General features: G+C 32.4%; 4 protein-coding genes across 5 annotated transcripts; 3 read left to right on the top strand and 1 right to left on the bottom strand.

Annotated features, from left to right (window-relative positions):
• Positions 1-8407: 8407 nt before the first annotated feature.
• LOC106717083 (neuronal calcium sensor 2) lies at positions 8408-66301 on the top strand. Of its 2 annotated transcripts, none has more exons than XM_014510791.2 (5): positions 8408-8695; positions 63079-63197; positions 63531-63674; positions 63903-64031; positions 64782-66301. In XM_014510791.2, the coding sequence occupies exons 2-5, from the start codon at positions 63087-63089 to the stop codon at positions 64956-64958; spliced, it is 561 nt and encodes a 186-aa protein (XP_014366277.1). In that variant the 5' UTR covers positions 8408-8695; positions 63079-63086; the 3' UTR covers positions 64959-66301. The 2 variants fall into 2 exon arrangements, with proteins under 2 accessions (XP_014366277.1, XP_014366276.1); XM_014510790.2 differs by lacking the exon at positions 8408-8695 and adding an exon at positions 17585-18016.
• Positions 66302-78235: 11934 nt separating this feature from the next.
• Positions 78236-78851, bottom strand: LOC123723485. The gene has a single exon (XM_045686242.1). The coding sequence runs from the start codon at positions 78840-78842 to the stop codon at positions 78246-78248; it is 597 nt and encodes a 198-aa protein (XP_045542198.1). The 5' UTR covers positions 78843-78851; the 3' UTR covers positions 78236-78245.
• An 8712-nt stretch (positions 78852-87563) lies between these two features.
• LOC106717090 lies at positions 87564-91405 on the top strand. The gene has a single exon (XM_014510803.2). It carries the CDS (start codon positions 87630-87632, stop codon positions 90786-90788), a length of 3159 nt encoding a protein of 1052 aa, XP_014366289.2. The 5' UTR covers positions 87564-87629; the 3' UTR covers positions 90789-91405.
• A 22566-nt stretch (positions 91406-113971) lies between these two features.
• On the top strand, positions 113972-115347 carry LOC106717213. The gene is made up of 3 exons (XM_045686114.1): positions 113972-114014; positions 114169-114332; positions 114501-115347. The coding sequence occupies exons 2-3, from the start codon at positions 114184-114186 to the stop codon at positions 115345-115347; spliced, it is 996 nt and encodes a 331-aa protein (XP_045542070.1). The 5' UTR covers positions 113972-114014; positions 114169-114183.
• The last annotated feature ends 7488 nt before the right edge of the window (positions 115348-122835 follow it).

The raw sequence follows: 122835 nt of genomic DNA, 5'->3' as shown, positions 1-122835 counted from the left end.
ATGCGATAAGAAATACTTTCTCACTCAACTTTATTAAGTTCTGAAGCGTAAATTTCCCTGTAAAATATACAGAACTCGTGTTCGCTGCTGTTGCTTCGATTTGTTAGAATTTATATTTCTTGAAGAAATTTCCAATTCTACGAGACGAAGCTTATTTTGAGTTTACTATTAATGCACAACTAGTAAAGCAACTTACGTCAGCTTAGGTAAATATATTCTTAGGTAAAAATAATGTACGAACAATTTCTGAAATTGTAACATAATTCGGGAAAAAACAAATTATCATCCTTTAAATTATTTTTAAATGTTTATGATTGGTTTGTTCTAAAAACTAGTAGTTACCTTTGTAAAAGGAAGTAATAACGCAAACAACTTTTGATATTTGATAGATATTCCGAAGTGATCGACCCCAGACTCTTTACATCGGCTTTTATCAATCGGTATCCATATTCTTATATAGGTATGAATATAGGTACTTAAATTTTCAAACCGTTTTCAATATTGAACAAATGTTGAATATATTTTTGCCGATGAATAAAAATAGTTGGAAGTAACGAGCTTGTCCATCAAATTGAATGTGTTCGATGCAGAACTTTTCTATCTGAGTATTACCTGATTCACATTGATAGCACAATTAAAATTGTTAACATAATATGATATGTGATTGAGAAAAACGATAAAAAAATTATCTTGGTATTTATGGTCATTATATTATAGACCCCTGTGTACGAGCACTTTTGCTATAGTTTTTTTTACAAAGTCAATGAGGGCGATGGCAATATTGTCGTAATCTCGTAATTCGGCTGTCAGACATAATATGTTTAGTACGAGTAATAAAAGGAGATCTAAAGTTAGATAAAATTTTACAAAGTAGTTTCGACAGTAAGTTGTGCGAAGACGAATCGCTAGTGAAATGCCAACCATTAAGACGCGGACGGAGTTTGGATTTGCGTCGTTTGGAATAGTCACGAAACTCAGCGATAATGTCAAAGTCGTAGTTTTGATTTCTAATCTATTATTATGGTTAAGTGAATGTAGTTTTTTTTTTTACTTATAACAACATTTAAATCGTATGCATTGTACTGACAATACGATTAAGTACTGAATCGTATGCAGAACATACGTGTTTTTAAAAATATAGTGTTAGTATTATTTGTTTTATATTTTTCCTCCGTTTGACATCGTATGGTAGTAGTCTTAACAAAAAAAAAAGCGATAACATAAAAATCTATTTGATAAAGCTCTAACGTTAGTCACAAATATTAGCTTTTGCTTTCCTAGAATATAATTTGAATGGAAACATTATTACTATTTCAATATATTTATGTACACTGACAAGAACATAATTTTAATTTATCTCAGTATCTAATACCTAATACCTATCCAAAGCTGAAATTAGGTTGTAAGACTTAGCTGATTGAATTTCGGAGGATAAAGCCCGGCAATTGCATATTAATCCCCTCGTATCACAATCTCTCTCTGTTAATTAATAATGCAATGTCATGTCGCTTTGTTTTTAATAACCTATAATTTTGTGAATAGAAAATAGTTTGGATTGTATGATTTACTTTTATAACTTGTTATGGTATACCTTAATAATGATATCTTTACAGGTAAAATAAAATAAATACTATCGATATTTAATTTGTGCGAGAACAGCTCGGGCTATTTTCAATTCTTGCATTCCTTTTTGTTAATAATTGAAGCTTATTCCTTTTAATGATTCCTATATCAATACCCTTAATTAAACGACGACGAAAATCTACGAATTTTGCACATCATTAATTCAATAATTGTAATATTACACTGAAGATTTTTAATTATGTTACCTCTTCGGAAGATACTACGAGTATTAAAATATGGAAATAGAATTTAATGAAGGCAAATTTTACAAGAAGAGGAGTAGAAGTCGGAAGCATCTGTCTATCTATCTATACAATTAATTAAATAAGATTGTCTGTGTGTAATATAAAAAAAAAAGTTATTTTTCGTACACATGATGTATTTGCTTTGCTTTTGACGGCTTTTTTTACTGGAAGGTACATGATGTATGCGGAATTACAAGACTTATTTTTTTTTAATTTCGTACTGTCCGTTGTAACCGCTGTATCAAATTCAGTTGTTTACTGGTAAATTTACTCAGAGGGTAAATTAACCATTACAGAGACCGATTGACGTCTATGAGTGGGGCTGTAAAAGTACAAATATTTTATTGGTATCCCACCACTAAAGCATATTATATCTTAATCACAAAGGAATGTGGTTCATGATTTTTTTTTATTGTAAGCGACAAGTCGAAAGCCTTAGAAAATATTTATACATCACTCAGTGAGACCGGCGACAAATTCTATTTCCTTAAATATATTTCAATATCTAAAAGCGACTTCTGAAGCTTTTAAAACGTATTGCGCTTTAAAGACATTTAAAGGCAATCATTTTATATTTAACTAGCAGTTGTTCACGACTTCTTCCGCGCGGAATTGAAATAATAATCTAGTACCTAATAAATATAGTCTATGTCACCCTGAGAGATAGTGTAGCTTCTCAAGAGTGAAAGGATTTTTCAAATCTGTTCAGTGTTTTAAGAGCATATTCAATTCAAACAAACAATAAAATCTTTCCTCTATATTGTCTATTGTATTCAAATTATCTGTAAATTTTGTGACATAAAATCTGTTCACGAGAATACGGTTACGAAAAATAAAGTTCGTAATCACTTGCACACTGAGTGTTTAATGAAAAGTGATTCGAATATGGATATTTCTAATTTTTTTACTGAATATATTTTAAAAAAGCATCGGTGGCGCCGTTGTTAAGCGCTAGACCGGATCGGACCGAAATCTATATGCTCAGGTTCGATTACCGCTAGTGTACAATTTGTATATCGATGTCCGAATTTCGTATGTAAATATATCCGACGTTTTTACGGCGAAGGAAAACATCAAGAAATTCAAAAGATCTGTGTGGAATCAAGCAACACACTCTAAGCTAGCATTTTTATTTTATTAAACAAACGAATCTCGTTGGTAGATTACACGAAGCTGTATTAAAAGTTTAAGCTAACATGCTGCATTATATCAGTTTTGAGTTGTTCACAATGCAGCCGCAAAGCTTGCTGAACAACTAGATCCAACTAGTAGCGCCTAACAGCCATTTGTGGCTTAGATTCCATTCACAATGAACATGCGAACACGGGCGTGAGCTTGTCAGATATGTTCACAAAAGCTATGCAAGGCTTGACTTGCAGTGTATATACGTTCAAGTGATTTTGTGGTAACGAGGATAGTTTGCCATTGCAAGGCTACGACATCCTCCGACGAACCGTTCGTGTGTATGGGGCTTTAGAAAGTTTTGAGAGTCGAGCGCGTATACTGCGCGCAACTATTTTAATGATGCTCGTTCGAGTGAGCCGCTCGTTTCTGATCCGATGCACTCGCGGCTGTTTCAGTTCGCATCTACTCCACTCGCCTTTATTTATAGCAAATGAACAGAGATGCACATTCGTACGTTTTCAATCATGATTACAGTCAAATGGTTTGTTTATTGTACGTGATATACGCAGTAATCGCTTTTTATAGACTTTCCTTCGCGAACTTTATACGAACGTACGTGACGTACTGATTATACGTTGATAATTCCAATATTAGAATAATGTAATCAACACTTTATTGCTTTCTGTCAAATGAATTACATTTTCATTCAAAAATTAATTACGGATTCTTATCGATAGCTGTCTCGGCGTTAATTGAATCAAAATTTACATTATTGAAAGATGAACTTTGAGTTCTTATCGATTTTAATTGAATTAAAAATTAGTTAAAAATTAGTTTATCACTTGATTAAATTGAATCAAAACATATTATAATACGTACTGTCTAGCAATTCTTTATCGGTATAAAATCCGCTTGGACAGCCTTTCCTTGTCGAAGATTCAGTTGTAAAATAAAAGAACTCTTTAAAAGTGAAGCTCACCTGTGCATCGCTTTTCTCATTGTTGATTCTTCGATTTTTGTGTACAAAGTTTAAATAAACAAAAATGGTTTGTATACATAGCCATGGAGACAGGATTGATCCAAACCCAGACGGTGCTAGTCAATGTCTTTGCGCCAATGCAATGATATTTGCATTTGCTTGTACTGCAATACCTGGAATGAACGATGGTATCTGTATAATACTTATACAATTATATTATAAGTAAGTACGGAAAACATATGAAAGATATAAGATAAAAAAGAAATAAAGAAAGGTAAATGGTTACAATATTATCAAGTCAGTTGAAAATAATATTATTATAAACGAAAAACTAAATTGCATTTAGTAAAATTTTGACAGGTTTAATTCTTCTTTGTTTCGCCTATCGAATGCGTTGCGTTGTACACCTATTGAACCTGTATTTTTTGCGGAAAACGAAATTCACGTATTGTGATATGTCAGAGGTTAGCAAAAGGCCAAAAAGGCATGAAAACGGATCTGAAATTTGGATAGGTTCACCTGAAATAAAAATCTGGTTTCATATTCACGTTGTGATTCCAATGAATAGAAATAATTCGTATAGTGTTGCCCGATCGTGCGTGTGATATTTGTGAACGAAAAAATCTTACTAATATTATAAATGCGAATGTTTAGATGGATGGATGGACAAATGGATGGATGTTTGTTAGAAGGTATCTCCAGAACAGATTAACGAATCTCGATGAAATTTGTCATATATGTAGAACATAGTCTAGAAGAACACATAGGCAACTTTTTAAGTTTTTTTTTTAATTCAGCGCAGACGGAGTCGCGACCAAAAGCTAGTTAGTAATATTTTACCAATGACGTAACTTTAATGTTTTATTAAATTAAATTTATGTAATCTGCCTTCCAATGTTTCTCTGTAAGACGATTAATGTAAAATTTGCTACAATACTGTAAATAACTTTTATTAATGTTAAGTCAAGTTAAAGTTAATGCTAAGTTTCCCGCTAATGATACAAACTGATACATTTGTAAATAATTCATTTTCCTAACTTAAGGAATTAAGAGAGCTTCACTGCTATAACTAAACTACTAAAACTATTATTAAAATGGACGTTACCACTAATAAAATATTTTAGCTGAGTAGTGCTTGTGCATTTTCCGCCTTATACATTATAGCGAAGTAATTTGACATAAATTAAATGTCACTGCGAATGACGGCGCTTGAACGATTCTGTTGCAACTTTATCATAAAATGATGTTCGGTAGCAACGGCGCTACGCTTCGGTAAAAATGTTTTATAGTAAAAGCAATAAATAAGTCTAGATATCTTCAAGCGAGGTAAATAAATATAAACGAAGCGATAATCACCGACGCCGACAATTTTTTTTTTTCAACTAAACGATTGGAAAAAGTTGCCGGCGTCAGTGTTTCTATCCTGGCTATAAACTGAATAAGCATTTACTTAGCGCGTACCATCTTTCGATCACATGAACAGTTTACACCAGGTGGGGTCTCGGTTAATTACTTGTTAATTCCTTAAAAAAAAAAAAACCAACTCTTATATACGGTACAAAGTCAATACTGCTAGCTTTAAGTAGATAATAGAAGTGAAGGGATTCTCGAAACATCTGGAGTAGTAGTGAGAATCTGCGAACAGGATGAACTATAAGTAGCCCGTTTTCAGATCCGAGTATCGCAAGGGTATATTCCCCTGTATTGGCTCTTTTGTAAACAGCTAGTAGAGGACCAATAACCGTAATCATAGTGCAACCTATTGTTGTATATACTATTAAAGAAAATCTAAAAAACAACATTAGAAACATTTAAAAAGTCACAAATTTTGCATATGATGAAATCACAATTATAAGTCGGTAAAGTTTCTTACTTGTGGCATACTTTATGAAGAAAATCTATTTCATTTAAATAGATCGTTCGCTACATAGCAGCTAAGATCTTCGTGATTCAAAGTAGGGTGACGGTCTCGGTTCGTCAAGTGGTGGCTGGAACAAAGGCTAAGCTTGGCTTTGTTCCAAATTTTACCATCTACTACTTATATATCGAAAGCACGTTTTAATTAAATGCTGCGTGTAACGTAGTAAACGTGTTGATGATTGCATTAAACTTTGCATCGAGTCTGAATCAATCATTACGTCATAACTCGAGTCTACAACTGAAATACAGCACTCATAAAAGTTGAATTATTAACGGGTTGATTGCTATCGATAGACCAAATAAATTTACATTGCACCAGTTGAAGAATATACATGATCGTACTATATTCCTTCAAATAAGTTTTCTTATTGTAATTGATACGTTTGAGGAGAAAAACCCCTTCAAATCAAGTTACTTATGAGTTGGTGATAGATATTAGATGATATATTGCGTTATCTTTATGAAATTGTTTAAGTAACATAATTAATTTACGCTAAGAAACAGTAAATGTTTGGTTACTTCTGAAATTACTAAAAACAACACCCAACACTGATTAGAGCACAATATTAGATAGAGGTTGTTGATCATGATGATTTGTTTATATTGATTGAGTCGGAACAAACAATTTGATGTAAGAGTTACAACAAAAGAAGTGCTTAGTGACTACATTTTGAAATAGGTACACGTCAACCGTTTTTTGAATAAATATATGTATTCACAATATGCTTATTACTCCAGAATTCTAAACCGCATGAAAATCGTGTATATCTAGTGTTGAATTTAGTCCATAGAGAAACAGTTCATGTAAGTTTGCGGGAAATAGATGAATGAACAGATATGTACCGCAAATTGTGTCGAATATTTAGTGTTTTAGTAACATTATTAACTATTTAAACTGTTTAAATTGTAAACGTATTTTTATCATATTAATCTATATCTGACGAAAAGTTTATGAGGTCTATCTCAGTATGACTATATTATTACTATAAATATTTAGTTCTTTCAATTAACAACGTTAACAATATCTTTGAAAACTTATATTTTACGATCTGTCACCCACGACTCCGTCTGCGGGGAATTAAAAAAGGAGAAAAAACTTATAAAGTAGCCTATGTGCTTTTCTAGAAAATGTTCTACATCTATGCGAAATTTCATCGAGACTCGTTGAGCCGTTTTGGAAAACCCTTCTAACAAACATCCATCCATCTAAACTTTGGCATTTATAATATAAGTAAGATATACGTCGACATTTTAATTTCTTAACGTAATGTCCTTCATGTTTCATAAAATCCTCAAAGAGATAGTTCTGTGCGAAACAGAACTATCCCATGTTATTTTAGTCAATAATTTGGATTGGAATCGCTTATCGGCTTTGCCGTGCAATTTGTGATATCGACGCTTCAGCTAAATGTAAACACTCCGATATTACGATTTCGTTTCACTTGAAATTCTTGTTTTATTCACTACCAGCTATGAACGGCGACTCCACCCGCACGGAATTAAATAAAACTTACTAAGTGGCCTATATGTTCTTCTAGGTTATGTTCTGTATATTTGCCAAATATCATCAAGATTCGTTCAGCCGTTCCGGAGATACCTTCAAATATCCATCCATCCATCCAGAAATTCACAATTATAATATTAGTAAGATTTTACAAATTCAGTGGCCGCAAAGTACTGGAATGGCGGCCACGTACAGGTCGACGCAGCGTGGGCAGGCCTCGCGCAAGATGGACCGATGATCTGGTCAAGGTTGCGGGAGTATCCTGGATGCAGGTTGCACAGGACCGATCATTGTGGCGATCTTTGGGGGAAGCCTATGCCCAGCAGTGGGCGTAACGAGGCTGAATGGAATGGAATGGAAGATTTTATGAATTTAGGACTCAAAAAACTAAGAAACACCAATCGATACGATACACCGCTTCTATTAATAAAACCATAAATTACTGTTACATCTTATCTTTGAGCCATCATTAATACAAAGATTAAGTGCAAAAGTATTCAGTTATTTCATTTTACACATATGCTTGTGCGTGACCAGAATCCTGCCTGATGTTAATTGAAGATAAGACTAATGGTTACACGCATTAACCTGCAGCACTGTGTTAAATTATTTCTTAAAGACCATCGCTAACGTAACAATCTAGTAACTGCCAACTAACCCTCTCTAGGGCTTTAAAAATAGTTCTAACTTCTGTACTTTTATTACATAGACAAAAACGGAACTAACCTATTCATGTGTAAGTTTATAAATTATTTTTTTCTTAATTAAAATTGAATATATATTTTTGTCGTCTGAATACAAAAAAGTGGTATATTTTTCCAGTTTATTTAGTCTACTTACAATCGTCGGCAAATAAGCGCATAGTAAATATTTGTCAGATGTGATAAGTGTATAATATAGTTTAACTATTATATTATTAGAGGCGCGTGATTACTCTATATTAATACTGCCAGTGTTCTGTTGTTATATTTCGTTACAGTAGTTTATCCATTTAGAGGTATAGTATTATTATTACTATATACGCGTAAAAGTGCGCAGTTAATTGGGGTGTATCTTAAACTAATTATTAGAAAAAGTAAGACGACATCTGCGTATAATTTGTCGTGCGGCAGTGACATCTATTTGAGTTATTTGAGCTAATTAATCGCAAATACATCCATTTAAGCGATGCATAAAAATAAATTCAGAAGTAAAATACCGATAAATTAAATTTCAAGAACATGACCAGGATTGAATTAACATGATCCGTTGGCGGGCAGGGAGCTTGTCAACGAAAACCGCTTGACCGCTGCAAATGAGGTGGGTACATGTACGAGTACGTTAAGAGAAACGTATGCATTTAACAACATTTATACACATGTAGGCGTAGTATAACTGGAAAATAATTATAGTAACATTCTATATTTTTTTTATAAATTACGATCAAAATAACTCATTGCCATTTACATAGACCACCAGCGCTGATTTGAATAGATTTCTTTTCTTTCACATTAAATTTATTTTTAAAATGGAAACATAATTTTTAAGAATAAACTAAAGTAAATACTTTGTAAAAACATCAAAAGCGAAATCGCATTACACGAAGTCCCTGGGACCGCGGTGCCGACTTTATGTAGTATAAGAAGTAAATATTTCTACAACATTTATAAAGCTGGCTTTAATTCGATACCTTATTACTGCACTTTCAACGCGTGTGATAAAACGTGAATTACGTTTTGTTAAAATTAATTTTACTTTGTAATAAATGTCTCTATTTCATCATCTCCCTGGCTTTTTTACCAGTCATGTGTGGTCGGCACACGAGGTTTTATAAACCTTATAATTTTGGGTTAAGATTTTACGGCCGTATTGTGAGTTGCCGACGCGGTAGTATTAGAAGAGGCTCGATCGATTTTTTCTTTTAAGATTCAATTTTTATTGTTTTTAATTATTTCTTTTTGATTGAATCATATAAAAATCTTACATTTTTAAAATATAGTATTGCAACATATGACGGGTTTCGTTGACTACCTTACGACAGCAAATAAGAAGTTAAATCAAATTTACTCTCATAAAGTTATATTGAAAACGAAATTAAATTTTAATTAACCAACTCTATTAGGTACAAGCTTTTGTCCGTGTTAATTTTCAATAGCACAGTGTGTTTCCAGGGAATACAAAGTTACTCTTTATTTTCCTCGCAACAATTAAAAATAAATGAACAATTCTGTAGCGTCGCAACCTGTTTTGTTGTCGTTTGACGCCAAATAAAATATTAAAGTTGGAAAAAGCGCAGACCTTTCTCCGACGTTGTGACATTATTGCGTTTGAGTCCTTGTATTAATGCAAAGCACAATTTGTTAACAGGTTAGCGATTTTAAATTGAAAAAACTTCGTCTTCACCAGAAATAGAAATTCAGTTACCTGCATAAATTGCGTTTCTAGTTTTTATAACGTCGCAGAAAAATTGCAACTGTATATTATTTTTAAGGTGTTTTTTTTATTATGTCCAGCGAGTCTTATTTGTTCGTGCCAAGTAGTATTTTGTGATCTCCGTCTACCCCTTTAGAATAAGATATCTTGAGATATATAAATTTTCATGTGGTAGAAATGAAAATAAGTCTTTGTACAAACTTTGTAATTTCCGGCATTAATATTAGCTTAAATATGGACAAATAGATAAAGAGATAGTTGAGAAACATTTTTATGATTATATCTCAATGTGGACATATCATATCATATATTTTGATTATGTACAAAGGAATGCTACATTATAAGCATGTTATTGTGTAGATAATGTTATATCTGATAACCTGCAATAAAGTAACTCTTGTCCGCATAAATACGTAACGTTGCGCAGTTTGAATACGACTTTTGTATGAGAAGTTAGTCTACGCATTGCCGTAAACTAAGATCAAATGTTTAATTTAAATCCAACAACTGTCATCAACAGTATAATAGATCTCAGGATAGCAGAGTTGTTGGCGCTCTTATTTTCCATGGGTGTTTCGCATCACCACATTTCGAAATTAGTTTAGCGCGATGCGTACCAATACAGACCATTATTTGTATGCCAATAGGCTAAGGTAGGTCACTGTTGGGGGAAAAAAAAATAGTCAATATTTTTCGTCAGTTTGCGTCCATGGTAGGTTTGATATACGGTTTAGCTTTGATATCTTTAGTATATATCGAGATTCATCGAAGTTAAACATATTTTATGAAATATTGAGGTAACGGGCGACGGTAAGAACACTTCATCTGAGTCACCTTGAAACTAAGAGGTAGCGCGAATGACCTCTTGAAAACAAAGGAAAGTCAACTGAAGTGCCAAATATCCGTTTTGAATACTAAAATTACTCAATTTCACCGAAGTGCAGCTCAATAAAATTAATTTCGTTTCTAAAAATAGTCTGATGGTGTTGGTAAACTATGTTAATTTAAAGTAAAACAGTTTTGTTTTTTAGACTGCTTTGCTTTGTTTTTTTGCTTTTGATGTTGTCTTAGAGTAACGCTATAGAATTTTATTTCTATGTAAATTGATTTAAATTTATCATTTCCAACCCATATATTTAGTAAGAGTTGGATAGGATGATCATTTCGTGAATGAATAAATTTACCTTTAAAATTCGTTACCACTAGGAGATAAGCTGGAAATGGACTGCGCTTTTGTGACGTAGGACATTTTGAATGCAAAGTTGGTCCCGATGTGCGGGAAATGGCGTTGAGTTGCTAACGGAATTTGCAAACGGCAGCCTCTCTAAACGAAGCTACCAACTAGTGCCCTTAAAGCAATAAAGTGTTCGATTTAAATATTTTTCTAAAAGAACTGAAGATGTTCTCTGTGACACATTCACTTGCCTAAATGCTACATTACGTATCATTATTATTGCTATCACGGCCCATTACGTTAACATTGTATTCCTAATGGCAAACGCATCACGGTGTGCCAATGAGATTGTGACTTGGATTTATATCACATGACATTAGAAGAATATTGAAATAATACTCAAAATATGATGCCACGTAAGGAATCAGCTGAACCCTAAATGTAAAATAGACTTAAGAGACAAATAAGATTTTTTTTAGTTAATTTTTAGGATTGGTAAATACATTTATTGAAGATTTCACCAATTCAAAAAAAGTCTATGTCAAACCATCTAAGTGACTTAAACGATTTTTTTTGGAAAAATGAGTAAAATATTTGGTAATATAATGTTGTCTGTATATATCGTATCGTATAAAGCCAAAATTTATGTCTAAGAGATTTATTGCGCGAATTTACCCAAGCATGAATTGCAAAATAACTACACCTACCTTCATAACGTCGGGACCTCCACCTCGCCTTAAATCGATACCTCACCATTCTTAGCTTTAGCGTCTCCAAACCGTATTTCACTCCGTAGATACCTGTAACAAATGCATATAAACATCTTGAAATTTAGTACTAATGTTACGAATATTTTTAAAAAGCAATCTTAGTAATATGATAAATGCAAATGTTTGGATGTATTAATATATAGATGATGGTTAGAAGGTATCTGCTTAACGGCTCAACTGGTCTTGATGACTTTGGCATTAAAGTAGAAGAGAGGGAAAGAGTCAGAGAGAACACACAGGCTACTTATTAAGTTTTCTTTTTTAATTCCGCGCGACAATTAGTTTTCAATAAATATTTAAATCGATAACAAAAAATTAATACTTATATAAGATTTATCCCCGAAGATACTTAGCATTTCCTCCGAAGACGTTTACGGAAATCAAAGCAAAATGTCAACGTTACGGTATCGACGACATAGATTTTTCTGAATACATACATAGAAAATTCAGTCTATATTCGATCATCGCGCGCGTTGCGAATTCTGTTTTCATATCCGTACTATAAATTTTCTTTTCCAATTTATCTTTTCACGTCAAAGCTACCGGCGCTACGGTGTCTTTCATAGTTGGCGGAACATTTTATTCCAGGCGCATATTTAACTTGCAGTTTCTCTAGCCTGTCTAGCAAAGTAAATGTTGGTATTTATTCGGTACAAGAAATAAACCATTAGATTGTTACAATTTGACATTGATCGAACGATTTCCGCTGCTGTTACACTTTTACAAAAACATATAGTTGTCCCTTTCGTTGTATTTGACAAAACCAAGTTATAAAAATCGTTTTTCATGTGTTTCGGCAGGGGAAATCCCCCTTTAAAGTACGCACAAGTTTAATCAATATGTCAAGGCTTTGTTTATTGTTGGTTGAAACAGCTTACCGTGGGTTTAATAAAAAACTTATCATCATTCTTGACAAAGCAAAGATAACAATATGTTTTAATCGGTGATCTTGGTCTCAGAAACCCATGCTTAATAATTTATAGTATTAACCGAATACAATTTGAAAATAAACGTTATGCATACGATGCGGTAGCATATTGGGGGATACATGTCATTACACAGCATGTACATACGAAAATTTGCATTGTGAAGGCACTTCTGCTACGACAAAATTAAATTTTGTTCATACTTTAACTTGAGCTTTAAAATATATTTTCGCTTCATATTTTTATAAAATGTTAGTAGCATAGAATTTTTTATAGTTTTATTTATCCGTTATTGATTACAGGAGTAAAAAATGAATAATGAATAATGATTATTAAACAAAAATTAAATAATATTTTTAAATATATATATATCTCAGAGAAAACTCGAAAATTAACTGTTTTATAACGTTAACTGCCTTACTCAAAGTATCTTTAAACGTGGAATTAAATGATCATCACTTAGGGACATTTGTTAACAATTATCAACTCTACTTCCGACATTAATATAAACTTAGTATTATTTAGAATTTCAGGATATTCGATTAATTTCTGAAAGACTCGATGGTACGGAAGTTTAACAAGACTGTGATTTGAGCAAATCCGTCATCAGTACGGGTTAAACTTAGAACGGATACGGGAAGTTAGGGATTAGTATTTACCCCTGTGTCTACGTGACAACAGGATGTATGCGGTAAAATTGAATACCTTTGATAATCATAAGGGGAAATTATAGCACATTGATGTCACTATGAATTGAACGTGTTTTGTAGATTTCACTTTTTATCATTAACTAGCTTTTGCCCGCGACTTCGTTCCCGCGGAATTAAAAAAAAAAAGGAAACAGGATAAAAATTATCCTATGTCCTATTCCTGGTTCTAAGCTACCTGCCCACCAATTTTCAGTCAAATCGATTCAGCCGTTCTTGAGTTATAAATGGTGTAACTAACACAACTTTCTTTTATATATATAGATTTCATTTTATTTCTTCTAACCTGATTACTTAAAATAGATATTTACTTAGAAGAATAGGCTATCTTACTAATATTATGTAATTAATATGTTTAGATGGATGGACGGATGTTTGTTTGAAGGTATCTCCGGAACTTCTCAACGGATCTTGATGAAATTTAGCATAGATGTAGAACATAGTCTGGAAGAGCACATTGGCTACTTTTTATGTTTTTTTTATTCGGACGGAGCCGCGGGCGACAGCTTGTTATAAAATAAACTTACTTTATCTCACACTGTGCAATATTGGTGTGATCCTCTTCATATTGTGTTGGGACTTTATCACCAAGCTTCGCAAGTCGCAGACGCTCACTAGGAGAAAACTCTAGGGACAATAAGTGATTTGATTGTGAACAAAATTAGATTGTATTTTATAGTTATATCTTTGTTTCAGCATATTTATTCAACCCTACAATCCACAAAGAGCGAATGATAAACTGTCTTTAAAGCTAGAGATATGAACGTTATTTACGGAACTTCGCTTTTCACCGGCGCCGAACTTAGTGAGGCGAACAGCTCTATCCGACACTAAACTGGTTAGCTGTCGTTTGCGGTTTTGCGATAAACAGGTAAGCGCATTTCGCGGCCTGTGTTCAAACTGGCGCGTCAAAACTCATACGGGTGCATTTCAAATTTCTAATCGCGACACCTCACGAATACGTTTTGAAAACTTGTTTGTAAATGACGTTGTTTAAAATTATTATACATTACCTATACATGTAAATGCTTTGGTTAGCTTTTCTGTATTGAGATATGTGTTAATGAAATCGAGACAAGGTAAATGTTTGTCCAAGCGCCGAGCAATTAGTTCGCGTGTGCTACCTAATCCAATGCAATTAAGGCAAGTGCAATAAGTTTGTACAATTCGGATACAGTGTGATACATAATAAATATAGATGCTTAATATATGAATTTCATTTGCGGACGGAGTCGTGGGCATAAGGGCTAATAATGGGCTAAAGGCCTACAGAAAAAAAAGGTGCTTGATTTTTAAAATTTAGGCCTACCAGTAAGCATATTTAGAAAGAGTATGATATCTCGAAATACTTGTTCATATAAAGTAAACTGTTTTGCGATTTTGAACGCGGTCACACCGTCTAACGGCAGGTCGGCGTCGACACCCTCACCAAAGGGGGAAGGTAATTTAGTACGCGATTCATTTTCCTTTAAAAATAGCAATAAATTCTGAATGCTTCACACGAAATATATAAATGTACCACAGACTTTTGCAATTTTATGTGCTCTTGTTTCTGTTGAGATTTTTTAACGATTTAAATTAATGTAGGTACGCTTGTCTCTGCTCGTTATGAAAAACTGGATTGCAAGCAAGGATTTGATAAAATTATTGTAATAAATATTTGCCGTGTAATTGTCACAAAGTTAATTTTATTTTATTTTGAATACCAAAAAATGAACAAATGTATTTTGTCGGTAAGGTTTATGTGTCTAATCGATACATCATTATCATAATTTTAAAGTATTGTAAAGTAAGACAATAACGTTCTTGTTCTTGTTACCGTGGAGATCCTTTGTCGACTATATTGTTAGCCCTTTCATTCTCCTTGGAAAAACAGAGATATCAACATGTTTCCGAACAGTTATTTGGCTGTGGAAAGATGGTTAAGGGATGTATGCAGGGAGAAATAACGAGCAACCACAAGTGTACATAATTAGCACACACAATATCCTGCCTTATGTTCAAATAAAAAATTAACGAATGACCTTATTTTTTAATGTTGCTGGTGCTCCATTAAGATTATTGAAGTCGCAATGAGTATTCATGATAAACATATTTGTTGATATTTTACATAAAAGTAGCTTTATGTTTAAAGGAAAAATATTTTAGATTATAGAATATGATAGAATTTTACGGGTTTCGATTTGAATTAATGACCATAGGGAAGTGTTCTCATGCCTTTTTAGTGGCAATAAAAGGTTCAAAGATATTCTGCTGACTAAGAGAACACATGATAGCTGTACTCAAGAACGTTCGTCTATCTACTCGGTGTTTCTTTTGTGAAAAATACCTAACGCTTGCGAACGTTGATTCTTTAATTTACTATTGAGTGAAACTGCGATTCATCGGTCAATTTCTATAAAAGCAATAGAAAATTCACACTTTACATAATATATTACTCTTACTCTATAGAAAGTATACTTCCAAAAATTAGCTGACATGAAATTAAAGTCAATCAAGCCAATGCCCTTCGTGACTACTATGATAAAATAAATTAGTTTTATTAAAAGAGAACTCTAAAACTTATTTTTTTTTTATTTTTCAGTGTGCAAATATTCCGCTCACGAAATAGATGTTGTACAACGGAGACCGTCGGGTTTGCAGTGTGAAAACTGAGTTCTATCGCATTGCCATGTCTTGTAAATAAATAACGTAGTTGCACTGCCTTAACAAGAGCGTCGTTGTCTGGTGCCATCGCCGACGACTACAAATTGCTCAAAGCGATCTCCTCTGTCTTTACCATCCATCCATAAACTTAAGTATTTAAACTTTATACTCGGAATACGAAATTAATTACATGTCCAATTAGCAAGGTATATCCGTCTTCGAGTGTAGGCTAACCTTCATCTTTGATAAATAGTATCGATTGAGTATTTTGCAAATTGGAAATTTCCGAACTCGTAACTAGATATTGTTTTAGTTAATAAATTTCTTATAAACTCACGATATTGCATGTTTACTTTAAAGATTATTTTAAAACCTTCAAAGTGTTTTTGCTTTTACTCTTTTTAGATTTTCTACCTCTTTATATGTTAGCAGTGAAGATAGTATAATGTATTTTTGAGCCTAAGTAATAAGATTTTCTTTTTTTTCAAACGTGTCATGAAAGTCACACGCTTTTTCTTTATAACCGAATTCATCCTGTAAAGTTAAAAATCATCTCTGTAACTATAGCCTTATACATTGAAAAGTGGAATGAAATAGAAATAATATTATTAAATACAAAATAATATAAATTTTTGCATAAGAATTAGGAATTTTTATATTTTTTTAAATATATTTTCAATGTTCTACTTTAAAACAGTTTTCAGTTCCAGTCTTCCACTTCATAATCGAATAAAAATATTGAAATAATATATTTCCTATGATTAATTTACAAGTTTTCAAAATATTTCACTACTTTTAGTTTTTATCTGCTATTTTTAAATAAGTTCTTATTCCAACTTCTACTGTTACCAAGGCATAATTTATCTAATGTAGACGTCTATATCTATTGTAAGCATTTCAATATTTCATTGTTTTACCGTGGTTTTCTTACACCAAAATCTCGGTATAAAACATATCGCCATCCCTGTCACTATTTTCGACAAAACAGAGATATGTTTACGACAATATGTTTTTCAGAAACCCACTTTTAATGACTCTTTGGCTTTGAAGTTTCTTAGGCTTTTGGCGTTATTCTCATGATGGCATTGCACCGCGTGCTGGTTTTAGATAGCATAAGTAGTTATAAAAAAAATCATGGAATAATTTTAATTTTTCTTAATAGAAGTAAAGCGACAAGTGACGGCAACAAAAACTTAAGCTTTTTTGGAAGCAATAAAATGTGTTGATTTAAAGTTTCCGTTTCGTTAGTGTCCGTTTTTTTTAGATAAAAGACGAAAGCAAAGTTCAATCAATATGCAAAACAGGTTTAATTTTGTGTAATATCGCTATTTGGTCGTGTGGAGGTCGTGGTGCGTGCCGATGATCGATGGTGTTGCGTGCGTTAAGACGTCGGCGGAGAGCTGCGTGCGGGCGAGAGGTCCTGGTCTAGGCCGGAGCGCCGCGGCCGCAGCGCTTACTTTGTTCCGTGCTGGGCGCTCGTTGCTGGCGGCAGCGGCACGCGCCGCGCCGCGCCTACTCTGCGGCGCGCATGCCCCGTACGATCTTCGCGCCGCCCCGCTACGTCACGGTTTAAAACGAAATGCGGTTCGTAGTTTCATCCATTCGCCCGACTCGCCGTCACAGTCGTACCATCGGTCGCCGCGAGAGGTCTTCTTCGGTCCTAACAGAGTTTACGAGATCTGCGGGCGGTAGTTCGACCCTATTTAGTCGAACACTCGAAAGGGAGCGTGGCAGCACCGGTATCGATCTGAGCGCTTCTCGTGGCCGCTCGTGCACGAGGCTCTCTCGGGATATTCGGCTAGCTATCGCCGTCGGCGCCGGCCTTACCGCGGTGTTTACGCGCCGCCTCTACCCGTTTCATTCGCGTGATGCTACTCGTTCGAGTTAATTGATAGCGCGTCGCACGCACCTGCAACTAGACGACTGACGGCTACGACTGCTCTACTCGCGCCAACTTCATCGATTCACACCAACAAAAACTTTCAGTAAGTCACTTTCGCTTATTTTAAACTTTTCCTTTGACTTTTAAAGTGTTTATTATTTCTGTGCGAAACTTTTTTTTAGTGTTCAATGTGCGTAGATTTTATTAATATTTTGTTGTATGTGTAATTTTTTTTTATATTCATAAATTAAATTGAAAATATTTCGATGCGTAATCGAATAGACTGTTTAAATATTTCTTTATAAGAGTTAGCCAGCCATCTGGTTTATAATTCTAAACTTAGATTGTTAAATCGTAAACCACAATCAAGGTATTTGTGGAGTGTATTTGCGGAACGCCAATTTTAAAATAACAGTAATTTACTCTACAGTAAACTCTTACTTTATTTTTAATATTATTGTACAATTTACTTTAAAAAAAATTGATTTTACTACTTAAAGTTTATTCAACATGGACGCAACCTTTCTTTATTCAAATGGTAGCAAAATAAACGTTCAAAGCTAAAGATCACGCGACGTGGATTTTAATTTTATTTGTAGGATTACTCGTATTTTATTTAATAGCATGTTTTTAGTCACTTACGTAGTTGTGTTGTAAATGTATGTTTTTTTGCGTATGTGTTTTTGCAACAAAATATCTCTATGGCGAACTCTTTACCAAACGCTGTATATAATAACTGAAGGTATATGTGTTATAATAATTGTAATAGCATAATAAACTCGGCGCGAATAATCGAAACGCTTCTATTATATTCGTAATTTCGTACTTTACGTAGCCGTTTTGTTTTAGAATTCTAAGCTACGTTGGTTTTCTTTTTAAACGCACACATTAATTAACATTTAATTGAGATATGTATATTTTTACAATATTAAAAGCGATAGAAATTATTCTTGTCCACACACATCTGCAACAAACAAAAGAAATGGAGATGAGTTTCTCATTTTATATCGACGAAAGAGGGGATGTCTGCACCATTATGATTTTGAAATATTTTTTTGTTTCATCCCCTTCCCCGCCACAACCTCATTTGATTCCCGTTCCTTGAAAAAGGATACGAAAGGAAAGATGACCAGAATTGGCCCGGGTAGCCTTTTGTCCGTTCAGTTATTGGTTTTAATTTGCGTTCACTACCGGTGATCACTGATTGGAAATATAAATTAATTTAAAGTTCGTGAAGCACATAAGATAAAACTGCCAGGTTGAGTTGTTTATTAGCGAATGGTATATTAATTCGGTGCAAGTTTTTAAATTTATCTTTTATAAACAAAACTAAGTTACAGATACGGGTAGTAAGTTAACAGCTATAATATAAGGCATCGTAGTTAGAATATAACTTAAAATATACTGTTTAACTGACTCCGTTGGGCCATAAAAAGGAAAATGGCTACAGAGAAGAGAACAATAGCCAACTTTACTACAAGTAAAGCATATAGAGTAGGCACTTGAAACCTATTCCTTATACCTTTTACTTTTGTTACGAAAAGAAGTAGAACAATGCAACAAAACTGTAATATATAATGGAAGAAATAGAGAAATCAAATAAAAGTACAATGCGATAAATTAATGCTTCTTCACGTTTTTAGCACGTGAATATATTGTTTGTACTTTAGAAGCTCTACAAGAAATAAAAGTGGTAATTAAAACGAATTAAAACAGCACGGAAAATTTTTATTATTCATATAAATGAATGAATTTTAGTCGTTTTTAAACGTACTTTCTGGACAAAAGCAAAATCAAAGGTGCAAAAGAATGCTTTATCTATTTAAATATTAAAGAAGTTTAAATAATTGCATGCCCATTTTTATACATTTGCATGTATTGCTATGTATTTTAAATTACACTCGATTTGTAAACTTTTAGTGATAATGATTGAATATTTGAGTTGGTTTAAGCAAGGGCTTCAACATAAAAAACTTAGACATTGTTTCAATTAAATTTTAGCTTAAACATCTGTTGACCCTTTTATCCCATGCTGATATTAGACATTCCTGGAAATCATGACATTGAAATATGATGTAGGCTTCCGAAATGCAATTTTGACAAATAAACAATAAAGTACTTATACCGGAAGAAGTTTTGATGATACATATTTGAGTGTAAAACATACTCTATCTTATATATATAAAAGAAAGTCGTGTTAGTTACACCATTTATAACTCAAGAACGGCTGAATCGATTTGACTGAAAATTGGTGGGCAGGTAGCTTAGAACCAGGAAACGGACATAGGATAATTTTTACCCCGTTTTCTATTTTTTTTTATTCCACGCGGACGGAGTCGCGGGTAAAAGCTAGTATTTTATAAAAACGTGGAGGTTCATAATATTAATTACAGGCAGCCAAAGTTTTAAAACACGTGTTCAGCGAAACAGTGTCTAGCTCTATTTTTGGGAGTAAACCAGGAAGTATTTAAGTCTCGAAGAAACTCATAATTTCAGTATTGTACATTACTTCATAATTGGAGTTTTAAGTTATTAACATTTTTTATCTATTTATGGCCCATAACGTGTGCGATGTTTACTCACTTTACCCGCCGGGGTACCGTTTGTTGGTCTAAAAGATACTACATTAGGGTTTCACTTATTTAATACACTCAATAAGAACATTAGAAAATTGCATTAATGAGTATAGAAAGTCATAAATTTAAAAAATCTAAAGAAATGAAAAAATTTTAAAGGTTAAAATAAAAATATTTGTGGCGTTAAGAAAAATGAACAAACATAGAAATTAAGCATTTCGATTTTTCCATATTAAATGGTATTCAAAAATTATGCAGTGAGAGATAAGTTGTCTTTTTATCGTGAGTTTTCGAAGGCGAAACACGTGTCCGTATCGTATCGTTATTTCCGATTTCTCAAAGAGAGTGAGAGAGATGGAATCATGTGTTTGTGTGAGTGTTTCGGTAATGGTAATACACGGTTAGAGTGACAAAGTTACGCGTTAATAAGCTACCAAGCCATTTAAAAGTTGCATCGCATTTCGTTTCAATCCCTTTTCATAAAAAAATGTTTTTTTCATATTCATTGAAAGAGTGGTTTAAAGTTAAAATAACTTCGTAACTTGTTTAGAGGCGTCGCTCCAAATGGACATGTTTAAATGTAAAATGTTTTTTTCAATGAAACTTTTTGAATGCTATTTGGTAGTTTTATTTGTTGAGGTTTTTCGTTTGGTTATTTTATTTAATAAGTTAATGAATGTAACGTATGTTTCACAAAGTTATCTCCGCACGAATTAATTGATATAATTTTTTCTTTAACAATAAATCAATAAAAATACTCCTTCAAAATATATTACTTATAATCATACAAAAACATATCGCCATTCTTTTCATACTCGTAAAAAAGAGATAAACAATAACTTTTGTCATGCGCGTCGCCAAGGAGAAGTTTTGATTCTCTAAAATCCAAAAAAAATAAGTAAACAGATATATGTATGGACTGCTTCGAAATCCTAAAATCTTTATACATCTACATAGATAACTTTAAAACCTACTTGTCAGTTAAAAATTTCTACTTGCTCGTGCAGTAAGTCAGTAGGCGAAGCTTTTGTGTTTTGTACAGTTGTTACAAAAGTGGAAACCCGTCATAGTTGTTGCAAAATAATATAATAATTAATTTACTATGTATGATTGTATCTGTCTTTCCTCGTTAATATTTCGTTTAGCCCGAAAACTATTTTAGATAGCGGTATCAAAGTTATTTTAATTAAAACCAACTCAGTTTACTGTAACAATATAGCCAGGCTTTGCGAAAGTTTGCAATACTAAATTAAAAACTCACATTAATTAATAAAGACCAACACTGCGTGTCGGAAGTAGATTAACATGTTTCACATTTTTAAAGCAGTTCTTAGTTTGTAATCTATATATATTTATTTATAAAAACTAAAACAAAATAATAATCAAATTTTTAAAAAGTATATTTATATATGGATATTTTGTTTATGTGCTTTCTAATTATCATTAGCAAAATAACGATTGTTTCATGTATGTTTTTCTTATCTAACTAAAATAATACATATTTTTTTAATTTGCTTTTTTCGTTATTCGTATAAGTGTTTCAATTTTTAAAAGCACAACGCTTTGTTGATACAAAATGACACTTATTTCTTACAGCGTTAAGATTTTTCAAGAACCTGCTACAAAGAACACTCGAATGTTCGGTACAATGGCAGGCATGAATTGCGGACTCTAATAATGACTTAAAATAAGTCCAAAAAGCGGACTTTTATAAAATTCTTTCAGCGTAGTATTCCAGCTTACCTTCTATTAAAGTCAGTTGTATTTAAAACATCTCTAGTTCTACAAAATGAATCTTCTCTTAAAATGTTACCTTCAAGGAACTAATTAATGAGATTTCAAATGCAGCCTGTAAAACTTACGTCTTCTTTGTTACTCGACTTTCATTAAGTTTTAAATTTGATTATAATTCTAAGAACATTTTCTAATTATTTAGTTAACGAAGTAGTTGTGAATCGCGGAAAAGTTTCTGAAAGCAAATTGAATTTATCAGTTTTTGCTCTGGAGGATTCATTTTATAAAGTTTTTTTATTTTCTCCTCATATAAGTTACCCATATTTTAAAATAAAATAGCGGTTAGTGAAATAGTAAAATGTAGGTAATATTTCTATCAAACTGTTTCGTTTCTAGGTCTCTTTCTATTTCTCTTCGACTTTATTAATCGACTTTTTAAAGAAATGTTTTTATCTTGAAAATATTTTGTTAAAATTACTTTTTTATTGAATAAGATTTAAAAAAATCGATCCAGTAGTATTTTTGTACATTGAAATAAAAAAAAACAATTTAAAATAAAATATCAGTTTGGATTACTTATCCTTATTACCATTAAAATTCAGGTTCAGTTTTAGATTTATAATTACTAAATTCGAATCGATGGTTTAAATCTTACGAGTTTGACAAATGTGTTGCGAAAAACGTTTTGTTTCGTGTGTGCGAGTATGCGAACAAGAAACAATTATCACTTTGCGCAAAGTTTCGTTTGCCCCTTGGGAGAATACTAATGACGACCTAACTCTTTCATTCTCTTTTGTGATAGCCGGGCAAACAAGTTAAGGAAAAGGCGTTTTCCTTTTGCCCGACCCTGGTTTATATTATGTGCTACACATGTTATTGTAGTGTTTCAACAATACTCAAAATTTATATTTGCACAATCCCACAATACCGTCGCAATAATAATAAATACTTTAAATGTAATTGGTTTTTAAATTAATTTGGTACTTTAAATTAATTTGGTCACATTGTAAGATTACCTTTTAAGGTAAGGTTGTGAGTTTGAGTTTAATTAATACTTGAGAAAAAATTCAAAAATTCGTTATGTAGTAAGGTTCATTAAATAAAAATCTATTTTTATTTATTTATTACATGGAGTAGGATATGAGGATACCAGCAATCGTTTACGACCTAAAAATATAATAAAATTATTATTTTTTACTTGTGAGATTTTGCTTGTACTATCACTTCATTTGGCGTTATGTTGATTAATTACACTTTGTCATTGCATTGCATTGTTCAGTTAGATCTTTATAAATATCTACGTAACGTTGGTTCGGTGCGTAATCTGAAATTCGTCGGGAGAGTTTCGTTTCGGGGTCGGTATTGATCAAGGTAGGTATGCGACGGAACATTTGAGTCAAGGTAAAGGAAAAGGTCGTCGTCCTTTGTTTCCCCACTTGTCTGCGCGCCATGACTGCAAAGCGAGTCATATCAATTTAGCGAAATATTTCTACGTGCGGAATGTAATTTGGTAACGAAAACATACGAGTACAATAAATTCATTTTGTGAAATAAGAATAGCTAAATGTATTGAGAGATATTTCTTATCGATATCGCGTTTTTTCTTACTTATCACTTAAAAACCAAAAACCGTAATGAGACCTTAGAAAACCGAAAAACGTAAAAAGCCAAACTTAATAACAATCATAATGTTGGTATCAATTAGAAGCAAAACCAACCCTTTTTAAATTGTGATATAAATAAATTATTTTGGTTTAAAAAAACCTCTCAGGCATACTCAGAATATGTCCGAACACTTGATTTTTATTTACATAGTTACATATATCAGAATATTTTTACGAAATGTATTGCAAGTTGAAGAAAAGTTTTTCAAGTACCTCGAAGTGGAAGGTTGAAGCGAAGTAGCTCAGGAACTTAGGAGAATGCTTTTTACTGTACATTAATTTAAAACATGAGTTGTTTGAGTTAATGTTGTACATTTTGCCAGCAGGTAATAGCAGAACTTTGACAGAGTTTGTAAAAAAAAACTTGAGAGGTGTCAAGGGACACCCGGATGGAACGAAGTTCCTTTCAATTAATTAGTGAAGGAACCAATGTTTATTCTATGAATAAAAAATTTAAGTCTTCACAAGAAGTACATTTTATTTCTATGATTTTCGTTATATATTGTCACGTCGTTGCCATGGTGAAGTAGCGCTCATTCGTCGTTAACATACTTACTATAGCAAAAAGTGTCGTGACAATTTTTCGTAAGAATTTTTTCCTTCTAGCCCCCTTTCACCACGTGCGATAAGGAACTTCGTTCCAATAAATTAGTTGAAATAACATATAAAAGAAAGTAACAAGGAAAATGTTAGCATGGTACGGATATGTCAGAATGAGGGGGGATTTGCGTGTGATAAGGGGTCATCGCTAGGGGTAGGCCTAAGTAGAGAGGATTTGATTGTGTAAAAGGTAACACGATTAAGTTTTTACGACTGAATTTTTTTTTTAATTTATTTTAAATTTGGAATTACTTTGGAACGATTAAATATTTATATTATACATATTTTACATTACTGCTTACATTTTAATAACGCTATTAATTGCTTTTCATTTATGCAGGTTTTGAAGGTTTTTTCTTAATATCGAGTTATGACGTGCTTTTTAGCCGACTTCAAAAAGAAGGAGGTTATATGTTTAACTAGAGCTGCTTTCAGTTATAATAGTTCACTTTAGAATCACATTTACTTTGATGCGATATAATGTTAACTTTAGTCTAAATGCTGTATCGTATCGTATCTTTAGATCTCGGATGAAATTGAAAAGCAGGCGATATCTTAGAGATTGTGAAGGAAATACTCAGATTAGTCTCCATAGCGAGCATGAGTTAAAAAGCCGAGCATGTAAGGCTAAAGTATTACATGGAACTTATTCTCAAAGCCGTCAGCAAGCCACAAGGTGAAAAAAAAATATATATTATACAATTTTTGTTTGAGGTTTAATTTATCTTTATAAAAATAAATTGTTTAAGTTAATTTAAAAAAAGTGGAGGTAATTTGTAGAAACTTTTAACGAACTAATTCTGTTTGTGATTTAATTAAAGAACATTCGACGTGAAGTAAAGAAATTATCAATAAATGTCTACCATTGAAAGTGAGAAGATCGAATGTTGAGAGGCAGGTATGGATTGCGGAATTAATTGAAGAAGCTCTGCATCTGAAATAGCAACTTATTTCCCCAAGTTTCTTTGAATAAACTAGAAAATTATTTTATTTTTTCAAGAAGGTATTGCGACCTAACGTCTCTTGAAATCTGTTTAGCAAATCGCGTTTTAAAACTTAATCTGTTATTTAGTTTTTAATATATATGAAAGGTAAAACTTTCAAGATTAGCATAGCAAAACCTTTTAGAGCATTTTGCTTAAGAAGCTTTAAGTAAGCTTTGTACGTATACATATTACTGAAATATATACGAGACAGTAAAAAAAGATGTATGATTTCTTTATATTTCTGAAATTCTGAGAGAAATATTCAGAAAATCAAAATCTTAACATTTATGACAATAATACTAATACTATTGCATGTCAGGAATGTGATATTCGCAAAAAAATACTTGAATGTGAGTTTCGTGTTAAAAAATGTTGATATGATTAACTCTCGACTTACCTGATATGCACGGAATGAGTTTTATTAAAAATATAAAATTAAATGAATACAAAAAAGAATTATATACAGTTCTTTATTAAAAAGAATCATGCTTTTATTCGAACTCTAATTAAAAACAGCATTTATTGGATATTTCATTTGTCACTTCATTCGTCAATTTGTAAATTATTCACAGTGTTTCGTTCTTTCATTTTAATTGCATTGTTTTATAAGTATCATCGTCAGTGAGGTCGAGTGATTCAATTTGCCCTTTGCTGCCTTTCTAGCAGATATAACTGAATCCAATTAAAAGAACATTTGTTGCAACACGTTTTAAATTGACAATAATGTTAATACTACTCGAGTTGGTGGAGTTATTAATGTAGTATTATTCTGCGATTTAAGTGAAGATAATCAGGTCAGCGAAGGTAGTGGGCGTGATAAGACATTTATTGTGGTGCCAATCCGTCACATGAGATGGAGATACTAAGAAAGTAAGCTCGCCCATAATCGTGCCGCCTACGTAATGTTAGCACCATTGTCTGGATGAATGAAGCTGTCATCACGTCATGGCTAATAGGATCAGTGTTGCTTAATGGATTCTCAGTAACTTGACATATTTCTAAGCAGAATTCTATATTAATCTGATTCAGAGGTCAATACTGTGAAGGTAAAATTATTTTTGTTCGTTTTAATAAATAGGAAAGAATCTAAAATTCGTTCCACTTGCTACACAGAGCCCTTATTCAAGCACGTAAATTAGGATATACGTTAAAATTTGTTAATTGTTACTAGTATAAAGTAATTAATAACCAGCTTGTCAGCATCAGTGTATGAATGAAAATTGTATGAAGGAGCGAGCCAAACCGTAATCGCTCAGGTCTTTGTGTTAGTTAATTTTATTTTAATACTATTTTTTCACATGTAGTAATAAATATTTTCTACTCTTCTATTAAAGTATTTAATAAATTCTACAGTACGGAGAACATAGCACATATAGATTAAGTATTCATATCTTGATTGATCGCTGGTGCCAATGAATATCTTCTATATTATTTGAGGTCCTAAATGTCAACCTGTCAACTTTTAGTTAAAAGGCAGAAAGAAGAAAGACATAGATGCAAACTAACAGGAAACAAATACTAGATGTCGCCTGCGACTTCGTCCACATGTATTAATAAATAAAAACTAGAGAGGTGTCAAGGGACACCCGGATGGAACGAAAAAGTGTCGTGACAACTTTTCGTAAGAATTTTTCCGCCTAGCCCCCTTTCACAACACGCGATAAGGAACTTCGTTCCAAAATTGATATCGTAGTGTGTTATTTATTGTAAGCTATGTCTGTTCCAAATTTCTTATAGATCCGTTCGACACTTTAAACAAAATACTCATTTTAAATTATTCTTTTTGGCTGCTTCGATATATTGGTTTCACAAAGACTTCATGAACACAGCTACTTAATTAGTAGGAGGCTAAACTGACGGTTACCATTTACTTCTTAGAAAGCACTGGTAACTTTATAATCATAATCGTGCAGTATATTAACTTTACAATCTTCCCGTTGGATCATGTCGTTAATAATCATTGTATTTTAGTCCACTAATGGACAAACACAACAAAAAGTGCATACTTCTGAAGACTTGTGGTGCACAAACATACATGGTATACATAAATATATACACTCACGTACTTTTAAATTATTCTTTTGTTCCCCGCACTATAAGTGACAGTTAGGTAATCATGCATAAATCATACAATGGTGAAGTAAAAACATTAGAAGAAAAAAAACGATGTAAACGATAACAAAGAAAACGTCGCTCACACTCACACTTAAGAGCGTTCAAGGAGCACGCGTGCTAGGCGGCTCGGAAAGACTAATCTGTTTTTAATGGTTGTGTTTTAAAAAACATAGAGCAGTCTATATTTAACTGCACTTTTTCAGCCGTGTAATTGCATTAACCACCTCTTATCGCGTTTTCAATAAACAACCGCGCGCTGTCCTCAATATGCTAGCTTCCTGCACATTTAATTGCGCGTTTAAAGCTATTAGGCTTTTAACGCTTAAAATATTAAAATAAAATTATTTGTACATAACATTAAGATAAAAGACAAAATCTTTAATAATAAAAAGACCTTTTTTGCGTGTTGGGATAAGAATTATACATTAAAGTATTATTTGAATGAAGCAAGCTTGGGCTTTGTCAACAAAAATGTCGAATATCGGATTGGAATACGCAATCATATACTTTGCAGTCCGTAATCTGAACCACGTAGACTATTGATGAATAAATAATTCTGAAGTCGTAAATAATATCCAAGAAAAGATTTTACGTGGTTTAGTATCATAAATTAAAATTGTAGCAATAGCCATAAGTTATTTTACTCGACGTATAAAAGCCACTATTGTGAAACAAGGTTAACCTATAATAAATGGAATCGCTAGCTGTAGCTCGCGACTTCATTATGGAGCAACAATAATCCAACCGTCCAAACTTTGCATTTTATAACATTTTTAATTTCAAGTTTTTTTTTAAATTAGGGTGTAAAGGAGAGTTCAATCTATTAATAAATAACAATGTTGAGTTTCATCTAACAATTAAAATATAAAAAAATGGACTTTTTAGCTACAAAAGTGTTTGCATGAAGGCGATGCCGGTTACACAAAACATTGTGAAAGCTCCAACAATATTGTATAGAATGCGGTCGAAAACGAAAAATCTTAAAAACGCCGAGCGATGTGAAACTGATCACGGTGGAGATGAATGCAAAACGCGAATAAAAATATTTTCTCTTGTTATATTTATAGCAGTATTGAAACCGGCACGGTAGCTTAAAAATTTAATTATATTCGAAAAACATAAAAATGACTACGATGTTAAAGTATAAAAATATTTATATTTATACAAGCTTTTGCGCGCGACTCCGTCACCGTGGAATTAAAAAAAAACTTGATGATATGCCCTTGTGCTCTACAAGACTATGTTCTTTAAAGTATGACGTAAAAAGAGAGTTGTTTTATAAGTTTGTAAGATTCAGACGCTTTTGTTTATCTATCTATATCCACTAGACGTCGAAACAGATGGTCCCATTTCGAAGCGGTTTAATTTCTTTTTGTGTCATATTTGCTTTTAGTCTATACAGTTCTTTGTTTTGTTTCATGAAAACTGAATTTTCAGCATCAAAGATATGAATTTAAGGTTTAAAATTTTGCATATTCTTTATGTAATGGAAATAGAAATATCCTTTACCATTGTATCTATGAACCTTTTCTGTTTCAAATGATATGTAAATGTATTCATACAAATGTGTCCATCGCCACCAGATTATAAAGCTTGTAAAATGCTTAATAAGAAGCATCGATTGCATGGCAATGCATGGCATGGCATCAGGCATAAAACATGAACTGCAAAGAAACGTGTAAAAATGAAGAAATTATTTCATTAAGGCAAAGGAAAATAAATGGTATACAATCTAGACGTGGCTTTTTCTTTTCTGTGGTTATTTAATCAGAAGTTGCTTTGAGACGTATAATTTAATTCTCGTGGCTATGATTGAACAGAAGCAATTAAATTAAACACTTGAAAGAATGACATCGTTCTCGCTTAGATTCGTATTTTTAGATAAACTTATATCAATGTAATTTATTTCAATATGTAAAAGTTGCTATGTAGCAGATTGAATTAAACATTGTATGCGAAGACCACTTTTATTTATCGCTGTCGGAAACAGCAATAAAGTAACGTCGGAAATTTCTCGCCAAAAAATTTCTACTAAGTTTTTGGTAATTCTTTTTCTCAAAGACTTCGTTTATATATTGTTATTATCATTATGCCACAAAAACAGTTATATTTAGATTTATCAGATTTATTATCAGTTGAAGTATCTACGAGTATAGTATAGTAATCAAAGCTGTATCTTTTCTAATTTTTAGATGAGAAATCTGAGATAACAGCATTTTGTTTTGTTGTGTCTCCGTAAATTAACTTTTTAATATGCTTTAGATAGCTTGGTACAATTACAACTGTTTATTTTCTAGTTGTATTGATCTGTTGCAATTTGTATCGAAACAATTTGATTATTTTAAGTTACATATAATCTAATCAATATCTCGTTTAAGTTTTAGAAGACAAGATTCTTACTACTACGATGTTAGACTCATAATTTAATATAAAAAGCCATTATATTGTAGAACATAAATATTATCAGTATTAACCCAATTCCCGATTTTCTCTTAACTCTGTTTAATATGTTGGCAGCCTTCTACTAAAGCCATATTTATAGACGTCTGTCAACGTATGTTTATGAATAATAAAAGCAGCCAATAAACACCAGTAAGTAGATAGTTATAGGTTCCCTCACTTTTATCGGCAGACCAAAAGAAATATGTACCCATACATAGTAGTAATACAAACTCGCGACAACGCTTGCGAATGTACTTATCATGTTATTATAACATCATTATTATTAATGCTGTCACCTTTTATTGAATCACGTAATATAATCATACTATTTCATATGTGGTTGCAGCTTTATGTCTATTAAAGTAAGTAGTTTTGCTTTAATTCTTAACCTTGCCTTTTGTGATACGTCGAGCACTATTAAAACAATTTCAGGATTTAAATAATTAATTTATTTCGATCTTTACTTATGCAGCTATCAGTAACACATATAATCTTAAAAGAAACCTAATTGCTATAAATTTTACTCTAATAGTGTAATTTTTAAAAATCTCTACTATCTAACATCAGACAAGAATACGGATCAAATGACGATCGACAATGTAATTAAAATCAGTTAAGAAGTTAAGACTAAAGGAGTTACAATGTGACCACAAGAACATAAACACATAAATAAATACTAAATATCCGCCAAAAACCCTCTCCTATTAGTTTTCCTATAGCGTTCTATGTTTATATGAGTATTGGTAAGATCATTTGAAACTAATGAGTAAACCGCATACATTGATGCAAAATGGAAACCAGTTATTATCTAGTTATTACGCTTTCCATCGACAATTTGAAATTTCATATTAATTTCGATTCACACTTACGAATGTATGCAATTCAAATAGAGGTTTATTTTGACCCATAACTGTTGTGTGATTTTAGTTCTTTTTACAAAAATGTTGGTTTGTTTGTCCACGGTGCATACCTAAAACATTTATCAAATTGTGATAGTATAGTTACAGGTTAGTTCAAATTTTTTCTTTTTTTGTGAATGCTACGAGCTTTGACATTTTGAATTTTGTATACAATTTAGCTTTGCAACTCTTGAAAAGTTCAACTAGTAAATCAATATTCCTTCTTTCCATAGTCTTTTTTTAACAGAGTAAGGGCCATAAAACTTTGGTTTGCTTTATTATTTTATATTTACCATTGTCATAATTCTTTAGATATACTCTTCAGAAGATCACTCATTTTTATTTTATTAATAAATACACTTTTATAATTTGTATAAAGATATTAGTTTCTCAGTACCTAAGCTTCTTAATGGAATTGAGCCAGGCCAAAGATTAAGGACGGATTATGGGCTAAGGTTGGATAAAGAAATCATTTAATGTGATAAATCCGCCTTTGTTCACTTGAATTTATATTTTGATAGGTACTTATTTCTAAACAAATCCTACTACAATTTATGATAAATATGATTTAAATATTAATGTGAAACTGTTTATTACTATTTTTAACTGTCGTACTGTACATATATTGATTCAGTTACTTTAAAATAGATGCAAGCAATATGTACAAAGTTTTTATGCAGATTATATGTAATGCTGTATTTATTGTAATTGCGAGTATTGTATTCTACCAGTAGTTGCCGATTAATTCGTCCGCGCGGAATTAAGAAAAATCTAGTGACATAAATATAGTCAATGTCACCCTGGGATAGTGTAACTTCCCAACAGTAAAAGAATTTTTCAAATCGCTTCTGTAGTTTCGTCGCCTACTAAATACAAACAAACAAACAATCAAATCTTTGATCTTTTTATAATATAAGTATATTACAACTGTTAGGATACTTAACATTATCTTGGTATTGAAGATTCCTACAATAAATTTAATGGATAAGTATATTGGTACTTATAGACATTACAACCTTTGCTTAATAAATAAAATGTTATTTCTGAAAATTCGCAAAATTAACAACAAAGAAAGCATTTCACACACCTTAAGCCGCAATAAGGAAAGCAGAGAAATTGAATTATTCATTTTTCAGTTCACTTGGCTGCGTTGTGAGTGAGTAGACTTGTTTAATAACTGGCACCATTTATATGCTCGCTACAGTGTATCTAGGTGTTAATTACTACCATACCACGTGTGTACCACTTTTACTCTTAAACGAGGTTCAGGCTAAGTGCCATCTGCGCTCGACCACCTTAAGCCCTTTGAAGCTGTAAATGCTTCTTCTAGGCAAAATGTGGCAATTCAGTTATAAATAAAAAGTGTAACACTATACTCGTACAGTAAATAATACTTAACACTTTTAATAATTCCACAGTGGTTTTATTGTACTATTATATTATATTATTAAATAGACTATAAATAAATAAATAAATATGAGATAATAATAATTATGCCAAATTTTTAAGCAGCGAGTTTGAACTAAACACACGCGTTTGTTGTTTTTTGATGTTTATGGTACAGTATATTAAGCTGCAAGAACAATGTCAGTGCTCCAAATTGCTGGTGTTACCCGAAATCGGAGTCCGTTTAGCTATAACAAGTTTATCTGGAACGCAGAAATACACATTTTCTAACTAAACTCAATCGGAGACAGATTCTAGGTGAAGTTCCAACACTAAATTAAATCAGCGGCGAAACGATTGCACAGCCATGGACGACCATGCCTAATTTCGAAGTTCGTTAACTGTTTTGAATTGGCAACTACAAAATTCTTAATTGAATTTGTTAAAATAAAGCTGAATTTGTTCCAAATAACATGGTTAAGGATGTAGGTAGTAAATTACAAGATAATTAATGCTTAAAAATACATGGTCTTAACATCAAGCTCAATAAACTAATACTTATTTTTAGCTTATGATCGAAATCTATATCTGATCTTTAAGATCAAACCGAAAATTATTTTTATTACTTTCGTGCACTTTAAATACTTATCGAATGACGGTACCTAGCGCCAGACGTCATCTATAGCGTCTTATTATCTTAATAATTTTGGTGTAAAATAACTTAAACGGACCCTTCAAATCGGATGTACTTCTAAAATTAAGTTCTTACATAAAATTCTAATTAATTCGCATAACGATGAAATAAATCTGTCACTTTCAATTCACTCGACATTGTAAGGTTACAAATATGGCAGAGGTGAAGCTAAATCTATTGATTTTCTTGGTGTCTTGGTGCAACTGTACAATGTAATTTGAAATCGCTCATTAATTGAAGACCTTAACAACTTTACCACTCTCAAAGGTGACTGTGCACTCAGACCCTCAACTTGAACGTTTAAGTTACTTTAACTTAACGCAAGGATCCCCGAGAGGCACACATCACATTTAACTATAGTAGCTCGAAAAACATTCTAGAACATCGAACTTTTGTTTTAATCATTTGCGTCGAGATTAATGTAAATTCATTAATTGTCTTTCGAACAACCAGACTAACCGAAACATAAAACCAAGATGGTTAGCCAGAGATCACGGAGTTATTTGGCGTGATCCTGGCACACTTCTCTCACTTCTTTCACATTCATTCATCTACGGTTCGGTAATTTCACGTTTTTTTTTTAAATAAGAGAGTGCCTATTGAAATAGAAAAAATATTACATTTAATTTAAATGCTACAGTTATTCAAAGCAACAGTTAAAATGTGTGTTTTAATTCTGAATAGTGCCCGGATTCATCTATTAGTTAAAAATTATTTTAACATGTTTAATGAAGTGCAAGTTTCACACCAGTGCCTTTCTCCGGTAAAATTTAAAGGTAGCGGTTAACAATAAAAATATGATAAAACACGACGTCGCAAAAATGTAAATCAATTTCAAACTATTTTTTTACAATGGTGAGCTGTTACAGAAAGTATAACATTTATGTAGTATACCCACGATAGCCGGTGTGCGGTCTCCCGCTGCGTTTGTTTCTAGTTGTGACAGAGGAAAGCGTCGGTGGAGAGAGGAAGAGGACGGCGTATTGTTTGAGATAACCGCCGCTGTTCTACCAACGATTGCACGCGACTTGTTACCGATCCCCTTGAATAGACTTCAATCGGCTTTACTTTGTACTTGAATCTCGGAGAGCTTTCATTTTATTTTATTTGAAATAGCTCCGTATAGTGGGACAAGTTTATCTGGGCCAATAATAATAATATTTATTTAATTTAAGAAAATCTCATATCATTGTTAATAAAGTCTTATTTCCTAATGTTAGTAAACCAAAATATGGGTACAAAATAAATAACAGTTATACTATCTACATTATTTATCTTAAAGATGGGAGTTGCTGTTTAAGTAGGTAAACTCTACAAGGTTGAGATCTTCTGTCGAACCAAACTTATTAAAATGCATTTACTTTGCCTTAGCCCAATCGTTGCTAAACTATTGCGTTTCAGTATGGGGTGGGGCAAACAGAACTAACTTACTTCCGTTAGAAAGAGCACAGAGGGCTATACTAAAAATTATGCTGGGCAAGCCTTTCACTTGTCCAAGTTCAACTTTATACAAAACCTGGAATGTACTAAGTGTAAGGAAATTATTTGTGTTACAAACTGTGTTACGTCATCACAAATCAATCCCATATTTAGATTCCGTGCTTAACAAACGGAGAAAAAACGTCGTCTTTAAATGCATAAAATATCGAACTAGCGTCGCTGATCACCACTACTCTGTCTTAGGACCTCGACTTTATAATACCATTAACAAGGCTGCCAACATATACTCCTTGTCGACTAAGAAGTGTAAAAGAGCTGTTACGAAGTTTTTGCTAAATCTAAATTACGAAGAAACCGAAAATTTACTTTGGCCTTATAGTAAAATACTATAATAAGAAGAACACATACGAAACATTATTCACAACGACACACAATAACACCACACACACACACACACACACACACATACACACACACACTCTACACGCACAACACGTTACACACAAATGTAACATACCGCACTACGCACAAAACACTAATCCAATAATTCAAGTTCATTGTAAAGGAAAGGCGCCGGTGCTTGTCACACAGTTCATACTATGACAGGCTCCAACGCTCAACCTATTTGCATAACCTTATGTTTGTAAAAAATTTAATAAATAAATAAATAAATAAATAAAAATAAATAAACTAAGCGTAAGAACTGCACTCCACTGAGGTGGGATCCTCGATGCCAAATCATCCAGGAGAAAGTTTTTACTCGCATGAATGCGACTTATTAGTGAAGCGCTTCTATACCGCATTATCGCATAAAAGTTATTGACTTTCGCTTCAGCAAACATGGCTGAAGCACTACAAAACCGTGGCAACGCCAACATTGCTGTGAGACCGTTGATATACTGGACACGCAGCGCCCTATACGCTCTCTGCATGAAAGAGGCCCACAGACTGCACGTATAGAAGGACTGGCAGAACGCTTGAAATAGCCTTGTCTTTTCTTCTCGCGTACATCGTGCAATCCTAGGCGCCAACATGTTGCATCGAACGGACGGGGCCCTGCGTTCCCGCTCGATATCTAAGTCATCATTCATATTGAAAGTAACCCAGTGCCGAGGTATTTAAATTTATCAACCAACTTAAGGGGAGAACCACCCAGTAACACCAGCGGTATATTGCCGAGGCATTTTGAACCAACTGTAAAAACCTCACTCTTCTTGGCATTATATCTCAGTTCATTCTTCTCAGCATACCAATAATAAGTTCCGTAAAAATATTAATAAAACCAACATAGGTGTAGTAAGACATAAGAAAAAATACTAAAGAAGACTAAGGGAAATATGTGAACTAACAATGTTATCTTGACAGCGTCATATTTTTCCAATGAGGGATCGGCAGCTGCACAGTTTGATATAGCCATTTGCATAATTTCGAAATTCCATAAAAAATCCATCAAACGCATTTTGTTATGACATGTTTGCTTATATGTTTGGATGTATCAATTTAAATAGTAAGGAATTACAACGAGAACTTAGGTTATAAGTTGCAAATCAATTGCTTGGAGTGCAACTAATGCACACATGCACTATTTTAGGAAGAAGTTAGCAAATTTATGTTCACAGATAACCCTCAAGCATGTAGGCAACCACTGTCAATGTCTTAAAACTCCCATAAGACCCTTAATAGCCTACAATACAACAAGGATCTTGTGATACTTTTTTGACACTGACAAGCTGGCGCTAGTGAGCCTGTTCTAATTTCGATTGATGTCGGCTTTTGTCGGACTATAGGTACGTTTTTCAGTTCACGACAGTTTACGGGTACTCCAGCGCGTCGGCATGTGCCGCGAACTATTGCAGACTATCAAAAAGAGAAAGGTCGCCTATCTAGGACATGTTTTGCGGCACAAGGAATACAACCTTCTCCAACTTATAATGATGGGCAAAATTGCAGGCAAAAGACGCACTGGACGCAGAAAGAAGTCGTGGCTGCGTAATATCAAGGAGTGGACGAATATTGCCAGCGTGGAACATTTATTTCGCTTGGCACAAGACCGGCAAAAGTTCACTGAGCTGACGGCCAACCTCCATTAATGTAGAGGCTCCTAGAGAGAGAGAGATAGGTACATGTTTAGTATTTTCATATATAAAAATATTTAATGTTATTAGGCAAATGCTATTAATGCATTTTAGAATTAATAAAATTGTCACAGATTGACAAAATTTAAAATGACGTTGTAGATAAATAAGCGAAGCATTGTTCAACTAGCTTTATACGATTAGTATTGGCATAGTTATCTCGTTTAAATGCTAAAAACAAACAAAACTCTGATTTTATACTCAACATATACACTTCTTGAAACTCATAATTTAATTGTAAATTCAAATTTGCTTCAAACTCGATATTGTTGGATTTTAACCCCAAATATAGAAATAAACAATACAACATAGTTGAACTCAAACATAAAACAGCAACAAAACTTTGACAGAGATATTTAATTAACGAGCTTTACGGGAGTCTGTATGCCACAGGGATTTTATTGTGTTATATTACAATGAGAAATACCACGTATATTACATATAAATCTTAAGAAATTGAAATGCATTTTCATTTAATACTGAAAATGTGGGTGTTTTGGGTGTAATATTTCTATTCGCATTAAATTCTTAATAAACGAAAAAATCAAGCTTTACATCTAGTTATTTTTTCGCTTCTGAACAAAAAATACCTAATCGAGACAAATCTGTTAATACTGTAAATAGCTGCTCAAGTAATTCAAAAAATAATAATAATCGTGTATGACTCTCTGGGTAAGAATAAGAATCGAGTGACACTATTCATCATCTCCCTGGCCTTATCCCACTTACTTGAAGTTGGCACACCAGCCAATCTAAGACTAAACTTTAGGATTTATTTTCATAAATCCTAAAGTTTTGCCTGTTTCGTGTAATCGAATGACACCACTCGAAACTCTGTATTGGTTCACAATGGAAAGAACATTAATACAAACCTATACAAGCATCGACACTTGAATATCAGAATATATTACCTCTTGTCAGTATCAATAAAAAATTCGTGGCGCCAACTTTTAACTTAATTGGTAGCCAATGAGTTGTTAATTATTATAGTGAAAATTTTTGTCGGCTATGTTGAACTTTGTATTGCCAGAATTTAGTTCAACAAGTAGGTCGGTTAGACGTCGTCGAACTAATTTTACATTCTGATGCCGGTCACGTGGCCTACTAAGTTAAAAATGAGTGCAGACTTTTTTGAAACAAGTAAAAAAATGTTGCTGTAAACTTTGATTTTAAAGTGTCTTTTATTATTATAACAATTTATTCACGAAACAAGAAGCAAGATACAGTGTCAAGTTTATCGATTTTATTATTTATAAAAATACACTTGTGTATACAAAAATAACAACTAATGTTTTTTTCTTTATGCACTATTAACTCAGTGACCGCATTAGAATAAAACTCTGGAAGGTTGTTCTGAGTGCGGCTTGCTGATGCCCTAAATTTTGCAATAGACTCTAATAAAATATATGACTTGTTTTCCTGGAAAGGATAATTTTTCAATGGAGGTCAATTGAGCGATTTTCCTTATTTTATAGATCTAATCTAGCAGTGAGGTGGAAATAAGTGGCCGCTTCTATATAAGCATAAATAGATTTTATACAAATAAAGTTTTATTTTGCCGTGGTCATGAAAAAATGTAGAACAGTGTTAAATAAATGTCAGCCTATTTCTTTATCCATTATCCAGTTAATGTTGGCTGGTAATTGCAATTATTGAAGTGTAATAACTGCACGCAACCGTGTTTAATTTCATTATTCAGTCGCAATGTGCCATTTAAGGCCAATAAAAGATAACTAATCGTTTAATTCTGAGATCAAAATGAATACTTAATCTTATCCCTGTTTTGTGATGACGATATTTTTTTAAACATGGAATTTGGTCTCAGAAAGCAACGATAAGTCAATTCATGTTTATTTCATATAAAATACTAGCTTTTACCCGCGACTCCGTCCGCGCGGAATAAAAAATAGAAAACGGGTTAAAAATGATCCTATGTCCGTTTCCTGGTTCTAAGCTACCTGCACACCAATTTTCAGTCAAATCGATTCAGCCGTTCTTGAGTTATAAATAGTGTAACTAACACGACTTTCTTTTATATTATACTAGCTTTTACCCGCGACTCCGTCCGCGCGGAATAAAAAATAGAAAACGGGGTAAAAACTATCCTATGTCCGTTTCCTGGTTCTAAGCTACCTGCCAACCAATTTTCAGTCAAATCGATTCAGCCGTTCTTGAGTTATAAATAGTGTAACTAACACGACTTTCTTTTATATATATAGATAGATCTCGTAAATGTCAAACATTAATCATTTACAATGCTTCAGTTGTCGAACTTTGTGAGCACAAAACGTAGAAATATATGAGATAATTGTTATACTGAATCAATCGAGCAGAGCATTGACTGTAACAGTTTCCAGTTGTTTGTGAAAATTGCTATAGTGGTCAGTGTAATCCTACAATAAGCTGGCTTCCAGTTTCGAACGGAGCGATTTACTATTTGTATTTATCAGGCCAATACTAATCAAACTGTACGTTTCTCAATCGATGCTTAATCGATTTGTATTTCCGTGGTAACAAGGATTATAGAGTAATTATTTGACTTGACTAGTTTATTCGATATACTTTTATTACAACAGTTTAGCAGTGGTAGACGCCAGAAATAATAACATCGATTGCACGAATGGGCCGGTTCGCCCGGTGAAATACCACGATCACACAGACAGGCATGAAGTGGAAGCAATTCCGCATTTGTGTGATAAGTGTAGTGCCGGAGCCCTTATTTTAGTCTTGGGATAGTTCTGGGAATTTTAGTACATTTTAAACAGGAAAAGACAGTGTATTTGATGGAGCACGGGACGCATAGCATAGCGAAAAATTCTGTTTCTGTGCGGCCCCTTCTCCGCTGATTAAAGAAAAACGCATCTGCAATTGCGGGTGTCTATGGGCAGTGTTCGCTTCGCTATTTCTGGCCGCTTGCTCATTTGCCATCTTATAATATAAAAAAAAAATTAATATTTGAAATTGGAAAATAACTGTAACCTAGTGAGGTCCGATTATACTTGACAAGGTGTCAATGATGACAAGGAATTAAATTAATTAAAAAATGTATCGTGGGTCACATTAATTCTAAAGAAATTAGAATAGATTTATGGAATGCATGTTACCAAATTTGGATGTAACATACGTGAAACGCTTCTTTGATATCAGTTGAGTTATAAATACATTTTAAGCGTTAGTATTAACAGAGAGTATTCTGTTGTTCATCATCTACAAATAACAGATAGTCTAAAAATATGCATTGTTATGTTTCATTTGCTAGCTAGAACACACAAGCTTTTGCATTCTTTTTAGTACTCCGTAGAAATCAATATGTTCATTCGTGTTTATTTACTACGAACTGTACGAGCAATTTGATCTCGAACTGAACGTACATATATACATACCTACAGGAAATGATTACTTGCATCTCCATAAATTCCGAACGAACTAGTTTCAAGTTAATATTTTGTGCAATCATTTCGTCTTCGGGAGGTTACTGAACGCTTGTACACATTCACTTAAAGATATATCTTGAAGTATGTTAAAAAAAAAAAACTTGTGAGCCATCATGGGACACCTGGCAGATGTGAAACATCGTGCGTGTACAAGTAATATGCATAAAATACTATACATTATAATTAAATAAATAATAATAATGATAATAATAATAAATAATATTAAATATTATAAATATATATATATATATATATATATATATATATACATATATATATAATATATATATATATATATATATATATATATATATATATATATATATATATATATATATATATTTATATTTTATATGTATATCTCAGTATAGCTTGGCGACCCGTCGCCACGGCAAGCGTCGCCACGCCAACAATTCGGTTTACAAGTGATCCTATAGATGTTTCACATCAATAATATGCTAACAGGATTGCATCGTTCAACATTTACCTAACTTAAAAGAAATATTTTTTTATATAACATGCGTCGCTGAATAATTTCTTTGACTAGGTGAAAATAAACATCATTATAAACATAAGAATATCTATTTATTAGTGGTGCATCGCGTGTACTGCGTCAAATTGCAGCAAAGGTCGATAGTCGATAGGCGATTCAAACGGCAGCAATCAATTTAATTGAGACAAGAATATAAACAAGACAATCGAACTAAATGTATTCCACGTAATATTTAATAATGACATTACAAAAATAATATGTAAAATTAGGGAATAAATGGTCCCACATCACGGTTATTTTTTTCATGTTTTATGTACGAAGAAAACAATTAAATTTTTTTATTAAAGACAAATGCGTCGTCACTCCTGACGGATACATAACTTAATAGTGTTGGTGGGTTTGTTAATATTTTACTATTTTAATATTCTTAAATAAAACAAAATATCAGTTTTTTGTAAATGTTTATACGAAGGGAGTGTTAATTGCTTTGTTAGTAGATGAAAGCTAAGTGTTGAATGCCGATATCGTTACTGTACGAAGTAAAAAAAACAAATTTCCAGTCGCGTAATTTAATGACATCCGATTTTGTTCATAGGTTTTGGCATACCTAACTTAACACACAACCACTGCATTGTGTTGCACTAACTCAAAGCATGTTTGTTTGTCTTGGAGCTTCACCTCTGGTTCTCACCGATCTTGTAAGAAACAAAAGGATAAGCGATATGGAATGTGGTGAAGGAAGCAAAGGAAATAAAATCAAGACAAACAAAAAATATTTTTTGAATTTTAAAACATTTTCTATTCATTTCCTTTAGAGCTATGTCATTTTAAGTTAAAACAGAAACAGTATAATATCGTTTGGATACAAGGACGCAGATCATACTTCGGACGTTTCTGACCCTCGTCTAATGAGAATGTCATTGGCATCGTAACGAAATCATCCGATGTGCCCTTCTGTCCCTGACCCTGTTTTATTTTATTTTATTTTAAAATGATGTTTTAAAAATTCCTGATAACTACTATTAAAATAAGAAAGAGTTCGTTTCATATTACATCCATCCAAACTTATACATTAAATTAATTAAAAAGAATCTGTAGATGTCATTATCGGTCACAGTCCATGAAGACCACATCTTTAAATGGTGTTAATTAAATCACCTCCCTGGCTTTATCCCAGTCACGTGGGGTCGGCGTATAAAATTTTATAAACGTTCAGAAACAAAAAAACACAGAAATAAATATATTTGCTGCGCAACAGCCTTGTTATACAGATGCGATAACACGAAAAAATAAAATGTATGTTTTATTATTGTTAGTTCTTATGAAAAGCTTTTATATCAACGGACCTTTTGTTGGTAGCACAAGTACGAGGGCTTTGCGTTTGCAGAGTGACCTAAATTGATAGAAAGGGATATTAAATGATTTTTGTTTAGACTTCTCTTTTAAACACATGAACACTTACGATTATAATTTACATCGGTGGAAAGAGATTAATGGATCATTATTTTATTTTGGCATATAACTTGAAATAGCGTAAAATAAAGAAGAAAAATCCGTGCAGGAAACGTATCGGTATTCCTGGATCGAGTATCTCATTTGTTTAGACATTTTATTATGTTAAATGTTCGATTACAGCCACAGCTGGGACAAATATGTAACTATTACGAACGCGTGTAGTTACATTAGTCTAGCAATGAAACAGAAAACTAGATTAAAAAGTTATGTCCTGATGAAACTAGGTCACTCGTTGTTTCAGTGGACAGATAAAATATAATTTAAAACGATGGTTAGGCGTAACAGTTGTGGCTCGCATACTATCCTACGTGGGCGCGACTAACTAGATTACTTACAGGGTGTTGCAGCGCGTCCCTGCAGTGTCGGTATAATTGTAATTACCTCCGGCTTACGAGTGAGACATCTACCCACTACGTGATTTCATATATCTCTACCTATTGAATGACTTACACTCAATAGAGATATTTGCTTAAACAATATTCTAAGAATTAATCCCTTAATATAAAATACAATAATATATAATGGATTTCCCAAAGCATAGAATGAAAAGTTCCAAACTATTGGTAGGCTAATAATTCGATAAAAAACAGTATTTCACCAAGAGTTGAAATATACATCCAAAATAGTGAGCCGAGTGTATTGATTTAAACAGCGAGAAGTGTTAGCTAGTTCTAAAGTTAAAAGAATTAAAAATAATTTTCTGCTATACAAAGAGTTGTTTTATAATTACGAAGTATTGTATAGTGAAGAGTTAGTAAAAGAAGTCTTCAAGGAATTTCTTAAGTGTTGCAATTTAAGTTTTAATTTAATGTCTCTCCTAAATTGTCAACCCATAGAACCTTGGAAATAGTTATTAAATCAATATCTTGAATCTGCTCACGGCTCTGGCCTCGCCTTTTACCCCGTCAAGTCAATCACATTTTTGTTGTCTAACTTTGTGTAGAACCTTTGACTAACTTCAAATATTAGCCATTCTTAATTATTTTATAATAATGTTTCACGAAAGTTTAAATAATTCATTTGATTAACTTCATCTTAATAAATCCATAATTTATTCATACTTTATTAAAACTTAACGATCACTAATATAATAATGTAAAAATGAATTAAATTAAGTTAAATAATGTTGTAAATCAAATTGAAGGCGTTTCTAATTATCAGTAAGTTCTATTATTAAAAAAAAAGGATTTAAAAAACATTAAAGCCTCTTTCAGTTTTGATAAAACGTTTTACACGTCGCTTCTAAACTGCTTTGATTTTTTTTCTTTTTGTTGAATATAAACTTTAACCCCACATTACATAAACAGTTTTTAAAAACTTTAATTGCGTCGGTATTTAAATGACCACGCCAATTAATTTTATGAAAATAAAGGTTAATGAAACAAGATAGAATTTTATATTTAATTGGAAATTCATCAACATCCATTTCTTTTCATTCCTTAATCGTTTTTAAGTTAAAAATTACTTTATATTTATTTTTAACAGCCTAATTACAAACCATATTTTTCGACAGCTTTCGTGTCGCGTGAGTTAGAAAAACTATAGAGTATTCATTTAAAATAAACACCATGCACTTAAATATCTCAGTCCTCTTTGGCAAGCTAATAGCTTAAATACTGGCAATGGAAACCTTTCGACTCAAAGTAAGAGAACTTACATAATTTACAAAGTGAATTCTTGATAAGGTATGTTGGCCGTATGTAAAATGTTATTGCAAGGTCACATTTGAATATTTAACATTAAATATGTAAATTTGCTTGTAAATTAGAAACTTTATACGATACAATGAACTTGTAATGAAATGTAAATATTTGAGTAAGATTGAGTTACCACGCCGGTTTTAAAAGTCTCTAGTAAAGGACTAGCTTCTATTAATAAAAAAACAACTATATATTAAATTGTTTAAACTTTGGTGAGACATAATAATAAATTAATTAAGAACAGCTTAACTGGAAGATGGACCAACGGGTCCGTAACTAGACAGTGCCGTCACCGGATGATCACACGTGAGTTAAACCGTTCTTAATTAATTTACCTACATATTATTAATTTTCTGTTCCTTTTTTGTTAATCTGGAACAAGTAAAAAGATTTCATCTCATTCCTTCCGAAGCGAAAATACGCAATTGGAGGCCATGAAAAGTTCATTTATCTTATCAATATGTTTAGACTATCTGTGCCGATTGCTTGAAGAAGTCCGTGCATGTCAGCCGTAATATAAACCACAATTTGACGGCAATATTTTCAACTAGCTGTAGCTTGTAACTCCGTCTGTGTGGTGTTGAAAAAAAACGTAATTAGTAGCCTAATTGTTCTTCTAGGTTATGTTCTACATATATGCCAAATTTCAGTGAGATCCATGCAACCGACCTGGAGATACCTTCAAATATACATCCATCCATCCCATCCATCCATCCCATCCATACATTCAAACATTCGCATTTATAATATTAGTAAGATGTGCGTTGACTTAACTATTAGAACAGTTGTTACATTGTAACATTTGTCATTTGTTATTTACTTACTTTATTTTAATTTAGACGCTTTCATTTGCATCTATCAAATCCCTCTAAACTGAAAATACATGACAGGACTTTAGACAGGATCAAGTAGCAGTAAGTCTAATACGGTTTCCATATTAAAAAATCCACGATGTGTTTTAGTTAATAAGGAAGCAGCGTTCTTAGCGTGACGTAAGCCCTCGATATCGGTAAGTTTCTTAGATTCCTTCGTTTACTTAAATGGGGAATGGTACGAAAGCAATGTGTGACGATTGATACTAGAAGTTATAGAAATTTATGTAAATCTTTCATGTTCTGGTCGACTAGCCTTGTCGGGAGATCTGCCGTGCAACTGATTTTTGTGTAAATAACAATATTTAATATAACACAAAAAATCACTCAGAAATAAAAAAAAGCAGATTGTTGATAAAATAACATTTAAACAACAACTAAAATAAAATATAGAGTTTTAAGACACTAAAATAAATAAATTATTCATTAAATATTATCTTTAAAAGATACTTCGTATATCCCACGAGGCTCACATAACGGTGATCGTGTAATAAAGTAACAAGTTTTAAAAGTGAAAAACAGCGAAGTACGGCTCACCTAACTAAGTTATATTTTAACGAAGAGGCGTTGATAATAAAAAAGCACTCACGCCTGTGATCGTAAAGTAGGGGTGAACGCAGATTACGTATTTTCATTTTACACGACCTTCGGTTTAAATTTCTCGTACAGAATTTCCTTTGTATTTAAATTTCATTTAACATTTTTTTACGTTATGTTGCAAACATATTATGAATTGATGCGGCTTGATACAGTATCGAGGCCGAATAAACGAAGTTAAATTCAGACCGCTTACTAAGTACAACTTAGTTTAAATTGGTGACACTGTAGATATATTTTATGACTCATTACATTTCGGTGGAGACGATAAAGATTAAATGGATAGCTATTTTATGTATTATTTGGAATTTCATATTCTAATTTATGTGTCGTAGATAGGCGAAATTACTAACGAATAATGTATTTCACATATATTTTACACTCATTAGTTTAATCTGTGGGATGGTAAATTTTGACTCTGAAAAAGGTAATATGTTAAGCACACATTTATTATTATTTATTTATTTACAATACAATAAAAACCTAAAATAGAACTATGTCCCACAAAATTATATAAAATAATTTGACTGTGGGATCAAAAAATTTAATTTTTTAAATTGATATAAAATAAAATTACATAAGTATGATAGTTAAAATTCAAATAATTTTAAATTAAATTTAAATTAATATGAAATAAAATTAGATAAGTATGATAATTAAAATTAAAATAAATTTAAAGAAATTATAATGAAATCGAAAGAAACAAAAAGAAATTATAAATATAATGCATGTTTCGGAAGTGAGAAAGGTAATTAGGTAGCCATAAGAAATATATCTCAAATTGTGTAAATTTCGTTGAAATGCCTTCGATTTGGTCATGTATAGTACTAAAGCGTTTCAGCTTTAACCCCAATTAGACGAGGCATTAACAATGAGCTAAGTGGCGCGACGCGTGGGGTGGGAAAATTGATCAGCATTCTCATTTTAAGTTAATCGATGAGTAAGCGCTCTAGTACCATTCCACAACTGAAAGCTCCTACTAACATTTATGTCTCAACTGACAACGTGCATCACACAATATTATTTAAGTAAAGCGAATACAAACTGCGGTCCGTGTATGGCGAAAGTCAATTTTAATTTAAAAATGAAAATCGATCAATCGCTTGAAACACCGATAACTAAAAGAGGTGTTTGTGTTGCCATTATGAAACATATTTTTTTAAGTTTATAAAAAGTAAATCATTTTATCGGCGACATGCAATTTCAAAAACAATGATCAAAATAAAACATTCATAATTGTAAAATGCACATGTGAAATGGAACGTTCAATTATATGTAACATTTCAATAGTACTACACTTGTTTGAAGCCAACATTTAATGGTTTTAATTACTTTGTGGTTTTCTGTATTTGTTTTTTAAAAGTTGTGGTAACGTTAATATCAATTGAGGGTTCAAATTGCAGTTCGTCAAAATTATTTATTTTATATTATTTATTAGGACTATATTCCATTTTAACAAAATCTTACTAATATTATAAATGAAAAAGTTTAGATGGATGTTTATTTGTTGGTTTCTCTCACAGATTTCGAATAAAGTCTGGAAGAACACATAGGCTACTTATTACGCTTTTTTTTTTAATTCCGTGCCGACGAATTCGCTCATAAAAAAAAGCTGGTAACTGATATAATTATGTAAAACTCAAATAATTTCGAATTACGTTTACTTGTTTTATATAATTAACTATTGCTTTTATGGAAATGCAATATAATTTTACTCATGTATTTTTAATAATAAATACCACACATAAATCTTACTTATAACTATAAATAAGACCACGTGAAGTACATTCAAGCATGCAATCAAAAAACAAAACAATTAGCTTTCTAATGAAACAAAGGATTAAAAAAGTTTAGTCTTCAGTAAAAATAGTACTTAAAAAATAGAGCAAGTTCATATAATGTCATTTTGTATTCTGCACAGGCGAATGCTGTTACACTGTAACCGGATTATTCTATTATTACCTACACCTACGTTGTACAAGTCACGAGACCTGACACTACCTTCAAGAACAATATAGTAAAATAAAAATAGAGAAAAAAGCTTTATCGGCTTCCCGGATATTCCATTTGGCGATTGCAATTGAAATAAAATTTACCGCAATTAACGATTACAAACTAAAAAGGGATTGGAGATTATATTGTGTCAATATCAGTACGCTCTTCTGTTCATCTTATCTTTTCCTCTAACTGTGGGTTTCCATTACCGAAATACCTGCAAAAATATATTTCCATCAATTTAATTCTTTAATAAAAATAGAGGTAATACCTTAATATCATCTTACTTATCACCTCTTAATATTATAATCTCACAGACCATGTAAAAGATAAGAAATACACAATAAGATAAGAAACGCAAATACGTTTCGTTGCAAATCAAGACAGCTTATAAGAAATCTCAATTTTCGGTATAAAGGTGTTGAAATTCAATTTTTATAAGGCGTTCGTATAAGGCTCCCCTTAGACGCAGTTTATTTCATCTCCTTCGCCTTCCTAAATGTCAACATTGAAATTGTCTTTATGTTATGATAAAAACCCATGATCATAAAACAGATGTATGGTTCTTGTTAGAAAACTGGTAGAGAAATCTTAAAGAATACCGCCAGGCAGCGGTACTATATAGTATCACTAAAGCCCAATTACAGGTTGACGTCTGACTGTCTTATTAAAGCAAAGGCAGTGACACCTTTCCTTTTTAGTATTAAATCCTGAAAGGAGAGACTGTACTGTTACTTTACCGAACAAAAGCTTTATAAATTGGCATTCTAAAGTACATGGAAGGCACTTTAAAAATATCTGATACGGATCCAACGCAAGAGTGGAAAAATTGCTGTATCTAATGGAAGGTAGATTATTGTTCAAATCTCGTTTGTTCGAGAATTAAATGAGAATTGAGTTCGTCTTACTTTTTTCTTCTTACGGACATCCAACGCAACTCAATGGCTATTAGTAATTGAGTACTGAGTTGGGCGTTCGAAAAATATGGATTCAAGAAATAACATTGGATATAATATAACGATAAACAAAGCCTTTAATTTAATAAAAGTACTTTAATTTAAACTTTTACGGTGTTATTCTTTAGTTATTCAGATGTAATGAGGTTGGTAGAGTTAGTAACAAACTTTTTGAAATCAATATTACTTTACAAACTCGTTACCATTTTGACAAAGCTAACTTTGAATTTCCACAGCCGAGACATTTTATATAATAAATAAATTTGTCATCCTTCTCATTCTTTAAAAAATAGAGATAATATATTTTTATAGAGCGGTTTCTTAAGTAAAAACACGTTAAGGAGGAAACGAATACCCGATCATAATAGCAAAATTGTACTGTTAACAAAATGTATTCGTTATTATCCGTTAAATTTTCAATCAATGTTTTTAAAGAATTTGATTATGAAATTTTAATAACTTCGAGAGCGCGAATACCATTTCGTGTACATGCGTCCAACATATTCATGATGTTTGCAGGCGTGCAATAAGCGCATTGTTGTTTTCCATTTGTAAAATTATTTCATTTATTTTTGCCCAGCAACTCAGTAATACAAATTATGCACTATTAATAGTATACTTGCTTGAAAGTTATTTACAAACAAATGTCATTATTAAGGAAGGAAGTTGGTAGTAAGTATAACAGTAGATTTAGTTCGTAGGGCATCTCTACTAGAGCGTAGTAGGCTCAGTGCTTAGTTGTTTGGAATTCCATCTAGAAGTTTGTAGGCAATCACGAAGGTATGGCAGCAACTCAATTGGAATCATACGCAGTACAATCGCAATGTTTAGATTGTATAGGCTATTGATTGCAGTAATTCTATTGCGAATTGTAGCATCGTTATGAAATTATATTTTTGACATGTTTTTCACAAGTCGCAACAATTATTTTGGAGTTTATCTTTAGAAATGCATATCTGCCAAGTCTTTTACGACTACTATTACAGATTACTTTTATATTTTATTGAATTTACACTATGTAAGTATGTATTGTATGTCGCAATTAAGTTCCTAAGGCTTTGTTTACTATAACTTCGACGGAGATAAAATTTAGCCCACAATAGTAAATATAAGTCTCGCACAATATTTAATGGACTATTTGATCCCGAAAATTATTGGTATTTTAATTTGGAAAACATTATGCTATGAAATCTTTCACAATGTATATCTTAACTTTTAAAAAGAATTCTATAATGTTTAACATTGCCTTAAATTATTATGACAACATTATAATTTGACCTTATGAATAATAAAATGTCTGACAACAATGAATAATAAATTTACTAAAAAAATGTAACTTGTACTAAACTTTTCTATTGTGGGAACTCGTTTCAAGAATCTCGTATCAAACTTAGCCTGTGATACAGTTGAGAAAGTTGTTCAATGCCAGGCTATCGTAGAATAATAATTTATGTTGTTACTTAGCTACATATAATAATTATACTACCATCGTTGCTTTAAAGTTAAATCGTAGTTTCTAAAACTCTACCGTTTAAAATGCGATAATTTACTTTTATTCTGATATTCTTAGATTACTCAAAACGTAAACGAAAACTTACTGTTGGTTTCCGACACCAAAATCTCAGTATAAATCATATCGTCATCACTGAAATTATATTTGAAACAACAGAAAAAACAATGTGTTTTTACCGAAGATTTGTTCGCAGAAATCCACGGTTAGTCAATCATTTGATTGTTTTATAATTTTATTGTAAGTATGATTTTTGTGCTTTCATTACAATACATTCCAACATTAACATCAGCAAGATATTAATTATTAATTTCATCTTAAATTGGTAAAGGTGGTTTTTTCGATTTGAGACTCGGAATAGGTTAGCGGCGACGGATCAATAATTTAAAAACAAGAACGTTAACGACGCGACGTTCCGATTTTAAACGAAATTGTGTTTTTATTCCCATAAGAAATGTGGAATCAAATCAAGATGCTATTACTCATTTTATTTAGCTATTTTCGTTATGATAGGATTATTATTCGGGCGACATCAAATAAAAACAGTATGTTATAAAGTCACAAGGGAAATATACACATTTTCTACAATCGTTCCTTGTGAACATCGCTGCGAAATGTTGATGACATTGATGTACCTCAACATTATATCTTGGCAAAGAAAAAATACCATAAAATTTGAAAAGAGTACAAAGATAAAAGAATGCCGAAAGTAAGTTAATTCAATGAAGTAAGACGATAGAGAGAGTATATATAGGAGTAGTACGCACTGTGTCACCCTTACGTAAGGAAAACGTTTGGAGTATAATGATTAATTGATTATTATCTGATTGTGAGAAAAAATTATTTATTTAGCTTTCAGTTAAAATATTTCTTTTTCTGTGTATATAAGAAAATAGCCTCACACAAATTTGACCTTAACATGGACTATCACTTACTTGCGTTTGCACATTTTAAGTAGTTAAACGACTTCTAAGTGTAGTTAGTCTAGACGTCGAGTCATTCTACAAGTCGTTTGGACGTGATTTTAATGTTGTGTAATTGCAGCAATAACGCTGTCACCAGTTGGTTATTCATGAAGCAGTAAACCGCTGGCGAGGCTGCGACGTGATCCGAATGCCGAATTCTTATGCCCGTCAAATGTGTCGAAATGATCAGCATTGCTACACAGCGATTAATAATTACCTCAACACTTTCTTCATTCATTTCATTCATTCATTTAGCTTATTTGTATTTACTACAAGAGAAATTGTGTTACACGTCATCGTTCTGATTTATGTCAGCAGTTGTAGTGTAGATGTTATCTCTTTAATCAAAAAATCTATAAAAAATTGTGTAACAGTAATAAAAATATCTCGAAAATTTACCTATATATTTGAACGCACTAAATCCATAATTCAAGATAGATATTTACTAAACAGTTTCATATATTATTTTTATTACATTACAATTTAAAAAAGCCCATTAAATAATGTACGGACTAAGCTATTTTATAATAAAAAAGTTTCCACAAAATTGTAACGAGTTTGACTTTCGTATCGCTTTTAAATGGGAAAAAGGTGCGTTTCCACCGACTGTAACAAAGTTTTAATTAAATACGTCAATACTGAATTCTAGGAAATAGAATGATGCTTGTTAACCGAGCTGTTTAAAAAATACCTTTTTCCACTATGTGCTATTACTTTTTCATTTAAACATTGGCATAATGTGAACTTTCGTCAATATTTATATACCTATAATAGTTGTACTTACAAAATCTCATCAGATGTGAATGATATAATATTGAGAGATGAAAACCTAATGACCGTGTATTTTTAATTGCAATTGAAGCGTTGCTGCGAGATATCATCAGACGTTTCTCTCAATTAATTGAGCTTTTCATTGAATGTGATATAATTTTCGATAGCAATTTTATTTTCTATTTGGAGACATTTTGTCTGATAAATTGCGGTTACTCGATTTATATCGGTAAATGTTTGATTTGCGTACTGTTAATTTCAAAACTGTTGATGGTTTTAGAGGTTTACTTAAAATCTATATATATAAAAGAAAGTTGTGTTGGTTACGCCATTTATAACTCAAGAATGGCTGAATCGATTTGACTGAAATTGGTGGGCGGGTAGCTTAGAACCAGGAAAGGGACATAGGATATTTACATTTACCCCGTTTTCTATTTTTTATTCCGCGCGGACGGAGTCGCGGGTAAAAGCTAGTTAAATATAATAACTATTTAAAATTCTTACTAATATTCAAATCGATGGAAATAAATTAAGAAATTATCCAAATATGTGTTCTATCATAGCAATATAGTTTTATAATATAATGGATGAATTAGTTTCCAATTTAATAAATAGGTAGCACAAATATAGGGAACTTTTGTTAATTAATTAATTCAGATCTTTTGTTAATTACATACAGAAATATATTTGTATAAGACCATAAACGGTCGATATCATAATATCTAACGTTACTAATTATGATAGTAAACAGTGTTTACGTAATAAGTATTCCGCCTCTAATTAGTGCGCGATATATTCTCCTAATTGCAAAAATGAAAAAAAAAAAATGGAAATAACATGTTAATTATTTTTTAATTATGCTATATATTATACTAGCTGTCGCCCGCGACTCCGTTCGCGCGCATTTAAAAAAAAATAAAAAAAAATGAAAAATAGATGTTGGCCGATTCTCAGACCTACTGAATATGCTCACAAAATTTCATGAGAATCGGTCAAGCCGTTTCGGAGGAGTATGGCAACGAAAACTGTGACACGAGAATTTTATATATTAGATTACGTTTCTAACGATTTTCCGTCGATTGTAATCAAGGCTTCATGTATATAGTTATAAGTCATTATCAACCAATAAGCTCTTCTTTAGAATTTGTGGACGAAATTTCTATATTCCTGTTATCACATAAATTAAAATGCTTAAATTTTGAGGTACTTATCTTGAATCTCATATACATTTTGTTCCTATCACCGAAGTTTAACATTGCTGGTAAAAGGAGCTCTATTTCATATTCGTCTTGTTTTCTTTTTTTCATACAGTATAAACGTATTTAAGTCAATAGAGACATTTGAGACTAAATAAATTTATGAAGGCTCACATACGCTTGATAAATCTACTATTCACGTATAATTTTAAGCTTTAAATGTTAAATTTAGTTTACTTAATGATAGCAGTAAAATAAAAGTAAAATCTAAGTTTTATATTTAATTATACTGCAGTAATAAAACAACACAGACTATCCGGTGTACTTCGTCCTATTTTCGCTCGACGCAATGTGATGTAAGTTGACAAGAGCAGTCCGGAGAGACTAATTTTTCCCGACATGTGCTTATTCAAGTCATCCCGAGCTACGCTTTTACACTGCTTATTGCACTGAATTACTTAAGGAGCTAGTCGTTGCAACAGAATTCACCACAGCGGTTTAAGAGAACGTGAAACTATTTTATATTATTTGTTTCCATTTTAAAACGGAATCTTTTTCTATATTAATATTCAGTAATCTTGAAATGTTATTATCATAGAATGCTTGGTTAACTTTAATATGAAAGAAAAGTACTAAACCAAAACTGCTAGTAAGTTAAATTGGATCGATGGAGCGCCACATTAATCCAAACTGTGTCTGAACTAGTAATTTTTTTTAGAAAGTATTATTTGCAATTTTTTAATAATATTAAAAATGTTATAGTTTGTAAGAATGGGAAAACTGATTTAAGTTTTTTATGCTACATAAACTATTACGATAGATTTTATGGTTTTTTAAAGTTGGTTATACAGTTGTGATACCTAATAGGGATAATTTGAAATATCAGAGTCCAAGTCGGCCTTGCGAGCTTATCGGTAAAGAGTCTTCATCAGCTTGACACGGGTTATCGTCTATATCATTTATTATAGAGTTTGTTAATAAATCTGTAACCTTATCTAATATCTGTATTATATTTGAACATATTAATCGTGTTAATGTATTTCATGTTCTATATTATCACGAATAATTCGGCTGGAAGTTTAAACAATGAAAAATAACTTGAATAAGAATAAAAAAATCTTAAAACATGAACTAATCATTTACTATTAAGTTTAGTAGCACGGATAGAAAACAAGCTATGATTCGTCTGTGTAGAAACATAAATTTCAAATAATTTCAAAATACATTGATGCCTTTATATTGCAAGGAAACATTTATGCTTTAATATTTTATAAAGCTTTGAACTTCGTTGAAACGTCTTGATAAAATTGAATCGAATGTTATGAATTATAACACATCTATTAAGTTACCTTAGCGCGAGTTTCCGCTATTGAAATATCATTGCTGTCTCTGTTTTTTTGAAGGGAATGAAAGGGATAACAATTTGTTTTAGTATGCGTGTTTGGTAATGGGATCCCTCGTTAAGAGTCCTATGAAAATTGTATTGAAAATATATTACAGCATATAAAAAATTGGATATACCAACTTTTCAACGGAATTAACAAAATAAAATTTTAACATTAATTATTACATTTACGTATGGACTTATATAATGTAGACAAAATTTTAAGTGAAAAAAAATACAGTACATAAGTAAAAATAAGTAACTTGATGGTGGAGTCTCTAAATTGTCGTTGTTTCTCGAAATATTTGAAAGTGAGCCAAGAAGTTTGTATTTACAGTGTCATATGTTAAACAGAATGAGTTAACGGTTTGTTAGCATACTGTGAAACATTTATAATTATTATAAAATACCTTGAAATATTAAAAACTTTTACGACAAGTAAAACCTTAATAAAGTTGTTTTCTGTTTTTGAAAATCTTTTTATTAATTTTGAAATTGACTATAGCAGTATGGACTTCTTATATACGAGTAGATTTCTCATACCATAACTATATTGAGGGAAACGCTTAGTGATTAACCACAACGTGGCAGTAAATAATTTATATTCGACGACTTATTATAATTATAGACATGAAAATTACGGGCCGTTTATGCCATAGAAATTTAGTGTTAATAGAATACTGCAGACCTGATTTTCCTAAACTATGTCATTAAATTAATGCCACCGCTGGTGACACATAATAATCAATGTGTTGTATACCTAATATATTAAACTTTACTAGCAACGGCCAATATGAAATGACTTTAATTAAAATATAAATCTTTACATGTTTAGGATTTTACAAAGTTGTTTTTTTGATCTATTTCTATTAAAAAACAGATAAGAATTCAAAGTATTTCAGCAATGCCTATCATCGGATTTTTTGGTATTAATTACTTCATTGAAAATCCACCCTCTATTTAATACTGATTAGTTTTCCACTCGAAAAACTACTTTTCATCCACTTAGAAAATAAAATGGATCTAAGTAAATATAACAAAGGAGATATAAATTTACTATAAACAATTAAAATATGAATAGGTTTAGTTGTTTATGACTTTAATAAAAAGAACACTTTTCTAAAATAACGAGAATAAATATGAGCGTGCCGTAGAATATTTTCCACATCTCTGTTAGTACTGAGGCATTAAGACCAGTGATTATTATTTATATCCAGCACTTCAATTCACTTAAGAGGGAGAAACATTAACAATGAAGACGCCTATTCCTATCAAAAGCTTTTAGAGAAATTAAATATACGATGACGACTAAGATTTGCTTTGTGCCATCCTTTCAAAACATAGCACGCGCGTCAGTCGGTTAATATTCGAATTGAATTTGTTTTTACGATGTTTGTTATTATGGATTTCTACTGCTGAAACACCGGTTTAGAAACATTTTGTAATCGTCGTTTCCTGTGAAAAGTCATAGGTGTAGTATTTTGTAACTTGTTCTTAGGAGTGTAAGACCGTGGCTGAAACTTACCAATCGGTTTTTTTATCTTAGGCTTTTTTGAACATCAAAAAACTTACAATATTACTGTATGTAAAATTGTAGTCAAAATAAACATATTCAATACGTATTCGAAACAAAGATATTATTTTCATAGTGTGTGAAATGAAATGTACATTTCATGAGATAACTTAGGTACCATATGAGAATGTTTATTTTGCATCCACTACTATAAAATAAAATACATTGTTTGAGAATATATTTTACACATGGATGAGCTTACCGCTATGGATAAATGTTACCTTCAAATCATATTAAAGTAAAAAGACAATCTACCCATTTTGATCTACTTTCATATGACACTACTTTGTTTAGTTAAAAAATCAGAATTGGATTATTAAGACATTAAAGGTTTCTGACGTTGAGTGAATTTTTGATATCGGACGCGGATTTTTTGAGTTTATCTAGAACAAAGTAATCATGAACCTTTTCTCATTGTAATACTAGTATAAATAATTATTCTCTTTCTTAACGGCACATAATTTTTATATATTATATATACGAGTACATAAGATGGTTTAGAATAAGCTTAAATGATATTCTTGTTTTAATTTAAAAAATGCACATCGAAGCAAAGTCAACACGTAATGTCGTCAGCACCTGCGTCCACACATTTTATTTAACAACCGGGAAATAAAAATGTAATCAATAAAACGCAATAAAAATAGATTTACGGCTCAAAGCGAAAACGGTGGGTTTTCTAAAGTCTAATTTAGTTCATTTCAATTTCTGATCTATGTGTAGAAAGATAATTTTAATATGATGCACTATGTAACTTTTTAAAAGTACAGAAATCTTCAAAATTGGGATCATTGATTTTATTATTATTTAAAAATAACGATATCAACGAAAACGTCGAGTTAAAATAATTTATTGATTTATACTACAAATAGCTTGATTATTGCCGATAGCATGTAACAACTGCAATATATCTTAAAGTAATTACCCAAACTCTTCCGCTAAGTTACAATTTATGAACAGCTAAACTTGAATTTCTGCCAAAAAACCAATAGAACGGAGGATATCCGTTCTTTTTGGTCTTTTTCTTCACTCGGCTCGATAAACGTGTGACAAGACTGACCCGGTAAATGTGATTGTTATCTTTTGTGGCTTAGAATACAATAAATATTTATTTCAGAGAAATCAATACAAAAGTTCCTGCGCGTTCTTACTATCCATGAGGTAGACAAAATTAAAGTCTTCTTTCATTCGAGGCTTACCTGAATATGACATTTCAACGATATGTTAAATACTAAAAAAATAATTTGCTACTGAATTCAATATATTGAAGAGGTTTCATGGGAGCCGTATACAATTCAATTTATGCACGAATAGGAACACAGAAAAGCTTTTCATCTCAGTGGACACGGATGAGGTCCCATCTTGTAACTGCACTCAACGGCGATTGGAACTCTCTATAGGGCAGGCAGTGACATTTCGAACTTTACTGTACTGTAGTGTAAAATTTCTAAATTTAATAACTGTTCTGTTGTTTCTTGATAATCATAAAATCTATATATATATATATATATATATATATATATATATATATATATATATATATATATATATATATATATATATATATATATATATATATATATATATATATATATATATATATAAAAGAAAGTCGTGTTAGTTACATTATTTATAACTCAAGAACGGCTGAATCTATTTGACTGAAAATTGGTGGGCAGATAATTTTTACCCCGTTAACTATTTTTTTAGTCCGCGCGAACGGAGTCGCGGGTAAAAGCTAGTTATGAATAAAGCTATGTTGTGACACTTATTTTTCATTCCAATCGGTTTTATCCGTGTACTCTAAACGAAGTATTCATTTTAAAACGTTTATGTATACAAATAACTACAAAATATGCAATTTACAAACTAAAATAATTTAACTAATTGATTTGTACTAAAGTAAATACCATCTTTGATAGCAACTCGTAAAAAAGCAAAGTGGCAGTCATTTATCTGTAACACGCTCCTAAGACATTATGCAGTGCCATTATCTGAAATCTCTCATGCCAAATATAACATGCAAATATCCGGCTTAGTATGCGAAGGCACGTTCTGCCTTCTCTCCGTTGTCCCGTCAATCTGGCGTCACTACGCTTGTCTTACCTTTGGACTTTATCGTAAAACTATTTCGGTCTATAGCGAATATACATTCGACCGCGTAAATCACTTAATCTATTTTTCCTCTCCGTTCTGAAACATCTTAAAATAGCCATTCACGAATCGCTTTATATGACGTAATGCGGACGCCGGCAATCACATCTATAACTAACATATATGTGAGGAAGGAACCGGTCATGCAGACACTATCCGTAAGTCAATTCTATTTAGCCTTCGGCTGAACTTGGGACACACTGTCACCAGCGTCCGTTGCGGAACAATTTCTGCAACATCGTATCGGTATTTAGAAGATGTCTTGCACGTTATTACGTCATTGGCTTATTCAGAATATTAAATTCAGTTAAGTAAGTGCAGTGTCATGCTTTAACTAACTATCTCAGTTTATTGTTTTAGTAAAATGTTTTTTGTACCAAGAAATTCTTGGAAATTTATAAGCAAGAACGCGATAGCTTTTACTCGATTAAGCAATTGAGTTACAAAGATTTAGATCAGTGAACCTCAAAACCACTTTTCGCTGAAAAGTGTTTAAATGCTTTTATGAAAATTTTATTCTTGTAACGATGGGTTACAGTACAGTACATCTATCTATATTTTTATATATAAAAGAAAGTCGTGTTAGTTACACTATTTATAACTCAAGAACGGCTGAATCGATTTGACTGAAAATTGGTGGGCAGGTAGCTTAGAGCCAGGAAACGGACGTAGGATAATTTTTACCCCGTTTTCTTTTTTTTTTTTTTTATTCCGCGCGGACGGAGTCGCGGGTAAAAGCTAGTGTTTTATAAAAATACGAAAAAGATCAAATACCTAATGTAATTCTATTAAAATAGGATCTCTGGCTCTTACTGTACGTAGTAGATGTTTTGAACCTTTTTTTAACTTTTATAAATGTGGGATGTTCAAATTATTTATGCTGTAATTTAAGGGCCGTCGTGCACGGATATCTTCAAACGGTCAATGTTTGGCACTCAGTAGTGGGCAGCAGTAACGTACCAGCCGTCTGTCTGTTACTTTATAGTATTTGAGTTCATAATTTGGAGAAAATGTTTAACATATTTAAGTAAACATATTTTTTATACTTGTTACAGTTTTACAATTTGACGATACAAAGATCGATGATTCAATACGACGTCAATTTAATCAGATTTTATTTGAATACATCGGATTTTTGGTAAATTAAAAGCGTGATGCCGCATTTTTGTGAAAACCCGTCGAGCCTTAATTTAATCAGATTTCCTTTCACTACCCTTAAAGGTAACTTCATTAAATATTCTACGGTTTTATAGACTCTGTTTGATTTTTGTTACGTACGTAATTTGACGTCTTTTCATTTTATTTTTCTTTTCAACTAAAAAATTTTTAGATGGGTATTCGATGAGTTTAATGATATATTTATATATAATATCTATTTTGTTATTTTTACCATATGTTTTGAAATTTGGTAATTCGTTGTTTCTTACAATGAGTTATTTTGATATTGGGATTTATTTTCGTGAACTGAAAAAGCCGAATAAACACGAAAACCATTATGGTGTTCTACCAACGTAATTTTTAATCGTACATAAAATCATTGTGAAGGTTTTTCTTGACAGCCTAAAACCACGTAAACTTTTTAATAAAAAGCACGTTATGGATTTTTGTAATTTCATTACTTAGTACACAGAAGTCACGCTAGATTCCAATCGGAACAATTTCACTATACATACAAGAACTACGTCTTAAAATAACCATCTTAAATTGAAAACTAGGGTTGATACAATTACCTAAATATTATTTCTCTACTATACGCCATATTAATCTAAGGTCACCAAGTAAAATATTTCAGTGATCGTATTTTTAGTTAATGAAGTTATCTATTTTAGGGATCAAACTTTGTGCAATCGTGAAATCTGACGGAGTTTCACCGTAAAAGAAACAGCCATTTGAATGTTTTGTATACATTGAGACGAAAATTACCCATAAGACGCTGCTTTTAAAAGTGTCTTTACGAAAAAAAGGTCGGTAAATGGTACACGGTTAATTGCTTGTTATTATTATCCCGTCTTTTGACGACTTACTGCTACCTAATTGGTTATTTGTAAAAAGAGGTTGTGTCTCGGAGTTTGTCTTGTTTCAAGGACAAGATTATTTTTCTGCAAGGAACGTCGCGGATTTCTCATAAAACAGTGTAATATTTCACCTAACGTGAGCTCCCTTAAATCAACAAAGCTTCATATTAATTAAATTTTAATTATTCATAGCTTCTCGCTTCGTACTGTTTGCTTTCGATATAGTTAAAGTCTACTGCACACTATCAGATCCACTTTACGTCCGACTCTCCGCATGTGTGCACATCGCACGTTCAAGTGAACTTAAAGTGTACATTGTCAATTACGACACGTGTTCTGGTCTAGGACATGATGACGTCGACTTAGAGTGTTTGCTACAGTGAGGCACAATTAGATTGCATACGATCTTCTAGATGTATGAACACATGTCGTGTAACACAACTCAATGCCTAAAACTACAGATATTTACTACGACAATAGATTTGTGTACATGAATATTTCAAAATTGTATCCTTCTAAGATTAAAATGTTTTTTTTAATGTGCTGTAAAAAATCTAATTTCATTATTTAAAACCACTTGGAAATAAACATCGGTGAATGTAGGAAATCAGTACCAAAATCACAGTAGGCTTATAAAAATGTAATTAACTTTTAATCATTGTCAGAGCGTCAAGTACGAGTATTTGCGACAAGTGCCTTCGTAACGTAATCGACCAAGTATGTCAAAAATTGATGAGATATGTTCGTGCACTTTACGCCCGGTTGGAGCGCTGTACAAATTTTGTCGATGACAAAACGTTAATGTACAATAAGTAACATTTTTGAAGGCCCATAAGGTAGCTCTTCAATCTTCAAAATTAGTTGAACCTAAGTCAGGATACCGAAAGTTAAAATGGAACATACAAATGTATATTCCAACGTAACCCGCGTAATCAGTACCCCCTTTTCTGATAGAAAAAATACGTAGATTTGTTTGTACGAGTATATATCCATTTCGTTAACAATTAAACACAAGATGAATTAAATCTGACGGATTAAATTTAATTATTTATATGAGCGTGAATTAATGACAGCACTAATAAAATTCCTTTAACGAATGCTGTCTAAATTAAATACCAGGTATTAAATTACGAAAACGTTTCTTCGCTAAAACTGAAAATAGAATTTAATAAGTTGTCATTTATAAAATTATTTTTGATATATTTGCGGAGACTTGCCTAGCAATAAGGAGGTATTTTGTCTTAGTAATTTTGACATTTAAAAATTTTAGATTCAAAAGTTTTGTTTTTCCGCTTCGATCGTTATCGTGTTTTTAAAAATCAAAGTATTTAAGCTTGTAAATCACATCAAGTTATTAAGTTACACTCGGTTATATAATATCTGTCACAAAGTATTCTAAAAATATTAACATCTCACGATGTTTCATGCTAACTTATTTAACTTTGTATGCAGTTGTTTCAGTATATATACTTATATACATATTCTGTTAATAGTACTAATTTTCAACTCAATCGGATAACTGTATGTGTACAAATAAGAAATAATAATTAAAGTAAATATTCAATGCGCCTAGTGGACTTGTGGAAAGTTGTTAAAGTATGAAACAAGTAGCATGCGTAATTCACCCTTAAACCGGACTCTCGTTGAGATATTTCGCAGTGCGGAAGAAAGCGATATTTATAATACTGGCTTTACATTTGTGACGGCGGAATTGTCGATTATGTGCGATTATGCTTATAATACGTTACGGAAAAATGCTTGTAATGTCCGCTCTATTACTAATATTATATTGAATCGCTTCGACTATAAGTCTATAAGTCACTTAAAGTGCTGCAGTCATAATATGTTCCAAAGTTGCACTCGCACAATTTTATATTTTATTTATCGCAAATTGATTTTCCCGCCTTACGGCAAAATAAGGAAGATAGAAAATTCTGTCTTAATTATGTATCTTCTAAAACTGGCTCATCTGCAGTTCTCAGTAAAGACAAATAGTGAGCTGGTTTTAGTACGAGGTAAATCGAAATTCTCTGTACACTTCCGAATAGACCTTAATACTTGAAGAGCACGGAGGTGATAGGCTGCGGTTTTCTAAATTTACCGTCGTTTCGTCAATACTGCCTAGTTTATATTTTGAACCTTATTTAGAAGTTTCAATTTTAGACGGCATCGTTCCACTTTTGTGTTTTATTTACAATTAGCGATTATTGTAAATTTGGACAATGTTGAAAAAGGCACTAACGATTTGAAAACAAAGGTGTTTCTATGGAGGTATATAAGTATGTGCCATATATTGTTTTAATTGTTCAGTGTCGAGACGTCAACTCTATAGTTGGCGACATACTAAACCTAATACTGCCGTGTTAATATATTCACGTAACCTTATTTACTCCTATTGAATGTCCTTTATATTTGCAAATATTATGCAGATATTCAAGTTAAAGCGCTTCTTGGAATATCAAATTTTCGCTTTAGTAATCAGGTAAGTAACACCTTAACACACTTGAGGCGGCAATTTTCCTTCAATAAAGTGCATTATAAATAAATTGAAACTGTTAAAATCTACCTTATAAGTTTTTTGCTTGTCGTAGACATTTATAGAAAATTTTACAAATAATCGTCTCCGACGTCAATTGTCTCCGACGATCCGAAGATGTTTAGCAATGCAGATTTTCTAAGAGTAAGACTGCGAGGCTATTTACAGCAATGAGTGAAAATACTTGTCTGAGGCTAAGACGTCTGGTATTTCGAATCTCAACGTAGCTTGACAACATTAAGAGATTCTAGTTAACAATAAGTCGAATAAAATAAACATTTTAATGTGATACTTACTGTAACTGTTTGTTTGTTAAGTATACGAAATAAAAACCTATGTTAACTATATAACCTTAAATACTTTTCCTTTTGTCACAAAGAATGTTTACTTTTATAAGTATGTACGAAAAAATCTTTAGCTATCCGAAGATAATTTTGTTGACAGTTCGTTACAGCACTTGGGTTGATAATTCCCTGCAGGTTTTTAGTAACTTTTTCTTATCAAATTCGTAAATATGAATATCTTTGACACAAAATATATCTAAAATTATTATTTACTTTTATTAAAATATATAACACGTTCTGCTTCACATTTGTTTCATAATCTTCAATGACTTAAAATTCTAACTTTGTAATGTGCAAGGCTATGCGAATTTTGTGCAGTGTTAATTAATAGCAACAATTTGTAAATAAATTTTATCTCTAATAATGCATTGGTTATCTTGTTTAGAGTAGTAGTGTTATACAGAGCGAATTTTTAAGGTATTTAAGATTTAACTGTTCCGTGACATTACTTTTTTAACAAACACACTTTCTTTCATTGTTACAGAAGACAAAATGGGCTGCTTCGTTAGTAAAGATAAACTCACCAAAGAGGATATGGATTTCCTCAAGACGCATACGTCTTATGACGAGACAACCATCAAAGAATGGTACAAGGGTTTTAAGGTAAAAATAATAGTGTCTGAATGTATATATATATATATATATATATATATATATATATATATATATATATATATATATATATATATATATATATATATATATATATATTATTTTTATCACAAGATATAATTGAATAAATTTCTAGAAATATATTTTCCTTTCCTTTCCCAATTATTTTGCGCCAACACAATCTATTTTAGGCTCGTTTCCGGTAATTGGTGTTTTCTTAGTTTCTAAATCCGACTACAACGCTAAAGTCGCCTTTATACCTATGTATTACTGAGCACCATTTATAGTTAAGTAAACTAATTGAATGATATATTTGAATTACAGCAAGATTGCCCTAACGGGCGTTTGACGCCGGCAAAGTTCGTGGACATGTACAAGATGTTCTTCCCATCCGGCAACGCCGTCGAGTTTTGCGACCATGTCTTCCGCACCTTCGACATGGATAGGAATGGATACATTGACTTCAAGGTATACATTAGTTATAGGAACGTTATTAATCCATTGGAGCGATCCATTACTGTATGGCGATTTATTTGATAAGCTGAGCGTAGTTATTTATTCTAGTATTCTGTATTGATGTTTATTGCGCAGCGCCATCTGTTGTTAGATTGCTATTTTTTACATTGCGAGATGTTTTTTGTCTGTCAGATAGATTGTTGGGTAATCGCCGTGTATCGAAATGTATGTTTGTTATAGGAATTCCTACAGGCGATCCACGTCACATCCAGCGGCACACCCGAGGAAAAACTCAAGTGGGCTTTCCGCATGTATGATGTCGACGGCAACGGAGTGATTGACATCCAAGAAATGACTAAGATCGTCCAGGTTAGTTCTCAACCAAATCAATGGTCAAATCAATTTAATTGTCATTTTTAAGTTCGGCTTTGGTATCTATTTTCTACTCCATGTCAACGTTAATTTCGTAAATTAATATAAAACATTGTCTAGATTATTTTTGTAAACACTGTAGTCACAGATGACAGCGGATTGCAAATGGGTTGCTTGGACTGAATCCTCAGAAATTAATTTAATTTACCTATTTATTGACCTTGATCAATCACAATTATAGTTCGAGTATGTCAACGAATTACGAAGTGACATTTTGACAACTTTTAGTCCTGTATCAAACTTAATTGGATTACATTTTATTGTCAAATTGTCATCGTGTAGCCAAATTGTGATTAATTCAATAAATTTCTCTTCGTTTCGGTAAAACTGTTCTAATGCTTATTTAAAAATGTAGAATCCATATTTAACAACGATTAATAATTTTAACTAGAAGTAAGTTATAAAACATCTGAGGAGGGTCTTACGGAGTTGAGACCGTTACGTAAAAATTGGTAACGTCAATTCATAAAACTTAAAAAAATATTTATCATACGTTTACTAAAGTATGTCGAATTTAAGTTAAAAATTGTTAAAATTAAGTAGTTTTAAGTTTGAAAGTATACTGAGAAATACCAAATTGTTGGCCAACGAATCGGTAACGAATTATGAATCACAGTTACAATTATTGTTACTTTCATATAAGTTTCGTAAGCATCAAATTATAATACATCACCTAATATTTTGCAGGCGATCTACGATATGCTCGGCGCTTGCTCCAGCAACAGGCCGGCCGATTCCGCTGAGGAGCGTGCTAAGAACATCTTCGCGAAAATGGACGAGAACAACGACGGCCAGCTCACTCAGGAGGAGTTTCTCAAGGGGTGTCTCCAGGACGAGGAGCTGTCAAAGATGCTTGCGCCCTAAGCTGGTGCTGCAACATTATAGCCGCAGTCCGGTCGCACAAAAACACTTTTTCTTTGTACTTAGGCGATAACCCGACGGCGATCACTAGTTCACCTTTCTAATTTCAGGCTGTTGTCGTCATTCTGTTATACTATGTTACGATTGTAAATATTTTTTTACTTTTTAAGTCAAAATTAATGTGTTAGTGAAACAACATCAACAACAAATGAAAGTCAAAATATAATGACCCATTCTATAGACGCTTTTGAATCGGATATGTTAATATAGTTTACATAGGAATAGTAGTCCTTGTTGGTAGAAAGTACATAAATTGGAAATTTCATATAAATTATGTTGAAGAAATGTCTTAGAATTTTTAATCGATGTAGAAGTTTTACTTGTGCCATACCTATTATGTCGTAAACTGTCGAAATAAACCGTCTTATTTAGTATCGCCGTCGGATTATTCACATCGGGATCTCATTATAGTAACCGAAACGTAAATACTTTTTATTTTGTATTACGTCACCGGACTGTTTTATCGGGATAAATGTATTCTATGTCTTATGAACCTTTATTGTGCTGCACATTTGTCAATCTTAATTTATTGTAAGGAAACAATTAGTGTATGTGTAAGGGGAGCTGATCAGATTGTATTTAGATGATTGACAACTTATGCTAGTTTCACACGAGGGCATCATAATGAGACAGTTTAGTGCACAGTGCAGTACTGCTATTATTTGAATGAGCACTTATGCTTGTGTTACACGAAACGAAACGAATTCAACAGTCAGAATAGTCAAAACTATACTGTTCTATTTTCCAGTGTGCGTTCAAGTAATAGCAGTACATCATTGCCGTATTGTTAACTATCTAACTGTGCTGCTCTCGTGTAAAAATAATACTATGACGGATGCACTCCAACTTGCCGTTTACAATCTGACCACCTCCGTTGATGGTTAAGTCGAATTATGTAACTTTAACCAAAAACTTATTTAATATTAAGGAGCGTAAATATAATGTTGACGTCAATATTGGTGTATATTCAGGTTAATTATTGGTGTCTTCTCATCTATTCGCGAAATTTTATCCATCTTGTATGGGTTAAGTTGTAAACTATGACCCTTTAGATTAAGCATTTTTCAGTATAATTTAATGCTTTACCAAATGACATGTCGTATTATAATGCTTCGAGATATTTTGAATTTAAAACTCTTGATGGATTTAAGATTTTTTCAACGTGTCTATGACGAACTTCCCTTCTTTTCTGCCTATCCACTACTGTGCCTTCTAGTTCTCTGTACAAATAGGTTATTTTTTACTTTATTTATTTTAAATATTAAGCCTTCCTATATTTTCGATCAATTTAAATTCTATACATTTATAAATTAAAAACTACCAAAGCATACATAAGCTAGTCTCTGGCAATGAAAATCTGATTAAAGTTATATTTAAACATGCACTTACTTTTAAGATCTTACTATAAAGGTTTTCAGTGCAGCTGAATTTAATCTCAAATAATTATCAATGTCTTTATTAAGACAAATTTCCATTGAAAGAGTTAATAGCTGTAAATTAAAATTTTCGTTCATATGAACCACCATATTGACCACCGAAACACCTGTATGAAACATATCTATCTCTGTTTTGGCAATGAAACAACGCAACTAATTATAGTTAGACAATTTGCAAAATTGGGATTCTATGGGCATTGGTCACTTCGCTATTTTGGCGAACTTGTGACTGCTTGCTCATTTACTACCTTATACTGTAAAGAAACAAAATGAGTGTTACGGCAATGGAAATCAACAATTACTTCAAAGATTTAAACCTAATATTCTGCACTGAAAACTAATTATTTTACGAGTGACATTCCATGTTTATATTAATTGTAATACTTTAGTATTTGGAATGGATTTATTGTTCTTACTTTGTAACATTTATTTTTATTTTTATATTTATTTATAAACTTATTATTATAATTACATTTTCTGAATATTTTTACGGCTCAGTTTAATATAAATTATAATATCTGCGTGTGATAACAAGTGAAAAGACGTATTTTATTTTATGTTTCTGGTGTAATCACGATACACGTAAATTCAATCGCAATAATATGTTTACTTTGTTTGTATTTCAATACTATTGTCTTTTAAATGACAAGCAATCTATATACAAAGGTACTGTATCAAAATAATCTGATAGAAATATCAAATGAAACCGATTAATATTTTTTATTGTACACATGTTTACTTTATTTTCATAATTAATTTCCGATTACTTTTACCGTCGCGATATTTGATTCCGAACATTAAAATATAGGACATTAAAACTCACATTGAACTCATTTTGATAACAAGAATCACTAGACGCGTGTACAGCGCTATCCAAACTTAATGGCGGTTCACAATTATGCACGATTCTGCGAAGAACACAATATTAAATATCAAAGGCACGTAATGCATTGTAGAGGGCCCATCTTCGCAGACATACAGTCGCAGGCTAATTCTGAGCTGCCATAAATTTTGTATCTTATATTACGAGGATTCAATTAAGGGCAAAAAAAGGACTGATGCATAAGAAGAGGGATCAATAATACTCATCATTGGTATAACCCGTTAACAGGGTGTTGTTTGACATATCACGAAATGGCATTCGAAAGAAGAAAAATAAAACAGAAAAACTACCTTTATTTAGCTACTACACAAATACCCAACATTTTGGAGTTTCATTACAAAAGCCGACCTCAATGTTTTTATTTTTTTAATTTAGTGAATTGTCGTCATTTCGAGATATTTGAGTGTCGTAAGTCCATTTTCTAGATAATATTTATAATTTTTTAGTATAAATATAATTTTTCTATTATCACAAAATCTATTTTACGGCGGGTAAAAGCGAACTTTAAGCAGTACCGACAGCTTCAAGCGGTCTTCTTGCGGACGGCTACAAATTGCGGTTCGAGTATGGCAAACGTCAATTGCTAATATTCTAAGGCCGTTTGTTCAACACCGTCAACGTCACGTCAACGAGAACGAGATGACGAGAACATCCACTGCATGAAGCAATCAGTCTATGGCGGCCCAAAGAACCTATTTTTATTTTTAACTTAGATTCAGTAAACAGCATACATTTATTATGTTTTTAGATTTTTTATTTTTTAAATTTTGTTTTAATAACCATGATATCATTGGAATTAATGTTGTTGTTAATATTTATTTAACATTAAAATATAAATTCAGAAACTATATCTTGGAGATTTTAAAATCAGCTCAATCTTAATTCGATCTATGTGTCTAATCACTGTCTTTTCCCGTATAGATGTAGCGAAACTATGAAACGCTTCAGGCACAATTCGTTTTGTACACTATTTGACTATGCATATTTTAAAAAATTTAAAAATCGTAGTAGATATGTGTCATAGAGTAGCATACTTATCTAATTAGTGGCTATTGTAAAACATAATCGCATATTCTAAATTAAAAATGCATTTTCATTCATCATACATCATACATCATTATTTATAGTGCGATATTCTATTGTTTTAATTAAAAACTCCGAAAATAACGTATGATGGAATTAAATCAGGTTCAAAAGTTATATTAAACTCTCATATATTACATTAATTGATTTTAATATTAATTGTACTTTCTCACAACATAATTGTACCTACCTTTTATGCTACTACATGCCATTATCTTAATTACATTAAACAAGATTTAGATTTAAAAATTGGTGTTAAAATTGGCAAATAAAATGGAATTTAGTATGCTAAAATGTTACTTTTATTTATCTTGCTTTAAATATATTATAACATTTATATTAAGGACATTTACATCGCAATTTGCTGTCCAAAAACATTGATCATGTTATTTTAAGATTTGTCATGCTGCTTATAGTTTTTGTTATTATGAATTGAAATGACTTTTTGACTTCAATTTTAATGTTTTCAATACACTGTAATAGATGGAGTTAACACCTTATTCCACAATTTTGTTTTATATCTAAGAATACATACTTTGATTCACACCTTGCCTATTCGTGTATAATATACAGATTACAAATAAAATACAAATTTTGTTTTGCTTCACCCCAGTTTAGTTCGTTCATAATTATCAATTAACTTAAATACTATTTTAATGTCATTTTCTTTGTGATTTTAATTTTATCTCTTATTTTTCTAAACGAACTTAATTTGCGACGTAAAACCAGGGATACTTATTTAAAAATAATAGACATACTTCCTCTGAGTTCTAGTTCGATGAGCAAATTGTAATAACTTTTTTCTAGGTCATTTATTTAGACGTAAATTGAATGCAAATAAACGTTTTTCCGACTCTTCTCGCACTCGCGAATTTATAGGTCAAAAGTAACATTATGATTTAAAACAATTAAAACTATTTTAATGACAAAATATATTATTTAAACAATATTTAAACCGGACATACGACGGAGACCACCAGATGGCGCTGCAAGTTACGAGACGCGATGATAATTGGTTCAATAAAATGTTGTCATGTAACTTATTCGTGTGATTGGTACTACAAAAACGATAACCATTGAATTAAATTAATCAAATAAACCAGTAACATTATAGAAATAACAATTAAAAAAATTCTCGACATGAAATTGAATGCAGCTGATCGCCGAATATAATTTCCATTTTTAGGTAATTCCAAAAAAGTTGATGCAATTTATTATATTGAACAAACTAAACTGACGTTAAAAAAAACTTTTTGAATATTTTTTGACTGACAACATTAACTAGGCTATTCATTTTTGGAATCAACCTGTCAGTAGTCAACCTATCCAAGGTTATAATTATCTGAATTCACAAATAAATTCTTTTCTATACTTTACACGCAGGAATATTCAAATAAAAAAAAACAATTGATACATACATTGTGTTGAATGTCTGTGTTTAGTTCGCACCGTTACTATTTTTTTTTTATTAATCTAATAAAATGTTTAAAATTGGTTACGCAATATCAATTACCTTTCACATAATTTTAAATGAACTTAGTATAAGTAAACACATAATTTTTAGGATGGGATTGCTCCGACTTAAAGAAGCCAACTTTGTTTTGGCTTCGTACTTCTGAACTTATTCTTAGAAGAGCCAAACTTCTAAGTACGTAAGTCATCTATTGATGACCTTTATTTGGCTTCTCTTTAGAGACCTTGTTTAGTCGGAATGTTGTGCGTAAATTGCACCAAACGTTATTAACTGTTTGTTAGGAGAAAGATTATGAAATTATGTAATTAATAAGTAAGTAAGTAAGAGATGAAAGTGGAAGCCAAGTAACACTAGCAACTTAGTAATGAAAATGAATGATTGAATTTATGATTTTGTGCATTTTAAATAAATAAAATAATAATTTCGATTTTAAAATTTCTGTCGTCTATTGAGAGAATTGTAAACTACAAAATCAACCTCTGATGTAATAGTTTAATGCGTAGCTAGTAGATGGCGATAGCATATTTCAAATAAAGGTTTATAAAGTAACTATGACTAGATGTATTAATCCACAAATAATGGAGTTGAATCATAAAATAAAAGACTATCACTGGGATACATTAAAAACTGAAAAAAGATAAGTGATATTTGAATCAATTTCTATAACGAAAATCAAGCTATTCATATATCCTTCTTACAACAGATTGCTGTGGTTACATGAGTTGATACCAGATGGCGAGACGACGATTTACACATCCATACCAACAGTATTTTAAACATGAACCTTCGATGCGAATAGAGTGCTTAGAGCTTGAGATTGAGTAGTTGGCAAAAGTATTAACTTTTACTACCACAGTTAATACAAAATATATTCTTATAATGCCTAAAGTTTAAATAAAAGAAAAATATTGATAAGCGGACAACGAAATTGGAAAATATAAATGGATGCGTTTTTAAACATGTGGTATTTTTTGGTAAAGCTACGATCAAAAATCCCGTAATTTACATTTTTAGCACCGATTATCTGTTTAAAAGAACAATATTAAATTTATTTTTGTCATGAAGCACTTTTTTTAAATAAGTTATTACAGTAACTACAATAGCTTTGAAAATATTTACTTCTAATAAATATCCTTCGATACATAAAACTTAGAAACCCGCTTTTACACTCTTCTTTGCATGCACTAAAAACTGTCTGAAAGCTTAGTTGGGTATGTTACGATATGTATCTTGTCATGAAAAAACCAAATACTTAAAATTACTAAACATTTCGAATAGCCTCAAAGTTGCAATAGGATATTGTTGTTAAATCATAAAAAATGTTTTGTGTGCAACATTGGTGTACGGTGTGGCAACGCGCGAAACGCAGCATGCGATGCGCCCTCACAATACGGCAACGTCGCCACACCCTCACGCCAATGATTCTAGGATCACGAAGGACGAAGAATTCAACCTTACAGAAAAAAAAATCTATATATTTTGAATATTTTAATTACTTTTTAATATATTTAAAAATGATGCGCTTTTGAAATAAGTTTTTAATTTTAATAATAATATGACAGTAGCTTCCAAAATGCTACGTTTTTAATATTTTTAGACGTATTAGAGAAGATACAGGGGGAACTGAAATTCATGCAACGATATGCGCACGCGCTCCGAGTCAGAAATTTCACAGGATGAACGAAGCTGTAAACTACACTGCACCTGTAATTTTATCTGCTAACTTCAATCCTAATGAACCCAAACTACAAATTGGGATACAGAGAACTATATGCGGTGAAGATTTCCAAATTTTTCGTAACTACCTACGTCCGATAACTACTCGTAGCATGTTGTCTTTAATATTTAAAACAATATCCTTGATAAGATAACGGCAGTGAATTTTACTTTCAAATTAATTAAGGCTAATGAAGCACAAACAAAATTTATTTTATGTCCTTAAATTTATGCCTCTAAAGAGACTTTATATTAAAGCTTAATTGAAAATGTAAATAGATTATGGATAGGCTCCACAGTGAGTACGTTTCTGACTTCTAAGTGTAAACTCTTTGTAATATCATTTACTACAGCTACTACGACAATTTCTGTATGCAAAGTCAGTCATTAATACAAATTATCATTGCTATTTACTAAATCTGATTTTCATAGGAAAAGATTAAGTGATACAATACAGATTACGTAGATTTAAAACATGGCAGCTTACTGTCCATTCGGATTTATTCATACAAAGAAAATTCCTTGCTAAATTGATTTAAGCTCCATGCGTGCTTACATGCTTAACTCGGAATGAGTACCTACGTTCTAAATTGCGTATTTAAATAAGTAGATTATATGTAAACACACACACGAAGGAGTTTATAGAGACTGGCAGAGTTAGTTCTCTGTATGGTGTATACTATGCGTGAGGTGGGTCCAGTGGGTGGCCGAAAGGGGCAGAGGGCCGACCCCCCTTCTCCGACGGTGTATAGGACGCGCCTGAGGGGCCTCGTCCAGAGAAAGTAAAATATCCTGGTATGAGGGGGCTAGTATTGTCAAGCCGATATATAAGTATAGCTTTAAACTATATATTGGGGCTCCATACTATAGGCCGTCGAGCACTTATTTACATACGTAGTATATAAGTTTATCTATTATGCAGATATAGGAAATGGAACAGGTTGGGAAAGGGATTCGCTTGGAAAATTGCTTACATATTGGTCATATGAACGTTTTAGTTGGTGATATCGATTTGCAGCTTTTACGAATGGCTTGAGGGTATTAATCGCCCAAATCATAGCTCTTATAATATCTCTTTAGCTTTTCTAATTGTACGTAACCAATTCGAACTGGAACTAAGAGAACACAATGAAGATTAGGTACAAAACTAGATGTTAGTGTATAAAATATTGAGAATTAAGCATAAAATAAAATCTTTCTATAATATTGTAGGTGATGTGTATATTTATATTTATAAGTATAAAAAATACTCTCGTTTTTTTCGTCTAAACATGACCTCGATAAATTGTAGTAGGTTATACAATGTAAAAATAGCCAGAGGGAAAGCGCACCGGCTCCGATGAAAGTGAAAACAGGGAAAACGCATCAGTTGGCTACCCCACCACCCTTCCACCCGCTTACGTAATCGGAAACTTGTGTAAACACAATTCGAAATTTTCGCAATTAGCAACAAAATATGTTTTCTAAATAAATTATTTAGCGTCATACAACTTATGCTGGTTGAAAAAAAACTTTGATTTGAAAAAAATAATATTTAAAGTTCGTTTATTATTATTTATTGGAAAAGCGGACGTGACCTGATGTAGACTTATCACTAAACCGACAAAACAGTAAAGAAGAAATTGTGTCTTATTTTTGTTTTATATTAGTAAATTGTTGCTTCATCATAGTGACTTCAGACATGAACTTTACGCGAATGTAACTTCTATTGTAATAATGATAACGCTCATTTTATCTCATGTATGAATCCACAAGTTATTTGTACTCAAGCTTTTGACTTCATGACATAAGTTTAAATTTTTTGCCTAGCATAATTCGGATTTGGCATATAATATACAGAAAATCCACACTGTTAACAAAATTAATTTGTAAATGTATCGTGAAAAGAAATTTTATTTTTCATTGAAAAATTACTCAATTACTCGATGAGCAGTACGACTATTCAAATTAATGTAGAAATGTGTTCATTTCCCGAATGAATAAAAATACTTTTAGTTTTGTTTTATTTACTTTAATATCGTCTGCAGTGTACTAGATATGCAATTCAGATTGCACAGGTGTCGGGTAAATAAATGTATATCAAGTAGACCGCTTTTAAAATATATTCTATCATTATTCTGGTGGGTTTCCGCTACTAAATTATATATACATATATTGTCATCTTTATTATTTTGTTTGAAAGAAGCAGAGATAAAAGTAAGCTTTTATACAGTTGTTTCTACAGAGGAAACCTACTTTTAAACTTACTTTTATCACTACGTTGCAGTATTGCTGTATTACATGATTTGTAAACATAAACGGATGCTAGTGAAGTAAATACTACCTTAATCACTGCTAAGTAGTTCTACTTTTCCTTGTAAAAATATGTGTTCCAGTACAGAATCTGTTTAACTAGTTTAGGGCACTATTATTACCTATATTCCAATAAAGATACTGGGTGAATTTATAAACTTACTTTCTATCGTACAATGAATTGCGAACCTTAGTTTACTTTCGTCAATTTTTTGTACATCGTGAATTAGGCAGATTAGATTAAAAAGGTTAAGAAGAAGTTAACGACGGGTGAATTTATAGTAAGATGATAATGAATGGCGTTGCCGTCTGAGCAGCGCATGTAAATGCGAGCAGCGCACCAACGCCGCGGTACGGAACCTACAGCCGCAGTAGCCTACATCGGGAGGAATGGAAAATATATATCAAGCCGAGTGAAAAGTCCACTACACACCCCCGGACCGGGGTGGCGGGCCCCGGACGTGCGTTCGATTCAAACGAGCCGTGGCCGCCCTGCGCTCGAACCTCGAGACTCGAGCTCGCTCAATTTTATCATTCGAGTCATTTTAATTCGACTTCATAGGAATGATGAAGTCACTGCACATATCATACTCCTATGCATATTCAAATCTGCCCACTTCTCATCTGAACCTACTGATTGGTATGTGTAGGAGAAACTAAAACAACGCTTGCTTAGTGCAGACTGCTTTATTGACGTCACTTCGACATAGCGGTCGGGCGCAGCCGACCGTTCCAATTTATGCATTGTGCATGCGCATACATAACACCTACAAATGTTACTATCTGGCGATAGGCTTATATTTTAAAAGATTTCACAGTTCGCTTCCTTACTTCGTCAAAAAAAAATGCGAGTATTTAGATTTTTGCCCCGGAGCCTTGAGAAACTCCCGCCTGAAATAAATATACTTAAACCCAACCCTACCCCTGGAAAGAGGAAAAAATATTAAAAATTAAGAAAATATTTGTTTTACAGTTAGGCAAACATCTCTAATTACGACTTGTTCAAATTATATTTTTCTTAGCAGGACGGCGTGGCTCGGGGTGGCGCTCTAATTAACATCTATTACAGGTATTTCGGTAACAGAGGATTATCATTCGGCGAGGGCGCTGAGTATACTCAATTAAATAAGACCCCTGAATACTCGTTCGAACCGAGAGCGGTGCCTACGCTTGCTTTCTCCTAAGTAGACACAAAATTTTCAATACTTCATTAATTTTGTTATTTCATAATTAGTCTAGACGATAATAGCCAGTTCTTTGCTAAAACATATAACATCATGATTTTCAAAATGCTAGGTTTGCTATCAGTAGTGAGTCATGTAACAATAGACTTTAAATCGTGTAGCACGCGTAAAGGAACGTAAAAAGCGCGTTCCGAAGCCGGTGGTCACCAGTACGTAACGCGTGCCACCCTCGCCTACACCCGCCACCCTCTTAAAAAGCCAGTGGCGAGCTGCAAGAGAAAGTGGTCCGTGTGTACACTCACATACATAGAAGCATCTTTGGCTAGCGCTGGCCGGGGGAGTCGGTCCGGATTATGTGGAGACGGCGCCCGCCGCCCCGTATGCGTAAGTGCGTATACACAAAGCCTTCCTACATACATTTGCATAGCGACATTGTACGGTAATAATGTATGTGACCACTCCGGCTGCCACCCTGCGGCGACATCTTTCAATAGATCGCCTGGCCTCTTGTTCTGCGTCCCCCGAGCTCGCTTCCGTGTCTGTCCTCTCGCGTCCCTCAACACCGTTCTAATTTAAACAAGCCTGATTAATTTAAACACCGCCCTTTCTTACATATTATATTTTGCAACAACTACCAAGTTTATTATTACACAATTGTCTTTATTTGCCTCATCGTTTCCTACGTTAATTTTTTTTTAATATATTACTTAAAAATATATAACTTACAAGGAACATGACAAAAAATAAATAGTTCTTGTTGTTAACCGATTTTAAAAATTAGGTTATCAATTCGTCTCTTTGTGGTTTTAAATACTCATATCTAAACGGTTTTGCTAAGTTAAATAAAATAGCTTAGTTCTGGTACAATTCGCTATTTTATTTCATCTTCAAGGACGAATACTTTGGTTACGGAAATATAAGTTTCAGTAATTGTTTCTAATAAAATTTACGATAAAACTTTGAATACGTAATAACATATGAGTAGGTAGACATGTCCTTATAGGTAAGGGGATTTCTTGAAGTTTCGTCGATATAGCAAGAGTATGGGAGGGGTGCGAGCGGAGGCCGGGGGGGGGGGTTTAGCTCGGACGCACGCACACCAGCGCTTGCAAGTGCGTAGTGTGCGTATGTCTTGGTCATACACGTTACGCAGATTTCTCTAACGATTTTCCCGGAGTGTGAAATGTAAAATAAGGGGTTAGACGAGGCAGAGCTCACCCCCGCTTTAAGTCCCTCAACCCACGCGCTCGCCAAATTGATGACCAACCACCCTCGGGGAGATCGGTTCAAATTTAACACATATCGTATTTAAAAGTAAAACACTTCAGAACCTTATTCGCTCCTTAATTGTCTTCTCTTTATTGTAAATTTCAAAAAGTAACTTTGAAATTATACTTCAGCTCAATGCATGAAAATTAAAATCAACATCAAAGAAAAACTAAAAGCTTTCAATGAAAATTCTTCTTCTTCTCAGTCGCTTCAGTCTTTACAGACTGGTCGTGGTCATCAAGTAGGTGCCGTGACCCGTTTAACTAGACGCCTCCACTCTTCCCGGACTACTGCTTTTTTCGCACATACATGTAAGGGGACGTCTACTGCGGCTCTGACCTGGTCTATCCACCTCATGGGCGATCTACCTCGTGCCCTGGTGCCTTCCACTTTGATGAAAATTACACATCAATGAAAATTAGGTTCATGAAAAACTTTGTTTTTTTAAAGTTATTTTTTTAATTCAAAAAACGTAAACCAAACCCTCTGCCGTCTAGTACAAGCAGTAATAAAGGTATTGAAACACATGTAAGAAAAAAGGCGTTTATTAAAATATATTTTTTTTAATTATCATCAACTTACTTTACGATAGGTTTCATGTGATAAGGTGATTTGAAGTTTAAAAAACCTGGCAAGGAAATTAAACCTTATTTAGTAGGCAATGTGGTTGAAATTTCCTTATATTTAAGAGATTTAGGGTTAGTAACATTGATTACAATACTAACTACAATATAAAATCTAGGTTCCCATACCTATAGGTTAGTATAAAGATAACTGGTATAAAATCTGGCCTTTGATACCTATCAAAGGTCAGAAGTTGTACAGAAGTATAGAAAACTAACTGTACGGCAACTTGGTCTTGGTAGCATTTTTAATTATTTAGGCTATTTATTTTACTTAACATTATAAAACACTAGCTGTCGCCAGCGATTCCGTCCGTGCGGAATTAAAAATAAACGTAATAAGTAGCAAACTTACAAAATATTCACATATACCTAACATATTCACATAGAAATTCCGTTGAGTCGATCCGGAGATACCTTCAAACAGACATCCATCTAAACTTTCGCATTTATAACATTAGCAAGATTAAAAACCGAAAAAAAGTTCTTAGCTTCTAGCTGAAAATGACGATATATACCACTTTTCATCCCCTCCTTTTCAAAGCTTTAGAACATTTTTTCGTCTATTTCAACTATCGATGTACCGAATTTCATTTGAAAGCGCGACAGACAGATAGACAGATCGGCATATTTTAGTTGTTGCATTGTAAATTAAATTGTTGCTTAGATTTCCCAAGAAATTTTCGAATCTTACATTGAATACAAAAGATATCCTTTAAAAGGTTGTTCGTATGACATATAACATGTTTTTGTTTTAAATAAGATCATTACAAGCGAATGTTTTTTTTAAAAAGAGCGTTCGTCAAATGCTAAAAGATATTTTACCTTCAATGAATATTTTACAAGATCAAAGGAGTTTGCATATGTTCCCTAGCTTTTAGTTTAAAAGAGAGGGTTAGAACAAATTACAAAATTCTAATTAAATTTAACACATGTATTTAAATTTAAGAAATATATTAACACAAGGTTTTAATGTACGAATGTACAAGCGAAACTGGTTGATCAGGATTGCGTCAAAAGAAATACTTAAAACGCAAACAACAAGAAAAATGAAGAATATTATTTTTGTTGCAGTGCCAACATCTAATTATATTATAGCCAGACAGCGCTAATGCGCTACGTATTATAATTTACTTTCACTTATCGGGTCAGATAAGATTTTCACACTATACATAACTGTTGGATTATAGAAGCTGACCAAAATGTCCTTATTTATACAACGACACATACAACAACGATACATTTAAACTCTCTCTCTCTCTCTCTCTGCCTAGCTCGAATCCCACATGGTGGTGGGGTCGGCTTTTCCAATCAGTTTCCTCCACCTCGCCCTGTCCTCGACATCTTCATCTGAGACTTGGCACTCACTCATGTCTTTTAGCACTACATCTTTCCATCTAGTTTTGGGTCTGCCTCTGGATCTGCGGCCGGGAAGGGAAAGATGTAGTGCCAAATTACCGACGTAGTCCGGCGGCCTCCTCCTTATGTGACCATACCATCGCAGCCTACTCTCCTGCATCTTATCAGCGATATCGCGCACACCGAGGCTACCTCGCACGAACTCGTTGCGGATCTTATCGAGCCTGGTTACGCCGCACATCCATCTCAACATCTTCATTTCAGCAACTTGAATGGTATGCACGTTCTTTTGAGTTATGGCCCAAGTTTCACTGCCGTACATGAGGACTGGTCTTATCATGGACTTATAAACCAAACCCTTAAGTTTCACTGGCATTCTTTTGTCGCAAGTAACACCAGTCAATTCTCGCCATTTTTGCCACGCTGCGGCTATACGGTGTTGAATGTTGCATTCCAAGTTCCCAGAAATGTGCATCATGCCTCCCAGATATTTATATTGATCGCACATGGTAACTAGTTGACCGTCGATGGGAATCGGTCTGTTGTCGTTTGAATTTGGGTTATTAAAGGACATGTACTGGGTCTTTGCAACACTCAACACTAGGCCACCGGTTTGCAACTGGTGTTTCCAAGCCAGGAGTAACGATACATTTAAACATATGATTTTTATAAGTACATACATTGAAAAGAGCATGAACGATCTACACGACATATTGTTTATTTTTCTCAAAAATTTTCCGGTTGTGTAAATATCAAGTTATTTCCATAGCCTTGATACTTATCCTTAAACAAATACCGTACATACAATTTATTTATTCTGTATTTGACATATACGGGTGCTTAAAAACTTGCAATTGATTTTTTTTTTGTTATTTATGACAACTTGATATAAAAGGAAACAATCGTATGCGACCTCATCGTCCGACACTTAGTCTGGTATAATAAGACCCCAAACATGCATGATATATTATATTCTCGATACAAATAGGCGATATGTTAGCAATAAGGTCATTCACCATTTCGAGGGACAAATTATGCACTTTATTTTTAAGAAATAACCAGTTCTACAAGTTTTATTGCGTTACAATTATTTTTGCAGGACTGTTGAAGGAAACTAACGTACATTGACACGACATCAAATCAATATTATTTTCTAACTTTTTTTTTTGTTATTCAAAACATGTTTAATTTTGGTACAGAGATGGGTTTCAAAAACAGAAAAATGGCGCCAAATTATATTCATAAAAACATGGCGTGGATGAAAACTTGTACACTTATAATCTTCTGTCGATACAACAGAGTGAGTGATTATTAGATGCCTTTAAATATGCTGTTCAAAGAATAAAAAAGTACTATATTCATATTTCGTGCAAAAGACTAGGTACTCAAATTGCGGAGGTGTCTGCTTAAGAATTATAACGTTCTTATTTATTTTAAGGTATACAAGGTAGTTCATTAATAATCTTAACTAAGTGTCGCACAGGATACTGTCCGCGTGGTATTAAAAAGAAACTTAATAAGTAGCCTATGTGTTCTTCCAAACTATTTTCTATATATGAGCCAAATTTCATCCAGATCCGTTGAGCCGATCCGGATATACCTTCTAACAAACATCCTGGATGGATACATACAAACAATGATGGATACATCCATACAAACATTAGTAAAATAAAGGATAGTCCATATCTTTAAGTATTTATATCAAAACGTACGTTCATAAAACATGCACTGCGTAGTTAAGAAGCGATTAAAACAAAAAATTTTCGCTTCACCATTCGACATTCGAAATTTTAAGGCAGTGGTAAATAACAGTGATTGTTCTGGCCATAGAATAGAACCGGTCTCAGCGCTCGCCACCCCCGCGTCTAACTGTTTCGTTTTTTATTCAAACTGCATTCCTACGCACCCCATCCCTTGCTGTTGCCCATCGAGCGTCCATCGCGTGAATCTTTAGATTTAGACAATAAAATCGCTATAGAATAAAATTATTCTGCTAATATATAGCATATACAATTTTTTTCATAATTAGTTATGTTTAAATTACATCAACATATCTTTTTACGTTATTGTAACAAACATATACACATTATTTAAATTATAACAAGATACCGATAATATTTAATAACATACCAAATTAATAACAATTACGTAAGATTCGTAATAAAATTCCAAGAGGGTAGATAAAATCTTTATGTTGCCATGAGCTTTTTATTAAATTCTAAGGAAATGTCTTATGTAACAAACATTTCTTCTACAAGGATATTTAAAATTAACCACGTGTTTATAATGTTGACTACAATTTAGAATAATATATAACATTTTAAAGTTTAGAATTGTTCCCGAAATTGCACGCTTGTTGCTGCGCCAAAGCATCATTGTTTTCGAAACTTCTGAGTGTGTTAGCTAGAAGTTTTTCTACAGATAATTGCACACTAGCGCATCTGCAGTGGTGTGTCGAGCATTTCTCAGAATTCTCGTGTTGTTAAGTCATATAACGTCTTGGTGTGAACGCGGTATGCATTAAATGTCTTTGTGTGCGTGAGCGTCTGTTACTTGGTGGGGAGTGCGCTGTTGCTAGATGCATTTTTTGGTGCACTCTTGTAAATTTGACAACGTCGCGCAATTTGGATGCATCAATAGATTTGAAGCGAGGGACTACTTCTAAAATTCTACTACAGAATCACAGCATTCAATTTCCTAAATGTTAATTTACATAAGGTTTTTATTTTAAGTACTTACTTAAAGTGTAGAGTTCCTGATTTATCTATACATATTAATAAAATTGAAATGTCAGTATGTATTATCAAAAAAATATATTTTATACATAAGAAGTTTTTTCGTTGCTGATAACGAAAAATATTTTTTTTTATATTATTGTCTGTCTGTCTGTTCGCAAGGCCACATTTGTTCCTGATAATCTCCGGAACAGCTGGACCGATTTTGACGGCACTTTGACGGGAAGGTAGTTGATGCACGTGGGAATATTACAGGCTACTGTTTAATTTATAATTCCGTAATGAGGAAGTCGCGGGCGACCGCTAGTGATTAATAAACCGTGCATTTCAATATGTAAAAACTGGGGCGTTCGTAGAATATCTTTCATCAATGTGACCTCTACAATCAAACTACGTTTACCAAGCTTTCAGGAATATAGCAGGACTATTTCTTAAATAAAGATAGCTAGCAAGTTTATACGATTTACCTACTTTATTTTATATTTACTGGTTTTAAATTAAGCGAAAGTTAACCCAATAGATTCTAATGAAATTCCGACCAATGTTAGGTTCTAAGCTATTGCGTTTAATGCTTTTTCTTATAATTAGTATCGTCGTCGTCTCCTCATCCATGACCCCCTGGGCTGGGAGTATACCCAGTTTAGGGACAAGTAGTGTACCTTGACGAATTAATCTAAAGTTTGTTGCGTGCATGTTCCTACAATAAACGTAATTTAGTAAGGTCGTAAATTATGACCAAATTATTTGCATTTACGACTGTTTATGTTAGCGTCGGTTTTCTCTTCCGAAACACCTGTGTAGAAATATATTGTTAGTTCTGATTTGTCAAAGAGTGTGATAGGGATGTGAATATAAACTTTTGCACACTTTTCGAGAAAAGAATAATAATTTCAACAATTTGTGTCTCTGGCCAGAATTGCAAAGATAGAAAAAATTAAGAAACTAAACATACTCTTCTGTAGTTATCTAGCGACTTTTATAGTACTTTTATAATTGTTATGTCTTATTTTTGACGACATAACATATACAATTGACATAACATCGATGTAGTAATGTTAGTAGTACATTTTTGTTGTAATAGATGGCGGTAGTTGCATAATTTTAATTAAAAGAAAATTATACATATTTAGCTCATGAACATCGCATCAACGGCCAGTAATTCGATGACTTTTGTAACTGAAGCATTTATAAAGTCAAAATTACAAAACTCTCATACTGTTTAATAATAACTTCTTGTAACCTTCATAAAATATCGTTGAATAATTTTAACTATGCTCGACCAATAACAAGTAGTCAACAAGTTCCCTTTGACGTCGTTAAAATATCAAATATTGTGCATAATCAAATTGCATCAGATTTATATGTCTAGAGATTATGATAGTTCTTATGTGCATCAACATAACAACTGCGCGTTACGCAGCTCTTTAATGCGTCATGACGTTAATCCTTGACGTTTTTGTTCTTTTATGCACATTTATTATTTTTCAATTGAAAAAAAAAATATATCACTTGTTTTTTTCAAAAATACATATAGGCGCTATACCTATAAGATTTTTACTCGATTGACTCAGAAGGGTATGATAATTGTTTTTCGTTTCTTTGTAGTTTTTAATGTATGATGTATCATTCGATTCGTATTTTTACCCAGAGTGACTTAGAGTTAGGTAGCTTTTTTATTATTTAAACAAAATAATAAGTGAATATGGTAAATATTTTAACGTTAGTTTGTCAAGTATCATGGTTCCTGTCTACATAACTGAAATCCTGCAAATTCGGCTACTCATAGCAATATAGCTTATTGGTTAAAGGGCACGGGCTACCGTTCTAGCGATCTTGGGTTTAAATCACTCAATTCGAATAAGACCGTGTACCAAATTATTGTTAAGTTTCGAGCTTATTTGGAATGATTACAATTTAAAAAATCTAAAAGTGACTATTTAAAAAAATAAAATTAGGTTTATACAATTGTTAAGACATTCAAATGGCTATACCTTTTAATAACGCTACAGATTAAGTAGATTATTAGTTATTATTAGTATATTATTACCTATTTAACTTTTTATGTTTTAAATCACAAGCAAACTGTTAAATTTCAAATTCTGCAGAAATAAGAAACGTAACTTTCAATTTTTTCTGTTTCGTTAAATTTTTATAATACACTAGCTGTACATGCGACTCCGTCTGCTCGGAAATAATTTAAAGAAAAACTTAATTAGAAGCCTATGTGTTCTTCCAGACTATGTTCTACATCTATGCCATTTCGTCGAGATCCGTTGAGCCGTTCTGGAGATACCTTGTAATAAACATTCATCCATAGATCCATCCATCCATCCAAACATTCGCATTATAATATTACTAGTAGTGAGATGTAATAATATATTAAAATAAAATTGTCTTAAATGCCACATGTGTACATACATCTTGCATTGACATGACACTTGTCTGTGTTCCCGTGAAATAATTTGAATTTGTTCAGATTTCTATGGAGCTGACTGATTGTTAGAATTTTAAACATTTTAATATAAAGCCCAATAATCTTATCCACAGCATGGAGATTTGACTCTCCGCTGTTACTAGAAATTGTTCGTAGATGCATTTCGAACAATAACCTAGTAACAAAATAATTTAAATATGAACTGTTTCATTTTACTAACATAGTCGTAGGATCTGTTGTTTTATTTTTATTTTCTACTAACACTATATGTATGTAACTAGTACGAAATAAAAGTTATTTTATTTTATTTTTTATTTTTAAAACACCGTCAATTAACTGCCATTGACATAACCAATTAATTAATTAAATACAATCTAATTGGTATAGAACAATTGTAAACGAGGACTTAAATCAATCTACTATTCGTTAAGGAATCCTGGCTTTATAATTACTGAAATAAGACATCTAACTCGAGACAAAAGTCAACAGTATGTTTTTATAATACGAGTATTAATAGTGATAATGGCGCAAAATTTTAACAATTATACAAAAATCTAGACTATCTATAAAAAAATAGACGATATATTCAATATTATAAGCGAACGCTATTGCAGTAATAGAACCAGTACAAAAACATTGCTATATCTATTTTTTATCTAGAGAAATGACAACATGTTTTTGCAGAGTTATTTCAGCAGTGCAAAACCACTGTTAACACGGACTGCTAAGCTTAATATAGAGCTATCAGTTCCAAAGTGCAATGTCCTCAAATATGAAAAATAAAATAATTCCGTGCTAAAATTGTTCGCTGAACTTGTCGGCAAAAATAAAAGATTATAAACAACTAAGCAGATTAAAAAAACAAAAATAGCAATTACGAGTATTGCAGATGGTCCTTATTAGTTATAAAATTATAAAAAATAAAAGAAGATGAGGAACCCGTTTAAATACTTTTACTGATAAAATTCTATACTTTTTATTGCTTTGTTCCTCGTATCTATTGGCTTTCTAGCTGCCAATAAAATGTCTATTGTGTAAAAATTCAGTGCAACAGGGTGTTAGCAGCGATTCCTGGAAACTTATCTACCTCGTATAGTGTGGTATTGTTTTCGCTACAAACGAATGCATTCATTAAGTTTTACTGCACTAGCTGCGACTTAAATAGTTAATAAATATTGTAATATTATTATCGTGGAATTACTAATGAATACAATGTATATTTTTGTTTAATACCGGGGTAAAATAAAATTTTAGATATTAATATTAAGTTTATGACTTTTCTTTTCTAAAATAAATTCGTAAAGTAAATCTTTTAGCAGTTTATTAGTTTTGGAAATAAAAAAACGATAATATCAAAGTGCGTACTGCGAAAAATTTAAGTTAGTGTGACAATTATTTTTATTATATCTTTTGCATTGTTAAGGTATAACCATTCACATGTAGACATCTATTTTAGACTCAAATAAATATGTACCTAGAATAAATTTAATAAATGTAATTGATTAATTCAGTTGAGTATTTTGTGCTGATTATTTTAACTTAGAGACATATAAAATATATTAAAAGAAGTACAATTTGATGACAGGGAATTTACCCAAATACCATATATATTTGAGATAATTGTGGATTAATTTCAGCCTCTTCATAATGAAAGTTTGCAAAGTTTCGCATTGTATAAAGCGTTGTGCTTACACTCCACGTGCCTCGTAAAATATCATGAATGATATAGTTCGCGGCGAGGGGATTAACACTTTGTTATTAGGCCACTTTGCCAGCTATTACGATCTAACTGGAAGTTTTATCGTTACTTTATACGAACTACGAAAAAACAAAGCACTATTTACGCATGTGCTTGTGTCTTTTAATCTGTATTAAAAAGATTAAATCTTCTCTCTCTTTAATTTTGCGGATGTAAATTAATTTTTAAAATAATATAATTAATTAAAATTTATTGCTCTACTAGAAACAAATTAGGTAAGCAGAAATGAAAATATCACTTGAACAATGCAATAAATCACCACTTATTAATCACAGACTTTTTAGCATATAAGTAATCAAGATATTTGGAGTATGTATGTATGGAGATGTCTCCTAGATTTTGATTATCATTATTTATTAGTTGAAATCAAGAAATGTATAGGATACAAAATATTTTTCTTACTAAACTCATGAATTTCAATAGATATTTTAATAAGTTAACAAAATAAAATATTAGTAATAATTCCGATGCAGGGATGAGTATAGGGTTTTCGTGTGTTTTAATGTTTTGTACCTAAGATTCGGACTCTTAAATATTAAAGTTGGTTTTTGTTTTTAAATGTGATGACTACAATTTTTTGAACGAAAAGATACAAATATTTTTAATAAAGGATTTGTTTTCGCAATTACAGTATAAAATGTGAGCTAAATTTAAAGGTCCTAGATAATATTAGTAGGAAGTAAGGGAGCGAATGTTAAGTGGCGAGGGGAGCGGACGTTGGAGCGATCGGTATAGTCCGAGAAAATCGATTTTCCACCCCTCATAGTTTGCATGGCCTGTCCGGCCGAGCTACGCACTTTTCTTCTTTCCTTAGAGTAATAAAAAAGTTGTATTTTGCCTTGAATGTATTATTGTACTGATACTATATTAAAATTTTTATCACGCACAATATTTAGAATGATAATAATACTCCTTTTACATATTAATATAATAAATAATATAATTATAATTAATATACGATTTACCTAAGTCTTATTTAATTGAGGTGATTTTGAGTTTAAGTCTCACTATCATCGTCTCATCTAGAAACTTGTTTCTTGGCGTTTGTTTAATGAATATGATAATGTAGTAAAAACTGAACAAAACATTTAAATGAAAATTAGAAGTAAACATGTAAAATAATTATTTGTTATACCTTGAATTCATTTTATAACAGGTTTATGTTTTTTTTTTTAATTTAATCATTGTTTAAGTCATTGACTTAGCCCCCAAAACAAGAAGTAAAGTTTTCATATTTTACAAACATACAAAATAATTTATAGGATTTATTTATAAAACATAAATACTTTTAGAAAATTATGTTATCTATTTACAAATAATAGTGAACATTAATATTTAATATCTTTATTATGTTAGTGTAGGTACCTATATTGTTTAAGTTAAGCAATTTATTTATATTTCGTATTTTCGAGTGTGCAATTTGTAAATTAATTCAAACTTCTTACAATTATTTAAAATGAGATTTAAAATTTAGAAAATTTTGTCGAAGGGTCGGTCCGCCCGCATCGTAAGGGTGGGTGATATCGCCATCCCACTCGGACGCAGCATCACCGGACATTTCGACCGGGCATTTCAATTTTAAGAAAGAGTAGGGTCCGTCCCGCGCAACACCACAGCACCCCCTCCCTTCACCGTTGCTGTCTCGCTCGCACGGACGACCAACAAAAGGACGCAAAAGCGATAACTTCATCACCACGCTCGGCTCTCTCTCGCACTTACATATCGGTGGGGGACGACGTTGCGAATTGTTATTGAAGTCATGCCCCCGAAGGCGACTTCGGGAAGGCTGTCAGTTGCTTGTAAACGTTCGTAGCGTCCGTACCTGGCGACTAACCCGCGTTGCCGGTATAGCGCCTCTACTACCACTACATAACACATTGTGCTCCGCGTGCGTAAACAAGTGCCAAGTTTTAATAACAATCGCTCTGTGATTTTTGTTAATTATAGACAATTTTGTTGAATCTTAAATTACTACTTGACAATAACTTAACATGGACAATAAAGAAGGAACTTTCCGTCTTTAGTAAATAAAAGTGAACATTTTTATGAACTATATAAAACAGTTCCCGGTCAAGTTTTGAAAAAGTTTAAACCGGAAGTGAAGTTGTGCGGGTCGTTAGTGTTTACAGCGCGCACGTGGCTTCGGCGAGCCGCTCGCCCGCGGTGCAATGCCGCCAAAAACTTTCTTTGTAAACACAGCGGTAGTGTAAACGATAACGTGAACCAGATAAAATCGCGAGCATGACTTTATTCTCCAGAGACTGATTCATGCATCGACTACATGCAAGTCAAAACAAAGAGTGTGGTTCTATTATTATTTTTTTTTCGTTGGAGGAGACGGAGTTCTCCTATAGATTGATGGTTTAGATGGCTAACAGCAGTGCCGTAACTTCGACCTTACCATCGAGAGACTATCATTGTAAGGTTTGCGATTTATATTTGGACACTCTCGACTCTTTAGAAGTGCATTTGCAATATCATAAAGAAAATTTATATGTTAAGTGGGGAACGCAAAATTCGCAAAATGATACAGATAATAACAACGGAACTAAACTAAAAGTTGAAACAACAGTGTCGGCGCCCGCCGATTCCAGTGACAATATGATCACTAAGCCCAGCCCAGAGTTCCAGCAGCGGGCTACGCCCGAAACATCGGCTCAGTTCCCGCACCCAGCGACACCGCAGAGCTACCACAGTGCACCTTCGCCCTATCAAAATCCGGATCAAACTAACTTCTCACCAGGCCACCAATTTGGTAATAGTTATGCACATTCTAATTTTTCACAAAATCAACACGCAGAGCATATTTCGTGGGAGCAAACGCAATATAATCAAGAATATCATAAACCAGGTCGCTTCCATCCATATAACATGCAAGAACGAGTTTCACAAGTATCGTCATCTAGCCCGCTTTATGGACAACCACTTAATCAACCAACGCCATCGCCTTCACCTAATCAATGCGATAAATGCGGGTTTGTTTGTGACTCAGCCGTTCAACTCAATGAGCATTGTAACACGGCACATGCAGGTTCGAGCTCAGCGCCGGCAACAGGAGCACTGCCTTTTCAACAATTTCCCGTAAAGCCATATAATAACTCTGGATATCAAAATGAAAGTATAAAGGTTAAGGAAGAGCATGAGGAATCTTCCGATATTTTGGATTTAGACTCACAAAAAGTTGTTTACCAAGGAAATGAAGGAGATCAGCAAACTGTGGCATACGAAGAACCGTCTTCACAAGGACGCGAAATTAATACGCGCACTGTTCCTATGATGCCATGGGAAACGCAAAAGTTGTATAGTAACCCCCAGTTGAATGGGGATGTTTCACTTTTTAAAGATCAAAAAATGTTTGGAGAGCAAAAGCCATATTCTACAGATACCAAAATGTTTCATCCGGATCCAAAATTTTCATATGGACAAGACAAGTTTCTCAACGTTCATCACGATCAAAAAGCATTTATGCATGTTGAGCAGAAAATATATCCTGGAGTTCAGATGCCCCCTTTAACTGATTATCCGGGACAAATTGCTTCTTCTAATTCCGATATGAAGCCGCCGTACCGTCCGTATGACTCACCTACTGTACCACAGATTACAAGCACACAGCCCGCTAATCCTACGTCATCGGCTTTGCCTTCAATTGGTGGAAAGGGCGCTAATTGGAAGTCAAATGAAGCAAGAAGACCAAAAACTTATAACTGCACGGCATGTAACAAATGGTTTACCAGTTCCGGACATCTTAAAAGACATTACAACACGACGCTTCACAAAAATGCTGTCAGATCATCTGGCCAACCAGATCCAGCTACAATGCCAATATCAAGTCACCATCATCCCAGCCGTGATGCACTTCAAGCAAGGGCGCAACAACAAAGCGCTGACTCTAACACCCAGAGTCCAGTTCCTTCTGAAGATAGCCGCAGCGTCGATGATGCCGTTTTGCAGTCGCCGTACGCCTCTCAGAACTTCGAGCGCTCCCACCGTGTCGCTACAATGCAATCTAAGTCACCGTATACACATCTTCAACAGGGTAATTTAGATAATAATTTCAGTAATAATCCTCTAGCTAATCATCCTTTACAGCATCAGGTTGGTTCACATCCCATCAATATGGGTAGCCAACCGCCAGGTATAGGTCATCTTAGCGATAGTAACCACCCAGGATCTAAAGGGGCTCCTATTTCATCTTCGGGGAATCCCCCAAACGGGGAAGCAGGTCCCTCTGTTTCTCAAAATCACCATATGAGGGGCCTGCTATCAGTGTCAACCAGCAATATTTCAACGCCAGCTCTAACGCAGAGTACCCCGGCTCTTACAGCTCACACGTTGCCGCCGTTCAGCCATTTGGGTGTCAACCCATACAGCCCGAGGTCTACGGATCCTTTGGGACCTTCAGTACCGGATCCCACCCACACCCCCTTATATTTGGGTCAGAATTTTCAGCAGACTATAGCACCGAGCTACCCAAACGGGATGGCCCCCCACGTTATGGATATGGCTATCAACAATCTGCCTATAGCCAATCCGGCTACTTTTGGTGAAAATACACCTGAAGAAGTCGAGGTTATGGAACAGGAAACGTCGAGTCAACCTGCCGGTGGACGCTTGCCAAGTTTCGCGCAGCTCCAAACGCAGAGTTTCAGCGTTTATGTTTCTAACTACGTCACACAGCCTAACGTGGGGGGTCAAGCTGTTTCTGATGAGTCGACCGCCGGTTACATAATCGTAGACCCGGTCCACTCTCCATTACAGTATAACAATATGGATATTTGCGGGCAAAACTTGGATTACGAATATAGCTTTTCACCGAGAGCATCTAAAGAAAACATGATCAATTACAACTCGGAAAATATTAAAGTATATCCATACGGATACGCGGTAGGAGGTAAAACAATAAAACGCGACGACGATGTTCTACGTACCGATTCTAGCGAGCTTCAAATATTAAAAATAGAAGATATAATGGATTATGCTAATAAAGAAAATTACGGTGCCCAAATGAAATCGCCTGCAAGTCCCGAGAGCGCAAAAGCAGAGAACGAGAGTCGCGGCTCTCCTTCAATAACGTCGACTGTGTCGAGCACTCCTCTCGCTGAACGCAATCAGCTGAAGAAGTCTGTACCGGCCACAGTGCACAAATGCTACGAATGTGATAAGTTCTTTAATAAGGCATGCTATCTGACGCAGCACAATAAAACATTTCACTCAGGCGCTAAGCCGTTTAAATGTGACCGGTGCGGCAAACGCTTCTCTGATGACGTGTCTTACGAGGGTCACTACTTAAAGCACGCAGACAATAAGCCTTTTAAATGCAATGAGTGTCCGAAATCTTTTAACCACAAGACAGATTTGCGCCGACACATGTGTCTCCACTCCGGTTGTAAACCTTTCGCGTGCGACCATTGCGGTAAAGGATTTATTAGAAAAGATCACATGGTGAAACATGTTGATATTCATATTAAAAAGAATCTTAGGTCGTCCTCATCGTCGGTATCGTCAACATCGTCGTCTTCATCGTAAACATATCATACTGATAATTTCGATCACATAGCATTAAATTGAAGTTCAAAGTAGTGTTCACATATCATTTTTGACCGATAGTAGATAATCGAATAATTGTTTTTTGTCATATACGACTAAATAAATTTACATTATTACATTGGTAGCTCGGTATGTTATTATGTGTATGTTATTCCTATTAAGGCTCAACTCCAGCGCACGCATTCAGACCGCCGGTTCGCTTTTTTGTTGTTCATTCAATCTAACCTTGTGTTCGATGCAAGGTGACTTTATGTGTCTGGGTGTCTGGGCGCTAAACATATAATTACGTGACGTCGGAGTAAAATTCCGCGATATTGTTTAGAACGATCCATATCATTTTTACGTTATTATAATTAATAGTGTATATGCATTGATGCAAACAGCGACCATGCTCCGTTTTAGGTCGTTCTCGTAACTCGACCTTTACCATTAAAACATGCTTTTTTATTTACGCTTCGTAAATTCTAGGAAACTTTAATTTTAGATAAATACTGTCTTCTGCTTAGATTTGTTAATGTTAACGAGTGATTGGTGTATTTTAAAGTATACTTACCATTAGAGTAATTTATGTAAATAATTGAAATTTGGGACTTAACTGCCAGACATTATATTAAGTAATTACCATTGAAATACTGTTTCTATTTTAAATATTTTCTATATGGATATTTTACCGAAATATTTGTGTTATGTAATTTAAACCGAATGTTTACAATAAAATTAATTATACCTGTATAAAAGAACTTATTAAAGACGATACATGAAATTGAAATTTTAAATAATTAAGTACCGACTTACGATGATTGTACGTTATTTTGTCAAATCGGTTTTCCCAAAAAGTTGATAGGATATTTTGTAGGGCAATTAATTGCCATATGAATGGACAGCGCTTGTGTCAACATTGAGTATGTATAGTGGAGACATGCAGCCGCGCGCGCCGGCGTCGGCTCCGCCGAGGTTACAGTGTCCCGACGGCCGCGCCCTCTAGGAAGTGTTATGTTTTTGTTCTAGATGTTAATCCTGTAATTGGTTATTACTTTATTAATAATTTCCCGGTGCTTCCTATTATTATTTTGTCTGTTGACATTTGTTTTAACTTTAAGATAGTTAACTTCTTTGGGATTCTGAAAAAAAAGGTTTTTTTCGATAATTGAATAATTTATATCAATTTTCTAAGTTACCATTGCATTATTTAACGAATTTAGTTATACATTCCTGTTTCGTTAGTGGTAGGAAAGTAGTCTTCCTGAACGTTGCCAAATTAGTTCCGCCAACTGTCTGTTGCGACACGATATAACTTTAATTTTTAGCGTAAAGATAATAAAATTCTTTAGCAATAATTTTAAAAAAATGTAAATGTTTTTGTATAGTATTAATGAAATTAACATGATTTACGGTATTAAAACCACGTAGGCATCGTTTTAAATCTACTTGTATATATTCTTATGAAAGGGTCGATAAGTTTGCTGTATGATGGAACATATCAAAGGTCTTGAAAGTGCTGAAGTTGTAAAATGATTCCGCTAGTTATATGTGATAGGAGTTTAAAACGTATTATATAGTATTATCTTTTTATTCGCACTCATTACTCATCATTATCATCTCACGTCCCCACCGAGGGGCTCAGAGTCTGCCCTAAGTAAGGGGTGACAAGGCCATAGTCAACCACGCTGGCCCAGTGCGGGTTGGTTGACTCATAGCTCACTATCTGCGTAATCTCTCTCACATATAACTCACGGAATATATTGTTCCAGTTTAATTTACAATAACCAATGTCCGATGTGCTGTGTTTGTGCCGAAATTTATTCACTTAAAATATATGTGCAATATGGACATTGTATTGATTTTAATTTTTGATAATGGTTGTATTTTAATGTTGATTATATTGCAGAAATATTTTTATACAAATAGAATTACACTAACAATATCGATCTACCTCATCGGCGACTATACCTATAACATTTAATTAAATATACACAAAGTTTAAGATATTTGGAATCGAGAAATAAATGTGGGCGAAAGTCAGAAAGTAACTTTGCCCGTCGTTTATTTTGAAATAAATATTAAATAGTTATTTAAAGGAGATACATATTGGTATATTCACTAGACAGCCTGTGATGTTGACGAACACGTCAGTATATCTTGCCGAATCATATCGTCGTCTATTTTTAATGTATACACATATCATATTATATACCTTTTCATGTTAATCGATGTCTCCTGTCGACATTTACAGAGCTGTTTAACCAATATCAAATATACTGGGAATTTTTAAATGACCCATTTAACAAATTATAAAATAAAATAAAAATAATATTACTATATTGTTGAGAAAATTTTTGTATAACAGAAATGTTTTCTTCATAGTAGTAATGTAATAGTGACAGAATATATTATGAAACTTAACTACCTCAAGTAACGAGTAATAGGACTAGAGAGTGTTGTGAAGGTGCGCCGCAGGGTGGCGCTGGAGCCGTTTCCATTATTGAAACTAAATACCTCAACTTGCCTTTCGTGTTTTAGTTAAAAATAAATTAATATTTAGTAACGGTGCACAGGGCACCTCGGCCACCCGTTTTTTCATATACATACATATATTATAGCAGATATTTTTGTCTCCTCAAACTGTTGATTGCAAACACTGACGTAGTAGTATTCAGTTAGATATTAAATATTGTAAATATAAAATAACGATGAATTTTGTTATTTATCATATTTTATTATTGTATTCATCGATAGAGTTATTTTAAAATAAGTTTTAATGTAGTGATTTCAAGTTTATAACAATAGATTATAAGTATAAAATAAGTATGTTGTGATTTTTCGTTCTTGTATATTATATTAATTTAATTATCAGTTACCACATGATATCTGTTAAATTCAGTTGAGTAAATTTGAAACAGACAAATAAGATTAGATGTTGTTTTTTTTATATTATTCCCTCGTATATAAACGTTGTCCGCACACTTTGCGGTAACGTATAAGTCGTTTTATTGTTTACTTTATTACATTTTCTAATATTTCTTTATAGTAAGCGTAGCGAAATTAATTAATTCTAGGCTTTACTTCGATGAATGTATCGATTAGATTAGACGTTACCAGTTCTTCAACGTTAACATATAAATTTTGAAAGACATGAATTTTACTCTGTGTCATCGAAGTTTGGCCTAGAATTTTTAGAATAAGTTTTGACTATAGTTTATCCTAGATCTAGGCGACAGATCTGTCACATCTAGGGCGAAACAACCTAAAACAACTGCTTTGCGTTGATGTGTTCATGTGTGTATTTAGTCCTCTCAACACTTGTGTGATTTATCTTACATAAATACACAAGTACAAAGTGACTATGGATTTAACATTTACAACACACGAACATATCTTATGTTGCGAACATTTGGCAATGCGATTTTATTTTTAAAATTTAAATGTACATTTTCAATTTGTTAAATCTTTAATGCAATTATTTGTGTTTTAAATAATGTTTTTTCTTTCAATTATTTTCGACGATAGTCGTGATATAAATGACTTGATAAATTCAAGACACAAATAAATGTATTGAATTTCGACGTTGGCCATTCAATGATTCTTTAAATTTAATACAATAATGCTCGTTTCAGATCTGTCAGTTAATATATACTTAATGTGAAAAATTCTTGTTTTATTTCCCCTCCCTAGCTGCCATTTGCGAAAGTACAGCTTGGCTATGATGTTATTTGATTAAAATTCTTCAAAACAATAAGATTGTGGTCATCGTATTTTAAACGTATAAATTAAAATTAAAGTCGATCATATTACTTTTAAAACAAAGAAAAATTATTAAAAGCTATAAATTATTATGATGACAACAGTCCCAAACAATAATTTATGTCATTTTCAGATTCATACAAAAACACGATAGCAAGTTTTCGATTTTTTATTTACACTTTTTACGAAATTAGAAGTAACTAGCACAAACACAAATCAGTTACACAAATTGGGGTGGAAGGTGGAAAAAAGGAGGAAGAAATACCTGGCTAAGTATACATTTAAGATAAAACGACTTCAGTATCTACATGCCTACATACTTGTAGACTTTTGTGATGACATTCTTTATCTTAATTGTTAATATTTATATTCGATTTCTAACTTTTAATTAGTATATCCCTTAAATTTAATCTTTAAATTTTTACATAAAATAAAATAAATAGTTTATATTTTTAATGCAATTCATCGGAGATTAAATGATTCAAATTCAAATGGATACTTAATTGAATAATATAATACAAAATATGCTCTATACGTCGCACTCACTGTCAATTCGCTACGTACTTTGTTCCCGCATCGTGTAAAAGACATCAACGAATACCACTTACTTTTCTTCCAAAATACCTAAAATAAAATACCTAAAATCCTGGCGTGATATGACTTCCTTCACGACCTTTTAAAATTTCAATTATTCAATTTATTTTATGAGAGTGAAGTAATCCTAAATTTATAATACAATAACCGCTTTACTTTATTGTCACATAAGTAAAGTTATCATATCCAAGAAGTTTTTTCCGTAATGCTTAATTTAGCGATGTAAGAAAAGTTGAGTGAGATTCACTACGTCTATTATAGGATTTTAGTGCCGAGGTAATAACCTATAGCAATTCGGGGAAGAAGACGAAGCGAATAATACCTCACATGTCTACATTCGTTCAGTTGTTTACGCTCTAACCTGTCATAAAGGACTTACATATATGCAAACCCATATAAATAACAATCTATTAAACAGATGAAAAAAACACACTTCTGTCACTCGGGTAAAAATTATGAGTAACCGATGTGTAGATGTTAAATGGAAATTCTTTAACTTGACCTAAAAGTACATACTGATTTTATGAGTTAACTGGGTTACATGCTGATTTTTAATATAACAAAAAATCTCTTAATTTAACGTTATAGACAATGAAATAAAAGTTATGTTTCACCTGATTACATGGTTATTATGATTGAGACCTTTTTAAAACATCAATTCAAATGTATTGTAAAAATAAATATTTTCGACCCATCTGTAAATCAAGATAAGTTGACTAAGCAACTAACCAGATTTCTATATTCATATATATAGGTAAACCAAATCCATCTGATGTTAAGTGAAGTCCGTTTTCAGCAATCGGACAACATGTTCTAGAACTGTCATGAAAAAGTAGTAGATAAGGAGGAAAATAATGATGTGATACACAAAGCTTTAAGAAAAAACTCTGCTAACGACAGCATGAGCTAAATTAAAGATGCTGCGGTGCCATCGCTCCAGCGAAGATGCGTTATAGAAGACAGCAATTGGATGTTGTTAACTACATCACAACTTTAGGCAAATGGTAATGTATTTTAAACTTGTTGGTTATCTAATACATTCTAAAAACGCCAGATGATACTTAAGTACATCGGTACCGACCTGTCTTTCAGACCACTTAAAGAAACTTTATGTTAACAAATGAACCAGGAAAATCTACAATCATAAGATACGATAGTGCTGTAGAGATCGCGTCTGTGTCAATTTCTACACTACCTGTAACAAACTTAAAACCCCTCTTTCATCGTCCAATCTTACAAGTATGAATGCCTTCTAATGGGTAAGTCAGGCAGCTGAATAAAAAATATGCTCACAACCACAATCAAAAAGAACAGAAGAAGAAAAAAAGTCTATATCAATATGGTTGTAGACCAAGCGTTTTAAAACCGTTGGATAGATTGAGATGAAACTTTGGTTTTGAATACACAAGAGGAGCTTGTGATCTACAAAATAAACTAATCATAATCCTAACCATAACAATTATTTTATTTTGTAGGTACGGATTTTGGAACATTTTATTTTAACTTATTATATTAACTTAGGTATTACCGGGATTGGCTAGTATTGTACAAAAGAAAATAAGTACACTGTATAAATGTAAAATTACATACAAGACAATCACGGAGAATGGCTAATTTTAAAATATTCCCTACAAGTTACATACGCAACGCACTAGACGTACGTACGAATGTATAGACGTAGTTAGTGTTTAGGATGCTGGTTTGAAAGCGAACGCGATCGAAACCAAGCTCGGATAACAGCGAGGATCGCTCGGCCGGCGCGACGACCTACACCGGTTTCGCTTTCGTCCGAAGGTCAAGACTGAATCAGAACGGACGCGTGCCGTACTTCGCGGCAATGTAATGCGCTTATCGACATCGACACATTTCAAACTTATTTCAAAGTATCGATATAAACTGAACGAAACACCCTTCATACTCTTTTCTAGTTATTGATAAAAATTAAGCAATCAATTAAAATATAGTAAGTTGTGTATATGAGAAAATGAGACATGGAAGTGGCTTGTTAGACGAAACGAAGAAATCTCTAATCTTACTAAAATCTACGTGGTATTTCTCGAACTTTCTATTATTGTACACTTCCAATATCTCTACCATTTTTGTATCAAAAACAAAAAAATCACATTTGAATACATTGAAAAGTAGAAACGGCCTATCTCCCTTAGATAAGTATAAAACTTATAAAATACTAAAAAAAACTATAAACTTAGTTTTTTTTAGTCCTCGTATTTTAGTTAAGATAACTAAACTACGATTTTTTTAATTATTTGTGTGTTTTTCGTTGCTAAAGTAGCAATTGAATACGAAACGCAAAATATAACATCGATGTATGAAATATCTTAAAGAGAACAAATTCAAACTTAACAAAACTATTATCAACATATTTCAATTATCAATTATTTTAATTAATATTACAAGATATTTTTTAAGTCTATGTGTTGTTCTATTTTTAATAAATTTAAATCACACTAACTTTCTTATTTATCGATAGCTCAGCCTTCAAAATTGTGTATGTAATTTACATGGAATTTAATTAATTTCCGGTCTCACGGCTCGGAAAGGTTGGTAAAATAAATAATGTACTCGGATGATAGGTGGCGGTTTCTTTGCGGTCAGTTTAAGTGGAAAAAAGCCTACGCTATGTAGGCGATTATTTAATCTAAAAAGGAACTTGCCAATTAAAAAAAAACTTGTGATAATTTCATAAATATTGAGATACGTCAATATTTTTTTTATCTATTTTATGTTTTCTTTGAAGAATTGTAAAAAAGTTTTTGCTTTTGAAGACGGTGAATTTATCTCAGATTTATATTTGTTCAAAATTAATTTGCATTAAATACAAAAAGCACATCAATCGAACATTTAATGAATACTTGACTACTTAAAAAACGGAGATTCTCAATATTCACGGTTAACTTAAAATAATAAATTAACGAATTAATTTAACTTACCTAAGACTGCGTTTTAAAAAAAACCGCTTTGTCCATATAACCAGGGCCAAGACAATTTCATTTATCGCTTCCTTGCATAGACAAACATAGATAATTGGGAAACCTTTTTTTAAGATTCAGTCTCCTTACCAATATATTTGAGAAAGTACAGTTCAGGAGAGGTCTAGTGTTAAATTATATTCTTTATAACATTATAAAAACAATGTTATTTAAAATGTAATTACAATAGATGGAGAATTATAAAATAAATAAATATTTGTATAAAACATATGGTTATTTGTGCGCAAGAAATGTTTATTTTCAAATAAATATAATATAATGACTTTGGCACCATAATTTTGGCAATGTAATCGTCAATTCGATATTGTGCAGAGTGCAACACTGCACACGTGGTAATGACCCCTCGTACTTGAGACGACGGAGGTCAGTGTCGCCTCTTGCTGACGCCATTGCCTTTGCAATTATAACTTAGACAAGACAAGCACGGTCATGCAAAATATATTTTAGGCATTAATTTATTTGTACACAGATTTATTTATGTTTTTAAATTTTTCATGAGGACAAACAAAGTTCATGGTCCCAATTTTTTGTATTTCTTGTATACAACCGACTTAATTTATAATTGTGGTATTAGTGAGTTAATACAAATAAATATATGTATGATATTAATCTATTAGCGAAACGTTGAATTTACCATTAATTTTAACTAATCGTTTTTAATAATTAAGACATCTCGTTTGGTATCGCGTTTTGAACTATAAACTAATAATGATTCGAAAAAACAAGACACTACAGTAAGTAGTAAGGCCACAAATATCACATGCATGAGTTTTGTTTAATAACCTGGTTCTTAGTTATATATGCTCGGTTGTGAATTTATGTTAACAAACTTCAATGACGGAAGTTGTTAACAACGTTCTAAGCATACTTTTATAATGATGTTTATTGTTCTTGCAATAACATAATACGAAATACTACGCTTTCAAATATACAGATACCTATTTAATAATGCATTAAAGTAAAAGAGAAGTCGAAATGTTTTTTAGTATTAAATTTTAGAGACAAGCTCACTCAAACAAGGTTATATTACGATCGTCATTGCCAATAAGACATTTTTAAATGGTTTCTTGAGTACTTTATTATAACAAAAAACAACCACCCTCAAGTCGCATACTTATAAATGGAAGTACATAATATCATAGTTGGGTAAATAAAAGTAAAGTGCAACAACCGTTAGTTCACATGACTTAGGATGATAGGGTGATGACTGTACAAAATATTGTCGGACCATAGGAATTTTCCTGTTCGTTTTTAATAATGAGCAGCATAATTCTCATGATAGTACATTTTGTATATTCTGATTTAATATAACAAAAAAAAATTGCTTCGAAAATACTGCGCTGTTTTTAATTCAACCTACGTTTAATACTTACAACCTACTCATTTATTATTTATAGAAACAACGAAAATAACCCTTATAAGAAACAGATTCCATTAATTGGTTAATTAAGCTGTTAACTCGCGACAACAATGGACTTTAACGGTGATAAGTTTGTAAACTAAGTTGAGACTACACCAACAAGTCACTTGTTGTACGTGTCAACAATTTTATTAACAAATATAATGGCTCGCTGTTTACAATATAAATAACATCAATGTTTATAAGCAATCTCTTAAAGCAATTTGGTCTCTCAAGTTATTATCAATAACCCAATGCCCCGAGGGAAAACTAACCTAACATGAAGCCAAATAGAAAGGTTTAATTTGTACTGAAATTAATACAACTTTTCTTTTTTATCAATACTAGCAATCAGCCGCGACTCCGTCTGCGTGGAATTAAAAAAAAATGAAAACTTGATTAGTAGCCAATATGTTCTTCAAGACTATGTTCTATATCCGTGACAAACTTCATCTAGATCCGTTGAGCCGTTCTGGAGATACCTTCTACCAAACATCCATCCATTTTTCCATCCAAACATTCGTATTTATAATATTAATGAGATAGTAAGATGTATACTTCTGACTGTGTTAAGTTAGTAAAAATTAAATTTAATACAAAATAGTTTTTGTATTTTTATTCTACTTCATTTCATAGTGTGTACAGCAATACTAGTATACTACTGCATCACAATATATTTAGGGGGAAAGGGGTAACCCCCACCCCAATCTTTCCCAATAATCTAATGACGTATTAGATGTTAAAAGGGTGTGTAATTTTTCACATTTTTTTTTAATAAATAAATGTTGCCTATCCAACCTCCAAGTATTCATATAACAAATAAACAAAAAAAATTAATATAACTGCAGACATAAATGAATACTTTCTTTTATACTTGCAAATATTTTGTGCAACAATGAATAAAAGATGCGATCATAGGAATTAGTTTGCGAACATAGGTGCTAAATTTATTCCAATGGGTCCTTCCTTATTCTACTTGATAATGTTGAATTTGTCCTTGTTGATGACCAGATAACCCTGAGTGTGCGCTGGTCAAGCGATACGTAAATAAAAATGATTTTATTTAAAAGAAAAAAACGTGTACAGCGACTGATGGTGATTGGCCTTCTAACCTCAAGGAGTTTGCAAGGGGAAACGTTCCTTGACCCATATTAAATGGTAAGCGCATCTCACACTCTTGATTTGCACTTATATTGATTGTATTAGATACTCAACATTATTTTCAATAGAATTAAATATGAAATAGCATGTCAAGTTAAATGAAATTATGAAGGAATGATAGTTTAGTAAATATAAAAGACTAGCTTTTACCCGCGACTCCGTCCGCGCTGAATAAAAAATAGAAAACGGGGTAAAAATTATCCTATGTCCGTTTCCTGGTTCTAAGCTACCTGACCATCAATTTTCAGCTAAATCAGTTCGACCGATCTTGAGTTATAAATAGTGTAACTAACACGACTTTCTTTTATATTTTGTAATTTTGTGCGATTTGTAGTGCGTGTAAGGTGCTTGTGAGTCGCGGGGTTTTGAATGTTGATAACTAAGAGTAATAGAACGGGTGTTTGCATTGTCAAAATGTAAACAAGCTAAAGTTACCCACTTTCGCGCTGTTCTATTAATACAACTGCAAACGAGAACAAGCCAGGATAATGCTAGAGTTTAATCGCTGCATATTTGCATGCATACTTTAATACCACGATCAAATGTTAAGACGTAGTTGCTTTAATATGGTATTTCCACGACTGCGTACATAAATCCTGTCTTCGGAAAATTTTGACTGGAAATATTCCACTTTAAGGTGTTATTGTTAAATTCTTATGACTCGTATGTTTGTTTACAGACTGCCATTTGTCAAATTGTTTTATTGTAATGTGAACTGGTTATTTTTATATTTGGTTTTTAACAATGGTTAAGAATCAGCGACAATTCATTTTAACATGAACGGAACGAAAGGAAAAGTAATAAGTGTTCATTAGAAGTACTTTAACCGTGGTCTTCTTGATTTAAATTATAGCGAAGATGCGTTTCTAATAAATGCTGGATAAACTTTTACGCATCTTTGGTCTATGAATTATATGGTATTTTGTGGCATGAACAATGAATAGGATTATTTCTAATACCACAATAAAATAAAAAAGAGATATAATTTTCTAGAAGTATTCGAAAGAACACTGCGTAATAATTTTAAGCAACAACGTTATATTTCTTAATTTACTAAGTGATGCATTTATAAAATAATAGCTGTTGTCCGCGACTCCGTCCGCGCGGAATTAAAAAAAAAATAGTAGGCTATGTGTTCTTCCAGACTATATCCATGCCAATTTTCATCAAAATAAAAAAAATATCCGTTTAACCGTTCTGCAGACTACTTTCAAACAAACATACATCCATCTAAACATTCGTATTTATAATATTATTAAGATTAAAAAAAATCGCAACGCTTTAAGAATGTACATCGTCCAAAAACAAAGATGTTGTACACGTTCGTAAACGGGAATCAATACAATTCCAACAAGTCCGTTTGCTGTGTAGGGGCAAGGATTTAACTGTCGTTTTCTATATCCTAGGGAGATCATCGGAAGCTGGCGCGTTGTGGTCGGGTGACGTCACGCAGAAGTGATCCGACCAGTTTTTGCCGGAGCCCCAATTTAGCGTTTGATTCTTTATGCATACCTCAAGCTCTGTGCCCTAAGGTCGTCTGACATTCAAGGACAGCGATGTTAATTGCTAAATCGCCAATATCTCAGTTCCCAGTATATAGTATTACCTCAGCGTCTGGTATCGGCTGTTCTCAACAATAGAAAAATCGATAAAAAGTAAAGTTTATTTTGTCACGTCTTCTAAAGATATGGCATTCCTGTTTGCCTGATTTATTTTTGCAGACTTTGTGTGATTCTGAATAATTCAAATCAAAATGTCTCTTATTTACTTAGAAATACGTATTCCTTGTGCACCTACAAAAAGGATACGCCTGTAAAGATACAAATTTGTTCTTAAATGAATAGATAGTGATAGTGGCCTAAATTGATCATTAGTAGAACATTTTTTTTTATCCCATGAGCGCTTTACAATTTATGAAAAAGAAAAAATGGCGACAACGTATTTGTACCTTTTATTTACATTTACATTACAGTTACATTTTATTTGTTCTTATATTATTATTTGTAAGTAAATAAACAGAATATAACATGAAGTTTTATTAATACCATTTATACTAAAATCATGGTCACAATACATGTAAACGTTTTTTTTGTTTGTCAAAAACCACGGTTACTCATAGGTCATTGGTGCCCACGCTGAATGCCTCTTGATCTTTTGCAGTGTGCGATATTTTTTTATAATGGTCAAAAGAATTAATTTTAAATGTACTAAATTCTTATGCATTTGTTGAAGTTCGTTAACTTATACTAATGTTCGAGGACAACTTTTAAATTTATTACATGTTTTAGAACGTATAAAACGAGTATTGCATCGAAAACATTTATTTTTCTCAAAGGAAATATATTTATTAGTAATTTTAATGTGATATTTTCTTGCTTTTAAGACGAAGAAGGTCAGTTTTTTCCTCTTATTATCATTATAACTCCGTGCGTCACTTATCTAATTGGGAAGGATAGTGCAATATAATCGTAAAAGTTTAGTGCTAAGAAAATTTCCGCTACTATGAAACTCATCACTATATTATCGTTGTGTTTCGGTGATCTACAACCGAGACAACATAAATGTCATTTTTTAATTTCTATTTCCCTTAACCTACTTACAGAACTTTATTTAGTGTAATTTTTTCATAAATAGTTTCATTTCAGAGTCCTCAAGATTTAAGATACTTTTTTTTGAGTAACAAGTAAACTTTCTTAGACGAACTCTACGTACCCCTTACTCGTATAATGAATGATCTAAGCACCAAAAAGGACTTTCCGGTCACTTCATATTCACTGAAGTAATGACTTATGGCGGCATTGTGTAGAAATAAATCTGTCGTTTAAGATAATATTAAAATGAATTAAACCAGTTTCTGATGATTAAGTTGATATGTGGTTTTGTTTTATTAATTGCATTAAAAAGAGGCCACAGACCACACAGATAGGGCAGCCATATTTAACGTATGCGTAATAACCTTCAAATAACATTATGCAAACAATTTGTATCTCTTAGAATCGATCGGGCAATAGTGAATTTTGCATAATTAAATTCTACCAAATAAGTAATCTATTCAGAGGCGGAGCAAGATCAAAACAACCGACTATTATGTTGCATAAATATAAAAATATTATATTACATTTGTAATAGACGTTTGTAACTACGCGGAATAGACTGTAGTTCCTTCATTTGAATACACTACACACAAATATTTGAGCTGTGTAAGTATTGACATAAATTAAATTTTGATTATTCTTTATGATTAAAAAAATACTTGTAACAAACTAAGCAGAATAGTAGGACATACCTTCGCTTTATTCGCAAAACTACGTAGTCTCCTTTCTGTTGTCATCCAGTAAAATTGTCAAAAAAATCACTCTTGAAGTACATTATTTTTGATTAATTTAAGACTTAATAAGGAAATGACAAAGTAATATAACAGTATATTTATAAAATATGGAATTAATCATAATGTAAAAATTTCGAATAGACGAAATAAAATAGACCACATATTAGAATTGCTACAGTAATTACGATATAGTAAAATTGCTTTTAAGCTTTATTACATACAAAATAAAGACTAATATATGGAAAATAACGCAACTAGTCAAATTATCAGTTTCTAAGAACTATTTTATTGAAACGTTGTTTGGTGTTGTTTAAGGGGTCGTTTGGATAATTAATCAAAGTCTTTGCAGACGTGAGGCGTCAGTCCCGAGGCAACAATTATTGCACCAATGCAGTATTGGATTGCCACGCAACATCGCGTTGTTACAATGATTGCTTGGCATGAACTGCTATTAATGTTAACCTTATATTGACATCAAATATAGTTAATTATGGATAGTTTATATACATGTTTTGGGTATCAGTTTGCACATAGTGACTCGCTTACAGGTATTCATGCTCTTACATATAAATAGATACAATACAACAAAGTACTTTTATGCTATGCTAACTAACCTAAGCCCTAATTTTTATTAACTGTCTCATAAGTTCAAAATATAAAGTTAACATTTAATTAATGATTGAAAACAAAAATAAATACCACTTAAAGGCAAAGCTTTAACTCTAATAACTTTAGTGCATGATTCAGAACGAAATGCACGTCAGCTAGCAACGCTCCGTCTAATTACTACGCCTTTCAAAAGTCACGCAATGTCTCATAGAAATTATGCAAATATATTAACACAATATCGATTGTATTTTATCGTATAAACAGACTGACGGTGGATTTAACTAGTAGATTATAATACTTTCTGTTATAAAATGGTATTTATAAATAAACTAGCTGTCGCCCGCGACTCCGTCTGCGCGGAATAAAAAAAACATAATAAGTATCCTATGTGTTCTTACAGAATATGTTCTACATCTGTGGCAAATTTCATCAGGATCCGTTGAGCCATCCCGGAGATACCTTCAAACAAACATCCATCCATTTAAACATAAGCATTTAGTAAGGTTATAGAAATATACAGATATATACATAAATAGCAGATAATTAATGTTTATTTTATGTTAAAGGAAAAAAATATGGAAATATATATTTGAATTAAAAGAAAATTAGTTCATCTAGTTTTTTTTGGATAAATTAAATGTATTTGTAAAAAAATAAAAAAGGATAGGTGCATTGGCTTGACGTAATTTGTTAGTGCATTGAGTAATCTATTTGAACAGTACACTAATGCAAATTTCCACAAGACCACCCCGAAATGGCAATAATAAAGATCGAAAAATATTTTATAGTTCAAATGAGAAAATATGAGAAGTGGAGCGAAAAAATTATAAGAGCGAAAGAGACGGTGAATGATGGCGACAGCATAATGGGTGGTCGCATATCTTGTTTTTTTTACGTGCAATTCGTGTTTACGATCGGCTTTAAAGAAAGAAATATTTTTCTTTTTGTTAGTACTTATTTAATAGAAAAATATTTATGATTACAAATGTATATTGAGCTTAATGCACATATCTTGGTAGATAAAACTGCGCTAAATACAATTGTTTCTCTACCTAAAACGTTTTACGGGTTACAGTTTGTATGTTATTGTTTGCACTCATATCTCGGGGGCAGTAAGTTACATTTATTTCTAATAAAGAAATTCATCACCATTTTAATGAGACCAGAATATTATTTTTATTATTCAGTAAAATTCGACGTTCGCAAATAGATTTCGGTATGGTATAAAATGTGTTCATATGCTGTGATAAATAGCGTTATGATAGCATGAGTCTAGGGTATAAAAACTTTTGTAGCTACAAAACTGGAAACTCGAGTAGAGGTGCGTTTGACTATGTTTATTCACACATTACCTTTTTAAAAAGAAATGCGTAATTGTTTTATTGAAAGGTTTTATAATAACAACGTGATAGGGAGAATGATAGTTAAGTGTAAAATAATGATGTATTATCTTAATACTTAAAATATAAAGATATATATATATATATATATATTATATTATATATATTATTTATTATCTTGGGATAAAACTTTAAATTCAGATCTAGAGCGATCTATATCTGTGGATTAGAAATTTAAATAAACTCTTGAGTGAAATGCAGAAAATTAGCATTGCTTTTGCGGATTTGAAATGTGTTGTGTTTATACTCCTTCAAACAATATAATATCTACAGTGAATTTAAAGTCGGGTTTATTATTTTAACACATCTGAAAAAACACAGTTAAAACTAACTTTATAAAACATAATAATTTAAAATATAGTTAAAGTCAAAACTTTTTCGAGGTTTTAACTGATGTTGTTAACTTGTTATCTTTTATATACAGTTGTAATCGAATTTAAATAATCCATAATGAAGATTGACATAAAGACTAGACTAATAATATTTAAAAAAAATTACAGTAGCATTCAATGTTGACCCAATTATGAACGAGGCTTTATACCATGAACTATGATAGGTATACGATACAAAAGCTCGGCGTAGTCGGGTGGCGGACAGCGCCGGTGATAGCGCCACGGTGAGTCTCGTTCTTCTATTATTACCACAATACAAACTTCTTTCCGGGCGACAATATTAAAATCTATATCCAGCACTTTCAGAATAACCTAACCAATTTAGTTAAAAAAAATAATAGAAGTACACATTTTTATTCATTGCCATTTCGCATTTTTCAGTTGTTGTAATTAATATTATTAGCAGATAAATATCAAAAGTTAACTAGAGTAAATTCATACTCGATTATGTCATTTTTTATTAGAGTTTCCACGTATCTTAGTGATAATACAAATAGTACAATAAAACGTAACGCGATCCTGTGGATCGAGTTGCTGTTCCCAGGTAAAATAAATTATGTTGAATATGTAAAACGTATATTGTGGACATAAAGAACTTATTAATATGTTATTGTTTACCACTTAGAATATCTAGCAATTCAATTCGATTCCCTGGTTGAATAATATTTTTTTTTTATTAAAAGCAAGGTTAGTATCTTTTACACTACCTACACTTATGTAGAGGACATCGGTGAAAGATTGTTTAACCGTGATAGAATTTCATAATATTAACAGTAATCAATTAACAAGCCACCCTTGTCTACACGTCTACGGTATTCCATTTCTCTTATGACATGGTTCCGGCACACTTCTTGTGCCTCCACTACATCCATACATCAAATTAGCATAGTCTAGGTCACTCGCATTGAAAGTAATTTTTTGATACTGTAACAAACATGAGGAACTCCTCAATCATCAATATATTTAAATTACAATCGATGCAGTAAAATTGTATTTATAAAACATAATGATGGCTGTTTCATTTTGAAGTTTTAAGTTTGTGTAGAGTATGCTGTAATAATTTTTACGCATATAAATACATCATTAACAGAAACATTTGCGAGTGTTAATTTTTACGTTAAAATCGATTTTTAACATCCTGAAGGTAAACATGCGTATCGAGCGGTGCCTTTGATTTTGACAAAAGAACACCGACAAAAGAGCCGATCATTGTAGAGCTTATTGTCAGCAACTATAGTTAATTTTACTACACTGCACTGCAGTACTTTAGTGTTAGAATTTTTTAAGAAATCGTTTGTAGTTAAGATAAATTCGTTGTAGTTTTTATTGCCCTATTTAAAAGAAATCTCGAAAAGTCTTAACATCTGGTAATAAGTTAAAAGTCTGCAGTTCCTATGGTATTGCAAATATTCAAGAATCATTGCTAGTTTTCGCATAATTATAGTTTAAAAAATGTTGTCTACGCCCCACGTTACGACTGACTTACTTTATATAAAACATCTCTCATTTTAATAATATCATAGTGATAAAAGTCGTAACTCGAAATATTCTTTTGAGTAATTAAAATATCAACTGCGAACATTATTAAGATGTATATAAGTCAAAACAATAACATTTTTCGTAAAATACATAAAACAATATCAGCAAGCAACATTACTTTTATGTAAAATAAAATTTCATAATTCAGTTAATATTAAACACCTCATTTGTAAACTCACAACGATCTATTTAACTTTCAGTGAATGTACAAGTTTAAAGATAAGTTCCAATATCGAAATATGTACAAAAATACCAGACATATTTACGCAGTATAGTAGGTTAGTATAAAATTAAAATTAGTAACAGAACGGCAATTATTACACAGTAAAGTCAATATTATAGCCAACAGTGCAGTAAAGGCCGCCATAGAAAGTGAACATTCCCGCAAATCGCGCAGTTCATGAAGCTTTTACACGCAATGCCACTTCTATAAATAAATCAATAGCAAAATCACCTTTGAACAATGTTACAATGTTTATAATAACATTCTTATGAATGTTGTTTAACATAGTCTTGTTATCAAATGACCTGTAGTCAATAGGTTCATTATGCTTCCATGCATCAGTTCATAGTAAACACTGACCTATATCGGGAGATGCTATAAACCATGACATTTTGTGCCTATTAGATTTTAACCACTTTGGCGTTGACGGTAGCATTTGGTTACGGTAGTGAATACTTGGACTAATAAGCTAGAAATCAAATAACCACGTAGATTTAGCCGTCAATAACTTCAACTGGCGCTTTTAAGTCGGAACGAAGCAAAAGCTGGTATATCCAAGCAGCCGCCTCTTCAGTTTCTAGATACTTTATCTATAGTATGTACATCTGTGGTATTAAACATATTTTTATATTGTTATTTTTAAAGAGCATGATAGATACGACAATACATTTTCCTTTATATGTTTGGGTATTGGTAACTCTAGGGAAAAATCTGCCGTTAAAAAGCAGCATCTTTATGGCTACACTTAATGGACGTAAAAAATCACTTTTTCGAATTTCGTATCAGGCAATTAGAGTCAAGATTTATTTAATTAATAAGCCGTGATAATAAATTTAATAAACCCATAATAGTTTCATTCATAATATTATTAAAACCCTATTTCCGCCATCCGGCGGAGTGACTGCCAACGTATTATTCCTAGTATCTAGCCGGTAAATACTTTGTAACTCTATCGTTTTGTATTAGTGTTAATTACTGGTTTGTTTGGGTTAATTAACAGTAATGTTTATTTGTGAACAATGCTTGTACTTGAAACAATGTTACTAGAGTTGATTATTATTAAAGTACACTAACTATTTTGGAAGTTCAAATAAAGCTTGGTTATCCATACTAGTATCGGTGAAGTCAGGTAATATTATCTATAAGCAGATAATAAATAAGGTAGGAAGAGGTAGATTTTGGTATATAATAATTGTAAAAAAAAATCAGATGATTGTAAAACACTTTACAAGATTAAAGTACAAGACTTATTTTTCTTTAAATCTATGTGTAAATAAAAGATGCCAATATTTTAAGTAAAGTTCTTGTGATTTCAAAATTGATGTCCTAACATTTCAAACAAATACATTAACGATGAAACGTTTCCTTTGAACCATTTATTACATTGAAGTATAGACTGTCTAGCGAACAAATTCCGATAGGGATGGATATAGTTTTTGAAAGAGATAGACGTAATGGTTCCCACAATGATTACGTTCACCTGAGAGTTCTAAGGGATGTACGCCCCCCTTTAGTTATCGATATGTATTTTAATTATTTAACATATTACAAAACAAACTTTAATTAATTTCCAAAGTTCCTCCTTCTCGTATTAAATGTAGCAATAATGATTAAATTAAAATACATTTCACAAAATTTAGAAGGAGGTGAGGTGGCAAATATTGGTACAATAATTTATTGAATAGTTTATAGAAATACATATACAAAATTAATAAATATATCTCACCTGATTATCCCGATTAATTCATTCAATCTATTTATATTTCAATCTATATATAGTAAAACATTGAGCACCAGATACAGTCTAACTCAAGAAAACATTAAAAAATATCGATAAATATCTAAACTAGACCAACACTAAGAAGAACGCACCTTGACATCGCAAAGGGAAATGGTTTTTTTAATCACATCAGCTTTCATAATATATCATCCCTTTATTTACTTGCTGCTACATATTCGCGCACCCGGCTTTGTCTGGTCTGTGATAGATTTTAGAGCAAAGGGGTCTTGAATGCAGTCGGTGCACAAGGGTTGTGTAATGAAAAAAAAAAAACGATAACCGACATTTGTGCGATGTCAGGAAGAATACTGTCAATTTGATACAAGACACTAAATTCTATGGGAACCATACTTGGATTATAATGAACTATTTGTAATTAATTTAAACAATATTATAATAACTCTAAGTCATTGATTTCTTACCATTGCTCTGTGTTTATCTATTTAGGTGTCATAAGCTATTCTGTTGAATTCAAGGTTATAAAAAACTGACTTTGATTTTAATATGCACTTTAATTTTCATTATTTCCCTTTAAAACCACTAATGGAAATGAGGATGTAAATAAGAAAACTAGTAGTGGCATAGGGTCAGTCTATTGTAATGGTAATACTAACACAAATGGTAACAGATTATGATGCGGTAGTGTAATCGATCTTGAATAGTGACCCTCTTTTGTTAAAAATGACCCAGTGTCAGGTTGTATGGTCATGGTCAACTAGTTTGACGGGTTTTTGTTGAGACCAGGATTTTTATATTACAGTTACAGGTTGCTAGTGTAATGGGTAATATTTTACATAAATTCGCAATAAGAATTAACAAAAAACTAAATACCAAAATGTAATTAAACATTTTAATTATTTTCTGACAAATTCTGGGCTTAGACGCTTTTGTTGTTTCAAGATTAATACTTCTAACTAAAAAGTTTTTCTTACATAATCGTTCTTAAAATCGTAAAAAGCTTCATTGTCTTATTTTATTGTATTTTAACGGACAGTCGTTTACAAAAACATCTATAGAATTGACAACCATTGTTTCAAAAAGTCTTTCAAAGCAGACTTTAACAAAAATTAATTTGTGGAATAATGCGATTAAAAGTATCCGTGGTAAGCTTAAACAAGTTATTTGCCTAAATTTAATGTAAAATAATGTATTAATATTATTTTATTACGATATATTACAGCATTGATAATATAAATAACCACGTGCGTATGTTTAATAATAACTTGTGGATGTTCAAAGTCACGTCCGTAGAAGTTAACAAAATTCACTCGAACTTGTAGGCGTAGTGCAAGGCGCATTTGGCGCCTTGCGAGAGATAGTTTTTTCAACATTAGAAATTAGAAACTCGAATTCCATTCACAACACATTCATACAATAATATATTTTCTTCCATTAGCATTAAGATCTAAATTAGAAATTCTTTTAAAGAGAAGTCAGTTAATGTAATATTCTACAGTTACTCCACTTTACTCTGGAATCTCTTTTGATGATTTCAAATACGGTTGAAATTTCTTTGAACAGAATCGATGTCCTCGTTCCAGGATAATAATAATGCGTTTTTTGTGTCGAAAGATGTCCGTGTGCACTGGATGCACCAGGACAGTACACAAGTGTGCGTGTCTTTCTATTCATATAACAGCTGTGCCTATTATTGTGAAGATGTGTGCGAGAATTTCGTACAAGGAATAAGTATACTTGACACATTATCGTATTTATTTACAATTATATTTGTGAAATAAAATTTTTTAAATTTATTAGTTGACAATATTAAATAAGACATCCGTTATTTATTAATCACGTTGTTTAAGGTTACTTATTTTTATATTACACTTTCCTAATTATCGAATTGGTAGACATGAAACTGTTGGAAATTGAATAAATGTACACAATCGCGTGATAGGCTAACATTCGACTAAAAGTTTAGGGCTGTAAGAAAACGCAGTCTCTGTATTTATAGTAATTATATTGATCATAAAATGTTTTCGTCAAATAGTAATTAGACGACAAAACTTTTTCCTTTCAGCTAATCGTAAATTACTGAAAAAAATATAACGGCATATTATTATGTCATTATAAGTTCATTAGTATTATTTCTTTAAAAATAGAAAATGTATATTATTTTAACTATTAATTTGACCTCGGTCGTTGTTATATATTTGTAAATTAAATATTCATTGTTTTTCGGAAACCATGTATTATATATTAATTGAAAATAGAATATATAAAAATAGATACACATATTGTACATATTATTTTATTATAATTAATTCGACTAATATTTAAATTTATAGTGTCATGAGATTTTATGTTTTGAATTCACAAGTATCAAGTACGTTTGTGCCGATACAAACGAATAGAAAAACATTTTTTGCACCGTTGGTGAAGCGATTCCCAAGAACATGTGGACCGCTACGTTGTTAGATCAAATACACCATCCTGCCGGCATTGTAGTGCCTCTATCAATAGTTTCAAAAAAATCTTTTAGCCTGTCTTGCTCTAATCCGTGAACATTTAATGTTGTACGAAAGGGCAGGGTATATAGAAACTTCTTTGACTTAATTCCTTCCAGGATGAAAAGATTTCAAACAATAGTGCATTGGCAGGAACAACAGAGCGTTACCGAAATGGCATCGAGTAATTGCTAATTTTGTCGGATGTCTTTTTAAGAAAGCTTTTAAAAAATTAATTATTGCTTGAACTTACAATTATATGAGTAACTAGCTTTTACCCGCGACTTCGTCCGCGCGGAATAAAAAATATATTTTTTTTATAAGAGAAGGGGGTAAACGAGCAGCGGGAACACGAAGGTGTTCATCGACGCCCATGGACATCTGCAATACCAGAGGAATCGCAGATGCGTTGCCGGCCTTTGAGAAGGTGATACGTTCGCTTCTTGAAGGACCCTAAGTCGTAGCGGTTTGGAAATACCGCCGAGGACAGACCATTCCACAACGTGGCGGTACGCGGTAGAAAGCTACGCGAAAACCGCACGGTTGTGGATTGCCAGCCATCGAGGTGGTGTGGATGGAACTTGGCGGTCTGTCGGGTCGTCCGATGACGGACGGCAGGAATTATTCCAAACAACTCTTCTGAGCACTCCCCGTGGTAAATACGGTAGAAAATGCAGAGGGAACTAACGTCCCTCCGCAACGCCAGAGTGTCGAGCCGATCAGTAAGAACTCGGTCGTTGACGATTCGAACCGCTCTCCGTTGTATGCGGTCAAATGGAAAAAGCTGGTACTGGGGTGCTCCCGCCCAGAGGTGCGAGCAGTATTCCATGTGGGGCCGAACTTGCGCCTTATACAGCTGAAGGCGATGGCCCGGTAGGAAATACTGCTTCGCTCTGCTGAGCACACCCAGTTTTTTGGAGGCCAGCTTGGCCTTGTCTTCCAAATGACTGCGAAACTGAACGTCGTTCGATATGTCAACGCCGAGAATACTGATACTGGCTGAGGCAACCAAACTTATCAGCTGACGACTTTTCCCTTGACTTACAGCTAGCTGATTTTTTTTATTATATACTAGAGTATTTTAACAATTATCTGGTAAATTTTCATCAAGTTTCAGTAGGTCATAAATACATGCGTTACACCTTTCACGGTACTCAAACTCAAACTGACATTAATTTTCATTCATAGTAGCATATAAACGATCACCAGGTCCATTTTTAGTTGAGAGGAAATCATTGAAAAAAATTTTTTTTTCATCTTCAAGGAGCCAGCTGACGTATAATCCACTGTGTTATGATCAGCTGACTATGTTTTTCTTTTAAAATACTACATAAACTATACTCTGATAAATTTTCAAATGAGAGGAAATGACAGAAAATCTTTTTTTTTCTCCATATGTGGGAGGCTGCCACTGCCCACCCCACCAACGGAGTCGCAGCTGACGGTCGCCAGTATTCATAGTATAAGTCCCTTATGCATTTTACGAAGTTTCGATTGGGAGGGACTTGGTCATGAAAATCTGTTGCTGACTCCCGGACCATATCATCGTCATCTCGCCGTCAATTATGTCAAAAATTGGTATGAGATTTTTGGTGCACTTTAATTTCAATACAAATTTTGTCCATGACGATAAGATGGCGATTGTCACAAATATTCGTGCTAGGCCCACAATAAGTGTAAGTGAAATAATAAATGTTTATCGGATGCTTGCTAATAACGCTTTCTTTTTCAGATTTAATTAACAATAATGAATTGCGCTAAGCTGCATTTGCAAAAAAGAAGTCGATCTAGACCCAAATCTGAACCACGACACGACAAGCCTAGGAGGTATTGCCAAAAACGTTTAGTGGATCCACAGTTTGAAGAAAACAATAGATGGACGTATGAGACACAAAGGTACCTAACCAAATTTTATTATAATCATATCAAACTAAGTTACCTTTTTGTGTTTAGTTGTTAATAATTAAGAGTAAATTATAATACTTAAGCACTACATATTATCCTCTCCTTCGAGGTATGTAAAGTTAATATAATAATGATGCAAAATGTTGTTCACATTAACAGATATAACTGTACTGAATACGAGAAGAGTAACGTCAATCGAATAATGCCCATCAGAAATCATCATGATGTAAGCGACATGTTTCTAACAGTACAAACCTTACAATTCAAAGGTGAATCACAGCAGAGTAAAAGACAGCGTACAGGTTTTAAATATAAAACATTAAATAGTGGCCAAAAACACAGAATGTTTGTAAAGCAAGTTGTTGACAGAAATGTGGGTAATTATGACGTTGACGGGGCATCTGAACTCACTTATTACCTTGATTACTCCAAATACTTCAGTAATAAAGTCCCCTCAAGATCATCTTCAGTAGAGTCTAGCGTCTCAAACCAAAATTTCGACAAAAATCTTAAGAGAAATAAATCAGTACAAGTTGATTTCAATACCTTCGCAGAAATTAAACAAGATAAAACAAGTACCAAGTTAGAGAAAAAACTTAACAATAATCCGGAAGTTCATGACAAAACGACGAAAGATGAAGAATTTACTAATAACGCTAAAGAAGATAATCCAAAAATAGCATTTCATAAGTACGGAAAAAGGAAAAGCATCACAATATCAAAAGCTGAAAGTCCAGAAACTGTTCAAGTAATAAGAGTCGACTTAGTTTGTAATTATAGCGCTAACTCTAACACCGAAGACTATAACAAGCAGAATAACAGAAGTCAAATACATTTAGCAGACGTAAGAAAGAACGACGATAACATGAGGAGAAAACACTATAATAGTAAATATTTGTTAACTAAATCAGTGAAAGCCTTAGATGAAAACGTCTCGGGCGGTACAAATGTTACCTTACTTTGCAAAACATTTAGATTAACTGATCGGTCAAAATTTTCAAACTAATAAAAGTCTAACAAGTCAATAGTGTCCATAGTTAATATGTTTAATTTCTTTTTTACTCAGAATGTGTCCAATATTGGATTTTTAATTATATAATTTATTTTAGTTTTTGAATTAAATGACATTGTTACCTTTGTCGAAAAGCAATGGGATACCTGCGAACAAATCTGGCGACCCTCTGGCGCCACCCTTATTGTTAATAACTGCTTCTCAAACTGACAGGCATTAATTTGTAGAACGTAAGTATTGCAATTCTGTGTCTTAAAAATATAATTTATTTGGATTGATTTGAACAAAATGTATTATTATTTGTACTAATGTAAATGGAGAATATTATAAAAAGTTCAGTTTCTTGTGAAATTTTTATTGTGTTAAAGATTAAATCTATAATGTGATAAGCTTTTTTCGTTCATTTTGCATTTATCAAAAATAATTCACATCTTGTCACTCAGTCAGAGCTGATATTTCAGATAGTATAATGTTTACTTTACTTTCGTAAAACTTGAGAACCTTAGGCTGAAGTAGAAAAAATTAAGCGTAAACTTTTCACGTACCCAATGATTTAGAGCGACGGTCCGCACAATCTATTTTGTTCAGAAAACATTTAATCTCCAATTTGGATCACAAAAAAAAAAATTGTAATCAATCTCCTATGCATTTAGTTTCTATTACAAAATGATAACACCTACATTGTATTCGTAAATTACTGATAAATTGCACAACATAGTTTAATATAAAACTCTAACTTGTTTTCTAAATTTCTTTTTTTGATATGTCTATTGTCCCTTTCGTAGTTCGTTTACTTAAATATGTTATGAAAGCTCTCATTTTGAAAATGTCTTATCGCTTTACTGATATAAAAAAGTTTGGTATGTCATATTTACGGACATCAATCGGGACACTTACTCATACAGGACCACCCACTTAGATATTTCGTCTATAAAATGTCATATAAAAGGCCAAACATATGCGGTACTGTACTTCTAAAAAAAAATGTTGCCTGGTTGGTTGTTATTAATCTTAACAAACAAATGATTTTTAATTATTTGCAGCCTTCAACTTAAATAAATAGATTTTTTATTTACTAACTATTTAACATCGATCATTTAAGGCAGCAGAAGATTGGGGCAGATATTCATTGTTTATTAACACTCTTACTCTCCTTTCAGTCGGCGAAAAATGACACATTTATAAAATATTTTGTAACTTTGTTAGTCTGCAACGTAGATGAGCTCGAGCTGCAAAACAAATATTCTAACGTAATATATCTTATTTTTCGAAACAGCATACAGCGCCATCTACATTAAAATAATTTTCCCAAGAATCTATTATGAAGTGATTCCTTTCTGTATAAATTTATCTATTCTTATATTATACCACACTTGAGCGGTGTGCCGATGTCTTTTTAACCATTCCATAGCGCTTTTGGTTCGATAACTTCGTCAATTGGTGTTCCGATCTTTTAACCTGAGTTTTACGCCATTAAAACTTAGTTTAAGTTGACTCGCCTAATTTGGCCGGCTATTGGTGTTTTTGACGTTTTTTTGACATTAAATTATCACTATTGAGCCGTACAAACAGACGGTAACTAAGCAACGAATATGTCTCATGAATATTTCTGTTTAATTTATATAGATACTTTTTGCATGTACCTTTTTTAATAACAAACCATTGATGTTAGACATTTGACAATGACATTTGATAATGCCATATTGCATATGGCCAGGTATATTTATAAAAATAAAACAGGAAAAAATGTTTTCATAAAATGCATCAATATTCAATTAATAACATTTAAATATAAATTTATTTTATGTATATTCATGAGTGAATTTTAATATTAAAAATTCAAGTTTAGATGCATTTTAACCACAGAGTCATCTATCGGCTGAAGAGGAACTGTTTATCGGCGCTGCAACTATTGAATGACTCGTTTGGTGCACCGAACACCAACGAGAGGTTAACAATAATGAATCAATCTATATATATATATATATAAAAGAAAGTCGTGTTAGTTACACTATTTATAACTCAAGAAAGGCTGAATCGATTTGACTGAAAATTGGTGGGCAGGTAGCTTAGAACCAGGAAACGGACATAGGATAATTTTTACCCCGTTTTCTATTTTTTATTCCGCGCGGACGGAGTCGCGGGTAAAAGCTAGTAGGTACTAAAAAAAGTAACTTAAGACTTCAGAACTCCAGCATTAGTGATGGAATTTATCCACTACGTATGATTACTTTGGTGAAATAGATTTTAGTTAGGTTTAAATAAGATATAGTAATCTTGTTCCATTAAAAAAAAACAAAGAAATTATATAAACATTTTATTCTTTTTTTATTTCTTTATTTCTTTCGTTTGCATGATTTCGTTTTGGTTGTAAACACGTAAAAATATACGCTTAGTGGCACGATAAAGTTAATACAAATTGTAACTTAATTACGTGCCATCGCGAAGTTTGCGTGCTATTGGATTTAAACTAAGACCGTTAAATTGCTGTGGATGATATTTCATACTGCTTATCGGATTCCTAACCATACCTTAATATTATTTATGTACTTAAAATTGTAATAATAGTCATTAATTTAATATAATAGATAATTGTTTCGTGTATTTCATTCTGACGTGATCTTCGCCAAATATTTTAAAGTTTTCTACTTCTCGGAGTCTTGTTATATGTTAGGGGTTCAATTTCTTTGATTGTTTTATCGTTAACTTACAGATTTACGGTTGAATCTAGAGTTTTGAGTGTATGCTACGAATCTCTCTACTGAATGTGTTGGGACCGAGATCAGAGCCGGTAATGATTAACGATCGGAACGGCAACATTTCTGAATATTAATTTGTAGTTGAGGTCACTGGCGGCCTAGCGAATGTGACACAGCTTCTGCGAAAGGATTGGTGTGCCTCTGCCACCCCGCCCGATGGGGTGAAATGTGTGTGCCGAATTTATAGGTGTGAGAGATGGAACTTCAGGGTAGCTAAAGGGTGAGGTGGACTTCGGACCACCCTCACTTGGGGGGGTTGTAAACCCCCAAAATTTGCCCTAGTCCGGCACCCCCGCCCGAGGCTCCCCGTCCGTTTCTGTCCAAGCGATAAGAGGGAAGAGGGGTGAGCGTCAAATGGACGTTTTACGCATAATTTAGAGCAGTAAATGGATTCGAACAAGCTCCGCAAAGCAAACCTGCCTTGGAAACAGTAAGGTACTGATTTTATAAAATTAGACAGATGTCTTCAATAGTGTTTAGTTGCCAAACCTTAGAATTTGTTATATCTAGCGAATTTATTTGTTATCTTAGCAATAACACAAACTGCATACGAAAAATGACCCGATGAGTAAATAAAAAATGGTAACTTAAATATTCCCTTATACAAAATACTGAAATTGTTTTCGTTATGCGATTTCTTTGACAAGATGTGTACTTTAAAAGTCTTTCAACGCAAAACAAACATTAAAATAACCTTTTAGATTACGATCCAAAATTGAACTTTATTCCAGAACGGTACGGCTTTCATATTCTCAATCCGACTATGTATATTACCTATAGTAATATTTTCAAAGATTTACACAAAATTGTATTTTATAAAAGGTTTTTAAGTTTTTATATCTCAATTGTTTTTTTTTTATTGTTTGTTTTATTGAAGGTTTTTCCATAATTCGACATCTATGGAACTTTGTAACACTACTGTAAAATTAAGGTAAAATAATGTTTATAGTATTCATAAATTACATCGTATGCGTACCATACCGTATATTGTATACAACTGATATTATAAATGTGGGTTTTGACTGCCGTAGCAGAAAAACAATTGAAAAATCAAAAAACCCGATTGATCAAGGATCTAATATTTTAAACAACGCCATCTTTTGGCTGCCTCCTAAACTAAATAGACAATTATGTAACACTTTTTCTTACTTTACATTATAATATAGTTCATAACCGTCGAATAATGATTATGTACAATACAAAAAAAGTTAAGCAAGTAAGATATATTTTTGAGGACACAATGTTTTTACCCTTTTGTCAGTCCTCGAAAAAATTGTGTCGTATTATCCTCTCTTATTCTATTTGATTAAATCGAGATAATATGTTTTTATACACTTGTTATTATTTATTTAAGGTATTTCAATTCAGACTTTGTTCAAAGATATTTTGTCAATTTATATGATTAGGGATCATACTATGTCATTGACGACGAGCTACCACCGGAGACTTATTATAGCCAGAGTTTAGTCGTTCGTTGAATTTTTAAAGAGCGATCTACCCTTTTCAATTTAAGCATTGGACATAGGACAGGTACACTGTCCAAGCGCGGTTGACAGTCCTTTTTGCGGCGATTAATTATTAACGTAAATTTCTTAAATTAGACACGACTGCAACAATCGCGTTAGCGTTATTGACCATCCGAGTTTTAAACGTGGAATTTCCTGCACGTATATCATTCACGGTTTGCCGCTGCAAAATAAACTTTATCGCTACAGCATAGAATGTAATGTCGATCAAATTCAATATCTGTATACTTTAGTTAGTGTATGTATTTCAATATCGATGGAATTTTTAACACGATTATTACTATAGGTACTGTTAGTCTATTTATTTGCTTCTTATAATGAGTTGTTTAAATATTTCAACCTCTCTTCAAAATATCTACTTATTTATAGACTTGGCTGCTTATTGCAGAGTTGTTTTAGCATGCCATCTTTAGGTTGTTTAGAGAGCAGAGCCTCATTTCTTTATAAATATTTAGCTAGCTTTAGAATAATTCAAAATCTTACTTTGCCCGTTTACTTTCTCGCTTCTTCTTTGATACATTTATGGCAAGTTAATCACCATTACGTTAGCAAAATTACTTGCTCTCTTATCTGGTAAATGTATTGGGTATGTTAAGCCTTTCTCAATAAACACTTAATCTATTTTTACCTCGAACGGAAATTCGTCTTAAGTCAAAGAAACATGCTTTAAAAGATTTTATAATTTGCGAAAATTTTCGATTAAAAATGTTATTGTAACGGGAACATAATTACGTCGGGTATAGCCGTGCTGAAATCCAGCTCAGAGGATACATATTATTAATACGGGAATTTAAGCCGGCCGAGCGTCGCAAGTATTCGGATCTCACCCACCCTCAATAGCCGCCTAAGTCCGAGTACCTTGCCGTTGTGTGCGTTTGTGTGTGTATGATCAGCTTGCATGTGTGAACAAATTTCATAATAGGTGTGCCTTGTGCTACGTTCAAATTTTAGATCTCACATCTTAGTTATACAGACTGATGTTCTTTCGTTACGGAATTATGAAATAAATTTTTAATTCAAAATTGAAAATTATTCACCTATTAATATGTGTCAAATAATTATTCAAGAACTTAGTGTAGTAACATTTGTATTCCGACAAATTGTTGTGTCTGTTTTATTTTAAGTGAATGTGGCTTTATGTTTTTGTACAATAAGGTAGAGTGGGGAAACCTAGAGTAATATTCTTACACACGGTTTTTTTATAAGTATTTAAAAATGTATTTTTTCATTGAAGGTAACGATTTATTGAAATAAATAATTTTTAAACCTGTTAAAAAGTCTTGAATTTGTTAATTTTACTAAATTAGCATTATTTCCTCGAAGAAGAAAAAGGAATAGATTTTTTTATATTCTTATTAACTCTTTCTAATTGGGTTCATGCTAAATTAGATTGTCTGACTAATTGGATATTTCTACTGAAATACTAATGCCGATTTTATATAAAAATGTATTTTTAGGTTAGAACCAATCATACTTTAAAATTTAATTTTTATTTAATGTATATATTTCTACCTTTTGCTCATTAGACTAGATCTACTTAATACTCGTAAATTGAACAGCAATATTTTATTATTAATCAAATTATTTTTTATTCTTAGTTGTACAACTATTTGAAAATCCTGTATACCCGGTACTGAGTTTACAGACATGCGTTCTATATCTAGTGGGAGCTACAGCGGGTACGTTATTAATTTATATGTAGCAGAGAACTAACCATCGCCCAGCGCCTCCCTTCCCACCCTAGCTACCTCTGTTTAACCATTTCCAAATGAGTATGCAGAGTACTATGTCTTATACATCGCCACGCGTCGAGCCACCGTTAGATACCCCCTGGCCCTCTAAATTACTTGAGCTTTAATTAAAAGCCCAGCAATTCTGTACATGACAAGTATTCCAACAACGACCGCTATGACCTCTGATAGTGTTAACTGAATTTAGCTATAGTTAAGTCGAATCGTTTCGGAAGCCTAGTAAAAAGGGTAAATTAAATACTTAAGAGGAATTCGATATAATTAGAATGCCCAATATAGTGCTTGTAGCTGTATGAATTATATATTTATCATCTGCGAATAAAACCAGTAGAGTAGATTATAAATCAATACCTTATTGCTTAGAATAATTCAAAATTTATATTATTTTTATACTATCAAATGTTTTGTCCACTTTATGTGGTAAAAAAAAATATTATACATAATATTTCGCTCTGACTTCATATAACAGGACTTGTAAAATATTTTTGAAGAGCCAATAATTTTAATCAAATCCAGGAAATGGCTATAAGGACCACTTATGGCAATTTTATTATTTACAATAATTAAATTACATAATTTATTTCATCTATACTTATTTAACTACTAGCGCCATCTAGTACAGGATACTTAAGAAAAGTAATATTTGGATTTTTAATATAACTCAAGATAAGACCGGTATGACGCTGATGTATGTATCATTGAATCTTGGTAATATTTCATTATAAATAACTTTCTTAATTACATTCAATCTATCCCAAGTTCAGATTTAGACGGACTTAATCTTTTAATTATTTCTTGGATTTATTTCAAATGTTTATTTTAAATAAATCTTTTTTACCCAACCTAACTTCTTGAATGTAATTTAAAATCCAGTAAGGTAAACAAAAATTGTTATTACAAATTTCTAATCAATATTGGATAATAACGTTTTTAAACATTCTCTTTTAAATTGAAAAGAATTATTTAATCAATTAAACATTATTGTTATGTCAATAAAACATTCTTTCTTTGTATTTATTTTACATATATTTTATTCTGTTTTCACAAACTCTAACGCTAGAACTAATTTTTACGGTATAACTAAAAATAAAATGGCTAAAATAAAATTACGGTGTACTAAAATGTTGTTTATAGTTATGGCGTATCTTACTAATGATGGTCCGTAACTCGTAAGAATGGACGAGTTAGCGCTTAGTGAATGAAACAAGAAGTCAACGGCCGGGAAAATTGTTCACAACAAACAACCTTAATAACTTAAGCAAACCATTCATAGGGCGCCTTAATCTTTAACTTCGCCGATGCCGACACGACTACGTGAGAATTAAGCAATTTAATAAGGCTGAATGTGGACAAGAGTAAAGTTTGGAACGCACCGACTAGAAATTGTATAAAATGTGGCGGAGCACATTTCCATCGCCAGGGGAATTTGCACAAGGAGGAACAAGG

Source organism: Papilio machaon, chromosome Z (assembly GCF_912999745.1).
Source record: "Papilio machaon chromosome Z, ilPapMach1.1, whole genome shotgun sequence".
Lineage (NCBI taxonomy): Eukaryota > Metazoa > Arthropoda > Insecta > Lepidoptera > Papilionidae > Papilio > Papilio machaon.
The sequence above is the reverse complement of the archived record's forward strand: the minus strand, read 5'-3'. Positions and strand labels throughout refer to the sequence as shown.

Bases quoted from the DNA above. Each gene is read 5' to 3' on its own strand.
- LOC106717083 (XM_014510791.2), top strand. From the start codon at position 63,087: ATGGGCTGCTTCGTTAGTAAAGATAAACTCACCAAAGAGGATATGGAT. The intron at 63,675-63,902 runs GTATACATTAGT...TGTTTGTTATAG, and splicing joins ATGGATACATTGACTTCAAG to GAATTCCTACAGGCGATCCA. The intron at 64,032-64,781 runs GTTAGTTCTCAA...AATATTTTGCAG, and splicing joins AAATGACTAAGATCGTCCAG to GCGATCTACGATATGCTCGG.
- LOC123723485 (XM_045686242.1), bottom strand. From the start codon at position 78,842: ATGTGCGATCAATATAAATATCTGGGAGGCATGATGCACATTTCTGGG.
- LOC106717090 (XM_014510803.2), top strand. From the start codon at position 87,630: ATGGCTAACAGCAGTGCCGTAACTTCGACCTTACCATCGAGAGACTAT.
- LOC106717213 (XM_045686114.1), top strand. From the start codon at position 114,184: ATGAATTGCGCTAAGCTGCATTTGCAAAAAAGAAGTCGATCTAGACCC. The intron at 114,333-114,500 runs GTACCTAACCAA...TCACATTAACAG, and splicing joins TGGACGTATGAGACACAAAG to ATATAACTGTACTGAATACG.